The sequence below is a fragment of the Castor canadensis genome, chromosome 10 (genome assembly GCF_047511655.1).
Source record: "Castor canadensis chromosome 10, mCasCan1.hap1v2, whole genome shotgun sequence".
Taxonomy (NCBI): Eukaryota; Metazoa; Chordata; class Mammalia; order Rodentia; family Castoridae; genus Castor; species Castor canadensis.
In genome coordinates, this window is record NC_133395.1 from 146,332,806 (window position 1) to 146,476,984 (window position 144,179).

The 144,179-nt window shown below is 47.8% G+C and overlaps 2 protein-coding genes across 3 annotated transcripts; one reads left to right on the forward strand and one right to left on the reverse strand.

Moving 5' to 3' along the window:
* Positions 1–703: 703 nt before the first annotated feature.
* On the reverse strand, positions 704–56,970 carry LOC109679149 (thioredoxin reductase 3). Of its 2 annotated transcripts, XM_074044565.1 has the most exons (16): positions 56,546–56,970; positions 48,469–48,529; positions 47,383–47,492; positions 45,809–45,910; positions 45,539–45,611; positions 43,878–43,997; positions 38,329–38,471; positions 36,705–36,820; positions 35,741–35,966; positions 34,467–34,559; positions 30,314–30,390; positions 29,610–29,766; positions 27,418–27,525; positions 8,176–8,271; positions 5,526–5,660; positions 705–5,332 (listed from the first exon to the last, which is right to left on the reverse strand). In XM_074044565.1, exons 1-16 carry the CDS (start codon positions 56,702–56,704, stop codon positions 5,270–5,272), a joined length of 1,839 nt encoding a protein of 612 aa, XP_073900666.1. In that variant the 5' UTR covers positions 56,705–56,970; the 3' UTR covers positions 705–5,269. The 2 variants fall into 2 exon arrangements, with proteins under 2 accessions (XP_073900667.1, XP_073900666.1); XM_074044566.1 differs by lacking the exon at positions 27,418–27,525 and having other exon boundaries at positions 704–5,332.
* A 46,025-nt stretch (positions 56,971–102,995) lies between these two features.
* LOC109679610 (protein IWS1 homolog) lies at positions 102,996–117,131 on the forward strand. Its single transcript, XM_020154767.2, has 2 exons — positions 102,996–103,016; positions 116,095–117,131. Exons 1-2 carry the CDS (start codon positions 102,996–102,998, stop codon positions 116,893–116,895), a joined length of 822 nt encoding a protein of 273 aa, XP_020010356.2. The 3' UTR covers positions 116,896–117,131.
* The last annotated feature ends 27,048 nt before the right edge of the window (positions 117,132–144,179 follow it).

Genomic DNA, 144,179 nt, shown 5'->3' on the forward strand with positions numbered 1-144,179 from the left:
TCACAAAAGTTCTATCCTGCAGGTGAAGAGGTGGAAGGTGGAGGACCTGCCATGGATGGGGGAAGGGAGACCAGTCACACTGTCAACAGGCCTGCTTGGCGGGGGATGGTGGTGAGGTGGAACCCCCAGGAGCTCTGGCCACAGGGTAGGGTGATATGTTAGTCGGGTTTTCAGCATTGCAACAAAATACCTGAGGAAAACAACTTAAGGAAGGAAGGATTCATTTTGTCTCACAATATCAAAGGTCTCAGCCCAAGGTCACTTGGCTCCTTTGCTGCTGCGCCTGTGTGTGGTGAGGCAGACCTCATGGCGGAGCATGTGGAGGAACAAAGGTTTTTTTGGCAGTAGGGGATGGAACTTGTAAGGCCAGCGCTCTATCAGTTGAGCCACACCCCAGCTCTTTGTTTTTCAGATAGGGTCTTAAGCTAACTTTGCCTGAGCTGGCCTTGAACTCCTGTCTCCATCTCCCAAGTAGCTGGGATGACAGGTTTGTGCCACCACACCAAGCTGTAGTCTAAAGTATTAAATGGAAAATTACAGAAACAAACAATTCGCGAGTTTTAAATTGTGCACTATGCTGAGTGCTGTGAAGGAACCGACACCACCCTGCTCCTCCCTCCCTCCTGGGACATGAACGTCCCTTTGTCCACGTGTCTACTCTGTAGACACTGCCTTCCTAGGAGTCGTCTCCGTTATCCGATAGGCTAAGTGCTGGGGTCAAGTGACCCTTATTGCCTTCCTGGTCCCACAGTGCAAGCGTAGTGAAGCTGGCGATTCAGGTGCACCACAGAGAAGCTTCCTTTTAGTGAAAAGGTCAAAGCTCTCGACTCACCGCTAAGATGCCCAGTAAGCATGGACCGTCCATCTGTGAAATTGTGACAAAGGGAAAAAGAATTCCTGCTGGTTTTGCTGTTGTGCCTCACGCTGCACAAGTTCCGGTTGCAGCATGGTGAGCTCTTAGGATGGACGAGGCATGGAACCCGTGTTGGGCAAACAGGAAAGACCTTAGCACCAACTGAGTAGGAGCAGAAGGGCAACGCTGCTCCTAGCCCAGCTGTGGTGTCACCAAGCCCTGGGTCTTCATGTCGATGGTCAGACCAGAACTGATGGAGAAGAAATTCTGCATGGCTTTAAAACCCCAGTGTGGTGTCTGATAAATTGAGGTGTGAGCATTTTCATCAGTAGAAGAACTACTAAGTGAAAAAGGGTCTCTTTCCACATGTGCACCATTCAAACTCAGTTTTCACAGCAATTTTAATAAGTAAAAGAGAGCAAACGACATCCCAACAGGGGTAAACCTTCCTAATCTCACTGACATGACTGACTCCTTCCTGTCACTCATGCACATTCTGTCCTGCTGCCTTGAGGCACTGGAAGAAGAGCTCAGGTGTGAAGTCTGGCTCCACACACCATCTGTATTTTGTGCTCTTGAGAGGACTAAACAAAGGTACAAACCAAGAGTAACTCTCACTTACTATAGAAAGTCAATGCTCGTTCCCGTCCACGTACAAGACAAAAGTAATTTGTGTAGTTGGCTATGCATCTATACCTGGTATTCTCACTTCAACTGTAAACTCTGACAGCATGGCTGGCTAGTGTCACCAAGTGTCCCAATCATGGCTGGTAAAGAGGACTTCATAGCACCATGGCATTAGAAAGGCTACCTAACTCGGCCAGTTGGGGGCTAGTTCTGTCAGTGTCAGTGCATGAATTCCCTGGCTCCTACTTAAAGCTGAGAAGCCCTGTGTACGCCACCCTGTCACATCACCACAGGGTTCAGGGTGCTCTCTGAACAGAAGCGATGAAGGCAAGTTAAACAGCGCAGAAGCCCCATAATTAGGCAACCTCCAAGGGAGGGACAACTCAGAAATCCGCGGTCATCAGCATCACACAGAGGAGACACAGCGAGGGAGCACTGGTGTTTTAAGAAGACAATTTGGGCAACAAAGTCACAGCGTGCTGGGTTTACTTACCATATTGGGATGTGCACAGCCCTGACATCACCTAGCAAACAAGTTCAAACCCACCACCTTGCTTCTATACCTAGGGCAGAAAATTTAAATTCCCTGGCTCATTTAGTAGTAGCCTGACAAAAGAGAAACAGAACTGAGCTCTTCATTCCAGTGGCAACAATCTCATATTGCCTGAGCCTGGGGAAATGCAAGGAGGTAAGTGATCTGGTGGCCTGGGGTACGGGTGACCTGGTACCACACACAGAAGCCCACAGCAGGTGGCTCCAGTGAAAGAAATGAAGCCAATCTTGCTGGAAGCTAATGCCACAGTCCCTCCCTAGATGCTGTTTACGCAGAGGAGCATCACATGGGGACCAGAGGGCTGCACCCCAGTGATCTCTAACAGTCTATCCGTGCCAATGAGATACTGACTGATCAGAAGAGTTAGTAAAATCCAATGACTAGTGGGCCAGTTCTGAGACACAGACACTCTAGCATCAGTTCTCTCTCTCTCTCACACACACACACACATACACACACACACACACACAAACACACACACACACACACAAACACAAAATATATTTTTTTTTTTGCAGTACTGGGGCTTGAACCCAGGGCCTTCACCTTGAGCCACTCCACCAGCTCTGTTTTTTTGTGTGAAGGGTTTTTTTTGAGATAGGGTCTTGCAAACTATTTGCCCGGGCTGGCTTTGAACCATCATCTTCCTGATCTCTGCCTCCTGAGTAGCTAGGATTATAGGCGTGAGCCACTGGCACCCAGCCACACACACACATCCTTTGACCTGCTCCTCTATCTGGATTCTTACCTCCCTTGATTCAGTCTTTTCTCGGCCACTTTGCTAGAAACACGGAGACATCTGCACTTCCTGTACACTAGCTGTACACGCATCTTGCCCAACTGGGGCCTGCCATCGAGCCATTGTTAACAAACACTTGGAGTATTGATGAAAATTTGGTTTGAAGTACAACAAAAGGCCCAGAGTCGGCTTTCCATCCCCATGATTAGATACCCACAATAATTAACTTACAAAAATAAAGATTATTTTGGCTCATGGTTTTAGAGGTTCTGGTCCATGACTGGATGGACCCAGTGCTCTGAGGCTCTGGTGGGTATCAGATGGCAATGGCAGCAGCACATGTGGAGCCCATGGCTCACCTCACTGCAGGAAGCAGCAGAGGAAGAGGAAGGGCCTGGGGCTCCACAACCCCTTCAAGGATACACCCCAAATCACCTAATGTTCTCTCACTCAGCCCCACCTCTCAAAGGTTCCACCACCTCCCAATGGTGCCACCCTGGAAACCAAGCCTTTGGAGGACACTTAAGATCCAAACTACAGATGCACCCCCTTTTCTTTTAGATTTTTATTTCAGATTGATTGATGAATCAGCAAATCCATACACTCCTGTAGCTACTGCTGCAAATCCACACATTGAACTTTTCTATTGCTGCAAGATGTCCCCTCTGTCCCTTCCCAAGCACATCCCTGGGCAGTCACTGGTATGCTTTTTGTCACTATATGTTGGTCTTTTCTAGATTTCACACACACACATGAACATACAGTGGTACGTACCTATTTGGCCTGGTGTCATTGTGTGACATAAAGATCTTGACATTTCCCTGTGTTGTTGCATTAGTCAGTGGTTCTGTCGTTCTCACTGCTCAGTACAATTTGGCTGAATGGATACGCTGTACTTTGGTTTATTCAGTCACCTTCTGCCAGACATTTTGGGTTCTTTTCCACTTGGGGCTGTAATGGTAAAGCTGCCTTTCACATCCACGTTAAATGTCTGAGGTATATGCTGAGGATCTGTCTGACTTAATCAAGAACTGCCACAGTGCTCTCAGCTCCTGCCAATAACGCAGGAAACTTCTGTTGCTCTGCATTCTTACTGACTGCATCGTCAGTCTGAATCTCACCACTCTGATGGGCGGTAGTGCTGTCTGTCTTTACTTTGAAGCCCCAGACACCTAACCATGCTAAGATCTTTTTATGCTGCTAATTTGGCCAACTGCACACTTTTATAGGCTAAGTGCAAAGTGTCTGCTCAAATCTCTGACCTTTTTTTCTTGCAGTAGTGGGGTTTGAACTCAGGGCCTCACACTTGTTAGGCAGGTGCTCTACCACTTGAGCCACTCTGCCAGTCTCTTTTCTGTTGCGTATTTTCAAGATAGGGTCTCGCAAACTTTTTGCCCAATCCTAATCTCTGCATCCTGAGTAATATGGATTACAGGTGTAAGCCACTGGTGCCCAGCTCTGACCCATTTTTCACTTGGGCTACCTTCTTTCTGTTGACTTGTAAGAATTCTCAAATACAGCCCTGTGTTTTAAATATCTCAAACAGTTCACCCCATCTGTGTCTTGCAAAATGCTCTCTTTAAAGACACTTTTAAATTCCAATGAAGAACAATTTGTAGTTATTTTCTTTATGAATCAGGATTTTTAGATGCCAAGAAATCTTTGTCTACACCCCAGATGGTAAAGGTTTTCTCCTACATTTCCCTCTAGAAGTCACATAGTTTTAGTTTTACATAATCCATCCGAGGTTAATTTTTGTTTAAGATTTGAGGTAAGGTGGAGATTGTGACAGGACCATTTTCAATAGTTTGAAATTAGATTTCACATAATACAGTACTGAAGCATTTTTAATATTGCCCTTAAGGTAACATGAAAAAGAGGTTTAAGTATTTTTTCTCACGGAGATGTTCCTCCCATCTACAAATACTCGTAAGAGAATGACTGCAAGGGTCTGCCATCAGGAAATGTGTGAAGGTGGAGCCTGACAGGAGGTTAGAAAGGATGGTAAAGTTGCCTAAACCCACAGTGCACGCAGCTTTCTGATGCACCTGGTCCTCTGCAGCCAACTGTGGAGTGCGTCCCCCCAGACACCATGGGCCCAGAGCACTCCAGCCCCACAGGCTGGGAAAACACCTTTTAAAGTTCCACAACTGAAAAATGATGAAACAACACGAGGCAGGAAAACGCCAGTGAGCAAGAAAGTTAACTGAGGTTAACTGTGTCATCCAAAGGTCTCTTGGAGGGAAGTTCGAGTCTGACGTCAAGAGTCAGCCTTGGCTCACCTCTCCACGGGTTGCGAACCACGGCGTCAAGGACGCAGTCTACCTGCTGCTTGCCGTCAGCTGAGGCTACACAGGTGCCTGCTGCTGCTGTCTCCTTGTCCATCTTCTCGTCTCTGGGCTGGGGAGGAAAGCCCTGCACTGGTCCTGGGTGCCAGCAGATGTCTTTCAAAGAATTGAGAATGTAACAAGGAAAACCCACAGCAGCAGGGCTAGCCTCAGCAGCCTTTCTGAGTGATGTCTAGGCCCGATGACTTGGTGATTTCCAAAGTTGTGAATACCTGTTCACAAGGAAGAAGACACAGCAAATATACATTAGACGTTACTGTTGCTTTAAGAGGACACGTTCAGAATGTTACACTTACACTGCTGTTTAAGATAAATAGAACAATAACTAATAAAAAATCTCTGACAATGATTTAAAATAGCTTTGCAACCCACACCAGTGGAAGCCCACTGAAAGCCCTGCTCTACCTCCCCACACGTGGGGTGGATTCCGATGGTGTCACTGAGCAGTTGTTTCGTGAGCCCACATTTCATTGCGGCTGCAAATCCTTGGGTAATTTCACCAGCATTCGGTCCAAGAACATGAAATCCTACCACCCGATCCTGCATGGGAACAAAGCAAAGAGAATCCTTGTCGGTTAACGGTCTGAGCAGGATTCTACTTGCTGCAAGCTCACAGTTAAAACTTCTGGCATCGCCCACAGGAAAGGAACTCTAATGTGGAACTGAGCAGAGAGCATCGCCACTTAAGAGCACACAGCAGGAACTGTTCAACGAGCCAGCAAACGCACATCTAGCGTCAACGTGCACTCGGGTTTGCTGAACGAGCAATGTGCCCGCTGCGTGGAGGAGTTCAGCAGCATAATGCACATTTCTGACTTCTGCTCAGACAATGGTCCACGCCAAACAACAAATCTGAATTCGTCCAGGAGTAAGTTGTATTGGAACGTCAGAGACTGCCAGCCCAGTGAGCGAGGCACCCTGCACCTAACACTCAGCAGAGACCAAGAGGCTGAACAGGGCCACTGCCCAGCGCTGCACGCGGGGAGGTCCGGGTACGGGTGAGGGGCAGACCCACTGCAACGGGAACAGGACTTGCAGTCAGGTTCCAAGTGTGCTAACAGTGAGCCCAAGGCCGTCTGTTGTCGTTTTGATCTTCAACAGTAAAAGTGTACAGAAAGAAGGTGAAGAGAAAGAGGACCAGTCCACATCTTCCCTAAGCAGACGCTGGACAGAGCCACGGGTCAGAGCAGAGAGCCTCAAACATCTGCTGGGGGCACTCAGCGGGGAGCTTCAAGAGCAGGTGCCACTGGGCTGGGGTGAAAAGTGCAGCAGCTGCCAGGGCCCAGCGAAGGGTGCTGAATTGGAATCAGAGGCACTGCATCCTACAGCAAAGCAGAACAGGGTGGGGACAGGCCCAGAGAAAAGCGAGGATGTCTGTGAAACCTCCGCTGATCACTGAAAATGGAGGCAGGTCCCGTGTCAGGGCAACCTCGTTCACGACTTCTTCCAGGTAGCTGGAATAAAATGTTTCTGTTTTATAAGTGTAACGCTGACACTCAAGAAATGGACATCCGGTGTCTCTTTTTCAAAAATGGAGGACAGGAAGGTAAAACAGGTCCTGTCTGGGGGTTGGTACCATCAGAAGGAGGAGGAGGATATAAGGAAAGGGTGTAGGAGGGTGAATATGGTGGAATATGATGTGCTCATGTATGAAAATGGAAAAATCAGACCTGCTGAAACTATTCCAAGAATGGGGAGATAAAGGGATTTAAAGGAGGGGGTCAATTCAGTATGATATATTGTAAATGTCAAAACGTACCCAGGTACAATGGAATTGAGATTAAACAACAAACTAAATAAGAGAAAAGCACATCGGGGCTGGGGATGTGACTCAGAGGTGGACTACTGAGCCCTGGGTTCAATCTCCAGCCACACACACACACACACTCTTGCACACAGAGGAAATAAATGGGTATTAGGATGGAGGATGGGCAGTGGGCAAGGGGACCTGGTGACAGGTGACCCCAGCCCTCTCTCGTCAAGACAGCAGCTGCTCACAACTGCCTGTTTTAACCTATTTTAACCTCCAAAATCTTGCCCCCAGTTAAGAACACAGCCACCACAATGAACACTGGCCCTTGGGAACATGGCTGAGAGCCTGTCCCAGCTTGGCAGTGTGTCAAGGCCACAGTGACCAATCTCCCCAACTCTGCCCCGCAGCAAGTGCAGCTACCGAGCCCGAGCTAATTGGCTGGCGGCAGGGATAGTGTTTTCTGTTATACACAGACACGTGAGAATTAAACAAGACAATGACTTCCTTACTGGGGAGATGTCATGTAAACATCGGTGGTTACTGCTCATATTATCTGTTTATAAATTTTATTTGCCCCGATAGAATATAAACTTTTGTTTATATTCTGTGATGCTGGCCATGGAACCCAGAGCCTAGTGCATGGCAGGTGAGCATCCTACCACTGAGCTGCATCCGCAGCAGATTATAAACTCTTAAGAAGAGAGGAACCAAGTCTTTGCACGGCTTTCTCCACTCGTTTACTCTTTACAAAGCAAGTCGTCCACGAGCTGCTCCCTCCTCAGTAATGGGGTGCAGTGGAGCAGGTGTCTTTAAAGCCTCGCTCCGTCAGCACCGGCTCTTCCCGACTTCTCTCGTGAGCCTCTCCTAAAGTTTCCACACACATTCGGTCTCTTCATAAAACACGTGGACGCACCCCACTCACTGTGCTGCGAGATGACAACACATTCACCTTTGTAGTTCTAAACTACCAACGAACCACTGCGCAACAGGGATGGCTCTGGGAGACACTCCCAGTGACGCATCTAGAGGTACTGGTGAGCCCAAAAGAACCTGCTGCTGTCCACCTCTGCAAACATATTACTGACAACACTGCAGGAGATCCCGTCCTGAAAGCTGCCTTTAAAAGCATCATAAAAATCCACACACGGGAATAAAAGCCACATCCTAAAATGACATCATGTTGGACTGGGGATGTAGATCAGTGGTAGAACACATGCTTCACAAACACGAGGCCCTGAGTTCAACCCGCAGCAGCAATAAATAAGTAGGAATAAAATTACTGCACACAGTCATACTACGTACACTGTCAAATTTGTTACAGATTATTTTTGCGTAGCAAGTATTGTTGTCTCTGCCGGCTACTGTCCACTCAAGAGGCCAGAACAATGTATGGTATACCTAGAAGACAAGAACAGAGAGAAAAAGGCCAAGATTATCGTTAGGAAACCATCCCTCAGGGCTGGAGGCGTGGCCTGAGGTAGAGCATCTGCCTAGCAAGAGTTCAAACCCCAGTATAGCCAAAAAAAAAAAAAAAACCAGAAAAAAGCTTCCTTAACATGCTCTTTAATTTTAAAAAGGCAGCAGTGTCTACAATAGCTTTCAGAAATTTGAAGTTCGATGACCTCAGCTTGATATATTGGATGTGAGCATTGGCACTGAGCTCTAGAAATGTCAGCTGCACAAGTTTGTTGACAGTTTTGCTCAGCTGTCAAAAAAAAATTCTATTAACTAAATCCAGTCTTCAAACGCTTTGAGTACTCCCAATGTAAGGCAACACATCAGGCTCTGTGTGTGCTGGAAAGTAAAGCCTGAGACCCTGACTACAGTCATATTTGCAAAATCTAGGACAAGTTCAAGATCAGAAGAGTTCCAGCCATTCAGAGCCTAAGCACAGTACCTTTGCTGCAGGCAGCAGGGCTCACACTCAGGTTCTCCTGCTCCCCAGCCCTCGTGCCAGAGCCCTGAGTCTACCTCCAAGCCTGCTTAGTCTGGCTCAGTCCTAGGAAGCAAAGCAAGGCACAATGGGCCTGTCCCCGACTTTCCTCTGAGTCTCTCCACACAGGGCAATGAGCTAATGCTTGGTGACTAAAGAAAAATGCATTCAGAGCTACAATCCACTAGGGATGTGTACAAATTTTTTTAATTGCAGCCAGATGCAACCATTGTCAATGTTAGGGAGGCATCCATTGCTTATGTTTATATAGTTAGAGTGAAATTTTTATTAAAAAGGTATGAGGGTATATAGAGTTACTCATAAAATATATTATATATATATATATAATTTATTTTAATGGAAGAGAAAGAAACTCTTCTACTTACATTAATACAAACTTCTTAATCTCTGTTGATATTAAGATAAGAAATGTTTCCCTGAAGCTACACTTGTGAGGTCTGGAGAAGGTGGTGAGAACTGCAGGAAGCTTCTGCATGCTTGTGAAGCTGCGAGCTCCTGCTTTGGCCTGTGCCTCTGTGGAGAGCAGAAGTGGCTCTCAGACTTCCTCCATCTCTTTCCACTCCATTCCTGGGGTTTGGAAAACATGTTTTCTTCCTTCTACTATCGTGAAGACTTTAATCAAAGAGGGCAGGAAGTATGGATCCAACTTTATTCTTGCACTGGAAGCTACCCTCTTATTCCAGCACCTTTTAATGGTCAGTCTGTTGTTCCCCATCGATGGAAGCCAGTACCAGTTTTGCATCTTAATTCTCATGAGCATTTGGATCGGTTTTTGTTTCCAAAAGCCCTTTCTGTCCCTCTATGCTGCAGGGTAAATGTGAGCTTCAGCGGGAGCTGGCCTCCCCATGACTCTTGCTCACATTCTTCCTATTACTGCTTCTACGTTTGAGTTTTGGTCCTTTATCAAATTACACATAATTGCTAGACGTTATTTGCAAAGCTCTGTCGTAAAGGCAGTGATCTCTGCAGCCATCACTTTCACCTCTTCTGCTCAATCATTTTGGTATTTGCCCCAGGTACATTGCTACTGCTGGACTTTCTGTTTAGGGCTGTGCTTCCTGACTTGCCTCCACCGCACACTCAGCCTGCCTGTTCCATACAGTTGCACTGTCAGATAGACAATCACCAAAGTCATAACAGCTATCCACAGACAACTGGAAAGCTGCACCCTCGCTTCATACACACCACACCACACCACGCATAAACTGGCTCTCAGACCTCAATGAAAGAGCCAAAATGATTTTTGAAACTTGGAAGAATGCAGGCATTTGTCTTTGTAACTTCGGATTAAGCAATGGTATCCTAAATGTGACATCAAAGAAAAATTGACAAAATAATAAGCTAGGGAAGGAGATGGATTCAAGATGGAGGTGTGCTGGTAGCTCCAAACTCTGGGGCTCCCACAAACCTGAAGGAACATGGAAACTGAGGGCTTGGAAAGACACATCCCAGGTCCCACAGGCAGTGAGAACAGAACCCTGCCTCAGCCCAAAATGAGTGAAGCAACAGAATATGCAGAGAAACCTTTGCAGGTTTGCACTTCCCCGGCACTAGGGCTGAACACTGGCACCAGAGCTGAGGTGGGAGCTGGGAGAGATGAGACCTTCAGCACAAGGACCACATGGAGAAGGCCGGTGCCCATAGGACAATCTGCTGAAGAAAGCTGTGGGACCAGTGAGCAGAAGTGGAGCCACACAGTACTCTGGGCCGGAATGAAAGACCACTCTGGAGCCAGCAGTGAACTTCCCAGGAGTGTGCAGGACACCTCCTAACACACACACACACACACACACACACACACACACACATACCTTGGAGCCAGAGAAACCCCCCCCACCCCGCTGCAGGCGAGACTGGAGCTCGTGTGACCACCACTGAAAGGCCTGTGATGATCAGGTACCCAACAGGGAAAATCTACTGGGACCCAGTAGTGGCCCACAGAGGTCACAGGGAACAGGGCACGGTATGGTGGCACTACCAACAGGGGAGTTGGACCTCCAACCCTGTCAGAGGTCAAAACCCTGAGCTTGGTGCATAACTACACTCTGTAAGTGCTGTGGACCTTGAGAGACTGGAACATCGCAAATATGAGTAGGGTGAGACAGACAAACTCCAAAGAGTTAGATCTACAAACACCCGTCTCTCTCCAGCACCAGTCACCAACCCAGAGGCAGGTGTCTAATTTAGCCCGCCATCTAGAGGACTAAAAGACTCAGACACACAGGGGTGGGAGGAAGAGCAGCAGCAATAGAAAATCTGCAATTTTTACACAAAATGGTTGCCCACTGCTGCTGAAACTGTGACGCAGGTCTCCAAGTCATTTACTTGCTACAGAAAAAAATCTTCTGTACATTCCAACAGCAGCTTTGCCTTCTTGCTCCTAATTCCCTTTTTTGACCTAGCTGCCTTCCTCCCCTCTCACTGCAGTCATTCACAAGACCCCTGTAAACTACCCTTAAGTTTGCAACCCTACACCATCTCTTCTCCTCCCCTTTCTACCACCCTCCCCAATTTATACTTTCTATCTCTCAACCACCAAAACAACTCCCTAGCTCTCAATTTCCTTTCTCTTTGTCTACCCTCCCACAATCCTCCTTCACTACCAATAATTCCAATAGATAAAGGTATTCCTAGACTTTCTCTTCCTCTTTTTTTCTGTTCTGTGGAGTTTATATTTGTCCATCTGCTCAATTTTCTCCAACATTTCTTCCCTTCTCTCTTATTTTATTGCCTACCTAATCTCCTCTACCTATCCTAGTCTTCCTCTTAATTGATTCCTTATATTAGCTCAGCCACCACTCCCTCCTATTGCATAAACTTACCACCTCATGTTACCCACTAGACCTTTCCCTCTCTCACTCATATCACAACTCTTATAACTTCTAGCCTTCCAGGACCACGAAGATTCATCTTCACTCCAATAAAAAACCAAACACACTGAAACAGTGGGCATAACTGGTCTTCATTAGAGATTACTGTAACTTCAAGACTGCAGTTCAATAACTGTGACAGCTTTAGTAGCTAAAGCTGTGCCCTATGTGGAATGGGGATAGAATTCAACATCTTGAGAATAAGAAGCTGAAGGTATTAATATTGAACCACTACCCCCCCACACACCCATCAAGACAAGAAAACACAGCAGAGCTCAACCACCACCCAGTCCTTTACAATCTTCCATAAAGCCCCAAATAAAGGGGTATAAGGAACTGGAAACTTGAACCAAAAACAACCCCAGATCTGCATAAATCTCAACATAGAAACATGAAGCAACAACTCAACAGCTCTCCTTCAAAAGCCAACTCTATGTTTAAGGACCTAAACAACAGTGAAGAGGAAGAAATATCAAATACCGAATTCCAAAAAAATAATAGTAAGAATGATTATGAGCTTAAAGAAGAGACACACAAGGTACTGTCAGAACTCAAAAAGGACATGAATAAATAACTAAAAGAGTGTGAAGAGAATTCAAACAAACAGATGAATGAAATGAAGAAGACCATGCAGGATATGAAAAAGGAAATCAATAAAGATATAGAAACTCTGTAAAAATACCCAATCTGAAATGAACAGCTCAATATCCTAAATAAAAATCTCAACCAAAAGCTTGGCAAACAGAGTAGAGCAAGGTGAAAATAGAGTATGAGGAACAGAAGACAAACTAGAGGAGTTAGACTAAATAGTCAAAGATCACGAAAAAATGCTAAGAAAATATGAATGGATCATGCAAAAAGTCAGGGACACCATCAAAAGACCAAATCTATGAATTATGGACATGGAAGAAGGAGAAGAGATACAAACTAACAGCATAGATAATTTATTCAGTAGCATAATAGCTGAAAACTTCCCCAACCTTGAGAAAGGCAGGGAGGAAGGCTTATAGAACACCAAACTTTCAGGACCAGAAAAGAAACAACTCCAGACATATCATAACCAAAACACTCCATATACAGAAAAAAGAAAGAATACTGAAAGCTAGAAAAGAGAAAAGACAAGTCACATATTAAGGCAACCTATCAGAATAACAGCAGATTTCTCAACACAAACTCTAAACACAAGAAGGTCATAGAAAGACATACTTCAGGCCCTGAAAGAAAACAACTGTCAACCTAAACTAGTCTATACAACAAATAATCCTTCTTAATTGAAGGAGAAATTAAAACCTTCCACAACAAGCAAGAACTAAAGGAATTCATAACCACCAAACCAGCACTGCAAAAACTACTTAAAGGACTCTTACACACAGAAAAAGAAATTAGAGTCAGACAGGAAGATGCAAGAAAGAATAACCTTTTTGATCAAGCAGACTAGTAAACAAGGATTAGAGGCAAAGTAAACATCAGGGAAGTAAAAATGACTGGAAACATCGCACACCTCTTAATACTAACACTGAATATCAACGGCCTCAAAGCCCCAATCAAAGGCCATAGGATAGCAAATTGGGTTAAAAAAATACCCAATCATATGTTGCTTACAAAGAGACACATCTCACTGAGAAAAAAAAAAAAACCCACTGGCTTAGGGTGGAAAAAGGTTTTCCAAGCAAATGGACCCTATAAACAGGCAGGAGTAGCTATACTAATATCTGACAAAGTAGACTTCCTCAGACTAAAATCAGTCAGAAGCAACAATAAAGGTCACTTCATATTAATTAAAGGAACAGTTCATCAGAAGGAAGTATCAATTTGTGTGTGTGTGTGAGGGGGGCGTTGAACTCAGGACCTACACCTTGAACCACTCCACCAGCCCTTTTTTGTGATGAGTTTTTTTGAGATAGGGTCTCACAAACTATTTGCCCGAGCTGGCTTTGAACTGTGACCCTCCTGATCTTTGCCTCCTGAGTAGCTAGGATTATAGGAGTGAGCCATTGGTACCCCACAAAATATCAATTTTTAACATATATGCACCAAACATAAGGGCACCCAACTATATTTAAAAAAAACACTGTTGTACTAGAAACAGACTCCCCAACACAGTGACAGTGGGAGACCTGAATACCCCGCTGTCACCAATAGATAGGTCATCCAGGAGAAAAATCAAAAAAGAAACTTCAGAACTAATCCACACGTTAGACCAAATGGACACAGTAGACATCTGTAGATCATTTCACTCAAGCACTGTGCAATGCACATTCTTTTCAGCAGCTCATGGAACTTTCTCAAAAATAGATCAGATTTTAGTATACAAAGCAAGTCTCAACAAATTTTAGAAAACTGAAATAAACCCCTGTATCACATCAGATCATGACGGACTAAAACTAGAACTCAAGAACAAAAGAAACTCAGAAAAAATTCAAACACATGGAGACTGAACAATGCACGAAGAAATAGGAGGAGAAATAAAAAAATTCCTAGAATCTAATGGAGATGAAAATACAACCTTCCATAATCTGTGGGATACAGAAAAGGCTATGCTAAGGGGAAAGTTTATAGCTATAAATGCCTACATTAAAAGAACAGAGACTTCTCAAATAAACAACTTAATGATACACCTTAAGCTCCCAGACAAACGAGAACAAACCAAAACCCAAAGCAAGCAGATGGAGAGAAATAATAAAGATCAGGGCTGAGATCAATGAGATCAAGACCAAAAAACAATATATAAAGAATCAATGAAACAAAAAGTTGGTTCTTTGAAAAGATTAACAAGTTTGACAAACCCTTAGCCAATGAGACAAAACAGAGGCGGGAAAGACTCAGATTAATAAAATCAGGGATGAAAAAGGTGACATAACTACATAATAATGAAATCCAGAGAATCATTACAGAGAACTCTGAAAACTTATATTCAAGTAAACTGGAAAATCTAGAAGAAATGGATAAATTTCTAGATGCATATAACCAAAAAAATGGAACCAAGAAGATTTAACCAACTAAATAGACCTATAACAATGAGATTGAAGCATAATTAAGAGCCTCCCTACAAAAAGAGCCCTGGACCTGATGGATTCCTGGCTGAATTCTACCAGACCATTAAAGAAGAACTAACACCAATGCTCCTCAAACTTTTCTAGGAAATAGAAAAGGAAACACTTCCAAACTCATTGTATTCATTCTATGAAGTCATTATTATACTCTTTACAAAACCCAATACAAAAATGCAACAAAAAAGAGAGAATTACAGACCATTACCTTTAAAAATGTAAATTCTCGAGGATTCCAAGATGGTGGCTAGAGGGAGGAAGCAGAAAGCGTGCCTCCTAAAGTGAAATCTTGGAGAGATGCTGCAGACACACCTTGCAGGCAAGGCCACTGCAAAACTTTGACCCCTCCACACCTCCAGCCTGTGCAGAGCATCTCCACTTCACGTTGAACAGAGAAACCAGGAGGGCCCCCGGGCCACCAGACGCCAGCACCCAGATGGCTTGGGAAGACGCAGACAAAGTGAGCTTCACGGTACCGTGGTACTCCCACAGACAAGCCTGGCCCAGATCAGCATACCCCTGGACAGACCGACCCCCACCGGGGAAAAAAGAGAAACTGAGTAATAAGCAATAAGAACAATAAAGACACATTGCAAAGAGGGTGGGACACCCTAAGCTCTGAAGAGGAGGGGAGGGGAATCCCTCACAGAACTGTAAATAAACAAGCTGGTTGGAGAAGGCAGGAGTGGCGGCACACACCAGCAACCAGGAGCGGAAAGCTTGTAAAAGCGGTGGTGGCAGGAAAATTCCACAGGAGAGGGGGAAAGACCCACTTCCCACGTGAACTGTAAATAATCACACAGGCCTGAGAAAGCGGGTGCAGTGTCACCTTTCCCAGTGTGCTTGGAAAGGGGAAAACTTGTAGCAGAGGCTCCTGCACAGGAGAACTCTGAGTAAACAAAGCCTGCGGGGCCAGGTGAGAGCTAAGCTCACCCCCGAGATCTGCATAAATAACGCCTCCAGCAACAGCAGGCTGACAGCAGCAGGCAGGCAAGCCACAGCCACAGATAGCCATTCACAGAACTGTCTCCAGACTCTTTTTTTTCTTTTTCTCCCTACCTTTGATGAGAAAACAAACGAACTACACCTGCAAGCGGAAAAACTTACTGAAACTGTATTGCATTTGAACTTGGGACACTTTGTGGGTTTTTGTGTGTGTATGTGCGGTTTTGTTCTATTTTATGTTTCCCCATTGATGAGACAACTACAGAATAACATCTGAGGCACCATCTCCAGGATTGGAGGCTGAGGGATGAACACCAAAATTATTAAGACTGAAACTTTATTGCATTTGAACTTGGAGGGTTTTTTAAATTATTTATTTATTTATTTTTCTCTCTATATTTTTTTTCTTTCATTTATTTATTTATTTTTTATTTATTATTTTCAATCCTCTCTCTGTTTCTTTAATGCCTTTTCAGCTTACAGTTGATTAGTACACTGTCTCTCCCTGTTTATATCTTTGAAACGTTTTTGTTTGTTTCTTTGTTTTGTTTTTCTCTACTTGTTTATTTGTTTTTCCCTTTTCCTTTAACTTCTTTGCTTTCCATCCCCTCTCACCCTTCCATTCCAAATATCACTAGTGCTATTACTATAAGCCAGAAAATACTTAATTGCACACAGTACAGGACAATAACAAACCCAGGGTAATGATGGCAAGACAGAAAAAACAGGGAAACAAGTTTCCCCAAAGCAAAAAATTAGTACAGGAACCAGAGGGAAATGAAGAAAACAGATACTCAGATCCAGACTCCAATAAAATGAAGATAAACTATGCCAAAGATCCCAATAAAGCCCACAAGAATAATTTATGAGAAGACATACTACAGATACTCAATGAGAATTTTATAGAGCTAATACTGGATATGGTCAACCAAAATGTACAGGAGACACTCAAGAACTTCTAAGACAACAAAAATAGAGAATTTGTAAAAGCAAAAGAAGAAATAAAGGAAACCATAGAAGCACTGCATAAACACCAAAGTGAAGCAGAGACACAATTAATAAAGAGATAAATGAACTCAGGACAAAAACAGACAACATTAAAGAGGAAATGACCCAGGATATGGAAAACCTCAGAAAAAAGAACAAAACAGAATTGCAAAACAAAACAGAAGGCCAATCTAGCAGAATAGAACAAACAGAAGACAGAATCTCAGAACTCAAAGATGAAATGGTAATTAAAGGAAAAAACCGAAGAACTATTAATTAAACAACTCAAGACCTGTGAAAAGAAAATGCGAGAACTCACTGACTCCATCAAAAGACCAAACTTGAGAATCATGGGCATCGAAGAAGAAGAAGAGGTGCAAGAGAAGGGAATGCGTAATATATTCAACAAAGTAATAACAGAAAATTTCCCAAAACTAGAGAAAGATAGTCCCATACAGATGCAAGAGGTCTCCAGGACACCAAACAGACCAGATCAAAATAGAACTACCCCACGACATATCATCATTAAAACAAGAAGTTCAGAAACTAGGGAAAGAATATTGAAGGCAGTAAGAGAGAAAAAACAAATTACATACAAAGGTAAACCCATCAAAATCACAGCAGACTTCTCAACAGAAACATTAAAAGCAAGAAGAGCGTGGAGTGAGACCTTCTGGGCACTGAATGAAAATAACTTCAACCCCAGGATACTCTACCCAGCAAAACTATCATTCAAAATAGATGGAGCAATAAAAGTCTTCCATGATAAGCAGAAACTAAAACAATATGTGACCACAAAGCCACCACTACAAAGGATTCTTCAAGGGATTCTGCACACAGAAAGTGAAACCCAACTTAACCATGAAAAGACAGGCAGCACCAAACCACAGGAAAAGAAAAAGCAAGACAGTAGAGAGTAACCTCAACTTAGGTACACACAACCAAACCTTCAAACAATTAAGACAACTAAATGACAGGAATCACCACATACTATCAGTACTAACGCTTAATGTTAACGGACTTAATTCACCCATCAAAAGGCACCATTTGATGAAATGGACTAAAAAGGAAGATCCAACAATTTGTTGCTTACAGGAGACCCATCTCACCAACAGAAATAAGCATAGGCTTAGGATGAAAGGCTGGAAGAAGACTTACCAAGCCAATGGCCCCCCAAAACAGGCAGGAGTAGCAATACTTATCTCTGACAAAGTAGACTTCAAACCTACATTGATCAAATGAGATAAAGAAGGACATTCCATACTAATAAAAGGGGAAATAGACCAAAAGGAAATAATAATTATCAACCTGTATGCACCCCATGTCAACGCACCCAATTTCATCAAACATACCCTGAAAGACCTTAAAGCACATATTAACGCCAACACACTGGTTGTGGGAAACTTTAACACCCCATTATCATCAATAGATAGGTCATCCAAACAAAAAATCAATAAAGAAATACAAGATCTAAAATATACAATAGATCAAATGGACCTACTTGATGTCTCCAGAACATTTCATCCAACTTCTACACAATATACATTCTTCTAGCAGCCCATGGAACCTTCTCCAAAATAGATCATATCCTAGGGCACAAAGCAAGCCTCAGCAAATATAAGAAAATAGAAATAATACCGTGCATACTATCTGATCACAATGCAGTAAAAGTAGAACTCAACAACAAAAGTAAAGACAAAAAACATGCAAACAGCTGGAAACTAAATAACTCATTACTTAATGAACAATGGGTCATTGATGAAATAAAAGAGGAAATTAAAAAGTTCCTGGAAGTCAATGAAAATGAAAACACAACCTACCGGAACCTATGGGACACAGCAAAGGCAGTCCTGAGGAAAATTTATAGCCATGAGTGCATATATTAAAAAGACTGAAAGATCCCAAATCAATGACCTAATGCTACGTCTCAAACTCCTAGAAAAACAAAAACAAGCAAGTCACAAAACAAATACAAGGAGAGAAATAATAAAAATAAGAGCTGAAATCAATGAAATAGAAACCAAAAAAACCATACAAAGAATTAATGAAACAAAAAGTTGGTTATTTGAAAAAATAAACAAGATCGACAGACCCCTGGCAAACCTGACTAAAATGAGGAGAGGAAAAACCCAAATTAGTAGAACCAGGAATGCAAAAGGGGAGATAAGAACAATCACCGTGGAAGTCCAGGAAATCATCAGAGACTACTTCGAGAACCTATATTCAAATAAATTTGAAAATCTTAAAGAAATGGACAGATTTCTAGATACATATGATCATCCAAAACTGAACCAAGAGGAAATTAATCACCAGAATAGATCTATAACACAAAATGAAACTGAAGCAGCAATCAGGAGTCTCCCCAAAAAGAAAAGTCCAGGACCTGATGGATTCTCTGCTGAATTCTATCAGACCTTTAAAGAAGAACTGATACCAACCCTCCTTAAACTGTTCCACAAAATAGAAAGGGAAGGAAAACTGCCTAACACATTTTATGAAGCGAGTTTTACACTTATCCCAAAACCAGGCAAAGACACCTCCAAAAAGGAGAACTACAGGCTAATCTCCTTAGTGAACATTGATGCAAAAATCCTCAACAAAATAATGGCAAACCGAATTCAGCAACACATCAAAAAGATTATTCACCACGACCAGGTAGGCTTCATGCCAGGGATGCAGGGGTGGTTCAACATACGAAAATCAATAAACGTAATAAACCACATTAACAGAAGCAAAGACAAAAACCACTTGATCATCTCAATAGAAGCAGAAAAAGCCTTTGATAAGATCCAACATCATTTCATGATAAAAGCTCTAAGAAAACTAGGAATAGAAGGAAAGTACCTCAACATTATAAAAGCTATATATGACAAACCTACAGCCAGCATTATACTTAACGGAGAAAAACTGAAACCATTCCCTCTAAAATCAGGAACCAGACAAGGATGCCCACTATCTCCACTCCTATTCAACATAGTACTGGAATTCCTAGCCAGAGCAATTAGGCAAGAAGAAGGAATAAAGGAATACAAATAGGTAAAGAAACTGTCAAAATATCCCTATTTGCAGACGACATGATCCTATACCTTAAAGACCCAAAAAACTCTACTCAGAAGCTCCTAGACACCATCAATAGCTACAGCAAGGTAGCAGGATATAAAACCAACATAGAAAAATCATTAGCATTTCTATACACTAATAATGAACAAACTGAAAAAGAATATATGAAAACAATTCCATTTATAATAGCCTAAAAAAAATCAAATACCTAGGTGTAAACCTAACAAAGGATGTGAAAGACCTCTACAAGGAAAACTATAAACTTCTGAAGAAAGAGACTGAGGAAGACTATAGAAAGTGGAGAGATCTCCCATGCTCATGGATTGGTAGAATCAACATAGTAAAAATGTCGATACTCCCCAAAGTAGTCTACATGTTTAATGCAATTCCCATCAAAATTCCAATGACATTCATTAAACAGATTGAAAAATCTACCGTTAAATTTATATGGAAACACAAGAGGCTACGAATAGCCAAGGCAATACTCAGTCAAAAGAACAATGCTGGAGGTATCACGATACCTGACTTCAAACTATATTACAAAGCAATAACAATAAAAACAGCATGGTACTGACACAAAAACAGACATGAAGACCAGTGGAACAGAATAGAGGACCCAGATATGAAGCCACTCAACTATAACCAACTTGTCTTTGACAAAGGAGCTAAAAATATGCGATGGAGAAAAGACAGCCTCTTCAACAAAAACTGCTGGGAAAACTGGTTAGCAGTCTGCAAAAAACTGAAACTAGATCCATGTATATCACCTTATACCAAGATTAACTCAAAATGGATCAAGGATCTTAATATCAGACCCCAAACTCTTAAGTTGATACAGGAAAGAGTTGGAAATACTCTGGAGTTAGTAGGTATAGGTAAGAACTTTCTCAACGAAACCCCAGCAGCACAGCAACGAAGAGATAGCATAGATAAATGGGACCTCATAAAACTAAAAAGCTTCTGTTCATCAAAAGAAATGGTCTCTAAACTGAAGAGAACACCCACAGAGTGGGAGAAAATATTTGCCAGCTACACATCAGACAAAGGACTGATAACCAGAATATATAGGGAACTCAAAAAACTAAATTCTCCCAAAACTAATGAACCAATAAAGAAATGGGCAAGTGAACTAAACAGAACTTTCTCAAAAGAAGAAATTCAAATGGCCAAAAAACACATGAAAAAATGTTCACCATCTCTAGCAATAAAGGAAATGCAAATTAAAACCACACTAAGATTCCACCTCACCCCTGTTAGAATAGCCATCATTAGCAACACCACCAACAACAGGTGTTGGCGAGGATACAGGGAAAAAGGAACCCTCTTACACTGTTGGTGGGAATGTAAACTAGTACAACCACTCTGGAAAAAAATGTTGAGGCTATTTAAAAAGCTAGACATTGATCTATCATTTGATCCAGCAATACCACTCTTGGGGATATACCCAAAAGACGGTGACACAGGTTACTCCAGAGGCACCTGCACACCCATGTTTATTGCGGCACTATTCGCACAATAGCCAAGTTATGGAAACAGCCAAGATTTCCCACCACTGACGAATGGATTAAGAAAATGTGGTATCTATACACAATGGAATTTTATGCAGCCATGAAGAAGAACGAAATGTTATCATTCGCTGGTAAATGGATGGAATTGGAGAACATCATTCTGAGTGAGGTTAGCCTGGCACAAAAGACCAAAAATCGTATGTTCTCCCTCATATGTGGACATTAGATCAAGGGCAAACACAACAAGGGGATTGGACTTTGAGCACATGATAAAAGCGAGAGCACACAAGGGAGGGGTGAGGATAGGTAAGACACCTAAAAAATTAGCTAGCATTTGTTGCCCTTAACGCAGAGAAACTAAAGCAGATACCTTAAAAGCAACTGAGGCCAATAGGAAAAGGGGAACAGGAACTAGAGAAAAGGTGAGATCAAAAAGAATTAACCTAGAAGGTAACACACATGCACAGGAAATTAATGTGAGTCAACTCCCTGTATAGCTATCCTTACCTCAACTAGCAAAAACCCTTGGTCCTTCCTATTATTGCTTATACTCTCTCTTCAACAAAATTAGAGATAAGGGCAAAATAGTTTCTGCTGGGTATTGAGGGGGTCAGGGGGAGAGGGAGGGGATGGAGTGGGTGGTAAGGGAGTGGGTGGGGGCACGGGGGAGAAATGACCCAAGCATTGTATGCACATATGAATAATAAAAAATAAAAATTAAAAAAAAACGCAAATTCTCGACAAAATACTGTTGAATTGGAACAACAAATCAAAAAGATCATACACCACAAACAAGTCGGTTTCATTCTAGGCACACAAGGATGTTTCGACATACGTAAATCTATAAATATAATATAACATATAAACAGAAGCTAGGGCAAAAACCACATGATTTTCTCAACAGATACAGAAAAAGCCTTTGACAAAATTCAACACCTTTTCATGATAAAAGCTCTGAAGAAACTAGGAGTAGGAGGAATGTTTCTCAACATAATAAAGGGTGTATATGACAAACCGATAGCCAACATCATACTAAATGGAGAACTGAAACCAATCCATTAAAGTCAGGAATCAGACAGGGATGCCCACTTTGCCCACTCATATTCGATACAGTTTTGGAATTCCTAGCCAGAGCAAAAAGACAAGAACAAGAAATAAAAGGGATTCAAATAGGCAAGGAAAAAAAATCAAGCTATCTCTATTTGCATATGACATGATTCTATACATAAAGACCCTAAAAATTCCACCAAAAAAAATTAGAAATCATAAACTCTTTTGGCAAAGTAGCAGGATACAAAATTAATGTACAGAAATCAGTGGCCTTCCTCCATGTCAACAATGAAGAGACTGAGAAAACAATCAGGGAAACAATCCCATATACAACAGCCTCAAAAAAAGTATCTTGTAATAAATTTGATGAAGGTTTGAAACCAAAGAACTTTTCAATGAAAACTGTGAACCACTGAAGAGAGAGACTGAAGAGAATATCAGAAGGTGGAAAGCTCTCCCATGCTTGTGGATCAGTAGAATCTACACTGTGAAAGTGGCCACATTACCAAAGGCAATCTACATGTTTGATGCAGTCCCTACCAAAATCCCAATGATGTTCTTCACAAAGACAGAAAAATAAATCCTAAAATACATATGGAAACACAAACATCTTGAACAGCCAAAGCAATTCTGAGCAAAATGTTCAATGCTGGAGGTATTACAATACCCAACTTCAAACTATACTACAGAGCCATAACAAAAATGGCATGGTATTGGCACAAAACGACATGAACACTCATGGATTAGACTAGAAAATCCAACATAAATCCATGCAGCTGTGGCCAACTGATCTTCGACAAGCAGCCCAAAACACACACGCTGGAGAAAAGACAGCCTCTTCAACAAAGGTTGCTGGGAAAACTGGATATCCACATGAAGAAGACTGCAACTAGATCCTAGTCTCTCACCTTGTACCAATATAAACTCAAAGTGAATCAAAGACTTTAATCTAAGGCCTGAAACTTTGAAACAACTACAGAAGTAGTAGGAAATATATTGGAACACATAAGTGTAGGGAATGACTTCCTAAGAACTCAAAAAGTGCAGCATCTAAGAGAAAGAATGAAGAAATGGGACTGCATCAAACTAAAGAGCTTCTGCACAGCAAAATAAACAGTCACTAGACTCAAGAGACAGCCCACAGATGGGAAAACATCTTTGCCTGCGACTCATCTGATAAGAGACTAATATATAGAATTTGCAGGGAACTCAAAAACTCAACCCCCAAAGAATCAACACCCCAGTGAAAAAAATGGGCACATGAATTAAATAAATAGGGAATTCTCAAAGGAAGAGGTACAAATGACCAATAAATACATGAAGAAGTGTTCAATGTCCCTGGCTACAAAAGAGATGCAAATCAAAACTATACTAAGATTTCATCTCACCCCAGTTAGAATGGCCATAGCAAAAACAAATGCTAGTGAGGATGCAGCAGTACAGGAGCCCTTATACACGGTTGGTGGGAATGCAAATTAGTACAACCACCATGGAAAGAAGTATGGAGATTCCTCAAAAAAGTAATGATAGAACTCTCATATGATCCAGTGATACTGCTCCTGGGCATCTACCCAAAGGAACATAAGACAGGATACTAGAGACACCTGTATACCCCTGCTCATTGCAGCACTATTTACAATTGCCAAGCAGTAGAGCCAGCCCTGAGGCCTTACAATTGGTGAATGGATCAAGAAAATGTGGTGTATATACACAATGGAGCTTTACTCAGTCATAAGGAATAATGACATCATGTGGTTTGAAGGTAAATGGATGCAATTGGAGGACATCATGTTAGGTGAAGTAAGCCAGGCTCAGAAAGACAAAGGCTGCATGTTTTCTCTCATACCTGAAAGACAAATCCAACATATAAACATATACACAAAAACAAACATGATCATATACAAACTCATATGTAGAACATGTGTGTAACAGTGGAAGTACACTATGAAACTCAGGGAAGGAGGGAAAGGAAAAGAGAATGATAGAGCATCAACAATATCATAAAACATAACATTTGTGAGGGTAGAGGACACAAGGATGTGTATTGAAAGCTGCTGAAAAATGGGGGGTAGGAGGTAAAGGGGTAAGGGACAGCAATGATTGAATGAACCAAAGTAAAGTACACTCACAACAAGGATACATTGAGATACCTGTTTGAGCACTGACTTAGATAATAATAAAGACACAACTGTAATACAGGTACAGTGTATGTGGAGCGAGGGTAATTTGTGGGAGGGAGGAGGGTGAACAAAGGATATTAAGGTAAAGTAATATGGTTAATGTAGTTCATATACTTACATGAAATAAAACAAAGAAACCTCTTACAATAGTTTTAAGTGGGGTGGGGAGGGAGTTGAGGGAGAGAGAAGTGATGTGATCTAACCAATGTACAATATAAGCCTATTTGGAATTGTTACAATGAATCCCCTCTGTACAACGAATATATTCTAATAAAAAATTAATGAAAAAAAGAAAGAAGGAAAAAATGATAAATTAAACTTCAAAATCAAAGATTTTTTTACCTAAAAGTACAGCATCAAAAATGTGAAGAGACAGCTCCAACAATGTGGAAAATTTGTAATCATCTTTCTAATGAGGGACTTGTACACAGAATATACACAAGGAACTCTTACAACTTCACCTAGGATGTAGCTCAGTGGTACAGCATGTGATTACCATGCATGAGCCCTGAGTTTGATCCGAGCAACACACGTACTCTCTCTCTCTCTCTTTCTCTCTCTCTCTCTCTCTCATAACTCAATAATAAAAGGCAAAATAGTTTTTAAAAGAACAAAGGATCTAAATAGATATTTATCTGAGGAAGATACAGAAATGGCTAACAACACCTGAAGAAGTGTTCAACATCACTCATTAGTCATTACAGAAATGAAGGTCAAAGTCAGCATGAGAAAACACGAGGATGGTGCATTAGTTTCCTCAAAAATTACTATAAACTTAAGTGTCTTAAAAAAAAAAAGGAAATGCATTTTCTCACAGATCTGGTAGTCAGAAATCTGAACCAAGCCAGCAGGGCTGAAAGCTCAGAGAGAATTCCTCCTTGCCCCTTCCACCTCCTGGTCTCTCCATGAGTTCCCTGGCTTTGGCAGTCACCCAGTAGCCCAGCAATTCTATGCTTAGGTACACACCCAAGAGAAATGATAGCATCACGTCTGCATGAAAACTTACACGTGAACGCTCAGAGTAAAACCAATCCAAATTGTCCAACTTAGCAGTGCATAAATAAGATGTACCATTACTTACAACTAATTACGATTCCACAATAAAAAGAAACTAAATACTGACACCTGCCACAATGTGAATCTTGAAGATGGTGCACTAAGGAAAGAAGCCAGTCCCAAGAGAACAAGCACTGAAAGATTCCATGCGTAAGAAATGTCCACAATAGGTCAGTCTATTCGGCTGGAGCCCAAGAGAGGACAATGAGTGACCTCCAATGGACACAGGGCTTCTTTTCGGGGAGATGGAAAAGTTTGAAAACTGACTGTGGTGATGACTGAACAGGAGAATTACTAACTACCTGTATGGATTTTATGGTATGTAAATTACATCTCAAAAAGCTGTTCCTTTTTAAAGTGAGTTATTCACAACCGAGCCAGATAGTGACTTTGATTACCTGACTTTCATGAACCAATTTTTATTTTCTATTGGATTAAAAAGTACCTTGTTTTGTCACAGACATAATTTGCTAAGTACTAACCCTGAATCAATCCTGTTTTTTAACAACATTAAGTTTTCCAGTTGGTGAACATGAGATGTATTTCTAAGCATTTAAGTCTTCTTTAATTTCTTTGCTCAACCTTTTAAGGTTTTAAGGGTACAAGTTTCCCCTCCGAGGCTAAAGTTAGTACTAAGTACTTTATTCTTTCTGATGCTATTGAAAATCAAATTGTTTGCATAGTTGTTACAAGTGTATAAAAAGACAGTCATTTATGTGTTGACTTGAAATCACGCAACTTGGCTGAATTCACTCACTACTTACCTTTATGGCTCAGGTGTTGAAAACCTGCTGCTAACCAAGAATGCAGTCATGTTTGAATAGGGTCCTTACAAAGGCAAATCCTTCTTGACCCATCATCACACCGAATGGAATGGATTAAGCTCTTCTACTAAAAGGTGGACACTGGCCTGGTGCACCACAGATCAACCCGTGTTGTGGAATTAAGACTAAGAAACAGCCAGTCAGTCAGTTCCTCTGTGACCAGAATGACTGGATACCCGTGAGAGCAGAAGACAGGCCCTGTTTTAGTTGCTGCGTGCATTCCAGGGGCAAAGAGAATGTCCAGAGAAACAGAAACATGAATGTGTGCACCCACAGACAGACACACAAACCTCAAGAGAGAAAAAGGGAAATCTGAGTTGGTCTTCCAGTTCCTAGTTCCTGCCCCTATGTAGGTAACCCTCAGGACCCCCAAAGCCCTTGGAAAAGAGTGGAGTCACTGTAGCTTTTGTGCAACAGCTCTGAGAGAGATTGCAACAGTCCAAGAAGACAGTTGCTGAACTCCCCTGTTCTCTCTCTGCCTGGGACTGGGAAAACCCAGTCCATAGAACATGATGTTCTGCACTTGGGCTCGTAGCCATAGCAACGTGACAGCCAATCTCAGTACAGACGTCAAGGGAAACCTGGGGACTACCACATACTCCTTCCTGCTCGTCTGCACTGTTTAAATACTCTCTCCAGAAAATCAGCTATGCCACTGCTGCCCGGCACAGCCCCCAGTTCATGTCATTATTTGCCGCTCGAGCCCCCCTGGAACCCCCACTGCAGCTGGACTGCAGCGCTTCTACCGAGACTTGGTCACATTCCTACCCCTGAGTTCTCAAACAAGCTTAAACTTTGAGTTTCTTTGTACAAACTTGCTGAAGTACGCCTTTGACACCTGCAACTCAAATGTCCTGACTTACACTTTCTACTTCCTGTCTCCCCTCTTTAACTAGTTTTCCAGAGACACAGAATTTAAATTAATCTCTACTTTTCCAAGAATAAGGACATGAGTCCCCACAGTATAACTGTGTAGCAATGATGAAGTAAAAAGTGATGGCAAATATAAAAGGCTGATTAAGGGGAAGGTCTTAAAGGCAACAGTAAGACATGATCTCACCTCTAGATTCTCTTTTTTATAGACTTCAATAGCTTTCTCCTCAGACAGGCCACAGCAGCCATATTCCAGGGGCGTAAACAGTGTAGTGGGAACATTGATATAGTCACACTGAAAAACAGACAGTTACCTTCTCTTACTGTGTGACACTTGGCTCAGCAAGAGTTTGCATCACAAATATTTAGAAAAGGGAGTACGACTGTCAGATTGAAAGGACCAAAACAGACACACACTTAACAGACGATTGAAGAAGACTGAGCATTACTGCATTTTGTTGAATTTCTCAGATATGGTAATGAATGGTACTTAAGAATAACCTTGCACCAATGACTCATGCCTGTAATCCTAGCTACTCAGGAGGCAGAGATCAGGAGGATCATGGTTCTAAGCCAGCCCAGGCACATAGTTCATAAGACCCTATGTCGATAACAAAAAAATAAAAACCTTCACAATAAAAAGGGCTGGTGGAGTGGCTCAAGGTGTAGGTCCTGAGTTCAAGTGCCAGAACCACCCCCCCACCAAAAAAAAGAATAACCTTGTACTTGAGATATAAGTATGAGTAGTTAGGAGAAAGATGTCATTTTATGTCTGCCAATTCAAAAAGCTCAGCAAAAAAAAAAGAAAGAAAAAGTATATGTTTTATACTTAAGACATATTCAGAAAAAGGAGAGTGAGCAAAAACAATCAGATGTTAGCAACTGGGGACTCTGAGGGAAAGGTATAATATGGGTGATTGCTTGATTTTCCTTCTGTGGTTTGACATCTGTGTAAATGGAAAGGTGGGAGAAATAAGGTCTTCAACAGTTCCTCATGGCCTGCAGAAGGTCTGACCCACTCTTTGTTGTGCCATCAAACACTTCTGAGAACCTAGCACCAAATTAATTTTCCAGCCCCATTCCCTTATCACCAACTGGTCTGCTTACAGATACCATATAAGGATACCTGCAGTGTGGATGATATGGTTCTTTGCATGGCATTCCTGGACCCTATGGCTAATGCCATCTCTAGGCCATAATCTGCTGACACCTGGTGGAGCAGAGCAGCACTTCCAGTGGGACTCCTGTAAGGTGCTCACAGGCCTTATCAGACCATGGCTACAGCCCTGTGTGCCCTTATCTAAGCTGTGTGCTACTAGAGAAATACTTTGTTTATCTGCTGTTGAATTACAACCTACAAAGGCCATGCCAAACCTTTGATCAAAAGATATGAAAGGCAGAAACCACTGACTCACAGCATTGTCCTCCCAGATGGTGAAATTGACATCCCAGGAAGCAAAGCCAGCTGGCCAAGGACACACCAAGCAGGCACTGAAGCCGGGGCTGGATCTGAACATGCCCAGACTCTTTCTCTGTTATACTCAGCTGTCCATCTAGGAAGTCTTCCCCTCCTTTCAGTTAGAATCCAGCCATCCTTTCCCCAGTCCTAAAACAACTGGCTTCCAGCAGCCTTGGCACACAATCTTATTCTCTTATTATTTTCCTCAGTTTGTCTGACTCATGACCTCCACCCACCTGGTGAGCCCTTTGGCTGTACCATAGTAATCTTTTCAATATTGCAGCACAACATCTTGCAGAATGCAAGTTCACATTTATTTAAAACCACTAGTCAATAGTAAGACAGCTGCCAATTAATCTCTGGGAACCCTTTACTTGGAAATCGAGCACACAAGTGTTATTCCTACTGATCTCAAAGTCATAATTTTGATCAAGACATTACCTCAGGCCTGGTGCTGTAGCTCAGTAGAGTAGAGCACTTGCTTAGCATGCATGAGGTGCAAGTACCATACACACATGCACACACGCACACACACACCACACACACATGCACACGCGCACACACATGCACACACCACACGCACGCACACACATGCACACACACGCACATGCACACACACACGCACACACATGCACACGCACACACACGTGCACACACACGCACACATGCACGCACACACATTCACACACCCATGCACACACACGCACGCACACACACACGCACATGCACACACCACACACGCACACACATGCAAACGCACACACCCATACACACACCACACACACACGCACACGCCCATGCACACACGCACATGTACACACCACACACACGCACGCACACGCACGCACACACATGCACACACATACACATGCGCGCACGCACACGCACAAAATGATACATCAACCATAGGAAGAAATTACCTTTTGTGAAGAGGCCCCAAAGAGTCTTCGAGCCAGCAGCTTGCCTGCCTGTATGGCAACTGGAGTGAGCTCTGGTTTGCCTTCCAAAACATCCCCAATGGCATAGACGTAGGGCACGCTGGTCTGTTCCACATCATTCACTGGTATCTTGCCATTTCTGGTAGTGTTTGAGAAGGAAAAATACACTACGATTAACTCTGTATTGCTGACTGACACCACTCCAAAAACTAAATACACAAAGGCTTTCCTCTAACAACACCTCAGGTTATCAATAATTGTTAAGATCACTGGCTCAAATAACCAGGCTTTCCATAGTTCCAAAAGGACACATCTCTCTGGTGAAGCCAGGCCCATCCTTGGATACCTAAGATCACCTCCAGAATCCCACAGTCACTCCTGGACCTTTGGAATTTCCCTCCTTGCCGATCAATGGCATCAAAACTCGCTCTGAATCACAGAGAGAAGGTGAACAGATCTCCACATGCTTCTTAAATTGCTGTTGGATGCATGAGCTCCTGCAGTAAGAGGTGCTGACTCATCCACTGATTAAGAAACTAGTAGTACAGAGCATGCCAGCACTTCTTGCAAGAGAAATTTAGAGTGTTCATGTTTTCTCTTACAATTAAATGAGGAACTCTAAGAGGCAACTTCCGGCAAGACTTGGCTGTGTGCAGCAATGGTGCAGTGATGCCACACATACTCACTTCTCATTGATTCTGACACCAATCTTCTCCAAGCCCATTTTCCTTGTACAGGAGTCACGACCAATGGCTAACAAAACCTATGTTTAGAGAGAGAGAAAAAAAATTCTCAGGAGAGAATGAAGGGGCACTGTTATAGATCTGTCAGACTTTAGAAGGATAATGAAATATTACAACAACCTATGCCAGTAAATATGGCAGCTTAGGTCAAAGACTCCTTCAAAGATACAACTTGCCAACTCTACCCACATGAGTCTACATGAGCCTGTTAGGAGCTGAACTGTGTCCCCTCAAAATCCACATGCTGAAGTGCTAACCCAAAGTATCTCAGACTCTGACAGTATTTCAAGAGGTAATTAAAACAAAATAAGCTCACATAGGCTTGTCCCCTAAAGGGGGGCAGCCTTGTGTTATAGGCTTGGCACACAGCCTGTGGTGTTAGGGAAGGTGGTGGAGCTTTGAGAAGCAGGGCCCATTAGGAGGAAGTAAGGTCACTGAGGGTGTGACCTCAAAGGGACTGTGGGGCTCTGGTCTCCCTTCCTCTTTGTGCTTCCCAGTCCCTGGGAGGTAAGCAGATTCTGCCATGTGCTCCAACCACAATGTGCTGCCCAGCCACAGGTTCAAACGCAATGGGGTCAATTGCCCATGGACTGAAGCCTCCAAAACTGTAAGCCAAAACACACTTTTAAGGTGATTACCTCATATATTCTGCTATACTAATGGAAAGCTGACCATCAAAGCCACAATAAAGTATAAGTGATGTCCTCGTAAGGACAGGACATTAGGATACAGACAACACTCAACAGGGTTGACCAGGTGAGGCCACAGAAGAAAGGTAGACATCTGCAAGCTAAGCAGAGAAGTTTCAGGACAAAGTCAACCTAGTAACTATGTGATCTTGAACTTCCAACCTCCAGAACTGTGAAAAAGAACTTCTGTTGCCTAAGCTAGCCAATCTGTAGTATTTTGCTAAGACAACAAGAAAAAGTACTCCACAGTATTAGTAATCAGGAAGATACAAAACATAGTAAGACACCACTACACATCTTCTAAAATGGCTAAAATGAGAAAGCCAGACAACCCCAAAGGTTGGTGAGAGCCAAACCCTTATGCATGGCTGGTGGAAATATAAAGTAATGCCTTCATTTGGAAATTCACTGTCAGTTTCTCAAAAAGTTAAATGTATGGCTGAGCATGCTGGTACACGTCTATAATCCCAGCTACTTAAGACGTGGAGATTGAGAGGATCATAGCTAAAGGCCAGCCCAGGCAAAAGTTAATGAACCCTTTCTACCTCAACCAACAAGCTGGGCATGAGGTTAACACCTGTAATTCCAGCTACCTGGGAGCCATTCATCGGAAGATCACCATCCAAGGCTGTCCTGACAAAAATGTGAGACTTTATCTGAAAAATAAAAAACCCTGAAGCAAAAAAGGATTGGGGTGGGGGGTGGCTCAAGTGGTAGAGTACCTGCCTAGCAAGCACAAGGCCAAGTTCAAACCCTAGTACCACCAAAAAAAAAAGTTAAATGTACAAACTGTACTATGATCAAGCAATATCACTCCTTGGCATTTACCCAGGAGAAATTGATATATGGCCACAAAAAGCTTAAACAAGAAACCTCCTGGTTTTAACCACAACAGCCCAAACTGAGAAGAAGCTAGGTGTCTATAGACAGTAAAGCACATAAACCAACCACACTGCACACACCCTCCCCATCCATTCCTAGTTAATCATGCATCCTAACAACATCATCCTGAACAAAGAAGCCAGGTACTGAGGCACCCATACTGCAATGGTTCCATCTTGCTACGTGTAGAATAGGCAAACCTAATCTGTGGGGCTAGAGACCCCACAGTGATCGCAGGGGCTGTGGACTGGGAAGCAGCACAAAGAGCTTTCTGGACCCACAGACGTGGTCTGCTGCCTTTAAAGGGGTATGGAGTGCTTGAGTGTGAGGATATGTCAAAATCACTACCTGTTCCTCTGAGATCTGTGTTTCACAGCATCCAAATTACACCTCACTAAAGATAAATAATTCTCAAAGTGAGATGTCATCAGTAACTTTATACTGATACATTTGAAAACTTAGGTGAGATGGACTAAGTCCTGGAAAACATAAAACTACTCAAAAGTAGCTCAAGAAAAAATGGAAGACCTTAAAATCCTTTGATCATTAGAGAAATTGAATCAGTATTCAAATATGTCCTCTGGAAATGTTAGCATTAGATGGTTCCATCGGTGAATTCCACCAAAACATAAAAATCCAGTTCTAATATTACATAAATGTTGCCAGAGAATAAAGAGGAAACACGTCCCCACCTTTTTTCATGACCTCAAATAAGTTTATGCAAGATGTGAAAGGAAAATTACAAGCCACTATGATTCATAAGTATAGATACCAAAGTCCTAAATAACCAAATCTAAATTTCCAAACTGGGTTTTCACCAGGAATACAAAGTCAACTGAACATTAGAAAACCATTCAACACATTGACAAAGTAAAGCAAAAAAAGATCGATGTGCATGAAGCACTATCACAACCGAACATTTGTCCTAATTTAAAATAAACAAAACCCACTTAGCTAACAAACCATAGGAAAAAAATATACCTTAGCTGGAGTATCCACCAGAACCCCACAGAAAATATTACTCCTTAATAACAAAACACTGAAACTTTCCTTTTGGTACTGAGAACCAGGCAGGAATGCCTGCATTTGCCATTTCTTGTTGACATTGTACTGGAAGTCCTATCTAGTGTACTCATGTAAAAAAAAATTACAGTAGAAGAGAGGAAACAAACCTATTATTATTCAGAGATAATATGAATGTATACACAGAAAGTCCAAAATAATCTGAGGATAAATTATTAAATAAGGCTTTCACAAGATTACCAAATATTAAAACAAAATACCAAAACCAGCATTTCTATACACCAGCAGCAGACCCCATGTGCACTCCATACAGACACAGAAGAACCTAGGATAACCTCTGTAAGAAGTGCACCGACCTTGCTGGGAATCACCATCTGATTCCTTGAGGGTTTGCCTTTGTGAGAGCTTGTGCTCCTCTGTGGCTTTCCATACTCTTTCCTTGCTATGCACACTTAATGTTTTCACTGTAACAAGCCGTGCAGAGGTTCTTTTCTGGTCTTGTCTGCTTATTCTCAAAGTCTCTTGTACCTGAATAGCCATCTCCTTCCCAAGATTTGGGGAAATTTCTGCTACTATTTTGTTGAATATATTTTGCATGCCTTTAGTTCACACCTCCAATTCTACACCCATAATTTGTAGGTATTGACTTTTAGTGGTGTCCCAAGACCCCATTTGTTTGGTTCATACATTTTTGTTTCAATTGTCTCATCTACCTTCCCTTCAAGTTCTCATAGTCTATCTTCTACTTCATCCAGTCTATGGAGGAGGCTTTCCACTGAGTATTTTATTTGATTCATTGAAATTTTCAATTTCAAAATTTTAATTTAGCTTTTTTCAGAATCTGTATCTCTCTCATATCTTATGTTATCTTCTTTAGTTCATTTAGCTATTTATTTATTATTCTCTTTGAGTGCATTTAGGTATTTACTCATGTACTCTGATTTTGTTGCTCATTCTTATAATTACTCCTTTGAATTCTTTGTCTGGGATTTCATTCACTTCACTGTTGTTAGTATCCATTATTGTGGAATTGCTGATTTTTGGAGGAGTCATGCTGCCTTGTTTTTTTCCATATTTCTTGTGTTTCTATGTTGGGATTTGCACATCTAGGGCCAAATTGTTGGTTGGTGGCTTTAGTCTCCTATGTACTTTCAGTTGAAGTATACACAATGTGTGTGCAGGATTGGATACTAAACAAGGTGGAGGTGCAGTTTTTCACCACTGGAATGAGGGTGTAGCTCAGCAGACAAACACTCACCCACCATGCTCAAGACACCTGTGCCAATCCCAGCAGTACTCAGAGAGAAGTAAACTAGCTTAATTAATCTCATGGTATTCTTTATGTATCATGGAAAACTCAAATATCAGCAGCCCAACTGTCCTCCACATTTATTGTACTCTTACAAAGAATAAAAATCATTAACCCTAGAATAATTTTTCTTAAGTTTCACCCTTGCCATTTTGTGTGTCTTTCCACTTACTGCTCAAAAAATAGGACTTACTGTGTTATACACTCCTTCAATAGTTTCTGGTCCTTCAGTGGATTTAGCCAATACTTTCAGCTTTCCAGGTGAACCTTTCTCCAACTGTTGGATCTAGTAAGGATAAATAAAATAGTGATTCCATTTGAGGTGACAGAAAACAAATGAATCTGAGTGTATACACGTATGTAAGCATGCTTGTGTGTGGGGGCAGGGTAAATGTGTACTTGAGGTCTTATGACAAGGCAGACATTGAGAGGAGACCTGGCACATGCTATACTTTATAGAGGTAGAAATATGTTGATGGGTTAATTGAGACTTGGGGCAGCACAATATGAGAAATGAAAGGAGGTTTCCAAGGTGCTGGCTTAGTAAATTGTATAGACTGTGCTACCACTTGCTGAGTACTGAGATGGGCAAGAGAGATTAGTAGGTATCTAGGCAGTTTAAATTTTGTCTTGTTAAATTTTAATGCTTATGAGGGACCCAAGTGGTGATATCTATCTTCTAGGCAGTTGTTGTGAACTAGTATGGAGTTCAGGAGTGATTTCTCACCAGAAGCTATAATTCTGACAGACAGCCATCAGCATTCGGATAAGACTTAAAGCTATTGACCTAAAGAAGATCATGCAGGTGACAGGCTCAGTAAAGAGAGGGGAGCAGCACACAAACTAATTGGCACAGTGTCTGTCGGTGGAGTAGGTGTGGACAGAAAGAACCACAAACTGTGGGGCCACAGAAGCTGGAAGAAGAGTACTTCAAACAGAGAAATCTTAATTTCACTGCATGCTGTGAGAGCCCCAGTAAGATGAGGGCAGAAATATGACCACGGGACTTCCTGACAGGTAGTGTCAGAGAAGAGGGAGCGATGGCAGTAGCAGAGCATCTGCTACCAGTGAAAAGGAGGCAAGGAATCAGAAGCAGAGTACATTGAAGGGTTTTTACAGTCAGAACAGCAGAGAGGCCTCGTTTATTTAAAGATGAGATGTACTAGAGAGTAAGAGGAAAGAAGACAAACTGAAGATGGGGTGTCCTTGGAAAGGAGAGAAACTGTGAGAGAAGATGGATGGGGGGGGACTCAGCCTTGAGAAGAGCAAGGACACCTCCTCCAACATCCAGAGGAGGGGACATGTGAAGTTACTTTTGTACATTTGGGAGTGAGTTTATGCTTTTAACACTATTTGAGAGCAGATGAATTTATCTAATGAAATGAAAGCAAGGAGGGGTAAAACTGAGAAGTTAAAGAGAGAGTAAGGAAGAAAATAAAAGGAATTCCAAATGTCAATCAGACTTACCATCACAGGGATAAATTTTCTTAAGAACTTAACACCATGTTGTTCCATGTAGGACCCCACTTTCTCTGCCATTTCTTGATCAAAGCCACGAAGGAGGACTGAACGCACCATGACGGTGACATCTAAGCCAAAGCCAGCGAGGAATCCAGCACACTCCAGCGCGACGTAAGAGGCGCCCACCACTAATGTTTTGCCAGGGCAGTGAGGCAGAGAAAAGAGATCATCGCTGAAAGACAAGATGAAAAGAAGAAAGCCTGGGCAATGCTTGGTGTCTGAATGAAGAACCCTTAAAAGAAACAACCTTTGCAAGTTTGTCCTTGAGTTTACTGTGGGGAGAATGCAGAGAAGGAAGCCTACCTCAGGTTTTTCAGAATCAAATTAGATCACAAGCAAACTATTCAAAACAGAAAATAGAACAAAATGCTATACTGATAAGAAGAAAATCTGCTGTTTGTTTTGGAGGAGTGTGTGTTTGTGGTGTGTGTGTATGTGTGTGTTCACCCAAACAACAGTGCAATGAAAAATGTATTTCTCACCAGGACTCTGCTCAGAAAATCTGCAGACATTATATGGACTTATTCCATATGTTATTTAACCGTCCTGGGGAAATGCTGTCACCCATCAGTTTTAAGAAGAGCCCTGTTCTTCCTGACCATCTGGTTTGTTTTTACCCTTGGACACTAAAGCCTAAAGCTAATGGTATTTACGCCTTTCCTTTGGCCTGTGGCAAGTTTAGAGCAAAATTCCCAGGTAATTTCCAGCAATTACCTAGAAACTGCATTTTTTCAGCAAAAACTTTACCACTGATCTTATTTACCTAATCCTATTTTCTCTTTGTGTCATTACTTTATTTAGTGTCTTGTATCACGCTCACTTCTGTCATCAAACTTCTGTGGAGTAAGTCAGGGAGCAAATAAATATAAACGTGCAATTTTTAAAGTTAAGATGGTCTAGTTACTCTTACCTGGTGACACAGTGTTCTTTATCTCCTGCGATTCCTAAGTAGCGTGGCCTTTCACCTGTTGCTATCACAAATTTTGCAGCAGTGTAGTAATTTTCCTGTCCTTTTTTATTGGTTGCCTTGAAGAAAGCAAAGTAAGCATCATTTATTCAATAAACACTAGAGAATCAGACACCCTGGGCAAAAAGCTCCATCCTTATGGGGCTACTCATTCAAAGGAATAACACATGTGCAAAACACAACAGTGCAATGTGACACACTCCACCACAGAACATAGACGTCTGATAGTGCAATGAGACACACACCACCACAGAACACAGACGTCTTCATAAGACGGTAATCAAGGCACCATCATGGGGGTCAGGCAGCAGGGCAGAAAGCCAGTCAGGGATGCCTTCAAATGGGGATGAGGAAGGTGAGATGATGGAGAGGAGTGGAGCCTGGAAGAGAGCAGCAGGCAGGCCCACGAAGAGCTGGGTTTGGGGAACAGCAAGTGGCCAAAAGCACTGGAGAGCAGGGTCGTTTTGGAGGTGAAATGAACAGACTCTAGGCATCAGGGAAGCCCTCGTGCCATGCTAGAAGTTTAGGCTATGGGGAACCAACAGTGGTTGTTCCCCATACTGCAGAAACACTCAAATACCAACAACAGTAACCAAGTCTGTTGGCAGGATCAGTGGATGGAGGGCAGGCAGCCCAGAGCCAGGGCCTGCCCAGGAGGGTCCTGACAGACAGCAAGGCAGGCTGCGGGTGGAGGGGAAGAGCCTGATCTGAGTTGGCGACTGGGGAGTCACTGATTCCCTACATGAGGCCCCACAGAGGAAAAGCATTTGGCTGGGGAATAACTGGCTTGTTCAACCTTCAGTGCCTGGCAAATTGCAGTTTGAGAAATAAAACTAACTTGCATTTCTGCCTCGTTTCTTGTGAACAATGGAATTCAGACTGACCCAGAAAGATGCAAATGGGCAGTGTTAAATGGACCACCTCACACCTTCTGAGTGAGGTGTCACTGACTACAAAATCATCTAAACCTTCTCAAGATGACCTCAGACTGTGCTCCAAAGCCAAATACGCAGATAAACCAGCTGCTGAGGATAACAGCTGACTGTCTCTTATAACTCCAATGGAACATGCTTGTGTTCATCAAAACGATCCCTACCGTTAGTCTTGTAATGTAAGAACCTTACAAACACATGAAATACACTAATTCTGGGCTGCTTTTGTCAATGCTCTGTGAACAGCATATGCTGGCACTGTAGTGAAGATTTCATTTAAAAAGGATTGCACTGCTAATATTTTTTTAGCCTTTTGAACTTCAAACTGTTTAAACATTTTCTCTTTTAAGATGCCAATGAAATCAAAGGTCTTCAATTTAGTCAGTCGTGTAATCAACAAACAATGGAGGAAGTGCACCTGTATGAGGCCGGTGTGTGCTGTGTGTGTGTCTGTGTGTGTGTGAGTGTGCATGTGTGTGTGAGTATGCGTGTGTGAGTGTGTGTATATATGTGTACGCCTGTGCATGTGCTTGTGTTAGCTACAGTCCTTAACGTACAACACAGATTTTAGCTCAGGGCAAGTTCAAACAGTAGTAAGGAAAGGCAACGAACAAGACAAGACATTCAGACATTACCTTTATTTTATGAGGTTCAACAAATTCTCCATAGGAATTGACGTAAGCCACTCCTTTCTCCCTCAAAGACAACCTATAGCCCCAGTTCAGAGAGCTGATATGGTTCTGGATTGCTTCTGTCATGGCCTCCCAGTTGTGCTTCACTAGAAACAACCAGGGTAAAGGCATAAAGTGAATTTTACTTTTTTTCTTTTTATGAGACAGGTTCTCATTATGTAGCCTAGGCTGGCCTCAAACTCAAGATCCTCATGCCTTGCTCTACTGCATGCTGGGATTGCAGGTGTGTACTACCATGCCTGGTTGGTGCAATTTAATGCAAATTATATATACTCACACATGAGCCATAATACCCATTATTTAACTTAACCCAAGCTTAACTTTGTATGCCTGCTACAGTTTGTACCTCTTGCTATTCCATGATCAAAGCATTTGTAAGGATCAGTTCTGCAGAGATAATGGGGGAGGCCACGGAGGAGAGCATGGTCTTGCATGGCAACCAATGCCCACCACATAAGGAAGAGGACGGCTTCTAGCAGGAGCACCTCCTAGATCCTTCCCGCTCCATGGGGCCTGCTTCACTGGGACGTGGGTGGGAAGGAGGCCTCAAGTTAGCGAGTGTGGGACACTCACCTTGCCAGAGTGGCCTGGTTCCACCACATTTGGTTTGCTGGGTGACTGAAGCCTTCATGACTGTGAATATCTCTTTCTTGCCCCTGCCCCCTTTTTTAAATTTTCTCTGGTGTTGGGGATGGAACCCTGGGCCTCACGCATGCAAGGTAAGCACTCCATCACTGATCTACATGGCACAGAAAAGGTGCTCACGCTCACTGTTGCTAAATGTTCATCTTACAGTATCTACCCATTCCTTCTGACATGGATACGATCAATTGCTGGTGTTCCCCATCCTCCCTGTATGGGATTTATCACAGTGTTCATCTTGTCACTGGCTCTGGATCCTGAGGTCACACCACCTCTAGCATAGCAGCTCCATGTTTGTAAGGCACAGAGGCCAGCAGAGAACTGGCATAAGCAGCAGCAACCTGAGGTGCTGGACACTTGTCCCATCTCCCATTCTCAAGAAGTCCCCCCACCCATACTGTACACAAAGGGAAGAGACCTAGAACGATGTCCAGTGCACAAAGGGGTGTAGCCAGTGTAAACTTTCCTGGCCTCTCCTATGACACCAAGAGACCCCTAGGATTGCACAACCTGGCACAGTCACTTTCACTGCCTCATTCCCTACTCCCCCACCTCACGACGCAGCGTCTCTCCACCATGCCCATGGCACACACAGACCCTAAGCTACCTCTTCCCCAGCCCCAAAAGAGCTTTTCTCCAGCCTTGAAGAACCTGAGGGTTCACCTCACAGGCTCTGTGTACCTTGGTTTCTTGTTCTCATTGTAAGACACTCTCCGCTAGCACTTCCCAAGCACGCTGCACAACTAGCTCTCCTGTGAGAATTGGTGAGGCATGCAGAGGAGTGGGACCCAGAACTCTGGGAAGCTCCCCAGGGACCGAGGTGCCAAGTCCATGGCTCGCATTTGCAGCCTTTGGACCACTGTGGATCTCTCATCCCACAACAGCGTCACACTTTAAACATGATGGGGAAAGTCAGTCTACACCCAGAGGTGGCTTAGCTGTCCGCACACGTTTATTTTCAATATGAAGTCTAGAATGATTACTTAAGCCTCAAAAAGAAAAAGATCTAAGATTATTCCTGGACTTAAATAATATTTACAAGTTAATCTTGAGATAAATAATGTCTTCACAATGTTGAGATGTGACCTCTAAAATCACAGTGTATTACGTGTTTACATTCTTTCCTCATATGTCCTGTGTAGTCCTGGTTAAAGTTACTCAAGGTACTCCCTCACGGAGGTAAGAAATGCCTTGATTATTACACAGTTATAAGTACTCAGCTTCCTGAACTAATTACCTCCAATATTTCTTAATTTAATCTCATATATTCTAGGTTTATTGTACATAATCTTTGTTTGCTTTTGGTGTTTTGAATTCAGGGCCTCACATTTGCTAGACAGACACTCCACCAACTTAAGCCCCTATCTTTTTTTTTGGTTTAGTTATTTTTTGGATAGGGTCTCACTTTTTGCCTGGCTGACAGCAGGCTGAAATTCTCATACCTACACCTCCTACATACATCCTGGGGTGACAGGCATGCACCAACATGCCCACCTTGTTTGCTGAGATGGGGACTCACTAATTTTTCCTCTGAGCTGGCCTCCAGCTGCAATCCTCCCAATCTCTCCTTCCAAGTGACTGGAATTACAAGCATGTGCCACCATGCCCAGCCTTATGATTCTTGTTTAAAACTTCTTTTTATGACTCCTTTCAAACACATGCCCTTTCTGTCCTGGTCATCCTCTATGTGCAATGGCCAGAGGCTCTACAGTGATGTAATGGGCAGCGCTGACTCTGAATTTAACTGAAGACCTCAAGTTCTTCTCCATTAACTATTTGTTCAGCATGCAAGACCAGTTTTGAACATCGCCTGACTCTCCAAATGAGGACTACGGTGTGAACAAACATCTGGGCTGACTTCTCTTTGCAGAACGGACAAGGTTAAGAAAGCCAGAACCTCATGCATTGTAATATATACATGGAAATGTCACAAGGAAATTCCCTGTGTAGCTATCTTAAACAAACAAAAATGTCATTTTTTTTCTTTTGCAAAATTGGAGAACAGGAGGGCAGAACAGGTCCTGTCTGTGGTGTTGGTACCAGTGGGAGTGGGGAGGAGGTGGGGAAAGGGTGTGGGAAGGTGAATATGGTACAAATACTGTGTATACATGTATGTAAATGGAAAAATGATACCTGTTGAAACTGTTCCAGGAATGGGAGTGGGGGATAAATGAGAGTGGTGGAGGGGGTGAATTCAAGTATGATATATTTGATACATTGGAAGAACTTTTGTAAATGCCACAATGTACTCCTACCCTATAAGAAAAAAAAAAATCCAGAATCTCCAGCTGGTATGGACCATGACAGGTTGAATGTCAAGCCACACAGGCTGCCACTGAGGCTTGGGGTTTCCTCCCTTGCTGTAGTTTGATGTTTTTTGTCCCCACAAAAACTCATGACTGCCTTGTGGTGGTACCGGGAAGGGGGACTTGAAGAGGTGGTTATGTCATTAAGAGGGAGTAACGCCTTCTTGGAGTGACTTCTCCATCTCATGGGACTGGATCAGTTACCATAACAGCAGGTTGTTCTAAAGCAAGAGCGCATCTTGTGTGCTGTCTCTTCTGCAGTGCCCACTTGCCCTTGCACCGGGAGCCCCCCACCAGAAGCTGAGCAGATGCTAGTGCTGTGCTCTTGGACTGTCCAGTCTCCAGAACCAACAGATGAAATGAACCTGTTCTTTAGCAACGACCCCGTCTTGGGAGTCTGCTATAGCAACAGGAAATGGAAGGAGAAATGTCAAAAGAAAGATTACGTGCAATACACCTAGAATATATGAGATTAAACTAAGAAATATTAGAATTAATTAGATCAGGGAGTTAAGTACTTGTAAGATAAATGTGTAATATGACATTCCTTACTATCAGCCATAAGACAAAAACATAATCAAAAATTGCAACAAAAATGACAGTTATATTTCTTTTCTCACAGGTAGTGTTACTGAACTCAATTATTTTAAAAAGATTCCTTAAATGCCTGCCGAATGAAAATGTACATATCCAAATCCCACTCCATTTAGCCTTTCTGTGGCATTTGACTCATTAGTTCTCTTGTTGGACTCCCCAAGTCCTAAGTCTTGCCCTGAAAAAATCAAATCCCTCCTGGCTTCTGTGACGTAACTTGTGGCTTTCCTCCTCTTCCTCATGCACTTACCTGGGTCTTAACACATCTAAGCGCTCAGCCTCTGTTTTCTATTCTTATCCTTCTATATACTCTCCTCAGATCCTCAGACTCTAACTACCCCATATGCTGTGACTCTAAATCCCACCCTTGTCCAGCCCTCTCTCAAGTACAAACCTTCCCCACATGGCTGACCACCAGGAAGTTCCAAAGCCACCTTTGGTGGACTTTCCACGCAAGACAAGGGATACAGAGAGAAGGAGGATTCTTCTTTTAACCCCTCCAGTGCTGGAGATAGAACCCAGGGCCTTGGGCACGCTAGGCAAGCGCTCTACCACTGAGCGAGGGCCCCAGCCCCAAGGAGGAGGATTCTGAAGGGGAGAAGACCATCAGGAAGTTACCCTGCAAGGCGGAAAGGGCTGGTTTTATCTGCAAGTAGTTGATGTTAGTTTGACTAGCTGCAAGTGTCCAGCCTGACCTCCACCAGGCCCAGCCACAAACCCAAGCCTGCCTGTGCTGTCTCAGTGAGCTGTGCTGTCCGTTCACGCAGTGCCTCCTCCTGATTCCTTCCTCCCTCTCCTTCTCTACCTTATTGGGATCAGGATGGTCACTGTCACCTGGATCAGCATCACACTCACCCATGACACTCTAGACAGGCCTTACCCAAATGTAGCACACCAAAATTCCGGGGAGACAAGTCACCTGTGACATTTTAGAAACTCCACAAGGTTCTGATACACATCCAAGATGGAGAAACACTCGTAGCTGGTCACCACATCTAATCTCTCCTATACATTTCACTTCCCCAAATTCACCCATGCTCAGCCTGACTTCCCTGTTCTGGCCTGTCATTCCTTGCCACCGCCTTCCCTCCTTCTATGTTCCTCGGGGTCAAGAGGGATCCAGAATCCACCCTGTGGCTTGTGCTCCTCTCCTGCTTGACCTCCTTATGGCTCTGCTACCTCTGGGGTAAAATCTCCCTCCTTAAAATGGCATTTCAGGGCCTTCGTGACAGGCCTCACTCTCTAAATTTATTTCTCCCACACCCCTTACCCATTCTTTTCCCCAGTCACTCCCTGTGCCCCACACACACCGCGTGGTTTTCTCATGTCTGTGTAGTTATGGTCGAGCTGCTCCTGGTCCTAAATGTCCTACTTCTGTGTGGACTTCAAGATGCAGTTCAAGCTGCCATGGTGGCACACACCCATAGTCCCAGCTACTGGGGAGGCTGACTCTCTGCCCCCCACAAGGCGGCATTAAGTACCCCTCAAGTCAACACTCTGTTACTGCATGGCACTGATGGACACCCTGTCTCTCTCCCAACAGAGTTTGTGTGCTCACTCAGCACATCTGCAGCTTCAGAACCAATTAGTGGTTATTGAATGAGTTTGTTTCCCAGCTTTCATTAACCAAAGAGACACACTCTCCAATAAAACAGGAAATATTATCACGATGACAGACAAAGTTCAAACAATAACCCTTGGCACACTATTTTCACACTTGAAAGAAAATCTGAAATCAGCGATCATTATCTCACATTCTGTGAAAGTCTGGAATTCTTACAACTCCTAAGCAGGAGGCCCACGAGAGCAGAGGCACCTTTGCAGCCTCTGGGCCTGGCTGGCTCACGGTGGGCCCCTGACCAATGTCCACCAAATGAACATCAAGCTCAAGTCTCTAGGAACCCATCTTTCTTCTTCCTCCCAGCCTGCACTTCATACACCTTTACGCACCTTGTTGACTGTAGTCCCAGCCAAATTTCCTTGAGTCCTGCAAGGCTTGCCCTAAGAGGGCAGCTTGATGCATCAGTTTCTTAGGAATACAGCCCACATTAACACAGGTTCCACCCAGACCTGAGAAAGAAAGCAACAGTTTGAATGTTTCCTCTGTGTGTGTATGTGTGTGTGCGTGTGTGTTTCCACACATCTGCAAGTGCTAGTATAACATGTGGAAATGACAAACTTGAATGGTGGCCAGGGACGCCCCACCATGAGATGTAAGTGAGACACAAACTCTCTAACATGGAGTCTGCAGAGAAGATCCAACGTGGAGCAAAAGCACGGATGTGCCCGTGAAGTTTTCTGGAGGCAGGTCCAAACCTCTCCCTGCATGTGGGGCAGAAAGGGCTGAGAACTGCATTGGATCCTGAAGTGCACCCCACACCGGGGTCAGAACCTCAGCTTCCAGTCTTTCCCTCTCTGGAACTCTGACTCCTCTGAGCAAGTCAAGCACACAAGTGGCCTGGTGACACTGAATCAGAAAATGAACACACAAATGGTTGGCCCCACCCTTTGAAGCTAGAGTCAGGGATTCCCTCTGGGACTGCAGTCTCTTTGGGTCCTCCAGATAAGCAGGGTGATTTCTGTACAGGAAAGGGAGAATGAGAAGAGAATAAAGAGGGACGGGCAAAGTGGAGGGGATAGCTGTATACACACTCAAGAATATCAGAAGGAAAACCAAGGATTGTTTTTCTCTATGAAATTCTAGGCTAAAGCTTTTTGAATTATCATGAATTTTCAAGACAGATTTTCAAGCTTCCCCCATCAGGGCTGTCAGGAAAGGAAAGTTATTTTTAGGACAGTAGATAGTTACTTCAGGAATTAGTAGGAAGAGCACAGAGAGAAAGCAGTACCCCAAGCTAGTGACAGCAGGGATCACTGGCAGCCCCATGTGAAGGACAACGAGCCTGAGTAAGTGCTGGGACCCAGAGGGAGGCCTCTGACAGCACGTGACCTTCCGCAGGAGGGGACCCAGGAAAAGGGACACTGCTCCTCTCCTCTGTCCTCTCCACTCCCATGACTCCAAACTGGCTGAGAGCCCAGCTGGAAACCACAGGGTGAGTGGGCAACTGGTCAGTCTTCAGGGGCAGAGATGGAAGGGGGTGCATCTGAAGCCTAGACAGAGAAATCCAGCACAAAATCTGTACCTCTGCCTCACTGAGAAGAAAACAGAAACACGGCAAGGTGAGCACTCTGGCCTGCAGCACGGGGCAGTCGCAGAGCTGGGACCTTGCCCTGAGGCCTGAGGCATGACGCCATCCTCTGCTGTGCAGCCACTGCCCTCAGCCATGAAACAGATGCAGAAACTCAGACAGACGTCGATGTGGCCAGGACGCGGTATAAACACTGGGACAACGTGAGCACACGTAGGCAGGAAACTATGACACAAGTGCTGGAACGTGGGTCATGGCATCTTCTTTCTTTTTGCAAGGGTTTCCTTAATTACTTCTATATTATCCCTCCAGTGTCACCACCTGTTAACTATGACCTGAGAGACTCAGGTCTCCTCATCTGAGGAACAGACTGCACAGCCTCTTGATAGTGCAGGGGTTAAATGACATGACATAACAGCAGTGCAGGTAAAGAGCAAAGAACAACAAAGAAAAGCAGCTTACCCCAGGATGAGCCCTGAGGCGATGGGACCACAAAGTCTAGCACCATTACCTTCTTTCCCAAAATGGCAGCTTCCTACAAAAAACAACTACGTATAAAGATCTTGTCATTTTTTCACCCCCGATTTTTCGCTCCTTTAAATGAGGTCTGTTTTTGTGAGACAGCACAGTCTTTCCCTAAATTAAATCAGTTATTATAATAAAAGCTTAGACTGTAACATTAAAATTAGCTTTTTAAAAAGTCAAGTATGAGGTTCATTTCCGTGTGCCTACCTTCGCACAAGAGAGGCCCCCAGAACCACCACCAATGACAATGAGATCGTAATCGTGTGTATCCTCCTGAAGGAGCTTCTGCAACAAACCGTTCTGATGTGCCTTCACCAAGAGGAGAGAGTATCACAGAGTTAAAGTTCTAAAACTGTTTATTTTCACTCAATGTGCAATCACCACGGAGCTCTTTTACTAAAAAATCTGAGAAGCTACTTGATAAACATCTAAATTATCCAAAGAGCATCCAACTCGTCAGAACTTACGTCAAAGTACACCCACTGCCGGCCATTTTGCCCTGGCAACTGATAGCTAGAATGTGTCAAAGGACCTGGAGGGTGTGTCTGTGTCCTTGGTTGGTCCAAATATGACAGTCAAGTGCAGTATCACTTTTGGGGATCCTTGTTCTCCTGTGCTAGTCTTCCTTTTATAAGCAACTCCTATGAATCATTAGTAATTTTTCACAATCTCTCATAAATTGATCTAAATTTTGTAGCTGGGCTGGTGATCTTTCTAAACAGACAAAGGCATTGCTGCTTCTTTCTTCAATAGTGTGACCTTGGCTCTGGGCCATAGTCCCTTGCTCATTCGGCCTCTTGGTGAGCAGAAGTAGTTAGATGAGGTCAGAGGTAATATGTGGCCCTGAAGAACAGGTGCCCAAGATGGCTTTTAGAAGTCCTGCAAGGACTCCACGGCCTCCTTTCTTAGATGCGCCTGGGGAAACCTTTCTCCTACAGGTCTACCTCCCGAGGAAAAGTCTTTCCGTCCTGAGAGAGCTTGGCTACCTCTGTATCTCCAGATCCTGCCCCGCCTCAGTTCCCAGCTCAGGACTATGGGGCCAGTGCTTCAGGAAGTGTTTGGGGGCTGCAGTTACAGCGCCTGCCACCCTGCTCTCGTCTATAGAACATATAGACCAGAGGTTCACATTCAATGCAGGCAATCTGTTTTCCCCAACCAAATTATAAGTCTTAATGAAAATTTCAAGTAAGTAACTAGTCAATCACTGGATGCTAACATTTGCATATTTATAAAGGATAAAATGGAACAGAATTTTAGTAAAAATAAATAATTAGAATTAGAACCTAATTTAACAGACATCAATTTGGGGGAGAGGCTGCTGTGGATCAAATTCAGGGCTTCACACGTGCTAGTTGAGCACCCTACCACAGACCTTTCGGTCTGACGCTACCTGACTGAATGACTCTGAACTAAAAGCCTTCTGCACACACCCCAGTGTCAGCAGCCTTGATGGGATTCTGATTACCCTGGACAAAAGCACCGACGTTTACTGGGGAGCGGCCTCATTTCTCTCCCTGTTAGAAGAGACTCTGTGGCCCACCTGTGGGGTCTAGTAATTGCCCTCAAAAGCTGTCTCCTCCTCAGCCTCTCAAGTTCAGTAGGTAGAAAAGCTCGTTTTCCTTAAAGTCATCAAGATTATCAGAGAGCCACTCTATCTGCCTTTCCACTTTACAACTTCCAGAAGACAAAGAAATCACCTCCTAAAAACCATTTTCTCTCCCTTGACACTTTTGTACACAAAATGTGAACAAGCAGCATTCAAGAATATACACTATGCTTACCTGCAGAGTTCGGTCACATCCACCCACGTGTACTTTATTCACAAAAATATTGGGCACGGTTTTCTGATTAGTGATTTCTGACAGCACTTCTTGAACACTGGCCCCATCATCTAAAAAAATTATACAAAACACTGTAAAGAGCGCCCAAGCTTTGTGACTTGAACTAAATGTTACAATCCTCAAATGCTCATGAGTAGACCCCCACAAGAGGCCAGGGTGCTCTGTAACTTGTGAAATGATGACCAAGATGGTAAATACCCATGCTTTCAGAGGAACCCTTAAAAAATGAAGACCAATCTACAGATTCCTAAGGCCTTCTAAATTAGCCTTTGGGCTATCATTCAATGACTGCAAGAAGGGATAAGAACTCTCCTACAAGAGCCAATGTCAAGACAACGTCTGCTGCAACAATAGCTTAGGAAACACTCACAATTTTCCATTACTACATTTAAAATTTTTATGAGCACAGTCCAAAATTTATCCTCTATCCCTGAAAATAAAACTGGGCTATGACTACTTAAAAGTGCCTTGTGTGGTAGACTTTTAGAGCCATCTCAAAGATTCGAAATTATTTCCTTTCCTGAGGTGACTTGGCTAAAACAAGCCAATGCCATGAAAGGGAGATGAACTGATTTCTGATCACCACCAGGTCCCCGCCCCAGCAAAGGACCCCAGCTATAAGGTGTTCAGTGGGTATCAGAGGCATAGATGACAAGGGTTGAAAAACATAACCCTAAAAACTTAACGTGCTCTCCCTGAGGGAAGGAACACAGTCAGGAAACAGAAGGGCATTCCTTTCATTTATTACAGCTTAATCTACTTTGCTAGAAAGTTGACAGACACATCTGAAACTTCTCAAATAGCACTTTGTAAAACTCCCCCCCACTCTATTCCTTTTAATATGAAAAACATACAAATGTGAAAACCTACACCAAACTGTTATGGAAGGGTTTGTTTCTATATGTTTGAATAAAGAAAAAATGGTTCATCTAACACAGAGACCAGAGTAAATTGAGTTGAACAAGTAAATGGAAAAAAGTCAATCATTTGGTATTTTATAAACAACACTATGTACTGTCTACTTACCAACTTGATCAAGTTCCAAGATTTTATAGTCAACTCCCAAAGAAGAAAAGAGTTCTTTAACCTGTAACAGAAATTTGCCTGAGTTTCACTCTTGTGAAATGTGGCCACAGAGAAGGACACATCCAGAATGAACGCCCTTCAGGAATTTGAGCTCTTTTCAGTCTCTACCTCCTTGTGATTCCCAAGTCTCCTTTCTGGACTCAAGTCAGAAACTTGGTGTCCCAGTGGCATCATGCTCCAAATGCAATGCATCTTCTTCCACACACCACTTCCTGTTCTGCATTTCCCTCATCAGTCATTAACTCATCTGACCTCTCTATCCATCAGATACCTAGGATGGGTCATTCACTGTTCTAAATCTGTGAGATACAATGAACAGGACTCAATCTCTTCCCTCTAGAAGCAGAAATAGACAAGTGTTTGCCAGTTGCTCCTCAACTGTGTGGCATTTTACTTGTCCTTGCCCAAGCTACTTCCCAGTGTTTCCCAGTGCTGCATGGGGGAAAGCAGTGACCTGGGTTCCAGCTTCCTTCCACGAGGTGAAGCAATTAGTGAGAACCAAATTGTACCATTCTAACACTCTAAGAACTAGGAATAAAGGGAAACTACCTCAACAAATTAAATCAATATATGAAAATCCCACAGCTAACATAATACTTGATGGTAAAAGACTAATACTGTTTCCTCTGAGATCAAGAAGGAGACAAGCAAGCCTGCTTTACCACTTCCATTTCAACATAGTACTGGAAGTCCTAGCCAGAGCAATAAGGCAAGAAAAAGGAATAAAATGTATCCAACTTGGAAAGGAAGTAAAGTTATCTCTGTTTATAGACAACATGAACTTATATGTAGAAAACCCTAAGGATTCCACAAACACAAGAATATCAAAACTGGAAGAATAAGCAAATTCAACAACACTGCAGGATATAATACCAACACATGAAAAATTAGTCAATTTTCCATATATTAACAATGAATGATTCAAAAATGAATTAGGAAAAATTTAATTAACAATAAAAATTGTTTAGGAATAAATGTAACCAAGGAAACAAAAGACTTGTACACTAAAAACTGTACAATATTGGCTGAGAAAAATTAAAGGCGATATCAATAATTAGAAAGAAATCTTACATTCATGGATTAAAAGACATTTTATTGTCAATAGTACCCAAAGTAATCTACAGATTCAATTCCATCCCTATCAAAATTCTGATGGTGTTTTTTGCAGAAGTAGAAAAATATTTCTAAAATTCAGATGGACTCTCCGAGGAGCCTTGTATAGCCAAACAACCTTAAAAATCAGAGTTGGAGATACCATGCTTCCTGATTTCAAAACTTAATGCAAAGTTATCATAATCAAAACAGAGTGGTAGTAGTATAAATAAAGACATATAGACCAATGGAAGAAAATGGAAATCTCAGAAACAAAGCATTACATATGTGGTCAAATGATTTTTGACAAGAGTGCCAGTGGCATTCAACAGGGAAAGAATAGTCTTTTCAACAAATGATGCTCGGAAAACTGATTATCCACATGCAAAAAAATGAAAGTGGACCATTCCTGGACACCATAAACAGTCTGATCCACTAACTCAAAGTGGATCAAAGACTAAATGTAAGAACTGAACCTATAAAACTCTTAGAAGAAAACACAGCGCAAAAGTCATGATGTTGTGGGGTACAGGGGAGCCACTCCAGGGGCTCTTGTCTTCACTGGGTTTAGGAATAAGCTCAAGAGACATGGATAGTGCACACACAGGTAGATTACAAAAAGAGAAGGCTGCAGGTAGAGCAGTGCAGCGGAGCCCAGAAACCGGTGGCTCCCTGCTGAGGTGAAGGCTGGGGCTTTTTATGGACACTTTAACTCTGGGTTAGGGTAAGGGTTAGGTGGGTTCTTTCATTGGTTGCACAGGCTCTCTTCCATGAGCTGATCTGTTTGCCCCTTACTGGGGGGAAACAACCTTGAGAGCATTTTGTTTATCAGCCCTGTGGCAGATATATGAGACTATGTATCGCCTCCTCAGGGTACAGGGCTCATAGAGCTCTTCATGGAGGGATGGGCTACTGACTCACTCATCTGTCCCTTAGGTTCCCAGACCCTGATTCATGGACGTAACACCAAAGGCACAAGCAACAAGAAAGTAGACAACATAAGCCTCATAAAAATTTAAAACTTTTGTACATCAAAGGACACTATCAACTATGTGAATAGACAACTCAAAGAATTGAAGAGATTATTTGCAAATCTCATGTCTAAAGGATTACTATCTACATTATATAGAAAAACTACTAAAATTCAGTGATAAAAATTTTAAATCCAATTTAAAAATGGACAAAGTACCTAAATAGACATTTCTTCAAAGAAGATACACAAGTAAGCACATATAAAGATGTTCAACAGCACTAATCTTTGGGGAATGCAAATCAAAACCACAATTAGATACCACTCACATTCATTAAGATAACTACTATTTTTAAAAATCCAGAAAATAAGTGTCGATGAGGATGTGCAGAAACTGGGACCCCTGTGCACTTGTGGTGGGAATGTAAATAGGACAACCACTATGGAAGACAGAGTGACAGTTTCTCAAAGAATTTAAAGTAGAAAAACCTTATGGCCCAGCAATTCCATTTCTAGGTATGCACCTAAAAGAATTCAAAGCAGTGACTCAATAGATATTTGATATTTGTACACTATGCTCACAGTGGCTTCATTCACAATAGCCAAAAGGTAGGAGCCACCCAAGCGTCCACTGGTGCTCAGATAAGCAAAATGTGGTACACACACACACATATGCACTACAACAACCACCACCATCACCATCAGACACCACACACACACCACACCCCCACACCCTCACAACCATTACCATGACCACCAAACACACCCCCCACACCCATCACCATGACCACCAAACACACCCACCCACACCCCCACAACCATCACCATGAATACCAAACACACCCCCACAACCATCACCATGACACCAAACACACCCACCCACACCCCCACAACCATCACCATGACCACCAAACACACCCCCACAACCATCGCCATGACCAACAAACACACCCCACACACACCCCCACAACCTTCACCATGACCACCAAACGCCTCCCCACAGACACCCCCACAACCTTCACCATGACCACCAAATGCCCCCCCACAGACACCCCCACAACCATCACCATGACCACCAAACACACCCCCCATTCCCACAACCATTACCATGACCACCAAACACACCCACCCACACCCCCAACCATCACCATGACCACCAAACACACCCCCCACACCCATCACCATGTCCACCAAACACACCCCCCACACCCCCCACAACCATCACCATGACCACCAAACACACCCCCCACACCCTCACAACCATCACCATGACCACCAAACACATCCCCACAACCATCACCATGACCACCAAACACACCCCCCCCACACACCCTCACAACCATCACCATGACCACCAAACACATCCCCACAACCATCACCATGACCACCAAACACACCCCACACACACCCCCACCATGACCACCAAATGCTCCCCCACAGACACCCCCACAACCATCACCATGACCACCAAACACACCCCCCCACACCCTCACAACCATCACCATGACCACCAAACACACCCCCACAACCATCGCCATGACCAACAAACACACCCCACACACACCCCCACAACCTTCACCATGACCACCAAACGCCTCCCCACAGACACCCCCACAACCATCACCATGACCACCAAACACACCCCCCACCCCCACAACCATTACCATGACCACCAAACACACACCCCACACCCCCCCCACAACCATCACCATGACCACCAAACACACCCCCCCACACACCCTCACAACCATCACCATGACCACCAAACACATCCCCACAACCATCACCATGACCACCAAACGCCCCCCCCACAGCCTCACAACCATCACCATGACCACCAAACACACCCCCACACACACCCTCACAACCATCACCATGACACCAAACATACCCCCCCACCCCCACAACCATTACCATGACCACCAAACACCCCCCTCATACCCCCCAACAACCATTACCACGACTACCAAACACCCCCCCTCACACACACATACACACACACTCACAGACACAAAAGGATTATTATTTATCCTTAAAATGGAAGAAAAAGTTTGACACACAGTCAACATGGATGAACCTTGAAGAGACTAGGCTCAGTGAGGTAAGCCAGGTACAGAAGGCAAATGCTGTATAATTCCCTCTGTGAGGTACCTAGAGAAGTTAATTCACAGAAAGCAGATTGGTGGTTACTAGGTACTAGGAAAGGAGGAAAGGAGGAGTGAAGTGTTTGATGGGTAGAGAATTTCAGTTTGGAAAGACAAAATGTTCTAGAGATGGATGGTGGTAATGGCTGCACAACAATGTGATCAGTGCTTAACATCACTGAACTCCACTTTTAAAAATGGCCAAAATTGTAAATTTTATGTTATGTATTTTACCATGATAATTTTTAAAAGAGCAACTAATGAAAGTATAAAATGTTAATCCATAAATGTAAAAATTCAAGATTGAGGAAATGTGGCTTAAACTTAATGTGGAGAAAGTGTTAAAAATATCAGGGAATCTTTGTTACTATTTAGTTTATGTTATTATCTCATATCTGTCCCTTAACTGTGATTTCCACACAAGTTCAGAGACTTGTACTCTTGGTCTAGTTTCAGCAATGGCCAAATCACATGTCAGGTCCTGCTCACAAGTCTGTGATGACTCTTCTTTGCCATATTATTAAGTCCACGCTTACCCGCAAGCATGTTAAGACCTAATTCACCCCTGAAACCAAACCACTGCAGTTATTCTTCAATGAGTTCTCCAGGTTTCCCTTCACTACCCTATGTTCTGTCAGACTTCTTCCTATATCATCTCCCACCTTTGCTTACACCAATTCCTCAGCTACCTGCTCTTCCCTACCTGCAGACGTCCACTTTACCCATGAGGACCAGCTGACCATCATTTTCTTAGACTTCTCTGATCTTCCACAGAAGCTGCCATCTATCAATCCCCCAGTCCTTGGTTTTCAGACACTCTTCTTTCTGCACATAAGAGTGGGTTGATCCTGTTGATCATAGCTCAAACAGATGGCATTCTTGGGAGGCAAGACCAAGATGAATTCATTTTGATGTCTCCATACCACTCAGCACCCAGTAACTAATTCTTGTTGAGTGACATTAGCAGCCTGGTCAAGGGACAAAGCTCTGATTCTGCAAGGATGTATGTGAAATGTGGCAACCAACTGTGGGTGATACATTTAAAGAGCTCATAAGCAAACTACTGCACAATGAAGTTAGCAAGCTGTCACCTGCAGAGACAGATGTGTATGAACACAGGCTGTTCACAGGCAAGGAAAACACTTGGAAAGTACCAGACGATCTGCCATCCAAGTAGCATCAAGGACCCTCTGTCTGCCTGCTGGAGCAGTGCAAATCCAAGAGTTAGCAAGTGCCTCAGGGAGGCAGATTTTAGTTCACTCTAAAAAATTCCAATGATTAGAGCTGTCTGATTACATAATGGGACTCAAAGTAGTGGCGACATCACAAGAAGTGTTGACACACCCAGGACACAGGCTCCTGTGGCCTATGTTTCTGCACCAGCTGAGACTTTACTAGAATGATCTGAGAGCATTTATTTGTCCAATCACAGTATGTGCCTGCTGCAATGCTAGGCCCCAGTGACACAGCAGAAGATGGACAACATAGCTCTGGTCTCTGGGTGCTTCTACAAACTCTACAAAATACAGACAGAAAAACACCCCAGACACAGATCAACCTATAGGGGAGGACTTGGTTACTGATGAATAAGCATCATACTAACTAACATGGAAAGGACAGGCTCTTCAGGAGAAGAAACTGGCAACTGGTAGTCCTAAGGGAAAACCCAATGGGACCCTCACCCATCGCCAACAACAATTAGGGTACACGAGAGAAGGTGAGTGTGAAAAGCACACTATAAAACTTTCAGGAGTTAAATCAGGAGAATGCCTTCATGGCCACAGAGAATAGAAACAGTCTCCTAAGTAAGACACAAAAAAACCACAAAGCATGAAAGATAAAGAGTGATGGGTTCAACTCATTAAATGTACAAACTTCAGTTGGCTTCAGTTAGGTAAAAGATCCCAGAAAGAGAGGGGGAAAAAAGTCAAATAAACATGTAATATATCTAAAACCAAAGGATTAGTATCCAAAATTTATAAAGAAGAGCTACAAATTAGAGCAACAAAGCAAAAACAATTCCATAGATGAAATCGGGTGCATTCAGGTCGGTATGGTGGTAGACAAAACAATTCAACAGAAAAATAAGCAAAAGACCAGAAACTCACATGACCCTAAATACATGGACTTCAGCAGAAAAATGCAAAATTGACCGAACACTTTATAGCTGCCAGAATGGCAAAAATGAAAGTTATCAAGAGTTACCAAGGCTAGACAGCAAGAGGAATTCTACACACCACCTGGTAGGACAAACCAACATAAATGCATGGAATAGTCAGGCACTGCTCTGTTTATGTGGATGACTTCATGAGTCTCCATGCCCAGCCATTCAGCTTCAAGACATCTACCCTAGAGTAAGTGTCCCTTGGGTACACAGGGAGATGTGTCCAAAGAACAGGCATATAGCCATTTGTTTTTCAGAAGAAAATACTAGAAACAATGAAATGATAGAATGTGGTATGATTCAGTCTAGGGACACTTAATAGCAATGAGACTGAATGAGGCATAGCTACAGGTGCCAACATGCATGAGACTCTAAACCATACCTGTTGTGGAAAGGAGTGTGTGTGTGTGTGTGTGTGTGTATGTGATTCTCTTTGCATAAAGACTCCAAAACAGGCCAAAAGGAACAAAATATTGTGAATGATGTTTATGTATTTCATGAATCTGTAACAAGGAGGATTATGGCCACTGTTAATACTGGAGGGAGGTAGGAGACATCCCAGGCTTCCAAGCTGCTAGCGTCATTTTATTAGTGTCTGAAATGAATACGTGTGAGTACATGTTTTCAGAAATTCTGCATCAAAGCTCCTTATATGTAGGTATGGAAATAATACAATGAAACCCCTTTGTTCAATTGACATATGCTAAGAAAAAAGAAAGTATATATACACAACAAATCCATATATATCTATACAAACTTTTAACGACTTTCAGACAGCCTGTAACTTCATGACTCAACAGCTCATTTTTCTATACATTTTTCTATACATTATCTTCCATGTATCATTACTACCATTTATTTTTCCCCGGGGCGGGGTGGGGGGCGCCAACACGATGAGGCATGGTCTCTCATCCTGTTGGCACCATCATCTTTGGTAGCCTAGGCTGGCCACCAAATCATGATCCAGTGCCTCAGCCTCCCAAGTGCTGGGATTACAGACGTGCAGTACCAGGCTTGGCTGTTTGGTTTTCTTTGATTGTTGAGTTGCTGGAGACGACCCCAGAGCCTTGCACAAGCCAGCAAAGCGTTCTACCACGGAGCTAACACCCCCCACTCACTATCAACTGCCTGATAATGTTAGGTGACATCTAAGTCGGCTATTTTTGAACTCAGAATACACATGGCCATAGAAATGCTGAGAGCCTGCCTAGAGCCCAATGTTACGGAGTGAGGGACAGCTTAAATGGCCAAACCTCGTGTCATCCTCACAGCCTCCCCTCACCTCATCTTACAGGACGCGGAAACCAAGGCCCCGCCTAGTTCCCTACCTGGACGAGAAGGCACCTGAGTTAAGAGGTGGGATTTGAATCACGGCCACTCCTCGCACGTCCCTTTCATCAAGACAAAACTTCGTACAAAGTCTTTTATCCGTCTCGATAACGTTTAACGATCGCACAGCAGGTTAAAAGAGAAGCAGCTGACACTGGCCATGGCCCTGGACCAGGTGGGCGGGGTCCGGGCAGGCCTGGCCGCGCCTTCCCGCGGTGTGGGGCCTGAGGGCGGACCCCGGAGGACCGGGGACAAGGACCGGGGACAAGGACCGGGGACAAGGACCGGGGACAAGGCGTCGGGGCGGCCCCGCCCTACCCGCTCGCTGTGAGGACAGTAGCTCTTGCTGAAGATCATCACTCGGTTGCCCTCGATGAGGCCCTGGAGGCGGCGCCGTGTCTCCTCGCGGGCCTCGGAGGGCTGACGGCTGGTCCCGGGGGACGACAGGCGGGCTCGGCGCCCGGGCGGCGACGCCATGGGCCTTCCGCCGACGTTGCCCTGGCGGCGGTTGGGGCCGACTCCCGCCTTCCCCCTGCCTGGCGACGCGGGCGCCCGCGGCTTCGGCGGCGGCGGAGGGGACGGAGGCTGCGCCAGGACTTCGCTGTCGCTCCCGGCCGGGCCGGGTCGGGTCTGCTTAGGGACCGAGACGCGGGCGGCAGCTATTACAATGCCGAGAACCGTGGTTAAGGGCCCAGAACGCTGCCCACGCCGTCCACACCCCGCACTGGCCACCAGCCCACCTGGCAACCGCCCGCCCAGCCCCCTAGCGCAGTTCCGCCCCCTACGCGACGCCCCACCAAGTCCAACCCCGCCCCCAGCGGCGAGCTGCCCTCTACGCGAAGCCCCGCCCCCACGTGCAGCCCCGCCCCCAGCGGCGGTCGGCCCCCTGCGCGAGGCCCCGCCCCACGTGCAGCCCCGCCCCCAGCGGCGGTCTGCCCTCTACGCGAAGCCACGCCCCCACGTGCAGTCCCGCCCCCAGCGGCGGTCGGCCCCCTGCGCGAGGCACCGCCCCCACGTGCAGCCCCGCCCCCAGCGGTGGTCTGCCCCCTGCGTGAAGCCACGCCCCCTAGCGGCGTCCCGCCCCTAGCGGCGATCTGCCCGCTACGCGAGGCCCCGCCCCCACGTGCAGCCCCGCCCCCAGCGGCGGTCTGCCCCCTACGCGAAGCCACGCCCCCTAGCGGCGTCCCGCCCCTAGCGGCGATCTGCTCGCTACGCGAAGTCCCCTTCCCACCTATTCCCTGCACATCCCACAGCTTCATCCCTTATACCACCTATGCTTGCCCCCCAACCCCACCTGCCATCCTGCTGGCCTCGAGCTGCTGGCCCTGCACAAAGGGCCTGGTATAAAGCTTTGTCCTTTCGCTATCTTGACAGTGTGTGCATCCGTGGACCACCTGGTCTTGGTGTTTCCGCCCAGAAATGGCCTCTGTGCAATACCTTCCACTGCTACTAATCTCCTCCAGCCCCCTCTAGCTGTCTTAACATTGATATAGATTCTCCAGGGAGGACAAATGTGTCAATTTTATTTTGGGAAGTGTGAATAAAACCATCTTTAGGAAATGTTTATTTTTTTAAAGTTTATATCACACAATCTAAGCAAAAATGCTACATCTTCTATCGTAATGCTGTCTTAACGTTTCCAGGTTGCTTCCCCTCGGTTCCCTAATACAGAGCCCAGCACCACCTGTGCCCCAACAAGAGTACTGTGACCATTCCTTGGATGGCAGGCCGTCCAAATGATGCGTGTGAGGACACAGTGAGAAGAACGTGCTCCCCACTGTGGTGACATAACGATCTTGCAACTAGACTCCAGGACTGTGACAAATTTCTATTGTACACAGCCACCTAGTCTATGGTGCTTGGTTATGGCGACAGAACAGACACACATGGCCACTCAGCAAGTATGACTTCTTGTCAGCCACCTTGGTGTAAACTTTCCCTTCTTGAAGACACTTTTGCAGTGTCAAAGCCCCAAGGCGTCATCATTTCACACCTGTCCCAGTTTCTTTGTGACACATCTATGCCAATTATCTCCTGCAATTACTGTCATACTCATCTGCCCCACCCCAGCCCCATGTCACCACTAGAACGAGCTTCGTGAGAAAACGACCTTATCACACATCCACAGCTCCACCTCCAGAATCCAGCACTGTGCTGCCCATAGCAGGAAGCAATACAGAGTTACCCAACGAGGGGAGGGGAGAGGAGAGGAGGGGAGGGGAGGGGAGCAGGGGAGGGGCTGGTACAAGATACATTCTTCAAAGACACAGTCTCCAACCAGGCCCCATTCAGCTATGACCTCAAATCCATCCTGATTCAGTCACCTCTCAATAGCGTCACCAGCTGGGGGATGAAGACTTGAGCACACAAACCTTTCTTGGGGACACTTTATATCCAAACCATAACAGAGATTAGAGACCAGACACTGCTGGGTATGGTGGCTCATGCCTGTAATCTCAGCATCCAGAGGCTGAGGCAGAAGGATTGCAGTTGAAGGCCAGCCTGTGCTACACAGGGAGACACTGTCTGGATAAAACAAAGACACAAAAAGGAGAAAGGGGACAGTCCTCTTTTTCCTTTCCTTTCTTCCTCAATTTCTCCAAATCCCGACTTGTGCTTAGACACACAGGCAGCCATCTTCCTGTGACCTGAATTCACTGGATGTGCTCCCTTCCGCTTCTTGTAGCGTTTCCACCCGGCTTTCCATGGGTCTCAGGAATTTGGCCCCTCCTCTTTTGGTCAGCACCAATTTCTCCCCATTTGTGGATCTTGCAGCATCTCCCAAATGCCCTCAGCTGTGCTTCTCTGCTCAGCTGCTCCGGTGTCCTCTTCCTCTGTTATCATCCGCGCCAGCTCTTCTGCTGTCCATCACTCCCGCTGATGTGCGTGCCTCTGTGCACTGCGTCTCCATTGGCCTCCTGACTCCTCTTCCTGAAGGACTCCAGACACAGAAACAGGGGCTGCCACGCACGTGCTCCTTCCCGAACACCTCCCACAGACCTAGTGTTCAGCAAGTGCCCCTGGAGCACCGGCAAGAAATCAGCTACAAAGCCAGGGCGCGGGCAGGGCCAGCCCCTGAATATCTGGTCTGTGCCCCTCCCCATGATTTGGGGTTTTCTGGATGAGCAAGTTAAAGGAAACGGATTCCAGATCTCACCTAGGGATGAGAGGGGGAGAAAATTAGGGTAGTGACAGGGAGGGGACTCTCTCCCTCTCCTCCCCTGTTCTCTCCTCTTCCTGTTCTCTTCTCTTCCTCTGTCTCCTCCTGGCCACCATGAGGTGAACAGCTTTGCTCCAGCACCTGTTCCCTGCCATGATATTCTCTCTCTCGACATGGGCCCACAACCATGGGACCAAGTGACCATGGGCTGAAGCCTCTGAAGCCATGAGCCAAATTAACCTTTCCTCCTTTGTCACAGTATTTTGTCACAGTGACAAAAGGCTAACACAATCTCTTAATCAGGTTTTACCATAGGACTGTTTTGTTTTCTAATTCAGGATTTTCTGCTTTTACCTTTGCTAGTTCCTTTGTTTCTTGGAACCATTTTGTAACTTTTCCCTATTCCTTAAGTTGTAGTTAATTCATTTATCTTCTGCTTGCTTTTATAAAATAAATATTCATTTTGACAAAAAACTTGGGCTTGGTGGCTCACCCCTATAATCCCAGCTACAAGGGAGGCAGAGATCGGACAGTTCTCAGTTCCAGGCCAGACTGGGCAGAAAAGCATGAGACCCTATTTGAAAAATACCTAAAGCAAAAAGGGCTGGGGACATGGCTCAGGCAGCCCTGCATTCAAACCTCAGGACCACCAAAAAGAAAAAAGAAAGAAAGGAAACAACAAAGAAAAACCCTCATTTTTTCTCCAAAAATTCAAGCAACACACACAAATAGTAAGTACAAAGCAAACTATAAGAGTGATTATCCACCAAATACAATTTTCTGTCACTCCAGCTATTTTTGTGTTCATTTAAACAGAAAGATGCATAGGCATATGGTTTTACAAAATACGGCAAAGCTAATTTTAAAACAGAATGACACTTTGAGGAACAAAGCTAAATTGAAATCGTACAAATTCTTTATTCAGGTTATCCAGACATTTTTCCAGGAAAGGTGTCAGTCCCTCAAAGAGCTCGCTAAAGAAAATGATTGCGCAACGAGGCTGGAGTCACTACATCGTGAGCAAGTTCCAACTTTGAACTGGGTGTTTCTTCTTCCTGGCAAGAAAGGGAAGAAATTGGAGCCCTTCCACGTTTTCCTCCGCCTCCTTCTCATTCACGAATATTATGGATTTCATTGCCGTTTCCCTGGTCAGGCTCTGTGACAGTCGGGGCTGGCTTGGTAACAGCCCCTCACACAACTTTGTCTTACTGACACGGAGACTTGGGGAGGTTTGATGTCAAACACCAATGGCTTTGCCTTCGTGAATTTTAATATTTCAACCACTTCTTCCTTATTTGCTTTGCATTATCCCAACTAATTTTTTTAACAACTGGTGGTGGTCACCAGCCCTGCCTGAGCTTTCACACGCCTGAGGGTGTCTGTTACACACGTAAACAATTTAGCTCGTTCTAAAACATTTGAATCAGACTCCGTTTCCCTCTGCAAGTTGCGGGCGTTCCTCCGATCCCCTGGAGTGAGGTGGGGATGAGCAGAGTCTGAGAGCAAAGTGTCCCCTCTCAGGTCAGGTACTACGCCAGCTGTCGACTGTTACCGAACAAGTCAGCCCAGCACTGTGCAGCTGAGCACAGCACACACGCACTGTCTCTCAGTTTCCTGGGTCAGAAATCTGGAAACAGAAAGCTCCATGGTTCTGGCCCTGAGGCTGTGTGAGGTCACAGTTCAGCTGTTGGACAGGGCTGCAGTCATGGCAGCTCCACTGGGATGGGAGAATCTCCTTCAAGGTCATTCCCACAGCCGTGGACAGAACTCAGTTCACCACATGGGCTGCTCTGTAGGATTCCCGGGTATCCTAGAGCAGGTGTTATGACTTGGAGATGAATTGGCCCCAAAGGCTCCTGTGTTGAATGCTTGGTGCCCAGCTATTGAGAGGTGATTGGATCAGGAGGATGACAGCTCATCAATGCATTAATCCATTGATGAATCCATAGCTGATTGGGCTGTTAGAGGTGGGGCCTGGTGGAGGAAGAAGGTCACTCAGGGCGTGACTTTGAAGGGTGTATCTTGCTCTCCTCTCTCCCTCCCTCTCCCTCTCCTTCCTGGCTACCACGAGGTCAGCACCATGGTCCCCCACCCCCTCCCACCATGATGTGCTGCCTCACGACAGGCCCACATCCATGGGCCAAGCAACGAGGACTAAAACCCTCTGCATCCGTGAGCAAAGTAAACCTTTCCTCATTTATGTCGGTTTCTCTCAGGTGTTGTGTCACAGTGATGAAAAACTGACTAACAAAGAAGGTGACTTTCCGTAGGTGAGAGGAGAGAGAGAGAGAGAGAGGGAGAGAGAGGGGATCCCCATCTGTTTATAACTCACTTCAGAAGTGACATCCCAGCCCATAATCAGAGGGAGAATTAAGCTCCCTTCTTGAACTTAAGTGTGTCAAGACATGGGCTCACCTGCAAGGCTGCCATATACCATAGCCTGCTCTTCTTCATGGCAGACTACAGGACTTTCCGTTTGTACTTGAGATTTGGAGACTTCACCCCACTCTGCCTTGGAGTGGTCCCCTGCTAGACATCCGTCAGTCGTGTGGAGAAGCCGCACAAGGTACAGCAAATGTCCTGAGAGCAAATGTGGAAGAAAGAAGGAAGCTGGGTCTTTGGGAATGTCATTGAGCCTGGACCAGACCTCACCTAGCACTGCCCTGTTGAGGCAGGCTAGAGTTAGGGAAGCTTTGGAACTCCTAGAAAACACATGACTTAACATTATATTTCAGATTGACCGTGCCCTGGCTCAGGGAGGCTCAGACCGCCCTCGCCTGGCCCAGGGGCCACCCGTGCTCCTCCCCACTCATTGATTACTGGATGGGAATCACCTGGTTCTTTCCACCCCGGGGGTTATCACAGGTTTTAAAAGACATGCGCTCCCTGTTTCCAGATTCCACAAGGACCATTTGGGAACATTTGATAACCAAACCATAACACCCTCTTTTTCTTTTCAATACTTACTTGTCTTTCTCTTCCACATGTGTCTCTTAGGACAGGATGTGGTAAATGATCACCTCATATACCTTCAGAACTCTTAAGCAGATACAAGAAACCAGATGACAGAGTCAAGAAGACACCATACAGAAGCACACTGAAGATTGCCTTGCGTTGGCAGGTAGAAGGGCAGCAAGGAAGGGGGGTGAGGGGGTGCTAAGGGTTGTAGGGTTCATTTTTAAGAGTAATGAAGATGTACTAAGATTGGTTCTGGTGCAAAACTCTGTGAATATAGTAAAAGCCATCAAACTGTGCATATTAAATAATGAATTGTACATATGTGAATTATATCTTGAGGCTTTAAAAAAGAAGATATTAAATTAAACAAGCTCAGGATGATATGAAAAAGAAGCAAAACCATAAAAGCTGTCACAAAGGTGAAGTATTGTTGCTGAAATGTACTTACATGTGTATAAAAATATTGTAATATTTGTATATTTATTATTAGGCACATGTGTGATTTATAAGAAAACTTCCCACAGTATGAAACAATAATATAAAAAGGCCGGAAATATAAAAATAAAGATAAGAACTGAGCAAATCAATCCTTGAGGTTGAAATGTCTAAGGGGAGCCCCAGATACAGAGGACGGAGAAGGGACAGAAATTGCAAAATAGTAAGAGAAGACAGTTTGCAGAAATGAAGTGCACAGGTCTTCAGCTTAAGTGGGTCCCCAGGTGCCAGCATAAGGAATAAAAATGACATCAGCACATAATTCTGCACTATCAGGAATAGTGGTGATGTCCCATGAGCTCCCCAAATACATGGGTGAAGGGGTGACACACGCGTCATCAGAAGCCCCTCAGTAACTCTGACTGCTACAGAAACTGGAGCACGGCCTCCAAATTTCTGAGCAACAATAATCTTGAATCTAGATGTCTAGAGCAAGGTGCCATCTAAAGGCAAAATAAAGATAAGTTCAGACACAGGGACTCGAGGTTGACCTCGGGCACATTTCTCAGGAAGTTGTTTGAGGTTTCCCTCCATAGGAATAAGGGGCCACTCCTTGAAGACAGGCTCCAGGAAGAAACATGCGTCCATCAGGGAAGGGGCATGAATGGAATTCCTCGAGGGACAACCAAACAGCAGGAACAGGAAGTGGTTAGTCCACAGAGAAGAGGGAGTGTCCAGGGAAAAATCAGAGGCCATACTGCAGCTTCTGCCTGCTCAGGACAGCAGCCTCTCCTCCTTGTGCAAGTTGGTTCACTAGGCCGAGCCCATCCTCAGCTAATCCCCTGTGACCATAAAGGGTCCTTACTAGCAGGCTGCTTCCCTAACACCCAGTCCCAGAGGACAGGTGGGCCTCGAAATTGCGCACAGAGACACAGATATCCCTTTGGATGACCTTGAACAAGTTCTGGAGCAGAATGAATTTAGCAGGCTTTTGGCTACTGCTGCATAACAAAATGCTCCAACAGGTAGTAGATTCAAGTGACAACCACATAGCTCAGGTCCAAAGGGTGAGGAATATACTCCACGTCATGCTGGGAGATATGGCACAGTCACATTTCGAGGACACGGGCTGCAAAACTGGGGGTACGTTTGCAGTCAGTGTGCCATGGGGAAAGATGAGGATTTTGTTAAGGCAGCAGGAAGACACCCCTCTTTCCACATGAGGTCTCCCTTCCCGTCCTCTGTGACGTGAGCACGAGCAGACCGTGTTCCAGTGCCACTTCCTCATATTCCACACGCAGGGAGCCCTTGGGTGGCCCAGCGAGGCTCCCCTGAGCTAATGGAGCCCCCTGAGTGGACTCAGCTCATCGCTGGAGCAGAGCACCCATGCCGGAGGCAGCACCCTCTCATCTAACCTCCACAGCAGAGGGCTCAGACTGGGGCTCTCAAGGGAAGGGGACCCAGCCCCCCTTCCTTGCTGGAGTTGATCTTTCCAGAAACCAGCCTCAGAGGTTCTGAGGGCAATGGCGGAGCCACTCAGGCAGAAACTGAGCCTCACGGCCAGCTGCTCCCGTCTGCAAATGGAGACCTTAAGTCACCTTGGAACAGATTCGCCTTGTTGTCTGGCCTCTCCTTAAGTTATACAAATGGAAGGCAACTCGGTGCTGTTTTTGAGGAAGGGTGCACATGGACCCTCGCTTGCTTTGGCTTGGAAACGCCTGTCCATCCAAAGGATCCTGACACACTAAGCCAGGAAGGAGGCAGCGGCCAGTTTGCACAGAAGTAAGAGCCTCCTGGGGAGAAGGGGGGTTGAGGACTCTGAGCCCCTCTTTTATGGGACTGAGACTCCCTCATGGGGACGGTGTGGTGCCACCTGAGGTCCCTGGCAGGAAAGAGTGGCCATAGTCTGGGAGGGCCCTTCTCTTGCAGAGACAAGCAGGGTGGTGGCGGAGGGTTGCCCAGGCCATGCCAGCCAGGGTCTTCTGCAGAACGTGGCTTGGGCCGCGCACACAGCAGGGCATTCAAGAGCTGTCATCTCAAGAGCCAGCCGGGGTGTGGCTCGGTGGCAGCGCTTGCTTAGCATGCACAAGGCCCTGGGTTCCATTCCCAGCACCGCAAAATACTCGTTCCCGCCAGGTCGCAAGCCTGAGATGCACAATTTCTGCCAATCTGAGCAAACCACAGGACAGGGCTGGGGGGTGACTTGGCTCAGCTTTCGGTCCTGCTCCCATCCGCGGGTCCCCAGCGCGCAGTTCTCGGCGTGGCCGCTGGGTGGCGCTGGCGCCCTCGGGAAGCGGACACCGCAGAGCGCGCCTTTCAAAGGGCTCCGCGGGGGCTGCGCTGAGCCGCGCACGCGACAGGGCAGTGGCCACGCGCCTCTGGCCAGTGTCAGTCGGCCACCCACAGGGACCGGCACCGGCAGTGCCGGCTAGCTTGCCCAGAGCGGCTCCCACGGGAGCTGTGTGCCTCCTCTCCAGGTCTTGATTTCCTCTTAAAGCGCAATGGGGACGATGACGGGGATTCATCGCAAAGGACAAAACCACGCACTGCGAACTGCAAAGGCTGGAGCAGAAATGCCTGCTGTGGACACAGGGATGAAAAGAAAGAAGCCAGGACGATTCTGCTCGTACCGAGTGTCCCGGGTGCACGGCTGCCCACCACTGCCCCGGGCAGGGAGGCATTTGAGGGTCAGGTGGTGCCAAACAGGCAGTGAGCAGCCTTGGAAGGAGGGAGCCCTAAAAACAGTGTCCAGCACTTCGACCTATAAACCATGGAAACCTGACCGCAGCCGTTCTGATCCTCTGAGCTACTTTGGGTATTCCCATTCTAGAAGGGAAAGCCCAGGCAAGTTTCAACTTGGTGGAGCCCATGTCAGCACGTGGTCCAGAGGAATGCAGAAATGCCAGCGGGGAGACACTGGAGGGAGGAGGGGACATGAGAGCCGGCCGGTGGGGAGCAGGATGTCTGTGCTACACTCAGCTGCCTGGGGTCCTCCTGCTCTTCCTGATAGAAATGGTGAGAAGGTGAGGACCTCTTCCAGCTCCTGCAGTCCCTGTCCTTGAGAGCCCAGGTCTAGGGGCTGCACGGAGACCCAGAGGCTCCCAGCTCCAGGCCTGAGGCTGGGGGCCTTCTGCTCCAGGCTTTGGCCGCAGAGACCATGGCTCTGGCCACTCGGCTTGGGGACTCGCTGCTCTGGATTTAACCAGCAGCCCGGCACTTGGCAGCTCCTGTAATCCTGGGCGTCTGAAAACAGTGAAAGGCAGCAGCAGCACTGTTAAATGTCACAGCTCCTGAGCAGGCTTTGGGTGTTAGGCCTCTCCACAACTACAGCAGCTAGTGTTGTAGCTCTGTAAGAAATATCTTAAAGATATTAGGGTGTCGCTAGAGAGGACACTGCTCAGAAGTCAATAGGCAAGGCAAAATTTACTTCTGCAGATGGGTGCACACCAGGAAGTCCGGGCAGCATACACACCTGGGGGCACGTCTGCAGGGGTTTTATCTGACGCCATGCTGTCCCTCTCCTGCCCCTGGATTGGGCAGGTTTGGGGCTCACAGTCTATGCAATTGGCTAGAAAGGGGCCAGGTTAGGAGGGGGCTTTGGGAACAAAGAAGTTTAAAAGTTCAGGGAAGCAGTAACTGTTTTTGGTTATCAGCTCCAGAACCAGGGCATCTAGCGGAATTCTTGTCCAGGCCCAGCTGAGGATAAAACTCCTTGATCTTAATAGAAACTTTTATCATATTAAGCTGAGTCGATGAAGTGAGCGTATGAGAAGCAAGTTAGTCAGGTGGTTTTTACTGATTAAATTCTTTGACAGAAAAGACCTGACCTAAGCTGATTCTTACAGCCCTCAGGCCTAGGGTGTCTGGGACCCATTATCCTTAAGGCTTGGCGGGTCCCCCGTTTGTCTTCAGCTCTTTACAGCTTTCATTGTCTTCACAACTCTTTAGAGCCTTCCAAGCACTACTGATCCCTGGGTTCCCACTGCTTCCTCTTCAGGTTACCACTCAGCCTGCTCTACTAAGGATAAAAAGTAAAAGTACACTGCGCACAGGAGGACCCTACAGAAGACACCCTCCAGGTTGATGCCAGAAGAACAGACTGCTTATATATCCAGAAAGGGGGGTGGCAAGGGTGTTTGCACCAATCACAGCAGACTTTCATGCAAATAAGGCCTTTGTTTGCACCAATCACAGCAGTCACTCCTGTACAGGAAGGACTGTTTCTGGACCAATCACAGGCCTTCTGCTGGGCCACAGGAGAACAGCGCCCCCTCTGGCCTGGGTGGGAATGGCTGCAGGTCATCCAGACTTCAGGAGGTTTGTGATGGCAAAAACCTGGGCACTAGCTGTTTGAAACACTGTGACAGGGACAGTGTCTTGTGGAGCTGGAGCTGCGCTGTGGTCACAGTGCGGCTTCCTCAAGGCCTCCGTGGAGTGTTCAAAGCAGCGGGGCTGCTATGAGGACAGGATGACCAGCTGCTGGGCTGACAGTCCTCTGCTCAGGGCAGCGGGGCACCAGGGAAGTCTAAAGGTCACCCCGACCCCCCAGCATCTCAGCTTATTTACAGGAAAAATAAACAGGACAGAGGTAAAGTTAGTGACCGGTAAAGGCCTGTCGCTAACATCAACAGTGCTCTAATGGTATTTAACAGTCCCCTGCTCCTAGCCAAATACCCCTGGGGAGAGTGGGTCATTTTATCTCTCACCTGTAGGATGTTGGAGGGGGAACAACGAGGGACCCCTTCCATGGCCCACAGCCAGTGGCTGCGTAGGAATGAAATAAAACAGCAGAAAGGTTGAGCCTGGTGATCTGGGGACACAGGTCACACAATCATCTCTTGCCTCAGCCCCCTCTCCTCTCTCTGCAGCCCTGCCTCTCCCCACAAACCCTGTCCTTTCCACACTCAGGAGCTGCGGAGATGCACAGTGGGTGCAGAGTGTTCAGCGGAAGAGAATGAATGAGATCCACAATGGCTTTGAGGTCACATCCTTTCCACTATGACATATCTAAGTGCAGCCGTCTCATCTCATTGGGACGGCTGTCTCAGGGACAGAGATGGCTGCATACCTGGGGGGGAAGTGGCTCATGGCTCCTTCTCAGAGTCCTCCTCCCTTTTTCTGTTCCCAAGCACTGAACAATGGTCCTATAGCCAGGGCCAGCACACTGGCCACTCAGATTTGGCTCCTTGTCATGCACAGGAAGAGCTTGGTCTCCCTCCATGGCAGAGGTATTGTCTGCTGGCTAACGATGCAGAGAGCAGTAGTTATTGCAGCTAAACTGGAGTTTCTAAAAGTTCCCATATCTGGAGACTGACCAGAAATTGGGAACAATTTGGGAGACCACTGTCGATTTTTGAACTCCTGGTGGCTTTATTTATGTATTTATGTTGCAGCATAATTGTGCTCCTTGTGCTTCAACTGTGATGTATGGAGCAGGTGAGGATTTTCTGAGAGATCTCAGGGCACTCCCCCCTGCCGTTGTCTTTCTTCTTCTTTTAACAGCCACAAGAATTAGGGTCTAAATAAAATCAGCCAACAGGAAAGCATGCATACTGCTGCTTCATGACTCTGACGGATGATTGCAATGGGCAGCAAACCTGTAGAATAGAAAGCCTATAAAACAGGCCTCAAAGCACCTCTCTTTTGTCAAGTTAGCATGAGGGATATCTATAGGCTTGGGGAAAAAACTCAACCAGCTAGGGAGAGTGGGTGAATTTCTTAGATCTGGCAGACAAGATGCTCATAACCCAAGACTGAAATTCTCAGTTGCAAAGATATCAAGCCTGGACTCGAAGGAAGATTTGCAGTTTTCTTCATGTACAAAGTCTGTGGATTTTAGATAATCCTGCACTTACCCAGTCACAGGGAAACACAAGACCCGAGACCTTTTGTGTGAAGAGGAGACAGGTCTCACTATGCAGTCCAGGCTGACCTTGAACCTATGATTCTCCTGCCACAGTCTCTCGAGTGGATTACAGACTTGTACCACCACACCACCCCTGAAGGCCAAAGCTTTTCTTACGAGAGGAAAAAGAACAAGGAAAACTTGGGAGTCCTTCTATGGGATTCTGAGACCCATCCTGCAGGAGTGGGGCTGGGCTGCATGTTTTTGTCCATCCATCAAGAACATCTGGGCAGCCCAACCTCACCGTGGTTTAGCAATGTCAGCCATGGACACCCAGCACCATCCAGAGCCAATCTGGGCACACTCACCACCAGCCTGCCACACTCTCCTGGGTTCTGCTGCTTCTTCACTCTGCCTTGGTTTTCCCTTTTCAGCCAGCCACCCTGCACCTTGGATTGGTGGATTGATCTTATATTCTTGGCCCAAATCTCAGTGCACTCAAGAGCTTTTGGGGTGATCTTACCTTTTCCTCTTCCTTTGCTCTCCACCGGAGAGGATGCCTCAACATCAACCTAGCTTGGATCCCAATCAGCAGCCACCTGTGCCTGAAGGCCCAGGCACACCTGTGAGGAGGGCTCAGTGAGTTACCATCCTGGAACTGGGGGAAGGAGTGCCTAGAATGGGAAGAGGAAGAAGGCTGGAAAGGAGGAGGTGTGTTAGCACTAGAAGGTGACCACCATTTCCCCAGACGAAGCTAAGTGAGCACCTCTGATCTGTCTCCACATTAGCATCAGTGCTGCTACCTGCTCAGATCTGTGTGGAAATCTGTGAGCTGGCTTGAGAATCTGAGTGTGAGTTAACAAGAAAGTCTCTGCACCATGTTCTCTACACAGCAACACGATGAAAGAGTCACCAAAATCAATCAACAACAAAATAGCATCTCTCAGGATCGGATCTAACATGGAAAGTAGAACAGGGATTTTGAACAAGGCTAATCAACGACTTCAGAGAGCTGACCAAGATATTGCCTTCATAAAGAGTAAGAGTACTGAAAACTTGGTTCCTTAATTAGGAAAAAGCTCGACAGGTGGGCTGAAGTGGACTGAGTACAGCTGAAGATCAAACTGGTAATCTGGAGGCGCGTGGTGAGGAATTAGCCCAGAACATAACGTAAACATACAAAGAAATAGAAAGTGGGGCTGTGGCTCAGTGGTGGAGCGCTTGCCCAGCATGTGCGAGGCCCTGGGCTCCATCCTTAGCGTCGGGTGGCACACACCTGTAATTCTAGCACTGGAGGCTGAGGCAGGAGTTAGAGACCAGCCTGGGTAAAAGAGAGACCTCCCACCTCACAAAAAGAGAAAGAAAGAAAAAAAAAGAAGAGTAAAGGAGGAAGGGAGGGAGGGAGAAAGGAAAGGAAAGAAAAGAAGGAAGGAAGGAAAGAAGGGAAGTAGGTAGATATGAAAGTCCCTTAGGATTTAGAAAATAGAGAAATTGCAAACATTAAATTAGGGGTTCTAGAAAGCTAGAATGGACAGAATGAAGAATTATTTTCAAGAAATTATAAAAGCCATTCTCTCCAGCCTGGAGAAATGCACGGATGCTGAGGTCGACAGGTCCTTGAGAGAGATGTGATTGATGATGGAGCAGCAGCTTAAAAGTCTGAGTGACAATCACTTGGAACCTAGAATCATGTACTCAACCCATTCTCAAGCTGTCATTTATTATGAGGCAAAATAAGGACATTTTCAGGCATGAAGGAAGCCAAACATAAGACCCACAGATACTTCCTAAAATAAAGTAGATACTAGAAGTGCACTCAGGCAAGAAGAAAAATGAAGACATGTAAAAGAAGCTGGGTGCAAGAAGCAGTGGTGATCAAATGAAATCTAAGAGTACTCATTACTAAAGTCAGAAGTGTGGCTTAAGTGGTAGAATATCTGCCTAGGAAGCACTGAGTTCAAGACCTAGCACTACAAAAAATAAAGAACTTGACATGACCATATGGGTGCCCACCTGGGAAACTGACAGGTCCACGAATGCTACCTGTGTGTAACCCTCCGGCCCAGCAATTCTGCTCCTGAGTATGGCTCCCAAGGGAAGGCACAGACATCGGTACCCAAAAGAGGAACTAGGGTGTTCACAGCGACAGTATGTACAACGCAGCGACCTGCCATCATCGTGAATGTCCATCCACAGCAGAACAGGTAAGTTGAGACGTGTCACAGCATAGAGCCACACGCAGCCCAGGACAAGCAGGACCGCTGTAGGCCTGAGTGGAGTCGAGCGTCGCCACAGAGTGCCGTGCAGAAGAAGCTGGACACGGCAGTGCCGTGACTTCATTCTTGTGAGGATGAAGCAGGGCATGTGGCACTGGATCAGAATCGTGGTTTGCCTCTGGAAGGGGCCCTGGCCGAAAGGAGACTCAAGGGAGGCCTCTGGAAGAGTGGGACGCTCTGTCTTCAGTGAGGTCGTCTTGATGAGGACTGGACAGTGGGAATTATGTCCTGTCTTTCTCTACGTCATCTTTATGTGGATGTCACCTTGGAAACATTCATCCAGCCAAGTCCTGGAGATCTGGGCGCATGGTGGTGCGTGTGTCAGACTTCACTGAAAACAAAACAAAAAGTCACAGAACAAGCATGCTAGGGAAGCAGTAAATGCGATGGGGGGAGTAAAATGTGAGGGCAACCTGACCACAGCTGATGCCTTAAACACACACTTGTACATCTTTAAAAGTGAAAAAGTTAAAGTAAACTGGGTATTAGAAAAGGTAAGAAGGGAGAGACACAACTCCAGAGCAGAGTAAGGCCGGAGGACGTGCCTTGTGCAGAGTGCTCACCTGGCATGCACTAAGCCCTAGGCTTCAGTCCCAGCACCACAAAAAATAATTTAATTAAAAGCAAAAAATCAGCAGCACAGTAAATAGAAAACAAACTATTGTGAACAGTTCTAACAATGTCAGCCATTGCAATACATATTAATTGGTTGAACTTGTTAAAAAAGAAAAGGACGTTGGTTTGATGAAGTACAATCTCCAGCTCTGTCCTCTTCCTGTGAGACACAGCAAAAGGAAACAATCCAAACAAATAAAATCAAAGGAATGAAAATCCTAACAAAAACTAAGAAAGGCGAAAATATTAGATTCAGATGAGATGTAATTCAAGACCAAAGTGTTTAATAAGAAAAAGACCAGGTGCTGGTGACTCACACCTTATCTACTTGGGATGCTGAGATCAGTAGGATTTTGGTTTGAGGCTAGCCTGGCCAAAATGTTTCTGAGACCCCATCTCAATGAAAAAAAAGGTGAGTGTGGTGGTGCACACCTGTCATCTCAGCTAAGGTGGAAAGTGTCAGATAGGAGGATTGCAGTCCAGGTCACGTGGGCAAAAAAGCAACATCCTATCTCCAAAATAAGCAGAGGAAAAACGAATGGAGGCATGGCTCAAGTGGTAGAGCACCTGCTCAGCAAGTGCAAAGCCCTGAGTTCAAACCCCAGTACCACCAAAAAAAAAAAAAAAAAGTGTAAAGGCAACAATACTTTAGTAACAAATAATCATTTTTTCTTGCACTTAAATAATAACTTCAAAAGACATAGAGAAAAAAACCTGATAGAATTACAAGTAGACAAAACAGATCCTTAAAACCTTAGTACACAAAAGTCTCATGGAAATAATAAAAAGGGGATCTAAAGAAAAAATGAGCTTGATCGGAGTGTACACATCCATACACACACATGTGCACATACACAACACACACACATGTGCATTCACACACAACACACACACATCTACACACACGCATACACGAGCACACACACCCTCTTCTGCACCCTTTTAATTGAGATTACATATTCTTCAACCACAAATGGAATATCCTGAAAAACTGACCACATATCCAGCCATAAAGGGAATATTAATAAATTCCACAGTTATTATTTAGGTCATATTTCCTGATAGAGTGCAGTTAAAGTAGAAGCTAAGAAAGTATTGAAATATCTCGAGTTAAAGGAAAATAAAAACATGTTGTGTACAAACTTCCTGAATGGTTCCGGCAGAACTTGGTCACTAAGTCTGCTTTGTGGCCACTGCGGTGCTCAGTGGAAAAGCAGCTTCGGTGCACCTGTTAGAAAGGAGCGGTGGGGAGTGAATGAGGTCAAGTTTCAACTTATGGATCTGTTAAAGAGCTCACGTCCCAGAAAGTAGAAGACTGAGATTAACACTAGTGCAGGAATTAATGAAGACAAGCTAACTCCCAGAGTAGCTGACATTGAAACTGATGTTTCAAATGACAAAACCTTAATGTCACTAAGAAAGGAAACCAAAAGGAGCACATACGTGTTTTCCAATGTCAGAGCTTCTTTTTGTGCCTCTTCTGTTTTTTGAAAATTGGTGTTTTCCTTTTTGTTGTGCAAAACAATGGGATTCATTGTTTTGTTTTTTAAAAAAATAGGTAATATATGTATGTGCCTGAAACCCCAAAAGCAGAAAAGATACAATGTGAGAAGCAGTGCAGTGGAGGACCTCTCCCTGCAGCATGGCCTCAGACTTATATGACTTTCAGGTGCCTTTTGTTGATTGAGTTAGAGTCTTACTAGCTTTCTGCACAGACTGACCTGGAACCTCAGTCCTCCCAAGAAGCTGGGATTATGGATGTGAGCCACTGCACCTGGACCCATCTTTCTGAAGACTTTTCACACCTCTCCTAAGTGACCACATCTCACAGGCTGGGTCTGATGGGAGCAGACATGATGCAGGACTGGCTAGGATGTGGTTCTGTGGCCTCCGCGTGGTGCTCTGTGCTCCTCTGCTTGCCTTCTTCCTGACCCTCAGTTTCCTCATCGCTGGCCCAGCGTGGCAGGTGAGTGGCTGTCACTTGATATCCCCCCTTTCCTCCTCAGCCACTACACTCTGATGTAGCTCAAGGGTGACATTTCCCAGCCTCCTTTGCAGTCAGGCTGTGACGTCAGCAGCAGTAGGAGACACTTTAACAGATGAAGGATGACAAAAGGAGCTGACTCAGCTGGGATGTGTGCTCTTGTGTCCTCCTGTCTTTCTACTCCCTGCTTCCTGGGACACAGATGTGATGACTGACTCCGGGGCACCTGTGCTGTGGCCTGGTGTCGGTGCAGGTCACCAAGCCTGCCAGCAGGTGGTGACTTGGTGAGCATTGGAGAGCGCAGCCTCGGCCAGCCCCTCCCTGGGGGCGGGGCTAGCTGCAACGTGGGGCTGACCACGCCTCCTGGGCATCCCTGGAGCCCACGCCTATTCATTAGGGCTCGCTGTGCTCATTTCTAAGCAGCCTTTGGGGGTGCTGGGCTCCGTGCCGGGAAGGCCGTGCAATTGATCCCGCAGCTGGGAGCGCCCGCTGCCCACCCGAGCGTGCCCAGTGTTTTATTTCTCATCTTGTTTGCAGAGTGGCTCTGCTGGATGCATCAGCAAATCCAGACGCCATAGCCTGCTGAGAGGCGTGCAGAGCCGGCTCCAGTCAAGACCTCAGCCTCAAACTCGTGGACACCCGGGGACACAGAATCAGTTCCACTTGACCAGAGCCAAATGCAATTCTGGGGAAGACAGTCTGAATCCAGGTGGGAAATGGGGGAGTGACCACCGCCGCCGCAGGAGACACCCTCCCCACCTCACCACGTGGACTCTGCAAACCCAGGAATCAAGACTGCCCAGGGTGACCAGCACCTCACCCAGTCACTAAAGGTGACAGCCCCGGAGGGAGGGCCTCCCGGAAGGTCCCTGATCTCCCCCCCTTGCTCCAGCTTCAAATGCTAGTTTTCATCATATTCTAAACAGGGTGTGCTGTGAGCCGCACAACGTCTACAAAATCAGCCGCCAGAATGTAAATGGCAGGAGGTTACACCCCCCCCCCCACAACTGGGCACCTGCTCTCCCAGTTCTGACAGGTCCTCTCAGCCTCCAAGGTCAATCCCGCAACTCTCACACGGGCACCTTACGTATCCCGGAGTTCTGAGCTGTGGCCTGGGGGTGACATCTTGAAGGCGGCGGCCTGTGCACCTACTCGGGCGTTCTGCAGGTCTTTCCTGGACACTTACTATACACCAGGCTGTTTGGTGACTAAAGAAAACAAACTTCCACCCCATGCTGCCTGCCTGGGGCTCTGAGAAGACTCATCTTCCTCCCAGGGATGGCCCTCCCCAGGCCTAGTCAAGGAGAGAAGAACGAGTGTGGAGTGTGGAGCGGTCCCCCGTGAGCTGGCTGGGATTCTCTTGTGCTGTCTGTGGAGGTCACGAGTAGGGGAGCAGCAATTCCAGTGCTGCTGTCCTGGGCCCTTGCTGAGGCTCCTGGGCTGGGCTGCCAAACCCAGGGCCTCCGGCTCCAAGGCCCGAGAACTAAGATGGGGCTCCAGGCCTTCAAAGCCAGACTTACAGCCCTAGGCACACGGAAGGGAGGCTCCTATAAATAACGCCAGCAGGTGCAGTGCTGCTAGCATTACAGCTCCTGGACAGGCCTTGGGTACTGGGACCCTCAGCTTCTTCAGCAGCTCCTCGGCCATCTGGGATCCTTGGCCAGTAGGGCTTGGCAGCTGCCCAGTAACTTCCAGCAAACTGGATGTCATCTCTGCTCTTCATGGCCTTCTAGCTTCCTTCAGCCTCAGGCCTACTGCTGTCCTTGTTATCTTGCTACCTGTCCTGCACACGATCTCATTGCCACAGCTCAGGCCAGCCTATGAAGGATGAAGATGAAAAGCAGGCAAGACCACTGGAGGGAAGCCTTTAATCCTGCTTATATAGGCAGGAGGGGGGTGTGGCAAAGGTGTTTGCACCAATCAGGGCAAATCTTCATACAAATGAAAGGCTGTGCTTGCACCAATCACAGGCTTTCTACTGGGCCACAGGGAAGTGCTCTTCCTCTGGCCTGGACAAAGATGGCTGGTAGAATTCTTTGAGGCTGGTGATGGTGAAAAGTCCAGAGCAAGCTGTTTGAGACCCTCATGCTGGGACAGTGCCTGCTGTGCTTCAGCAGCAAGTGGCTGGGGTTGCCTTGTATAGATATCTGTGGAGTGTTCCAAGCAGCAGGGTTGACAGTCTTCTGCTCAAGATTGCTGCAAGGCATAAGGGAAGAGCCTGTCAAAAAACTGCAACCCAGGCTACTCGGGGAAGCAGAGACTGAGAGAGTCAAGGTCACAGGCTAGTCCAGGCAAAAAGTTAGAGAGACCCCATCTCAACAAACAAGTCGAGAGTTGGGGTATGACTCAAGTGTAGAGCCCTGCCTAGCAAGCATGAGACCCGGAGTTCAACCTTCCAGCACAAGGAAAATAAACAAAGTCAGGCAATGCTTGTGTCCTCCCAGCTATGGAAGTTCATAGGTAAGTGGGAGGACCGAGATCTGAGGACAGCCCAGGCAAAACTGGACAGACCCTATCAGAAAAATGACTTAAGCAAAAAAGGGCTGGGTGTACGGCTCAAGTGGTGGAGCGTTTGCCTAGCAAATGGAAGGCCCTGAGTTCAAACCCCAGTATGGGCCAAAATAAATAAAAAGACCTGCTCTGGACAGTTTTAATCAGTGGTAGAAAGCATTAAAGGGGTGTTTGTAATGAAGACTCAATAAAAGCTCAAGGGAAACACAGTTCTCTACCAACAGCATTTAACAGCACTTAAGAGTATTAACAATGCTTAACAGAGATTAACTCCTGCCCCAGGGCCCCAGGGAGAGGTGGATCCCTCAGGCCTCGGCCTCAGCCAATGGGAATCCCCAAACTGCTTCCGAAGCTCCTGAGAGCAGGAAGTCTCTTCCTGCCGGTGTACTGGCCCGCTTGTGAGAGCCCTCTGAGGATGTAGTGTCCTGTGCTCAGGGACCGAGCGCTGGGGTCGATTCTCCTGCTCTGAGCTCCTGGATCCATCTGTACCTGGGGCAGGGTTTTTCAGGAAGGAGACCCAGCCAGCTCCCTTTTAGCTCAATCCTGTTGGAGCTGGGTTCTCACCCCTTGTAAGTGGAGGAGCCCAGCCGACGTGAGTCATGGAAGAGCTGGGTAGAGGAAGCAGAGGGAGGCCTGGGGACTGTGGGCATGGGAAGAAGCCCTGCTCTGTCCCACCATGGGGGAGTTGGCAGGGGCCCAGGAGCAACGACTGGTAGATCAGTCTTGATTTAAATGAGACAAGATCTTTCAAATCTTGGCTCAAATAAGGAACCTGACGCTGTCTTAGCATTTACTATTTTTTTTCTTCCTTGCAAATGGCAATGATCCTCTTAAGGTCTGACAGAGATTTCAGAAAATGACAGGTGCCAAATTAAATGTTACTCTCGGGGCAAGTAAGGATCACATGAGATGGGTCCTGCAGCCTTGGAGGGCTGTGGGTCATGCCTTGCAGGAAGAAAAGAATAACACATGCATAAACTCCCGGTCCATCAGAGCCTGCTGCAAGATTTGGGGAGGGTTCCTGCTGTGCAGCTGTAGGGGGCAGAACACTTTTTCTTTCTTATCTTGCTGGGAGTTTTTTCACTGGCAGCAAGAAAGGCTCGGAGTTTTCAAGGCTAAATGCTGAAATTTCTTTATTTGTCATTAAGAGGAGGGAAAAAATACGTTAAAAAGACAACTCAAAAGTTCAACTCTGCAAAGACAAAGGGCTGAACAGTGGTTCTGTCCCTTCCCTCACATTAGCTCGGCTCCTGTGCTTATATGGTAAGGTCTCAGCTCCACAGGCCCGAGCCCAGGAGGGGCTGCACTGGCTCTCCAGCTGATCCCTGCTCAGGTGTGGTTGGATCCAGGTGCTGGGAGGAACTGACCCCTGTGCTCTGCCCCTGTTCCAGCTCTGCTTCATCCTCAGAGAGGCCCTAAGTGGGGAGGAAGGGAGGGGGGACAGGTGCCACTTGCATCCTCAGTGAGTGATCAAGTGCTTCAGAGGTGACAATTGTGGGGAATATGTGAGGGTGCGTGGCCATGAGTGGACACCAGCTGGACCAGGACAGCTTCAATAAAGAGGAGAGAGCCTGAGTTCATGGAGTGGCAGTCAGGCTGGTGCAGGGCGATGTCACCCCTGGTCCTGGTCCTTTTGCATGATGCTCTGCTGTCCTCAGCACCGGCTTCCCTCCTCAGGGGGCCTTTGGGCAACAAGACAGTGACTCCAAGTGTTCTGTCCTGCCTACTGCCCCGATGCTACCAGTTGTCACCCTGTCTGTACAAGGTGCTCTTCCCATGAGCTGCATTTACTGGCCCAAAATGACTGAAATGGTCACCAGTCTGTGGTGGAGGCTAGAGATGTCAGGCCTCCTTTTTGTTGGGTAGCCTGGTTGGGCAATGCTGTCCCCAAAAATCAGTAAGAAAGAAAGGCAGTGGACACCAGGTAGGCAGCTGATTGTCTCTGCTACATGTGCTAAGATACATGAAGAACTGCTTATGGAGCTTGTGGTGGTTCTGTGTTTCCCATAGTCATTTGGGTATTTAAATGGTTATTTTAGGAATGAAAGCATCACAGATGTGGTTGCCCCATGTGGATCTTCCCTTCCTAACTCTCTTTGCTGGCTCCTGGTGGACAACTATGACCCTCTCTCGAGTTGTGTCTCATCCACACAGTGTCCCCATGTGTCCATAACCAGGGTGTGACTTTGTTATGCCTCAGATGAGGTCATACTGGCCATCTTCTTTCACAGCTTACTGTTCCATTCCATTTTGTTTTGGGGACTGATCTGTGTTGATACTTGCAGTGACTGTGGATTACTCTGTTATATAAATAGAGCACCATTTATTTGTCAGTTCTCCTGTCAATTCAAGTTGTTTGCAAACTGTGAGCAACATTGCTCGTTTTTGTGTCTGACTTTCTGGAGAAGTCTCTGGAGTGCTGTCCTGAGGAACAGCATCACAGCAGTCATGGGTGTACACGACGCTGTAAGGGGAGCAAGACAGAAGTGACTCCATTCTGGATGAGGGAGGCACTTTAGAAACAGACCCATAAAGGGGCATGGAAACAATGGGCTTCTCAGAGAAGTAACAAGTCCCTTACCAAAATAACCGAATACAGCTGCACAATGTGAGTGGAGGGTCCCAAGGCCAGGACGAGTTGACTAGACCTTCCTGGAATGTTCTGCTTGTTGAGGAGGGTGGACAGGGACCCAGTTCAGTGAGGAGTTGACTTGGTGCCAACCAATCACAAATATAGTTTCAAGATAGAATAGTTGGCAGAGCACTGTTTCACTCCTAATCTCCAGCTACACCACGGGTTGGCTCTTTTCACTAAGCCTCTCCTGTGCAGGGAGCTTTCCTGTCCTTTCAATAAACTTTGTGCTTACTCTTAATCCTGGTCCAGGATCTTCAATCACAAACTTCACCAGTACCTGAACTCGGAATCAACAATCCAGTATCAACACCACTCCTGTCCTGCCACCAAAGTTTTCTTCCTGGTGGTCTTAGCAGGCCCAGGATCTTGTTTGTGCGTGTGCGTGTGTGGTGCTGGTATTTGAACTCAGGGCCTTGCTCAGTTCAGTTCAGGAATGGAGTAAGTTGTGCTCCATGGAAGAAAGATGCCCAGGCTTGGGGGAGACGTCTGTCTGCTCCCAACAACAGGAAGGGTGGAGCACTGTTGAGCAATTTTAGAGACAAAATGGGGAAGAGAAAGCACACACACGTGTGGTTATGCAAAACCACAGGACAGACCTGCACAGGAGCCTGCAGGAGCCTAACGGCTGCAGGCCCCACAGAAGCCACACGTACACTCACACTCATACTCATATACACTCATGTACACACATGCACACACTACTCACATATACAAACACATCCACACTACATACACATATACACTCGGGTACTCACACACACGCATCCACTTGCATGTCTACTTGCATGTTTAAAAATATCCCTCCCACAACTAAAAAGTGCCCACACTTTGACCTACAAATTCCACTTCTGGGAAGGTGTCTTAGGAGAGAATTTAGGATGCACGCCAAGGCTTAGCTTTAAGAAAGCTGCCGGCAGCACAGCGTGTCACAGCAGAGTCAGCAACAATTTCAACTCCGATGCGAAGTGGGGAGACCCCATCCTCTGCTGAGCACGGTGTCCCACCATTCAGCCCCAGGGAGTGCAGCTCTGTTTACACAGGAAGGTGAGCATCATCTGTTGTTGAGTGAAAAAAGAAAAGCAGCTTGCAAAATAGTCTGAACACCATGAAACCATGTGGGAGAGACAGAAGCCAGAGTCAGTGGTGAAAGAGAAGCTGTAAGCCTCATGCTGGTGGAGCCACGGTTGTCTCTGAGTTGGTGGGATTGTGGCGATCTTTTTATTCCTGTTAGGGAATAACCAAACAACCAAACCTATGCTGGCAAGTTTCAAAACCCGAATTTGAAAAGGGCGATGAATTCCATACCCCTCACCGGTCAGAGATAGGAATGTGTGAAGACTGAGATTCCAAGGTGGTTTGTAAAAGCACATAGTCAGAAACAACCTTAATGTCCAACTAGAGGGGATTAAGAAACCAAGGAACCAAGGCACCGTCTTTCAGTGGAATCACTGCAGCTGTTGCAGGAAGAGCCGCCAAGATGTACAAAGTGGAACAAGACAAACAAGCCCAGCCACGGGAAAGTGTTTACAGTAGGCCATCCTTTGTATAATAACAGCTTTGTGCATGTATAAATGTAAGACAGCTCTGGAAAGACCCACCGGAAACTAACAGCAGTGTTTGTCCTTGGGAAGTGGGGTTGGAGAAAGGGGCTCACTTTAGCTGCAAACGTGTTTATACCTTGCATTGACATTTTTGGGGCATTGTTTGCATGTGTTCCCTTTCAGAAAACCTAACTGAAAAATGAAGAAGAAAGCACAGACCTGCTTGGCTAAGCGCGCAGCAGAGACACGCACACAGGCTGGCAGAATGGCCGCTCCCTTCCAACACGGGGACACACCCCGGTGGGCCAGTGTGACCCTTAATAGGGTGCCTCTTTCTCCTCCATGTCCTGCGGTGGCCAGGCCTCACCTGGGGCTGGAGCATGCAGGGACATGGAGGCATCTGGGAGCTGTGGCCCTTCAGTGCTCTGCCTCTTTAATGCTCTCTGGCTGAAATGCCAATTTTCTGCTAGGCTGGCTGGCCTGCTGCAGATTCAACTCTGTTAACAAACTGCACCCAAAGAGCTGCACAATTAGGCAATCAAACCGTGTGTGATGTTTCCCTGTGAGGCAGAGGGGAGAGGAGAGGGACAAGAAGGCAGGGGGCTGGTGATGATGCTTGGGCTGAGGCTGTCAGGGCAGAGCCCAGGGGAAACATTGGACTTATGACCCTGCAGGGCTGCAGGGCTGGATTGTCCCTCCATGCTGGAGCTTGCAGACTGCATTCACTCGTCTGTTCAGTCATTCATCCGCATTTTTATTGGACACCTATTGTGGGCCAAGCCTGGTTCTGATCACTAGGGTCCAGTGGTATACAGACCAGACAGGGCCCCTGACTTCTGGTTTGATATTTCTGCTGGAGGTCACAGACAACACACCAAGAAGCAAGTAATAGAGGACCTGAGGAGATGGGAAATGGGACAGAGGGGAGCTATGTAACTAGAGTAGGAGGTGCAGGGCTGTCTAAGGAGGTTACTTTCCTGATGAAGTATGATTGGGCATAGTGGTACACACCTATAATCCCAGCTACAAGACAGGCCTAGGTAGGAGGGTTGTGGTCTGAGGTTAGTCCTAGGCAAAAAGTGAGAGATCTTATCAGAAAAATAACTAAAGTAAACAAGGGTAAGAGGACTGGGGCATGGCTCAAGTGGTAGAGCACCTGCCTAGCAAGTGCCAGGCTCTGAGTTCAAATCCCAGTACTGCCAAAAAAAGAAAAGAAGAAGGTGAAGGATGGAAAATGCATGCATAAGAGCTTTCCAGATAGAGAGAAGAGCAGTGCAAAGGCTCTGTGGTATGGCCAGGCATGGCTAATTTGGGTAAGATCAAATAATGATCACAGCAGTCCTATGAAGAGAGACATGTCCATATTGGCTCAGAGAAGGAGGGAACTTGCTTGAGTCACCCAGCACAGGCCATCACAGGAGCCAAGACCGCAGACCCCCAGCCAGTGCCCACCTGGCTATCCTTGGAAGACAGAGCAGATGTGCTCTGAGGACAGCACAGGGCGGGGGAAGCTGGTTCTCCTTGAGTGTGGTGAGGGAGGGCAGGCAGTTGAGGGTTTGGGGCTGCAGCAGTGTCTTCCAGCTGCTGACTATAGGGCCCCTCTGGGATTTGAGGGCGTGCAACTGGGCAGACACTTCACTGTTCTGTGCCTCAGTTTCCTCAGCCAAAAATGGAGATAATAATAGCACTTTTGAAGTGTGTTAAGTGAATCTATGTAAAGTGCTGGGCTCAGTGCCTAGCTCATGGCAAACCCGGTGCCAGGAGCTGTTGTGTTATGGTGACAGCCATGGGCTTCTACCCTCTCCGTTTTCATCTCTTCTTTTGATTTGAAAACCTCGAAAGATGCCCATAGTAGAAAAATAAAATTAAAAAAAAAAATCAGTCACCAAAAGGATCAGCAGTGAAAGGTGATCTCCTTCTCTTCCCCCTCAGGCCTCCTCTACCAGCATTTTGGGGGCAGTGCTGGAAACCCTTCCACGTTCCACGCATAAGGAAATCCGCCTTTCCCACCCAAATTGTAGCCTTCTGTATACCCTGGCATTGACTTCTTTCCTCCCTCATCAGAGCCATATACACTGATTTCAAATTTTCACAATTCTGAATAGGAAATATGTTCTCGCAGAGCTTAAAAACTGCAGGGATACACACTGAGAATTCTCTCCCCTCCCCCTTGTGTCCACCTGGTGCCCCAGAAGGGTGAGCACCTGCCCTGGGCTGTCATGGATCCTGCTAGTGTCTCTTTACACCCCCTCTCAGGCATTACTCCCCACCTGTTCCCGTTCAAAGGCCTTGTATGACACACCTGCACAACCCCCTCCCCCGGCTGCAGTGCTTCCCTAAGGGCGGGTCCTCCCCTCGCACCCGTGTCCACAGCAGACTTTGCCTCCAGCTCCTGCTGTGCTGTTTCTAACATTTCTGCATGAGGAATGGGGACTGTGGGGCCTGGTGTAACCGAGAAAGTGTCCCATTTTGAGGTGCGTCAGGAAGCCACAGGTGCCTGTGGAGCTAGGTCACAGGTCCCCCCCCTCACACCCAGGGTGTCCCCTGTCGTCCCTCAGCAGCCTGGACAGGACTGTTTCTCGTATTGTTACCAACAGAGGACAGGCACCGGCTGGGGTCCTTTGCCATTCTGATAAGTGACAAATGGGAAACAGTGTCATTAAGTTTCCGTTCGCTTGTCCTGGGGGAAGATGGGCGTTTGCCATAAACTTTGGGCCCTTGAGGTCCTTTTCTGTGAACCCTCTGTTTATGTTCTTTTATTGGGTTGTTTTTTGTGCCAACTTACAAATATTTTCCCAGTTTGTCATTTGACTTTTTCTTTTGCTGTAAGTGCATTTTAAGCCCGCAGGGTCGCCCTCTGTACACACTTGTCCCTGCTGTCCCATGTCGCCTGTGTTTCATTCTAGTGCTAAAAGGAAATGCCAAGGCAGATCTAAAGCAAACCTATCTAGAGGCTGCTGGAGAGTTCGGCACCTGCTCTCCCGCCGAGTCCCACCGTGTGAGAGCCGGCGGGGGTGGTGGCCTTCTCTAGAAGCTGGTCCTTGTGCCACAGTCCAGGATGCTGGCCTGGTGCCCATGACCTTGGCCTGTGGCGGTGGGTGGTGGACCCTGGCCAGCTCACAGTTCCCATTCTCGCCCGTGCTGCCTGAGCACTTACTATGCATCAAGCACTCTGCTGAACCTTCCTGGGGAATCCCACCACGACCTCTTGAGTTACCTGTCCCTTTCATGGATGAAGACAGAGCCTCACACAGTGAAGCCACCTGCTCAACGTCACACGCTGGAGGTGTCAGAGGGCGTTTCAATCCCCATGGACAAGCGGCTCTCCTGACCTCCTCCAAAGGGGGCCTCCTCTCTGAGACCATGAGTACATGCCTTGAGAGGTCAAAAAGCACCTCAGTGATCCCGGCAAGGAGCAGATGGGGAAACTGAGGCCTGTTGCCCAAGTGTCTCAGCAAACTGGAGGCAGGGCTGGGGCTCTGAGGCCCAGAGTTCTAGGAAGACTGCGTTTCTTTACAGCCTGTCTCCAGTAGTCCCTGGGAGTCACTGGCTGGGCCTCAGTTTCCCCCTGGGGACGGTCCTGCCGTGGCCACTGGCTATCAGGGCCTCTGAGTTCATTCACATCTTGAAAGTCGGGTCTGGGGGTCTCAGCCCCATTGGCAGGGGGGTGAGACAACTGTGGAATCGAGCAGGGGGCTGTCCAGTCCCCTCAGAGCCCCTCATGTGTGCCCCAGTCAGCTGAGGAAGGAAGGGCCTACAGGCTCCATGGACCCCCCCAGAGGCAGCACAGGAGATGGCCTCGTGTTGAAGGAGCAGGTGAGACACAAACAGGGGACATGGCCAAGTTTGATGCAATTGGACTGGAGGCTGTGGCATAGTGGACTCCACGTGGGGCCAGAGGCCACTGCTACCATACCACAGGCTGGTTACTCGGACCCAAGGAAGGCAGAAAAGGTTTGTGAGAAGCCTCCTTTGTTTAATTAAATGAAGTTTTTGAGACAGGGTCTTACTATGCAGGCTGGTCAAGCCTCCAACTTGAGATCCTCCCACGTGCTGGGATTACAGGCGCGCAACATCACACCAAGCTTAGCCTCCCAATTTTTAAGTGTTGGCAACTGTTCCAAAAATTTCAGTGATGCAGGAAAAACAAAATGTGTGTGAGCTGGAGTGGCCTGTCTCCCTGCCCCAGTCCAGCTCTGGTCCTGGTAAGTGGGTCAGCGACTGGCACTTCTGAACCTCGGTTCCTAGTCCATGAAATGATCCTAACAAGCCCAGCACCAGCACGACTGACCACAAGCTGGGACATGTCCTTCCTGGAGCCTAGGCACAAGATGCCTGGTCTTCCTAGACAGGGACATGGCCCTGCCTGACAGGCACCTGCTGGACACCCCCCCTCCATGCCCACAACTCAGTGCCCTTAGCCAGCCCCAAGTGCTGGTTCTGGGCCTTTGCACTTGCGGTGTCTGACCAGAAGCCCCTCCCCCACGGTGGCATCAGGTCTTAGCTTAAAGTCACCTCCTGGGAGGAGCTCCTCCCCCATGCCGTCCTCTGCTATAGCCAGTGGCCTCATCTGTGCGCGCATGCTCTGTCTTCTTGCTCAGGACAGTGTTCCCCGGCGTCCGTGGGTTCTCCATGGATGGATGGGTCGGGGAATGGATAGGGAGGCTACTCTCCTTCTCCTTCTCCGGGGACCCGATTAGTGGAGAGGTCCTGTGGCCAGCAGGGAAGCAGGCCAGCCCTCTCCGCAAGTACCGCCGTCCACCTGGAAGCTTTGTTTAAAGACGCTGAAACCCGGCTGCTCAGCTGTGCCTCGGAGGAGGTCACAGCCTTCCTGAGGGCTACAGACCTGTCCTGCCCGGTGCCAAAGAGCTCTGCAAAGAGAAATGTGGGTTTAGGACTGGCTGGCCCCGGGGTGGGCCGGCACACACTGGGCCTAGGCCTTCCACGGAGGCCCAGGGAGGGCAAGGGACTTGCCCAGGCTGGGACCAGTGCTGAGAGGACAGCAGGGCAGAATCAGGCTTGGCAGACAGGCACAGGGTGGGGACATAGGTGGGAGGTGCTACAGGGACGCCTGTGGTCTTGAGGGGTGACCTCCTCCCATGCTAGCCTCTTCCTCCTGGGCCCCTCCTAGGCCTCTGGAGTCTCCTGACCACCTTCCACACAGCCGCCAGGGGGTGACATCTTAAACAAAATGCCACCACTAAGATTCTTTGGTGGCTTCCCAGTGGCCCCAGCACTGAAATCCACACCTCAGCCAGGTATTGGGGCCTCTCAGGACCTACAGCCTAGTGGCCCAAGTCCCCTCCTGTCAACTGTGCTCCTGACCTTTGCTGGGGCACCCTTGGTCCCTGCCACATCCTCCTCGTGGTTACGGCTGGGCTCCCAGCCCCTCTTCAGCAACCCCCCCTTCTCCCTCACTGTCCAGGCTGCTCAAGCTGTCCCCAGCTGCCCTGTTCTGCCCTGTCACCTGGGCTGGGTCAGGGCTGTTTCATCTTGGTGTCGTTCCCCAGGAGCCTGCACAGGGCAAGGCAGTGCTTCAGGCTGGAGGATGAGGGACTGAGGGACTGAAAACTCTCCAAGTCCTGGACTTCAGAGCTGCCTGCTCTGCTGAATGGTGGAGGCCGGGTTGATGTATTTGTCACCCCGTGGCTCTCCATCCCAGTTTCACTCTTACACTTAATGTTATGGTGAGCTCCATCATTTCTGTCCCTCTCCCTCTGACCAAACACAAAAGGAAAGAGATGAACTATGGAGGAAGCCTGTGCCATGTGGAACCCTGCTCCCTCTGGTCTCTCTTCTGCTCACACCCATTCTGGTCTGCAAAGGAAACCTACCATCTTCACCTCCCCAGTACACTCCAGAACACACCCTGGCACAAGCCATCAGCCTCCCTCCTATCAATGGCCTCCCTGCTTCTCTCTTCCCCACCCCCAGAAGCCAGAGGGGTCTTGCTCAACCTGAACTCAGATCCTGTCCCGCCCGCTCCAGTCCCTCCTGGACTCCCGGCCTCCTCAGAGGAAACACCCACATCCCAGCAACCAAGGCCTGTAAAGTGACTCTCAAGAGTCCAGGGCCTCTCTGACCTCCTGGCCTGTGGCTCCCAGTGTTCATCACTTCCATTGCTCTCATCTCTCCAGTCCCAGATCTGGCGAAGCAGTCCTGCCACAGGGCCTTGGCACACTGTTCTGCGTGTGTAGACTCTCTTCCTTCTTTCCTACAAGTCTCACGGAGGCCCTCCCTGGCTGATCTCTCTGCTACAGCCCACAGGGCTGACTGCCTCCTGCCTGTGCAGCGATGGAGGCCAAGAGGTAGAAACCACAGCCCAGCTCCTGAGTCTCTTCAGGGTGCATTCAGTAGTCACCAAGCCCGGGGTCTGCTGAGGGAGGCCTCCTGCCTCTGTGTTGGAGAGAGAGGCTCTGCTGGAGCAGGGTCCCATCACAGGCTGCCCTTGATGACAGCAGAGTGCCACAGAGGCCCCTGGGTATAAGAAGTGGGTGGGCCTGTCAACAATATTTGCTTAACAGGCAGTGCTTGCTAAGCCAGACTGCAAACACAGAGCTGCCAGGAGGGTGCCTCCTGCCCTAGAGGACCCTGTCAGTGAGAAGGGACTGAGTACCAGGGTCCTAGCTTGGCTAGGCTGGAGCCTGACCCTCCTAGCTGACCATGTCCCAGCCAGGCCTCCCCTACTCCAGCCTGACTTCTGTTTACCTGGGTCTCTCTGGACTTTCCAGGGCCTCTGCCCTGGCTCTCTGAGGCCTGCAGCCAATGTGGGGCAATCTCCCAAAAGTCCCTGCTTCTGAAGGCCTCAGCTAGGACACCCTGCACTGGACCAGGCTCAGGGCCACTGGCAGTCCTACACTTCTAGGGGTTGGAGGCGGGGTAGCTCTGATGGGAGCTCCCATGGGGCCAGGGCTGGGCGGTGAGAAGCCAGCTCTCTGTCTGTCCATCCTCCTTGTCCATCGGCCTGCCTGGTTGTCCTCAGTCTGTGTGCCTGTCTCTCTGCTTGGGTGTCCCACGTATCAGATCCTACCCTGGACACAGGCTGTCCCATTGGACAATCCTGCAATCCATTCCACAGACATGGCACCTGAGACCCAACACGTCACACGATGCTGGGATCAACTGCTCACCCTTGCACCCCTGCCCAGCAGCTCTGAACAGCTCCTCTCCTCCTGTCCCTCTGCCTCACACTGTTTCTGTCCCCTCCTGCATGGCCTTGGTCCCCCACCTGGAATGCTATTCCCTGTATACCCCCCAGCGGGGTTCCACCTCCTCCACACGTCCCCCCCGGCCTTCCCCAGCCACCCCAGCAGGCCAACGTGCTTCCCCCACTTGGCTCTCCCACCACTCAGCCAGTCTGAAACATACAATTTAGCACTTAATTATACACTCTGCTCACTAATCATTTTGTGCCTTATCTCCCAGGCTCTGTGAGCTCAGCAGGCAGAGCCATGTTCAGGCCCTGGCCCAGCCCCCTCTGCAGACCCTTCCTCCCCAGGCTGGAGCGTCCTGCATCTGCACCTAGGGGGTGTTCACCGACTTTCCTCACGTGCACCCATGTCCACGGGACACACACCAGTTTCCTACCCTCCTGGAGGGCATTGCAGGAGATGGGTTTAACACACAGTCCCACTATGACAAGGACGCCTGAAACTGTGACCAGGACCTCACCACACCTCATCCTCCCCAACCTGCCGTCAAGCCGGTTGTTGGGCCACCAACATGTACCAGGAATAACCTATGCCACCAGCCCCATCCAAGGCCACAGCCACAGCCACCAACGCTCCACCAGGTGGCCTCTTTCCTAAACCCTGTCCACATGTGACAATGTGCCAGTCAGTGCCACCCTTCCAAGGTTGCACAGCTGGGCCTGCTGGCCACCCTGTCTCCTCTACCTTGCCCCTCCTACTTGCCTGGCTGTTCTGACCTCTCTGCCATCCTGGATCACACCATGCTCCCAGCGTGCTTCCCAGGCTGCATGACACCATCCCTCCCTTCTTTCAGGCTGCCCCTAAGAAGCCACACTAGTCGGTTCTCAGAGAAGCTCCATCAGTAGGGTCGTGTGAGTGAGGAGAAAGAGACCAGACACTGATTTTGAGGAGAAGGCTCACAGGGGGCAGGGTGTGGGGGCCTGCAGGGTCACATCTTTGGAGCAGGCAGCAGGCCCGGCGAAGAGCTGGAGTTGTAGTTCAAGTCCAAAGGCTGATGGTGCAGAGTTCCCAGCACCTTCCTTCTGGGAGGTCAGTCTTTGTTCTGTTCCGGCCTTCGACTGGTCAGAGGAGGCCCACCTGTGTGATGGAGGTCTTTGCCATTTCTCAAAGCCTACTGATGTAAATATTAACCTATCTGAAAATGCCTTCATGAACCGTCTACTCTGGCCTTGGACCAAAAACTGAGCAGCAGCTCAGCCTAGCTTCACAGGAAATTCACCACACAGAAGCCGTAATCTGGTAGCGCCTGTGGGGGCTTTGCAGGCACTTTGGGGACAGCTGCAGAGAGCCGCCTCCCCACCCTCCCTGTGGGTGACTGCTAGGGACTTCCTGGTGGGATGGCTCCAAGGGGTGTCCATCTCCAAAGCTCCAGCTGGTGGGCTGAGGCTGCCTTGCACTGTCCCTGCCCAGCCCACCTCCCTCTTTTCCATCTGTGGCATCAGCTCTAGGTCCCCATTAACTCCTGCGCACTCAGCTCTGTCTCTGTCTCCCACCCTCATGCTCAGAGCCTGAGTCCCCCTTGTCTTGCATTTCTGTACCTCATGTCCTTCCACTGGTTTGGTTGTTGTGCAGTTTGGGTTTCCTCCTGCCACGTGGGCAGGGCTGGCTCAGGAGGTCACTGCTGTCGGCAGCACCTCCACCCCCTGCACCTGCTGTGCAAGAGGCAGATTCTGCTGTTACTCTGGGAGGCCTTGGGGAAGCTGGACCCAATACATAGGTTGGGGTCCTGGGCAGGCAGTGCCCCTTGAGTTATCAGGGGAGGGAGTGTAAAGCCAGGACGGGCCCTGCCTCCTGCCAAGGGAGGGGGAGGCTCAGGGAACCAGGGCTGTGCAGAGGAAGGGAGTGTGCATGGCTGGGAGTGGGGTTCAGGCAAGGCTTCCAGGCTGGAAATGCAGGTGGTCTTAGCACCCCATGCCTGAAAGAGGCCCCAAGAGTCAGAGCCTCATGGAGGAGAAGTGGCCTGCTCTGGAGATGTGGCAGGGCAGGGCAGGCCTGGGTTTGAACTCAGGGACCTGCTCATTCCATGTTTACCCTGTTGTGGGGGCAGGGTTTGCATGCCCCTGCCAGGGCTAGGGTCTGGCCTTCAGATTGCTATTGGGAGCAGTGTCCTGTGGAGAAACTGAGGTCAGCACACTGAGTTATGGGCTGGGCCCACACTGTGCAAAGGTGTTGGTCGCAGGGGAGGTGCAGTAGCTTTGTAACCCTGGGAGCAGGAACCCCCTGGTCACCCCAGACACAGGACCAGGAGGATGACAGGGGGCAGATGCATGTCCAAAGGTGGCCACACAGTACCCCCATCCTACAGGCTACTTTATAACGGGCCCTGCCCTGCCTGGGCTGGCCTTGATTTCCTTGTTGTACACAGTGAAGGGCAGAAGACTCACCAGTTGAACACTCCTGAAGGAAGTCCAGACCCTGCAGGGAGGTCACCTGTATCTGCTCCCATCTGCCACCCAGCCTGCTTGGTCCCAGCCCAGTTTCCTGCATGAAGAACCTGCAGGCAAGTCCAGCCTCCAGCAGTGGGAGTCAGCATTGACCTTCATTCTTCTCACCCAGGGCCTCAGACGTGTGGAGCTGAGATAAACCACCCTGCTGTGCTCTGCCTGAATTCCTGACCCTCAGACTCAGAACAGGGGAGATGGTCACTGTTTTATGAGTTCAGAGTGAATTCTTACACAGCTCTCCTCCTGCCCCCCCCCCCCGTGTGCAGGAGACTTCTCCTCAGAGGCCGAAGAAGCAGGGAGCTGGAGGGGCTGGAGCCCCAGGACAGAGGAGGCAGTGACAGAGGAGGCAGTGGGTCCACTTCTGCCCAGTCCAACTGAGGAGAGGGCCTGCAGGACTGGGGGAAAGACTCAGCTCCATCTGGCCGGAGTCCTCACTGGAAGGCAGGTGATATCCCTGAGCAGAGCAAGCCTGAGCCTGAAGCTCTGCTCAGGGCCTCTCCGTCTCACCTCCATCTGGCTCATGGGTTTTCCTCCTCCTCTCCTCCTCTTCCTCCTCCTCGTTCATCACCTGAATGTTCCTGCTGTGCCCCTGCCCACAGATGCCATGGAGACCTCAGAGCTGCACACTGACCCCACTGTACTGTGCCTGTGGCAGGAAGGCAGGGAGGGGCAGGGAGGTAGTGAGTGCTACAGTGAAACAAAGGAAAAGCGGCGTTGGGGAATGGCACCTGGAGACCAGAGGAGGGTCACCTCACAGAGGTTAACACAGCCAATGAAATAACATGTGACCATGTATAGGACAAGCTGTACCTTCCCCCCCATTTCTGTAACCTGCTCTACATGGTGTATAAGGAAAACCCCCTTTGTTCTTGGGGCTCAGCCTTTGGACGTGAGTCCTCCGAGTCACTGCCAGATGGCTTAATAAACTTGCTTCCGTAAAGCTTTGGTGCCCTCTCAGGCTCTGTCTGAGTCCTCCTGCAACAGGCCCACACTGTTCAGAATCCACCACCCAGGCCACCTGAAACCTGTCCTGCCTGGCCTCTTCCCCTCTCCTGACCTCTGCCTTCAGGAGGCTTGAACACCTGCTCAAACTTGATTGACAGCTGAGAGTCCTAGTGGACACCACCCCAAACTGAGCAAGGTCAACATCACAGGAAGCAGTGGCCCCTGATGGTGCAGGGACAAGGCCCTCACCTCTGCGGTCCCTCGAAGCCACAACTCCAGTGTATATGTGACAGCATCGCCAAACTGAAAATGAGGAGCTTCCTGTAAAATAACTGGCCCGTGCTCTTCCAAAGTGTCAAGGTCATAAAAGACAAAGGAAGACTGAAGAACAGATAGGAGACCAAAGAGATGTGATGGACTCACGTCTCATGTACTGTGGGGAAAGGATGCCAGTGGGTAAATAGGACATCTAAACTTTAATGAACTGTGGGCGATAGCTTGGATCTGGAATGTCCCCACATCCCTGTGTGTTAAAGGCTTGGTCGCCAGCATGGCACTGTTGGGAGATGGTGGAGCCTCTAAGAGGCAGTGCCTAGTGGGAGGTCTTCAGGTCATTGTGGATGTGGCCTTGAGGGGAACTGTCTCTTGCTTCCTCTCTCTCACTTCCTAGGGCTCCGCTTGTGGTTTTGCTTTGCCACTGCTTTTGCCACGATGGGCTGTCACAGGCCCAAAGCAATGGGGCCAATGGATAATCAGCTGAAACCGCTGAAACGGAGAAAGTAAACCTTTCCTCTTTTTAACTTGATTTGACTGATCCAAGCGGTCTAGCAACATCCACTGCTTAGCTTGGACAATTTCCCCTGGTTATACCACTAGGGGGAGCTGAAGGAGGGTCTTCAGGAACTATTTTGTAAATAAATCTACAATTGTTAAAAAAAAAACCCAGATACTTAAAAACTTGTTTTTGCCTTTCTCATAGTAACTATAACACATGCTCACTATGGCAATTCAAATCAGCAGACACATATGATGACAGGGAGAGCCCCCCTTCCAGAGAAGCAGGTTCCGTGTGCACCCCTCCGGGGCTTATGCATATATTAACATATATTACTCCTATTATTTTCTTTCTGCCACAAGTAGGATGTAAGGCATAGCCTGTCCTGTCGTGTGTTTTACACTTGTGCTTTCCCTGGGGCGTTTTCAAGTCAGGCAGGAGCTCACCGATGTAAACCACATTTCGAGCAGGCGCCACATAAGTTTGTGATTTTGGGGTCCACGTCTCATCAGTGCTGGTTAAACAGATGCTGCGTTTACCTAGAAATGTGTTCGGTGAGCAGCTCCTTCCAGGAGCCAGAAAGCCAGTGCCACATCTGTACGTCTTAATCTAAGCTCTTGCTTCTGTTATCTTCAATCCACGGATCCTTCTCGGAACGTCTTAAGCCACTTGCTCGTTCTGTTAGGGCTGGTTTAATTAAAACCAGAGACTGTAATCCACAAATCCACTTACCAAGGCCATGTGCCAGGAGAACGAGCCTGGGTGAGTCTGCTCCAACTTGGCCTCTCTGTCTCCTGCACGGGGACCTGGCTAAGGACACAAGGAGGCCCACAGGAGGGTGGCCTATGTCTGATAGCATGTACAGATAAGGCCAACTTTCTTCTCCTTTTGGAGAATCACATATACAAGATAGAAGTTCTAGTATTTTCTTCCCTGGTCCTGTGGTAGGCATAGAAGGTCTGGCATAGTCACCAATGGCTCTGCTTGCATGGCAGGTTGGCGCTCCACCTTGGGGACCCTGGAGGCTCCACCATGCTACCCCATCCTCTGACCAGGCCAATGTGTCCTCCAGACTCTGGGCACTCACCTCCCCCCAGGGAGCCAGGCCTGACTGCTCAGTTGCATCAGGTCCCCATTTGGTCCCAAGGCCCCTACCTTCACTTCAGTCAGAGATGCTCCCCACCTCTACTGAGGTCGCCCCTGCTCAAATATCACCTGCCTGAGATCAGGTCTTTTTGGCATGCCCATCTTCTCAGGAAATGCCCAGGGCTGGACGGGCTGCCCCCACCACCATGTCCCCAAGCACCCAGGTGTAATGGAAGGGGGTGGGGTAGGACCCTGGCTGTCCCCAGCATGGGAGATACAGGATATCCTGGACGCTAGATCAAAGTTGGCCCTGCAGTACTAGGCGACATCAGGGGTTGGGAAGGGTGGGGTGGGCAGCACCATATGGACAGGGCTGGGGTGGCTTTCCTTGGGTGCCCCATTTTCCTGCCCCTGAGGGCCCCTTTTGGCGTCTTGGCCCTGATGGCAGCTGTCTGAGCCCAACAGCGGAGGCTCAGGTGCACCTGCGCCAGTGCTGGTGTGAATCCAGCGCTGTGTCTGCTTGGATGCGTGGGGGTGTGTTTGTGTGCACACATGCAGTTGTTTGGGTGTGCTTTGACGGCCGTGGGTGTTTCTTCAGGGGCCTGTGAGTGAGTGAACGAGCCTGTGGGGCTGTGACTGTCATTATATGAGCCTCTCCCCATGGGGCTGGCAGATCTGTGTCCCCAGGTGTCTGCGGGGCTGTGTGGAGGTGGCCTGTGAGCTCTGTGAGCTCCGTGAAAGCTTGCATATTGAGGGTTTCCCACTCTGGGTCCCAGCCACCCCTGTCCTGTTCCCCACTAGTTGCCCCCCTCTCCCAGTTCCCATCGCCTAGCAACCAAGCACTGGAGTCAGTAGTGGCCTCTGCAGACAAAGAAGGTGTCTCAGAGAGGGAAGAGCTGGGAGGGGGAGGGGAGCACAGACAGATGGGAAGTGGAGGAGGGGAGCATGGATGCTGGGGCAGGGATGGAGGAGATGGGGGAGGGGAGCTTGGGGACACTGAGAGGTGGGGACCTGGGGGAGGGCCCCGTCGGCCTCAGCCTCCTTTCCAGCAGTTCAACCCCCATCCCTGCCTTCCTCCTTATCTTGGCTCCCCAGAACTGGTCAGGGGTGTGACAGGGCCAGAGCCCACAGACACACTTGCTGCTCCCACAGACCCCTCCTGCCAGGCTAGGGGCCTCTGTCGACCTTCCTGGGTTGGAGATGAGGTTAAGACTGGCATGGGTAAGCATCTGACACCATCTGACTCAGCTCAGACTCCCACCCACAGTCCCTGAGCGCATTCAGGGGCTTGCAGGCCTGCTTGGCTGTGGGGGGGGGGGAGGACACACTGCCTCCAAAATGTGACTGTCTTCCCTGGCAGCCAGGCCTGTGGTGCAAGGATGGGACTCCTAGGGTGAGGAGAGGGAACAGCTCCAAGGCCCTCCCTGTGTTCCTAGATGCCCCAGGATACCTGCTCTCTGCTGGGGACCCAGTCTCTTGCCTGATGCAACTCTGCACCACTGGGCTGCCAACCAATGGTCCACATGCATTCTTTCCCAGGGCCTTTGCACAGCAAACCCTTCCTCCAGGCTGCCTGGAGCCAGGGCTTTGGTGAGGCCTGTCCTGGCCAGTATAAGGCAGCTCCTCCTGCCAGCATGCACCTTGCATCTTCCTTGTTTTGCTTGTGCTCTTCCCCTCTCCGGGATGGTCCTATTTACTTATTAACTTGTTTACTCTGTCTTGCCCACCAGAACATAAGCTCCATGGTGTAATTATAGGCAGGTGTTACGGGCAACGCACTGCTCAGAGCCCTGGATGTATTTTAACTCCTTTTACCCTTGTAGCAACCGGATTATGTTTGAGCTTTTAATATCTCCATTCTACACCCAAGGTCGTGGAGGTAGAGACAGTGGCTAGGTATGATGCCCGTGGCTACAGAGGGACAGTGCCTGGGCCTGGCACCTTCAAGGGACTCTGGAGATGTCTTGCCAGTGCTCCTCCGTGCCCACAGCCTTGCTGGGGCGTTTGCCAGGAGGGCTGCATCCAGGCAGGTTGGCCACCCAGGCTCTCCAGCTCCTGCTTCATGGACCCATGCACAAGTTATGGCTTTAGAGATGCGACAGACAGACAGCAGACAGCCTCCTTGTCCTGCTCTCTGAAAACAGTTTGCTTTGGAGGCAGAATTTCCTCATGAATTTAAGCAAAATAATCCCCTAGTCCCTCCTGCTTGCTGGCCAGCTGCAATGCTGCTTTCTGCAATGAGAAAAGCCAGCAAGCCCCACACCCGAGGGGTCACCATCTTGCGGGTGACAGAGTGGGTCATTTGGGGGACTGGTGGCTTTGTCTTTTATGTTAGTGATGTCCATGGTGGGACATGGAGCCAGATTCAAGCAGGTGTTTGTGTCTACTGCTCAGCTGTGGACAGTGGGCCTCTGCCTGATAGTCACAACTACAGCACATGGCAGAGATACAGGCCATCTAAAGTTTGTGATGTCTGAAGTTGCAGTGTTCACGGATATCCTTGGATGTGAACTCTAGTGCACTAAATTAGGATAAAAGTGAATGTTGTCACCCATGTCGTTCTTTTCTCTCCAAGGGAAGGCACTCTGGCTTTCTAAATAAAGCGGGAACCACACGTCTCAGAAGGGAAGCTGGGCCTCGAGTCCACTCTCCTGTCCTCCATCACCAGGGCTGAGGTCTCCCAGTGGTGGGAGTGAGTGCTGGGGCCAGGGGTGGCATGGAGAGAACCCTGTGCTGTGGGTAGCCTGGCACGTTATCAGCACCAGCCACACTCCAGGAAGGAGGTCTCCAAAAGGGAGGGGCCTTTACCTGATCCTTGGGTACTGAACTCCTGATGTCACAAAAAATAATTTTAGGACACATGGGGGTAGAGACCAAGAAAGTTTATTAATGAAGCAAAGATAGAAATGTAGTACCCAGCCCAGACATGGGTGTGGGCACAGCTGGTAACAGCTGCAATTACAGGGTGCTCTAACATCAAGGGTATTTGTGGTGGAAAAGTGGGTTGGGGGTCGTCTTGCATTTGCCTTAAGAGTACTCCCTTTGTTCTGACACCTGGTCTAGTTAGTTGCCTTTGCTGTTACACTGTCTTCTAAGTTGAGCCAAAGATGTCAAGGTTGACCTGCTCATTAAATTTGGGTCACGATGACATAGATGTCCAAAGATCCCTTTAAACAAAGGCTGGGTCCTGCCAAACGCTCCCTTTAGGACAGTTATCCATCTTTGCGGTAAGTACTTTTCTTTGTAGAAACTTTTTGTGCCCAAAGGAGTCATTTTCCCAAGAGTTATTTCTCAGGGTAAGTGTCTTTCTTTAAGATATCCTTGCTCAGTTCAGAGTGCACTAATTATTTTCGGACAAGTGGGGAAGGTCAGGGGAAAAAGCTGCTGTTTTCACTTTCTTCTCTCGTTTTAGTAAATGTTGCCGTTTTTTGAGGGGAGTGTGGGTCTTTAAGCAAAGAAAATAGTGTCTGTGTGCTTTTAGTCAAGCTATCCTTAATACAGCATTCATCTCTGAACTCCTGGTGCTGTTTCCCCTGCCTCCTTTTCCCTGATCTGCCCTGCCTCAGGAAGACTTGCAGGAGACATACGATTTGCTCCAAATCTGTAGGGAAAATGTCTCCACCCTTCTCAGCTCCCACCTGCCTTTGCTTCCAATGGCTGCACCAGCTGCGTCTGCAGAAGGCCCCTCAAGCAGCCTCTGGAGGCCTCTCCCACAGGTGCAGAGAGCCCAGGGCCCAGGTGGCCTTAGCAGATGCAGTGATGAGGAGACGAAGGCTCCGTTTCCTGCCTGTGGTGCTAGAGATGAGATGGAGCCAAGACAATGGGTTCCCAGCAGAAGAAGCAGCAGGGTGTGAAGTAGAGGAGTGGTGAGTAGCTGCTAAGTGGGGCACAAGGAGGGTAGGAACTGGGACCGGATGGGGAGGGATGTCCCTGAGCTCCATCAGAGACCGGAGGGCCAATGGGGCCACTCAATGTTCCACAAAAGAGGAGTGAGGCAAGGGACTTGTGCCTTCTAGGGCTGCCACACTGGTGGTGCATACCAGGATTGTTCAGGCAGGATCCCCCTGAGGAAAATAGTACACATGGTGGGAGAGGGGTTGGGCTTGCAAAGCCAGTGGGAGGGTGAGGGTGACACTGGGACTTCGGGTTTCCTGCTAGCCTTGGAGAAATGGAGTATCACTTCCTCCTCCCAGGCAGGAAATGCTGAAAATTGAAGACACTCAGGGCATGTGTGTGTGTGTGTGTGTGTGTGTGTGTGTGTGTATACATGTGTGTATGATTCCATAAATATTTATGGAATGAGTAAATACATACATGCTTTCGTACACATTTATGTGAAATGTTTTATTCCCCAATTTAAAAGCATTTTACTAGATTGACAAATAATAAATTAAAAAACAGAATCTTCACCATTAACTTCTTTTATAACTTCTAAGTATAAATCTTGGACTCTCCCGGTCATGATCCTTCTGAAGTCGTAAGATGGAGTCAAAGCAAACAGCGTTATTTTGCACTTGGGAGGCAGAGGCAGGAGGATCGAGGGTTTGAGGCTGGTCTGGGCCACATAGGGAGACCCTGTTTCAAAAAGAATAAAGAATATAATTTTGTGTTCTAGCCTTTGTTTTTAAACTTTTCATTTTGTGGCAATTATAGATTGATAGGAATAGATTGATGGGGATTTTCACAGATCATACGAAGAGGTCATCTATGTGACTGTGTCACTTCAGCTCAGCACTGAGAACAGGGACCCTGACAGGGTGCACTGTGTGTGTCTGCTCTGTATTTTCAGTCAACATACAGAACTGTCCCCTGTCTCCTCACAGCCAAGACCCTCGGTGGCCCTTCATCTCCCCTCCTGAACTCCCTTACCCCCCGTAACCATCTCCATCCCCATACTTGGGTCATTTCCAGGATTTTACAAAAATGAAGCCCACAGCATGTAACATCTCTCGATCGGCTTTCCCACAGCACAGAGCCCTGAGATCCACCCCAGGGGGCAGATGTCTGTGGATGTTCCTTTTATCCCTGGAGTGCACGTGCCGTCGTCTGCTTGCATGTTCACCTGTGCTGGGTGTTCTGCCGGTGCCGGTTTGGGAACAATGGTGGGCATGCCTTTGGGTGGGCATATGGCCATACCTCTGGGACAAATGCCCAGAGATTGCTGGTCATATGGCAAATGTGTGTTTAGTTTTACAACAAACCACCAGGCTGTTTCAGAGTAGCCACACCATTTCGCGTTCCCCCCATGGTAGCTGAGAGCTCCTGTGGTGCCACAGTGTCACCAGCATTTGTCACTGTCCTTTTCCTTCTGCTTTCAGCTGGCCTGTATGTTAGTTTGAAGAGAACTAAAGAACCCTCAGGAGCAGGACAGCACTCTTCGGAAGAAGCACGAAGAGGCTGCTGCCCTTCCACTGTCTGTGAACCAGGACACTGAATCTGCCAGAGCCTTGGTGCTGGCCTTGTGGCCTCCACAGCCAACTGTGAGAGGTACATGCTTGTTGTTATGTCCCAGCTGTTGCTATTTCTGTTACAGCACCTAAATAGGCTAAGGCAAATGTATATGGCCTAATACACCAATAGAAAGACAGACACTGGCTAAGTGCTGTCTGTAAGAGAGGTGCTTGTGGGCTGAGGGTGAGGCTCAGAGCTTGCTGGTTCCATCTGCAGCCATACACAGGAGGTAAGGAGGAAGGAAGGAAAGAAGGAAGGAAGGAAGAAGGAAGGAAGAAAAGAAGGAAGGAAGGAAGGAAAGAAAGAAAGAAAGGAGGGAAAAAGAAAAGAAAATGAAAAAGAGGGGTTTGCAATTGAAACTTGGACATTTGGGGAACCACACTGTGAGATTCCACATTCTCTTTAATCTGTGTTGCTGGCCTCCTCAGATGCTGTTCTGGAAGGAAGGTGAGGTTGCAGATGAGGGTGGAGGTCTGAGTTTCTCACCGAGCTTCTGGGAACACCTGGAGGAAGAGGGGTTTCTTATCACTGCAAGGCAGGGTAGGAATTAGTGCACACTGGCTGCACCATTGGGAGGGGCAGGCACATCTCATTACTGCCCTTTGTGGCCTCCACTGGCATTGCAGAGTTGGGGGGCCTTGTGCAGATGGGCCTTGGCTGTGTTGAGAGTGGGGTGGGGTGGAAAGGTCACTTGTCCCTGTGTCATGGACAGTGCAGCCCGGTTATTATCTAAAGTCCTCTGGGACACCCCTTTCCTAGTCTTTGGCTAGAGGGAGCTTGCTTTGCTTGGGAACTTTTCTCTTACCCGGTTGATGGGCCTAGGTTGGCAGTTTCTCAGGCACCCAGGTCCAGGACATACGAGACAACAGAACCTGCAGAACTCACCACCATGCTGTTCCCCGGGCCCTGAACTCCACAGTGCATCTGCCTTCCTTCTCCATCTTTCAGTCTTGCTGTGTTTGTTTTCCACAAATGCCCAGCACTTCAGCAGTGTTCTTCCTGCTGTCTCCTCCCTTGGAGGACAGGCCAGTGTCCAGGCCAGAGACGGTCCTTGGACCCAACCATGCTGCCTCCCACCCTTGCCACCTCCTCGGGCTGTCCTCCCAAACCTCTGACCTGTTTCTCCCTCTGCTCCATCCCAACTCCCACCTCACCATGCTCATTCTGCTTTGCACAGGGCTGTCTCCCCGCCCCCCTCCACACCTTGCCAGTGCCTGGCACATAGGTGTCAACAAACACAAGTGAGGCCGTAGAATGAATGAGCAGGGAAGATAAAGACACCGCAATCTGAGGCCTGCAAAAGACACCTGGAGCAGGGGTCTTTGAGGAGTGGCGATTTCTATCTTTCAGCAGCCCCAAAGAGGAAGAGCTGTGTTGACCTCAGATTCTCCAACCTTACACACAGAAACCAGCCACCTTGTATCTCCCAGGAAATGTTCTGGGGACTTTTTTGGAAAGTGTGTGATGTGGGGTGAGCTGTCCTGGTCATTTCTCCCAAGGCCTGTCTCCTTGTCCTGAGACACGTCTCTTTCCCGTGTCTTCACATCGTCTTCCCCATGTGTGTCTGTGCCCCAATCTCCCCTTCTTGTCAGGACACCAGTCAGTGGCCAGAGTCACACTAACACCTCATTTTAACTTAATTACTGCCTTAAGGTTTGCCTCCAAATACAGTCCTATTCTGAAACACTGTGTGTGTCGGGGGGAACATTTCAGCATCTGAATTTTTGGGGACACCATTCATCCACAAACCGTGGGGGACAAATTGTAAGAGGCAAGGTGTCAGACACATACAGTTTATTTGTTCGGTTGTTTTTCAGGCACATTACAAGATGAAAACATGCTTCCCTGGTCTACGATTTAAACGGTTAGTTTACTAAGTTAGTCCTTTAAAACACTCCACACAAGTAATGCCCACAACTGCGCCAAAATAGCAAGATAATTCCCGTATTAGTCACAAAAATGTTCATTTGGCGGCTCACGGATTGTCTGTGGGACATAAGTTTGAGTTCTGCACAGAACAGCTCTGTCATTTAACCTTATCCGGCATCTCCATATTTAGAGCTGAGGTGCCCCAAGCTCCTTGGCACATGTGGTAGTGGAAGCTCCTGTCCCTCCTGCAGCCCACAGTCTCGCCAGGGCCCAGCCAGCAAGAGCCTCCGCGGAGTGGGCGGGAAGCCAGACCCGCTTGGGTAGCATTGCCATGGCAACCTGTCCCCGCTGCTCTTCGCAGAGACCTGGGCATCTGTGGCCATGGCGACTGGTCCGCCACTGGCGCATCTGCATAGCAACCAGAGAGGGAGCCTAGCAGCTGGGCCCCCTTCAGGAAGGCAGGTACTCAGAGCTTTATAAATCGTTAAGGGGAAGATGCTCCCTCCGTGGGAAAACGGACAAAGGACCAGGACAAAAGGCTTGAAGCCACAAGTGACTAATAAATCCAGGACGAGTGCACACCATTGCCAGAGACCATAGAAATGCAAATGCAAACAACAATAAGACACTTAAAAACAACAACTGTGCAACTGGCAAGAGATGAGGAAAAGGAAAGACAGAGTCCCCACATTGGGGGTCCGCAGGGAACCAGGCGGCTGGCACACCCTGCGGGCCTGAGTGCACGTTTGTAGAACACTTCTGGGAGGTCCATTTGCCAATATGAATCAAAAAGCCTTTAAAATGTACCTACCTTTTGAACCAAAAATTCCTGCTCTAGTCATTTATTCTAAGGTAATAATTAAGTGAGTAAAGAGTTAGCACAAGAGTGTTCCCTGAGGGGAAGTTATAATAGCAAAAAGTTAGAGAGAGAGAGAGCGGTGGGGGGGATTGGGAGAGAGAAAGAAGGAGACAGAGAAAGGGAGAGAGAGAGGAAGAGAGAAAGAGAAAGGGAGAGAGAGAGAGAGAGAGAGAGAGAGGAGTTGATGAAATCTGAAGTCATTTGTTTTGCATTCATACAAGAGAATGCTATGCAACCAGTAAGAGCTATTGTAAAATGCTGTTTAACAGCATAGAACGATGCTTATAGTAATGTAAGCGGAATAAGGCAGATATGAACAGATGGGTAGCATGGTGGTGTAGACGGGAAAGGGCTGCCCAGGACCCTGCTCCCATGTCTCCAGTCCCCAGCCTTCCCTCCACCCATCGGGACAAAGGCAAGGCTCAGGAGAGCACCATACACGGTTCTTGGAGGGAGCTTCCAGAGGTTTCTGTGCACAAGAGAGCATATCTGAGTTGCAGCACAGTGAAGGAGGTCCTGAGCACTGGAACCCAGGAGGGATCCTGATGTGTCCCCTACTGTGTGAGTGGGGACAGCCTGTCCTGAAAAGCTCATGGTCAGACTGAGGGAAAAGTCACTGTACACTAGCTACCCCATCCCAGGCCACCTGTGATGGTCCAGGTAGGTGAAGGGACAAGCCATGAAGGCTCTAAAACATTTTTTTAAAGCCATAGGGCATTTGAAAAAAATTGTAAAACGTTTAAATCGTAGCCAGATACACATGTTAAAAGCTTCCATTGTAGCCATTTTTAAGTGTCCGGTCTGTGTCATTTAGCACAGTCACTTTGTTGTGCGACCATCACACCATCTATCTCCAGGGCTCTGAAACTCTTTCCCCATTAAGCACCAACTTCCAGCGCCTCACCCCCCTCACCCCCCCCCCGCCCCGTTCTACTTCTTGCCTCTCTGAACTGACTGCTCTAGCGGCCTCACATGAGTGGAAATCACACTGTCCTTACAGCTCATCCATGCAGCCTGTGCCAGTATTTCCCTCTCTTTAAGGCTAAACCATACTCACTGTGTGGACAGACCATGTTTTGCTGATCTGGTCACACAGTGATGGGGCCTTGGGCTGCTTCTACCTTTTTGGCTCTTGGTTGGTGCTGTGGACACGGGTGTGCAGACGCCTCTTCGATCCCCAGTGCTGAGCTTGTTTGATGAAGAAACATCCGTGGAGAGAAGTTGGCAAGGCTCGCGAAGGGGAGCCTGGTTATCTGCAGCTGGAAGGCCCGGCATCGTGAAGCTCAGTGGTAGACACCCCAGGATATCCACGAAAAGGAAGCCGTGTGACCCAGAGGATGAGGACAGCTGAGACTCACGGGAGCTCCGGAAAATTGGGGAGGCCAGGGAGGGGTTTTGTGTGTCCTATCTCCCCACTAATATCCCAGTACATTCATGGATCACAGCCATTGTAACTTCCACAGTTGTCAGAAAAGTGAAACCTATGCAAAGCCACGTGGGAACCACGAGGGCGCGACCTCCTAGAGCATCCTTATCTAGTATGACGGAACTGCAGTCGAAGATGAGCTCTGGTGGTGAGGCACCAAGTTCAAAATCTGCATTTGGCTGCTCAGCACTGATGTTTTGTGGTGAATGATGTTCACCTGCTGCTTTCCCGTCTTCTGCGACATCTCTTGTGGCTCGCTTATTGTAACCCCGCTGCACACGCCTGGTGCCCACCTATTTTGCTTCCAGTGCGCCATTTTTTACATACTACTTATTTCATGACAGCTCAACACTCAGAGCCAAGGTCATGCCCAGGACCTACTGTACATCTCTCCATGGTCGCCTGTGCCTGCTGACAGTGCAGACACCTGTGGTTCTGCACTGGGCTGTCTCACCTGGCACCTGTCCTGCTGGCATATTGGAAGTACATTATCTGTCTGTCTGAGATTGCTGCTAGAGCTCAGTCCATTGTTTTGCAAACCCAAACTGCATACAGAAATGGGAATGCTTTTCTTTTTGTTTTTTGGTTTTTAAGACAGAGTCTCACTGTGTAGCCCAGAGTGGGTTTAAACTCACCATCCTCCTGCCTTACCTCCCGAGGGATGGGATAACATGTGTGCACCGTCACAGCTCAGCTGATAGTGCACTTGCTGCTTCACCAAAGGGATTTTGGATGGGGGACGATGAACATGTTCAAGTACACAGTAAGCATGGATGGAATTAAATCTCTTCCTATCATTACTAAAAAATACAATAGGAAAAGGGATTTTGGGCTCCCGATTAAGGCCCTTGGTTGTCACTGAGACACGCATACCTGGTGACCCTTTCTGGCCCCAGTAGCCTCAGGCTCTTCTTTGCTTCTGCTCAAGTTTGATGCTCCTCACCTACCTTTTGGGTTCCAGCTTGAGTTCTAGCTAGCACGAATCAGGGTCAGGTTTGTTTTCCTTGCTTTGCTGAGAGATTTTAGCAAGAAGGGGAGAACTCTGGCTTAATGAGGCTGCTTTCAGAAGTTGTTAGTATTTTTGAAACTTGGTGACAATTTGCTTACTCTTAATGTCACCCAATCCACATATCTTATTTGATACAGGTGATATGACAAATTCATACCTCGTACTGTAGAAAACGTTGATTTAAAAACTCTAGGTGCTCATGGAGGTGAAGGGAATGGTAGTGTTCAATCTTACAAGACAGTGTGGTTTCATTGCTGCGTTGCGTGTTGCTGTTTTTCTTCTAGCAAGCTGGATTCTTGGTTGGAAAGTTCAGGAGTCACCTTCAGCAGCTTTACTCAGAAACAGAGATGGTGCAAAGGAGGTTGGGACCATCAGAGAAGTACAGACGTATCTCAGGATCAGTTTTAGGGCTAAGTCTCCAGTCATCTCTCCCAAGATCCTGCTGGCCCCGGATCTGCCACGGCCTGAGTCACCTGGCCCCTCTGGTTCCAGGCGAAGGCTGCAAGCGAGATCCAGGGGTTCTCAGCTGCTTCCAAAGTAGCGGGTGGGCTCTGCCTCCAGCCAAGTTCATAAGACAGCAACTTGTTATCTCTTATAAGAGGGTGACTCATTTGCTAAGCAGCAAAACAAAGATGAACAGACAAACCAGCTCCTTCACTACCGTACCCTCCAATTGCCACATCAGCTGCGCTTGTTACGTTTTATTTTTATTTTTTGGTGGTACTGGGGTTTGAGCTCAAGGTCTCATGTTTGCTAGGTAGGCGCTCTACCCCTTAGTCACACTCCCAGCCCCTTTTTTGCTGTAGTTATTTTTCAGGTAGAGTCTTGCATTTTTTGCTTGGGGCCAGCCTCATACCGTGATCCTCCCAATCTCTACCTCCTAAGTAGCTGGGATTAAAAGTGTGAGCCACCATGCTAGGTCTCACAATTCTCTTATTATTGAACACATTCACCCTTTAAAAAGATCTCCCAATGTTTCAAAAGATCCAAGTCCACATCCCAGGGCAGCCTCTCAGGGAGGTGCCCTTCGTTCTCTGGTGAAATTTCTTCCGGCACAGAAGAAAGGCTCAGATGCCGCCTATCCAAAAAGAACAGTGGAGTTGTAAAACCAGGTCTGAAAGCCAACTACACACCAGGCCATGATTGGATCTCTATGTCCTCCCATTCTTTTCTTTTAGCAAGTTGTCTTTAAAGGGATTTTAGTAAAATGTGAACAGATTGGCAAACGAATGTGGTGCTCACTAGCCGAGACGATTTTAATCCACGCGGTACTTCATTTTACATCTGATCAAACTAGCCCCTGTGACGTTGCTAGAAGAATTGTTTTGTTCCATGGAAACCATCCCTTGATTTTCCTCAGTAGTTCTTAGTGCTGTAAGAATAGCACAGAGCAGCTGGTGTTGAGAAAGAGGGGCCATGTGTGTGACCTGCTGGAGAGCGACACTACAGCCATGTTGAGCTGCCCAGGGGAGATGGCTTCCTGTGGTTGAGCCTCCTAAAAATTTGCTCTAAGTCATGAATCCTCCAGGAGCTCTCTCCTCCAGTGCTGGTCTCTGGAATCTGGAGGTCAGTTAGGTCAAGTTTTAACGTTCGGCCACCCTTTGGTCCAGTTGTATACATTGGCTCTCTGAGCGGTTGGCTTAGTTTTGGGCTGTTGGCACCTGTGGGTGAGTGACCATAGATCCTGCTGGTTACATGGATGCTGCTGATGTCCAACCACCTGCCCTCTTCTCTGTCCTCCAGGCCCTAGGTTTGGTTTGTCCCCTGCCTGTGCCTGTGTTTTGTCCTCAGGGAGGACAAGGACAGCACTGCTCCTGATAGTCGTTTTCTGGCCAGCTTTGATAGACTGTCTTAAGTGCATCACTGAGGTCCTCCTGCTGCCCTGGCTGGGCTGGTGGCCTGCTCTTTTATATAATCTAACATGTCCGTAGCATTGTAAGTGCAGTATGCTGAAATTCTAGTGGTGAGCCATGGGTCAGAATGGAACCAAGGTCACCTTGACAGCAAGAGGAGGATCCTGAGGGACCTCTGAGCTGATCTGGGGAAGTTGCTAATGGCCCCCAACGCAGTGGGCTCTCCTGACACGATGGGCTGTCTTACTTGTGCTTCCTCCTATCCCTCTGGGAGCAGCCAGGTGAGTTTCTTCTCATGGACCTGGTATTGTGCTCAGGTGACAGCAATAATGGCAATCACTGGATGATGAGCAATGCTGCTTCTGAGTCTGTCCCGGAGGAAAGGGGACGGTCCCATGCAGCCCATACTCCATCCATGCCTGGTGTCTCATGGTGGCCCGCAGCCAGATGGGGACAAGGATGACACGTGTATTTGGGATACTTCTCTTTGTTTGGCAGGTTAGTTTTCAATTAGATTTTTAAAATAAAATAAAAATTAGGATATAATGAAAAACCCAAGCTGTATAGGATGATTCCGCTTTCACTGTTTAAAAGGATAGGAATGCATGGAAAAAAATGGTGACAAAATGGGTGCCAGATGCCACTCCTGGGTGGATAGAGTTGATCTTATTTTCTTCATTTTGTTTTTCTCTGCTTTCTAAATGCTCTGCAGTGAACATGTGTCACTTTGGGAATAAGAAGCAGACAATAAAAGTCATTGAAAATGTGTCAGTATCTGAAAACATGGACCTATATGACCTGTAAGTCCAGGGAGAATTTATCTACCTCATGAAAGAGTTTTAGGTTTTAGGGGTTCACAGTTTCGTGAATAAATCAGGCCCTGGAGAAACACAGGCAGGGTCGATTAGTGCATGACCTCACTCTGGGGTTTCTGTATGTGCAGGCTCCCCAGCGCATTTGAGATGAAATCAGTTTGCAAACCTGCAGTCTGCACCTTCTCCCTGCTTACGTCCAACCCAGATGTGGGGAGATGCTCCTTGCAGTTCCTGCTCCTCTGCAGACTCCAACACCCTTTGCCAAGGGGAGCACAAACCACCTGCTGTCCAGCACTTCCTTGTCTGTGCAAAACTTTTAGAAAGCAGCAGCTGTTGCCAGAGGCTAGGTGTGCGGTCAGGAGTCTACATGGTCATGAACACAGTGGGCTGTGTCAGTCAGCATTGCGATGCTGTGACAGCAGAGTGGAGACAATCAACTGAAAAAGGCAAAAGGTTTATTTTGGCTCACAGCTTCAGAGGTTCCAGTCCATGGTCACAGGGCCCCATTGTGTTAGGGCCTGTGGGAAGGTGGCACATCATGGCAGGAACACATGGCAGAGGAAGTTGATCATCTAATGACAGCTGGGAAGCAAAGAAGGAGAGGAAGGTCCAGGGTCCCAATATCCCCTTCAAAGGCATGACCCCAACCCCAATGACATAATACCCCTCACTGGATCCTGCTTCTTAAAGGTTCCACCACTGCCCAATAGCACCACAAGCTGGCAGCCAAGCCTACAGCTCATGGCCTTCGGGGGTAATTATCCAACAACAGCAGAGGCCAGTGACACGGGCGGTTGTGACAGTGTTTTCATGTGAATTGTGAACACGGAGGAAACTGTAGCTTACAGCAAAATGCAGCTCAGTGGGTCACCACAAGGCAGGTAGCCATGAAACTACCCACTGCCCCCTCCTGTCCTTCCAGTCATCCCCTCCTCTCTCCCTGCAGACCATCCCTACCCTGGCCTGTGTTGTGGTGGTCACCTCCTTTTTGCTGGCTTGTCACTGTGCTGACTGTGTGTCTCTAAAACATGGCGGTCTAGTTCTATGACCGAGTAGCTTGTCTCCTGTCACCTGGCATCTTTCGTGGGCAGCATTTCCCTGTGGGACTCCTCTGGGCTGCGTGATAATTCATGAGATGACTACACCACAACCCGTATTTTTCTTTCTCTGTTGATTGACATGTGGCTTATTTCTGGTTCAGGGCCATTATTTATTTTTATTTTAAAAAAATTCTGTTGGCGGCACTGGGGTTTGAATGCAAGGCCATGTACTTTCTAGGCAGGTGCTCTACCACTTCAGCCACTCGCCCAGCACTTTTTTTGCTTTTTAGTTATTTTTCAGGTAAGGTCTTCAGTTTGTGCCTGTGACCAGCCTCTGATTGTCATCTCCTATCTGTGGCTTTCCACATGGCTGGGGCTACAGATGCACACTGTCACACACCTGGCTTACTGATTGAGATGGGGGTCTTGCTAACTTTTTGCCTGGGCTGGCCTCAAACCTCAGTCCTCCCAATCTTCACCACCTGAGCAGCTGAGATTGCAGACATGAGCCATTGTGCCCGGCTGTCAGGGCTATCATAAATGGTGGCTATAAACATTTTGCGCCTGTCTTGGACAAAATGTACACGGCTGCTATGAACCCTGTCATCCACATTTTTATTGGGAACATATCTTGGAATGGAATTGTGTGTATCTTACCTTTAGTAGATAATGAAACTCTGATTTCCAGAACAATCATGCCTATTTAGACTTTTTTTTTTTTTTTTGACGGCACTGGGGTCTGAACTCAGGACCTCATGCTTGCTGGGTAAGTGTTCTACCACTTGAGCCACTCCTCCGGCCCTCAATTTAGACATCAATGAGCTATATATGAGAACTCCTGTCCCACCACACCAGCACGGTCCTTCCTCTGTCTGGAGGCTTTCTCTTCCATATAAAAATTTGAACCATTGTATTAATTTCCACAGAAATCTCACTGCAATTTTAATTAGGATTACATAGAAACAATATATTAATTAGATTTTACGTCTTTAAAATATTGAGTCTTAGTTTATGCATATAAGTGTATATACATGTGTGCCTGTATATCTTCATTTCCTTAGGTTTTAAAAGTTTTATCCTAGCTATTTGATATTTATTAAGCAACTACAAGTAGAATTTCTTCAAGTTTTTTTACTTCCTATCTGTTCCTGATACGAAGAAATTCAATTGACTCTTGTATGTTGGCCTGGAATTAATTTTAGTAATGTATCTTGTAATTCCTTTGAGTTCAATGTGTATATGATCACATAATTAGAACTAATTCCAGTTTTAATAGCTTTCCATCCCTTGTGTCTTCTAGTTCTTTTTCTGACAGAATTTCTGGTAAAAGCCAAACAGAAATGGTGACTTGAGCATCCTTGGCCAATTGTGAGCCTGCGTCCTTCTTCTTCCTTCCATTCCTTCTCTCCCAAGATTTAAAAAGATCATGAATGAATGGGAATCTTGACAAAAATGTTCATCTTTTGAGCTGACTTTATTCCTTCTCTACTTTAAGGTGGTTTCTAGATGCTGACCCAATCATAAAGATAGGGATAGATCTGGCTTGGTGTGGTTGAATGAGAGTTATTTGGATTCAATTTATTGGGCTCAATTGGCTAATATTAGATTCAGGATTTTTCCATTTTTTCCTTGAGTGATATTTCCTTTCTCATTAGGACTTTATTAGATTTTGGTAGCAAGTATTTTCTGGCTTCATAAAGCAATTTGTGGAGCATAGCTTCGTTTCTCTTCTGCAGGTTCAGATCTCCAGTATAATTTGCTGGTGAAGCCATCTGAATCTAGAATTTCCTTTGTGAAAAGATTTTTAATTATGTTTTTAGTTTCTGTAACAGGTTCTTTAATAGTTAGAAAGCCCTTAGTGTTTTATATTTCTTCTTCTGTCAGATATGATGGTGTATTTTCATAATTTTTTATTTCATAGTAATTTTCAGATATCTAGGCATAAAATTGCTTCATCATATCCCATCTTTTTGTCTTCACTTCCTTGCTCTTTTTTCGGGGTCTGATCTCTGAGCCCTGCGTCCAGACCTTAGTGCTTTAGCTTATTTTAGATAGGGTTTGTGTTTTTGCCCAAGCCAGCCTTGGACAGTCATCTTCCTACTTCTGCCTCTCGAGCACCTGGGACTACAGGTGTGAACCACTATGTCAGATCCTTCTCTTCTTTATTCTCCACATTGGGTTATTTGTGCCTTTTCTCTTTTTACTTTTCAAGCTTGTCAAGGGTTATAAAATAACTTTTGGTTTTATTAATCATTGCTATTGTTTGCTTGTTTGCCTTGTTATATTCTGTTCTTGATTATTTTCTTTCTTCTATTTTCTTGCTTCATAGTGAATTTTGAAATGAAGTTTTAATCTTGGGATGGAGGAATGGCTTAAGTGGTAAAATGCCTGCCTTGCAAGCATAAAGGCCTGAGTTCAAATCCCAGTATTGCTGAAGGAGGAGGAGGAGGAGGAAGAGGAGGAAAGTAGGTGGTTTGAGTTTTCCTACCTTGTTCTATTAAGTGCCACTTTGGTCCTCTGAGTCTCCTGTATTTCCGTATAACTTTTAGAATCAGGTTGTCAATGCCTATTAGAAAGTTAGCTGGCCTGGCATGGTGGTTCAGACTGTAATCCCAGCTACACAGGAGGCAGAGATCAGAAAGATCACCAGGCCAGCTGAGGGGACAAAGTTGTTGGAATCCATCTCGATCAATAAGCCAGGTGTTGTGGTGCACACCTGTGATCCAAGGTAAGCCACAGGTAGGAGGACTGTGGGCTGAGGCTGGCCCAAGGCATAAACTCAAGACCCTATCTGAAAAAAAACTAAAGTGAAAAGGGCTGGGGCATGGCTCGCATGGTAGAGCTCCAACCCACCATGCTGTCCATCACTTTAGGGCGTGTTGCTGCTGTCCTGACAAAGGTTTCTCTTCCAATCCCTGCACAGGGGTGTTTCCCCATTTATTTACATCTGGTATATTTTATTTAAACAATATTTCAGTTTCCAAAGTACAATTTTTGCCCTTCTTTTGTTAAATGTATTTCTTATAATTTCCTTCTTTTTGGTGCTGCTGTGAACAGTTGTTCTCTTAACTGCATTTTTGGGCTGTTCATTGCAAGTGTCTGAAGGCAGAGCATTTTTTCATTGCTCTCACAGCTCTGGTAGAGCAGGCCAGGCCACCTGTGCTGCACCTGTGGACAGTCTTACTTGTTCCTGTCCAATCTGCCTGATTACTCCGGCTGGGGTCTTCCTGTTTGGACAGAGTGAGGAGAGCAGACCTCTCATCTTTGTTCCTGATCTTGTGGGGAGCATCTAGTTGTCCTCCAATGAGCCTGAGTTCAGGTCGTTCAGCTACAGTTCTGATGGGTGATATACGTGATTTTCAGATGTTGACCCAACCCTGTGTTCCTGGGCAAATCTTACTTGGTCAGGTGCATAGCTGATTCTGTGTGTGGTTGGCTCTGGTTTGCTATTGTCTTGGAGAGGACGTTTGCATCATGTTCTTGCCTTTTCCTTTGCTGTCCTCAGCTGAGTAGGGTAGCGGGGCGGCACTGGCCCTGTGCAGTCAGCTGGGAACCACTCTCTGCGCCTCCATCATGTAGAAAAGTTGGTAAAGAACTAGCACCAAACTTTTTTTCAGTGTTTGGTAGAATTCAGTGGTGAAGCTTTTCTTTGTATTTTTTTGATTAATTATTCAATCTTTTTTACTCATTATATTGATTCAAATTGTTTGTTTCTTCCTGAGTCAGCTCTGGTAGCCTGCATTCCTTTAGACAAAATGTCCATTTCTTCTCCTTTATCTAGTTTTTGTGGTATACAATTGTCTATTTAGGGCAAGGCATGGTGGCTCATGTTTGTAATTCCAGCTATGCAGGATGCATAGGTAGGAGGATCACAGTCTGAGACTAGCCAAAGCAAAAACATGAGACTCTGTCTGAAAAATATCTAAAGCAAAAATGGGCTGGGGGCGCAGGTAGTAGAGAGCCTGCCTCTCAAGTGCAAGGCCCTGAGTTCAAACTCTAGTACCTCCAGAAAAATAAATAAAACCAATTGTGTAATTATTCTTTTATGATCTTTACTTCTGTAAGGGTGGTAGGAGGGTGCCTTCCTTTCTTTCTGATTCTAGTAATTTGAGTTTTCTGTTTTCTTCTTGACCAATTTAGCTAAAATTTTCTCAATTTTGTTGGTCTTTTTAGAGAAGTAGCTTTTGGTTTCACTGACTTTCTCCATGGTTTTTGTATTCTTTATTTCATCAGTTTCTGAGTGACCCTGTTCCTGCTGGGGATTTTACTCTTTGTTTTCTCCTTTTTCCAGTGCTGGAAGGTGGAAGGAAATTTGACACTTTCCTCCTTCTCATGTAGGCGTTGCAGCTATAAATCTCCCTGTAGGTACTGCTTTTGCTGCATCCTATAGGTTCTGGTGTGGTGTATCTTCCTTTTGATTCATGGGAAAGTGTTTTCTGATTTCCCTTTTGGTGTCTTACTGTGAGGTCCCAGCCACTGACAGTTGATGACATTTTGTTTCTGTCCCTCCAGCTTCTGTTCCTTCCTTCGGAGCTGACCCCAGTCTTTCTCCCCTACAGTTTGGGGACCCCAAAAGCAAGACATCTGATGATGACCATCTTAAGACAAGGGACCAAAATTACCATCTACGCAACAGAGAGCCCTTTCTGGTATTGACAAAGCCCTGTGGGTCCAGGGCTCTGACCAGGAAAACTTCAAGCCTTCCTGCCCTTCTCTGTCCTCTGTAGCACTGACTGACATGAGCACTTTGAAGACAGATTGTATCTCCTTTGACCTCTGTCCTTCCCGGTGTGGCCACGCTGTTAATAAGGCTCCTTTCCTGCCTTCACGCTGCTGTCTCTTTAAATTGGCTTTTGGGGATGTATGGTCAAGGGTGTCCATTGGGACTCCCTGGAGCCACAGTCTCTGCCCTGACTCCTCTGCCTGGTCTTTCTATCCATCATTAAAAGTGGGGTGTTACTGAAGTGGAGCCATCTCTCCATTTCTGTCAACTTCACTGCAGTATTTTGGTGCTCTGCCATACGTTTGCTGCGTATATGATTATAACACGTCTTCCCGATTGACCCTTGCATCATCGCGAAACGTCCCGGTTTCTAGCGACATTTTTCTTGTTTGTTTTAAAATCTGTGATGGTTGACCATGATTGGCTTGAGAAACGCCTCGATGCTGAGTGAGGCACTGCTCTGGGTGTGTCTGTGGGGACATTGCCAGAGATGATTAGAACATGAGGGCTCTGACCTAATCACTGGTTTGATCTGTTGATGGAATCAAAATTTGAGTAGACTGCTGGGAGGAGGTGGAATGCTGAAAAGTGGGGCCTGATTGGAGGAAGTGGGTTCCTTGGGGTGGGTCTTGCCCTGGCCCCTTCCTGTTACTGCTGTTCTCTACTTCCTGTCCACCATAGGGGAATACCTCCTCCTCCTGATGTTCTGCCTCACCACACCCAGAATCAATGGAGCCATGGACTGTGGACTTAACTCTTTGAAATCATGAGCAAAAATAAATCCTTCCTCCCCTAGGGCCTTTGTGTCAGGAGTTTTGTCATAGCGATGCAAAGGCTGACCAACACAATGTCCATTTTGTCTGACATGAGTACAACCATGCCAGTTTTACTGTGGTTGCTGATTGCATGATAGTTCTTGTTCCGCACTTTTACTTCTAATTTATACGTAACTTTGAATCTGATCTGTCCTCTGTACACAGCACACGTATGTGTTTGTGAGCGTATATGTGTGTGTGTATATGTATGTATATATACACATGTGTATGTGTGTACATATTCATGTTTTTAAAGTACAGCCCCACATCTCTGCCTTTTGATTGGCTTGTTTAATCCACTCACAGTAATGTTATTATTGATATAATGGATTTTGTCACTTTGATTTTTATATGACTTCAGACTTTGTGTCTTCTTCCCCCTTTCTTCTTCTTCTGCATTAAGTGAATATTTTCTAATTAGCTTTTAAAGTTCTTAATTTCTTCCACTTTAGTTTTGAGGGTTTTGTAAATGGTGTTCTTGGATTTGCCATACATATCTTACCTTATTAGAATCAGTTTCAGGTTTATACTAGCTTAATCATATTGATTTATAGGAGCATGACACCTCTGTAGCTCTATTCCCTTTACACGTTTCTTAGGATATTGTTGTTATATAAATCACATGTATTAACATCACAAAACCAACAAAAATTGTTCTTTAGTCTTATATGAAGAAGACTCACAGGCTGGTGGAGTGGCTAAAGTGGTAGAGCACCTGCCTAGCAAATGAGAGGCCCTGAGTTCAAATCCCAGTATCACCAAACAAACAAAAAAAGACTTTCAACCTACTGACATCTTTTATGCTATTACTGACAGATATATTACACAGATTACATTTCTCTGTCACATTAATTATGATACAAAGAAAAATGCATTTATTCTGACTTTTGTAATTAATACTTTTAATTTACTTGCTTTCAGCTTAGAGAACTCCCTTTAGTATTTTTTGGAAGGTGGTTCTGCTAGTATTTCAGCTTCATTATAAAAGACAGTTTTGCTGGATATACAATTCTTGTGAAGTAGTTTTTCTTTTTATTTCTTCGGCTATGTCATTCCACTGTGCTCCTACTAGCATTGCTCCTGCTGGGAAGTCAGCTGTTAACCTGATTGAGTTGCTCTGCACTGTTTCCTCTTGCTGATTTTAGGGTTTTCTCCTTGTTGGACTTCCAGCAGTTTTGCTATGATGTATCTGTGGATCTCTCTGCATTAATCTTCTTCATCATTTTTTGGGCTACCTGGATATTCAGGTTACTGCTTTAGAGTGGCATGGGGAAGTTTTCTGCCATTATGTCTTTAAATACGTGTTTCTCTCCTTTCTCCTCCCCCTGCACTTCTGGAACTCCCATATGTTTATGTCTTGAGGCTCTGTTCATTTTCCTTCACTCTCTTTTTCTGTTCTTTGGTTTTCATAATCTCAGTTGACCTATTTTCCAAGTTGCTGATTTTTCTTTCTGCTGGTTTCAATCTACAGTTGAGTTCCTCTCAGGAGTTTTAAATTTTAGCTACTGTACCCTTCTTTACTTTCTTGTTTTTTAAAAAAATGTTTGGTGGGACTGGGGTTTGAACTCAGGACTTCATGCTTGCAAAGCACAGGTGCTATACCACTTGAGCCTCACCTCCAGTCCATTTTTCTCTGGTTGTTTTGGAGACTGGGTCTCACAAACTATTTATCCCAGCTGGCCTTGAACCAAAATCCTTCTGATGTCAGCTTCCCAAGTAGCTAGGATTACAGGCATGAGTCACCAGAGCCTGGCTCTCCTTACCAAGTTTTCATGAACATTTCTAAAGGTTTTGTTATTGTTACTTTTAAAAAGTAAATATGTCATAACAACATCTATTTATTTATTCACTCACTCATTCATTTATTTTATGGTACTGGGGATTGAACCCCGGGCCTTGCACTAGCTCGGCAAGTACTCTACCATGGGAGCCAGGCCTCCAACAACTTAGTCACTTTGTTGGCCCTTCACAGCTATTCAGTCACTGTGATCAGGCTGGACAGACCTGCTTCTTACTGATTTTCATGAAGTAATTCAAAGCCTCTGAAAACCCAGCTTTGCAAAGATAATGACACCATCAAAAGGAACATAGCTACTGAATGTGGAAACCACGGACCTCTTCAAGCTGATGGCTTGTGCTGTGTCCAACAGAGGTCACTGCAAATCCTTCCAAGCTATAAACCATCCTGCTGCACTCACTGCCGTGTCCTGCAGCACTGTGGTCCGAGAAAGGTGGGTCCACACTTGTTCAGCCTGGTGTGTGTGCCTTAGCTCTCAAATATCTACATAAGTCTTGTGTTTCAAATCTGCTGTCTTAATCAGATAATTTTCAGTTTCCTGCCCAAGGCCTCAGTGTCACTCTCAAATGTACGAGCATAGCACTTTCAAGTCTGCGAGTGGTCCCTCCTTGTCTCTGCACCCACAGGTCTGTTTCTGTTCTCAGTTGTTTCTGCTGCCTTTGTCCTGCCTGTCTCCCGTGTGCCTGGTTAGGAATGTGATGAGGGAGGTGACGGCATGCCTGGTCTACATTTGGAAAACTATGAAGAGTAATTTCAGACCTCAGATGGCATTGTCTTCCTCTAAAGAAGACCTGCTCTGGTTTTTCTTTCTTTCTTTCTTTTTTCTTTTTTTGTAATACTGGTGAACTCAGGGTCTTTTGCTTGCTAGGCAGGTACTCTCTACCACTTGAGCCACAGCCCTAGCCCTTTTTGTGTTAGTTCTTTTTCACATAGGGTCTCATGTTTTTGTCCACGTGACCCAGATGGTGGTCTTCCTGTTTACATTTCCCATATAGCTGGGGTGACGGTGTACCCCACCATGTCCAACTATTGGCTAAGATGCGGTCTCAAGAACATTTTTGTTCAGGCTGACCTTGAACCATGATCCTCCAGATCTCTGCTTCCCATGTAGCTGGAATTACAAGAATGACTCACCACACCTGGTCCGCCCTGGCTTCTGGCAGGTGCTTGGTACTAGCATCATCCTCACTGTCAGATGATGTTTCTGAGCTGTGCTTTGGTCTCCATGAATGCTGTCTAGTTGCTGCTCACCTCTGTTGTGAGGGTGCTTTGATCAGAACCCCAGCTGTGCTTGGGGACAGGTGTTCAGTCTTTGTGGACCTTGGGTCCTGTGAAGTTGTCAGAAGTTCTCAGCACCATTCTTTCAGCCACTTCTGATGGACCTACAAATGCTGCTAGGGAAAGCAGGCCAGGAGTATCTGTTCTCTTTTTCTCCTTTCTCTGTGTCCCAGCCAGGCGATTCTCTATCTTGTTAGCTCTCTTTTGCCTTTAAGAATATTCAGACAAAAACCTTGTTGCTCAGTTTATCCTGAGCAGAAGAGCCAGGTTGATTTTGTCCAGCACCACCGGAAGCGCAAGCATGGGGCAATGTCTTTCCAACCTGCAGAGATGCTTGTGTTCTAGGGTGGGAGATGGAGTAAATGGACAGCCCTTCTGTTTAGGGTGTTCATTACCGTGGGGAGTAATAATGCCTTTTGTTCAGAAAGGGGCAGTTCTGGTTGTTCTTAATGGGGTGATGTTGAGATAAAGGCCCATAGGAAGGAGGAGGTAAAGTTCTTTTGATAGCAGGATAAGAAGATTTCTGTTGTGAGTGCCATGATTGTCAAGATGAATGAAGCTGCTGAGGAAGACAGACAGCTGAATAATCAGAAAAAGCCAGCACTGAAGAAATTAACCTTATTGCCTACTGTGGTTATGCACCTTAAGAAGCAGGACCTTAAAGAAACATTTATTGACAGTGGTGTGATGTCTGCCATCAAAGAATGGCTCTCACCTCTTCCAGATAGGAGTTTGCCAGCACTAAAGATTCGGGAGGAGCTGCTGAAGATTCTGCAAGAGCTACCTAGTGTGAGCCAGGAGACCCTGAAACATAGTGGGATTGGACGAGCAGTGATGTATCTCTATAAACACCCCAAGGAATCAAGGTCCAACAAGGATATGGCAGGGAAATTAATCAATGAGTGGTCTCGGCCTATATTTGGTCTTACCTCAAACTACAAAGGAATGACAAGAGAAGAAAGAGAGCAGAGAGATCTAGAACAAATGCCTCAAAGACGAAGAATGAGCAGCACTGGTGGTCAGACACCGAGAAGAGACCTGGAGAAGGTGTTGACAGGAGAGGAAAAGGCTCTTAGACCTGGAGATCCTGGATTCTGTGCCCGTGCAAGGGTCCCAATGCCATCAAACAAAGACTATGTTGTCAGGCCCAAGTGGAATGTGGAAATGGAGTCATCCAGGTTTCAGGCATCCTCCAAGAAAGGTATCAGTCGACTGGATAAACAGATGAGAAAATTCACAGATATCAGGAAAAAAAGCAGATCTGCACATGCAGTGAAAATCAGCATCGAGGGCAATAAAATGCCATTGTGACCTTGCCTGGAATATGTCCCCATGTCTGCTCTAAAAAATGCACAATGGACTCTTTGGAGAAAGAAGATAATTTTAAATTTTTTTTATTGTGTCTGTAAAGTTTGGCTTGTATCAAACCAACATTGTCATAGGACTCATTTCTCTCAGTTGTATTTAAAACTGTTGTGTGCTTTGTACAGAAGAATACTAGTCACACTTCTATAAACTACACAATAAAATTTCTTTCTGGTTTAAAAAAAAAAAAAAAAAGAAGATTTCTGTTGTTGTCACTACACCTCAGCAGTGTGAGAGACTGAATGGAGGCCCAACAGAAAAGGAGGAGGGAGAGAGTTCTCCCTTAGTGCCAGGAAAGGATAAAGATGAGGAACAGGTAGCAAGAGCTACTTGTGGGTGATAACAGCCACTTCTTGGTAGGGACACTGAAGAATCACATCTGTTAGGTGGCTTCCTGTTGTCTGTGAAATTATTTTTGCCACCCTCCCAAGTTTCTAGTGAAATCTGTTTCACCCAGTACCCTTGTGTGTGAGTCAGCTTTCTGCTGCTGTGACAAATAACTGAGGAAGTCAACTTAAAAGGAGGGAAACTTAATTTTGGCTCACAGTTTCAGAGGTTTTGGTGCATGGTCACGTGGCCCCATTGCTTTGTCTCTGTTCTGAGGTAGAGCACTGTAGCAAGAGAGCATGGTGGGGCAAAGCTGCTCACCTTGCTCCCAGCAGGCAAGAAACAGAGAGAGAAAGAGAAGAGAGAGAGCCCTTCAAGGGCACACCCCTGATGACCTCACTTCTTCCCACTAGGCCATCCCTCCTAAAGGTTCCATGACTTCCCAACAGCATCATCAGCTGGGGACCAAGACTTCCACACGTGCCCTTTGGGATACTTACTATCTAGAATACAACAGCTCATTTTAGTGGTGTCTTTGGGGATAAAGACGGGTTCTCTCATGGGGTGGGAAGATACAAGGCTTGCATAGAGGCATTTGGTCAGATGTGAGGGAGAAGAAGTTAGTAGAGGCCATCAGGAGAATGTCAACACTTTCCTTGTGGTCCCTAAGGACTTGAGGATCTACTGTCCTTCCCAGTCACATAAGTTTGAAACAATCCTGAGGCCATGGCCCGGTCCAGACATTCTGATTAGCTGGTTTGAGCATAGACCCAGCCCTAGGTTTTCCAAAGGTCCTTGGGGTTCTAACATGCAGGGGGTTAGAGACACTGCCCTGCAGTGCCCCTCTCCCATTAGTGATGCAAGTGCTGTCCTCTCTCAGCCTCCCTGGAGTACCTGAGGCTCACGAGGAGCCCCTTGTGAGATGCGACCAAACACCCAGTAACTCAGACACCATCTTATGGAAGCCAGTGACTGGTTAAGGGGGATATGAGGTAGAGACCAAGCCACAAGTGAGACCTCTCTGTCCTTTCTGTTAATAGGTCTGTGTGAAGCCTGTGTTTTCACAAGATGACCTCAAAAGTAAGCCTTCCTTTGTGCCCTCTGTGACTCCAATGCTCCTCCATTGAGAAGGGGCTTAGGTCCCCTCCCCTTGGATCGGAGTGTATCTGTGTCTTTTCAACTGTCTCTGGCAAAAGTGAGGTGCTGTGGGTTTGGGGCTTGGGTCATGGGCAACCAGAAAGCTGCTGCTCATGTGGGGGAGCCTTGTGCTGGGGCCCTGGGCTGCCATGGAAAAATCTGATCTCCTTGAGGTTGGCCAGGCTGGACAGAGCTACCTGTGGGTGGTAAGGGCCATTTCTCGGTAAGGACACTGGAGCATCACATTCATTGAAGTGGCTTCCTGTCCTCTGTGAAATCACCTTTTTGACCCTGACCAGGTGGTCTGGGCAGCAGCCCAGGTGAGCCCCCAGAACCTGGCCTATACACCTACAGGGAAATGCCCTCAATGCAGAGATGTGCTCTTCCTGTTTTACTGCTTCCAGGTGGCCAGGCTGCAGCAGTCATGGCTGGCACTTGCACCAGGAATTGGAAGCCACATGGAAAGAGCAGAGCGTCAAGGAAAAGGATCCTGGTCCCGGGACCATCTAGCTAGGAGAGGATTCAATTTTGTTCATTTAAGCCATTGTGATTTGGGGTGTCTGTTGATCTGCAATCTAACTCCAACAGTTCAAGCTCCATTGTGTTTGCTTGTCTTTGAACACTCGTTTCAGTGTCTTTATACAAGTATTGTCAGGGACCATCAGAAATAACTGGATGGTTACCCCAGCTGCAGTGTGAAAAATCCCAGGAAAGGACTCTCATTAGTCCATTGTGGACCAGGGTTCCACCCCTGAGTCAATTAGCTGTGACCAGAGAGGTAAGCCAAGAAGCACCGATGGAGACCTTGGGTCCATCCAGGTGGGCCTGGTCTGAGAGTGTGTGCTAGTTCCCCCTTGCCCCAAGGGATATGCTAAGTCATGGGCTTTGCTCAGAGGGGCTACACAAAGTCTGTACACCTAAGCCCCAGGCTTTTCCACTGCTGGAAGCTCCCATGGGGGCAGAATGGAGCACCGGACCACACGGATTCTGGATGGACTCCCAGTTTCCCCATATCCTGCTGGGTACATGGAGCAAGTCATTCCACCTATCATCACCTCCATTCCCCATCTGTGGAGAGGGGACCAGACAGCACCACAGCCATGCTGCCTGGCTTGTAGAAGCTGTTTAATGAACCGTACTCCTCCTCCCGTTTCACCAGTAAGGGCGGAGTGTGTGTGTCGGGCGAGGCCACCTGGGCCTCTGTGCTTGGAGTCCTCCCACTCCAGAGTCTGGGCTCCCAGCCCCTTCAACTCCTTCCCTGTGCAGGGATCCATCTGTCCAGCTCTGTCTTCATGTTCCCCAGGCCTCTCCAGCACAAATCTCAACTCTGCTTGGAGTCATTGGTGGGCTTTATTTTTGCTTTGATTTTTTTTTTGTACATGAGTATTTTTTTATTGTGGTAACATACAGTAAGCCTACCTTATTCATAGATTTAGTAAGTGTGATTTAAATCAAGCTCAGTCAACAAAAACAATGAAGTTTTTTAAAAAATCAGAAAAAATTTCAAAAACAAAAATTTTGAATTCCTGTGTGTTCTTTACATAGCTCAGTGCCTCCCAAGTTACGCTCAGTCGTGTTTAGCTTGTGTTATTGGCTGGGTGTTTCTCTGCCCTTGATTTTGGGAAAATCTGCCTCCACAAAGCAAAATAGTGCCCAAAAAGCAAGGTAAGGGTTAAGGGAGTCCTCCCAAGCCAAAAGGGCACGTGATGCAGTGAAAATATGAAATCTGTCCTTAGAGGAAGCTGGGTGGCCTCCTTGGAGCCATAGATGGGGGGGTACCAAAGGCCTGCTGTGTGTCTCTGCAGGGCATGTCCCCCCTCCCCACCATGACCACTTCCCCAACCAGGCCCCACCTGCACAGTTCCACCTTCCCCAGTACTATATTTAAATTTGAATCCATCAATGGATTAATCTGGAATTATAGACATATGACCCCTGGCGTGTTTGTTGAGGTTGCTAACATTTACCGGGGGTGGTTGCAAACAGCAATTGTTCCAATCTTCCCCCTTCTGAGTAGCAGGTGTAAGCTACTGTGCCTGACAGCTCCTTCCTTCCTTCCTCAGGCTGAATCGTGTCTATTGTATGGATAGACTTTTGTTTATCCTTTCCCCTGTGGACAGACATCAGTCACTTCAGTGCTCCTCGCCGAATAGTCCAGGGGAGCACTGGGGAGGGAGGGCAGCCCTCTGCACCAGGAGCTTCAAGCTGGACTGTTGGTTGGGAGTCAGACTGGGGCAGGGTGAGGTGGGGCCCAGATAAGGAATCAGGGTGGAGTCATGGGTGTGCTGAGAGCTTCAGAGCTTCAGGCAATGAGCAATACAGGGTCAGTGATGAGGACCAGCATCCCTCCACATGGCAGGTGATTCAGGGCCTGCCCTTGAAAGGATGTGCCCTTTGTCCCAGCAGATCCCCATAGCAGAAACCAGTAAAGCCAGTACAGGATGCCCCGTGCAGGATAAGATAAACAGGATGGGGGCAGGTGGAATGTGAGGAATGTGAGGAATGTGAGCAGATTGCGAAAGACGACTAGAAGTACATGCAAGATGTGCCCTGCCTGCTTGCTAAATGTAACCGTGTGCGCGAATACTGACCCTTGAATCTATAGGCTAAGAAGTAATGTACTCTTAAATGGATAGGCTGGAAATGTATGTGGTGTTACAAACTCATTGGCTATGTACTGCACGGGCTTCTGCTGTAACGGCCGGTAGGGGCCTATATAAGATCTTCCCTAAAGAGGCTCGGGGTCTTGTCTGCCCAATCGGACCTGTGTGTCTGTGTGGGAGCTTGACCCTGGCTTGCCAGCTCAATAAACTCTGCTTTGTTGATTGCATTCACGTGTGACTCTCTGTATCTCAGAGGAATAGGATTCTCGGACCCTAACATTTGGAGGTCCCACCAAGATACCCTTTTTCGAGAAGGCAGACCGTCCACCAGAAAGCAGAGGTGATTCCAAGTCCTAGGCATTGGGAGAGTCTGAGATTCTCATTTGGAGGGAACTAATTGGTAGATGATTGTTCCCGTTTGGGCCGCGGTGGGGATTTGGCCAATCCCCGGGGAGAATCATTCTGGGAATCTCGTTAAGGGGACCACAAGGTCCTGCTGGGAGAGGCTTTCCTCTCATTTGGGCTCGAGCATTTCAGGAATCCTGGCACCAGGTGAAGAACTAATTGAAATAGTTGACCGACCACCTGTCAAGTGGACGCCTTTCAGCCTGATATCCAAATTGGACGGTGAGGAGGTTGAATGGGGTGCGCACCAGCGTGACAGAAGGACCAGTCCAAGCGAGTGGTGGAGAGTGTTCTGTGTGTGTGGAGTTATTGTTGCTTTCACCCTTTTTGTTCTATCTCTCCTGGCGGTTGCTTCTCATCCCACAATGGGACAGGGACAAGCAACCCCAAAGTCTTTGATTCTCTCTCACTTTACAGAAGTCAAAAAAAGGGCATTAAATGTGGGTCTGGTCATTAAGAAAGGTAAGTTTGACACCCTTTGTTCTGCAGAATGGCCCACCTTCGGAGTCGGATGGCCCATTCAAGGTTCCCTCTCCCTAGACCTGATCACTAAGGTCAAGGCTGTCATTTTCCAACCAGGCAATCAAGGCTACCCAGATCAGGTCCCCTACATTTTGGTTTGGGAAGATTTAGCGGGGAACCCCCCCGCTTGGTTAACAGCTTTTCTGACTCACCCCTCCAGTTCGGCTCCCGGGGCTAAAACCCCAGTCACGCCTGCCTTGGTCATAAAAGAGGAAGAGAAACCTCCCCTTCCCTCCCTGACCAGTCCTCAAAATAGGACACCCTCTTTACCACCCCCGGTCTTACCGGAGAGTTCCCCCCTTTACCCATCCCTCGCGGGGGTAGAGGAAGATCGGCCGCCCCCATACGTGACTCCCCCTGGTCAGGCCAGTGCTCCGGAGGAGGAAATTTCCTCATCCTCCTCAACAGGACCGACGGCCGGAGGAGGAATGGGTCGAAGACTCCGCCCCCAAGGGGTTCGGGAAAGGGAGGGAGAAGATGGGCCCTCCTCATCAACACATGGGGAGGAAACTGTCCCCACATTTCCAGTCCGGACGGTAGGCCAAGGAGGACCGGGAGGGGGGCAACAGTTTCAGTACTGGCCCTTCTCCTCCAGTGATCTATATAACTGGAGGACGCAGAACCCACCCTTTTCAGAAGACCCTAAGTGTCTCATAGATCTCCTGGAGTCCGTCATGCATACACACCGCCCCACTTGGGACGACTGTCACCAGCTGCTCAATACTCTTTTTACGACGGAGGAGCGGGAGCGCATCCTCCACAAAGCTAGAAAGAACGTCTTGGGGAACAACGGGAGACCCACAACCCTCCAACCGGCCATAGACGAGGCCTTCCCCCTACGCCACCCTGATTGGGATTTTGGGACCGCAGAAGGTAGGGAGCACCTCCGAATCTACCGCCAGACTCATATGGCAGGTCTCTGAGCAGCCGCTAGGAGGCCCACCAACTTTGCAAAGGTAAAGGCAGTTGTCCAAGGGGAAAATGAAAGCCCGGCCGGTTTCTTAGAGCGCCTCTATGAGGCATACCGTCAGTACACCCCTATTGACCCCGAGGCGGAGATCCACTGGTCTGCTCTGGTATTCTCATTCATTAATCAGGCAGCTCCAGACATTAGGAGAAAACTCAATAAACAGGAAAACTTAGGGGAGATAACCATTAGGGAAATGTTACAGATAGCGGAGAAGGTCTTTACCACAAGGGAAACTCCAGAAGAAAGGGAGGAAAGGTGGAGAAAGGAAGACAGGGAGGCCCAGGAGAAATTGAGAAAGGAGGACAGGGAGTTCCAGGCTAAGGAGAACCGAAAGCAACAAAGAGAAATGGCCCGTATTTTCCTAGCGGGTGTCCAGGACCAACCCAGGGAAGGGGGCCACGCCAGGACCCTGGATAAGGAACACTGTTTTTACTGTAAGGAGACTGGGCATTGGAAGAGAGAGTACCCTAAGTTAAAGGGAAGAAGAGGGTTTGGCAGGAGACTGGGAGGTAACAGGGAAAGGGAACGAGCAGTGGAGCAGGCCAGAGTACTTCTAGCCGGAGAAGAGGACTGAGGGAGATGGGGCTCGGACCCCCTCCCTGAGTCTTGGGTAACTGTATGTGTGGAGGGGAAGCCGATGGGGTTCATGGTGGATACCGGTGCCCAGTATTCGGTCTTAAACAAGGCATGTGGACCTTTGAACGAGGAACGAACAAGTGTCATTCAGGGGGCCACGGGTACCCAGTTATGCTCATGGACTACCAAAAGAAAGGTAGACTTAGGAAAACACCAGGTCACACACTCCTTCCTGGTCGTCCCTGAGAGCCCCGCTCCCTTGCCCGGACAAGACCTGCTCACCAAAGTAGGGGCCCGTATCTGTTTTGAACCAGATGAAATAATTGTGACTGATCAGGAGGGGAGCCCAATACACGTCTTGTCCCTATCATTGGCTGACGAATATCGACTGTTTGAGAGCTGACAGGAGCCAGGAGGGGACATAGCCCAATGGCTAAAAAGGTTTCCCATGGCCTGGGCAGAGACTGCGGGAATTGGCCTCACCAAACACCTCCCTCCCGTAGTTATACAATTGAAGGCTTCCGCTCTTCCCATTTGGGTAAAACAGTATCCTATGCCCAAAGAGGCTCGAAGAGGCATAGCCCCTCATATCCGCAGGCTAATAAAGGAAGGAGTACTGCAGCCTTGTTGGTCCACCTGGAATACTCCTCTGCTCCCCGTCCAAAAGCCGGGAAGTGGGGACTATAGGCCTGTGCAAGACCTGCGAAAGGTAAATGAGCGGGCGGAGGACATTCATCCCACTGTACCGAATCCCTATACCTTGCTCAGTCACCTACCACCCTCACAAGTATGGTATACAACCCTTGATTTGAAAGATGCCTTCTTCAGCATTCCATTGTCAGAAATCAGCCAGCCACTATTTGCATTCGAATGGCAAGAGGATGGGGGCTGGACCAGACAGCTCACTTGGACCAGACTGCCACAAGGATTTAAAAATTCTCCCACCCTGTTTAATGAGGCCCTGAGCCAGGACCTGGAGCCCTTTCGCTGGAGTCACCTGTGAGTCACTCTACTACAGTACGTTGATGACTTACTGTTAGCGGCAGAAACCCGAGAGGAGTGCAGCGAGGCTACTGAACACCTGCTAACGGAGTTAGGTGAGCTGGGATATCGGGCGAGTGCCAAGAAGACCCACATCTGTGAAAGGTCAGTGACATATCTGGGTTATCGGATCGCAGATGGGGCAAGATGGCTGACTGATGCCATGAAACAGACTATTTTAACTATTCCACCCCCCACATCCACTAGGGGAGTGAGAGAGTTCCTGGGCTCCGCAGGGTTCTGTAGACTCTGGATTCCGGGATTTGTGGAGATAGCCAGACCCCTATATGAGGCCACCAAAGAGGCTCCGGATTGGAGGTGGGGAGAGGAACAACAGCAGGCCTTTGACCAGCTAAAGGCCGCCCTTCTCCAGGCCCCTGCCTTGACCCTACCAGACCCCACAAAATCGTTCACTCTGTTTGTGGATGAAAAAAAGGGGGTAGCCAAAGGAGTCCTGGCCCAACAGTTAGGTCCCTGGAAGAGACCCGTGGCATATCTTTCCAAGAAATTAGATGCAGTAGCATCAGGATGGCCCCCCTGCCTCCGCATCATAGCGGCCGTTGCCATGTTAGTGAGAGAAGCAGACAAATTAACCTTTGGACAGGCTCTCCGGGTCACGGCCCCTCACCCGGTGGAGGGAGTCCTTAAACAACCCCCTGGGAAATGGATGACGAATGCCAGGCTCACCCACTACCAGGGGCTCCTGCTGGATTCCCCTCGGATCACCTTCGCAGATCCCATAACTCTGAACCCTGCCACCCTGTTGCCCAACCCGGAACTACAGACACCTGTCCATGACTGCAAGGAGTTCCTCTCCGAAGTTACCCAGGTACGGGTTGACCTAAAAGACACCCCACTGTCCGGCTGTAAATTAAACTGGTACACTGATGGAAGCAGTTTTGTCCAAAATGGAGTCCGAAGGGCAGGGGCAGCAGTGGTCGACCAAGAAGGAAACACAGTATGGAGCAGCGCCCTCCCACCCGGAACCTCAGCCCAAAAGGCAGAATTAATTGCCTTGGCCAAGGCCCTGGAAAGGGCAGAAGGAAAACGAGTCAATATCTACACCGGTAGCCGCTATGCTTTCGGTACCATCCACGTCCACGGAGCCATCTATCGCGAAAGGGGATTTCGCACAGCAGAAGGGAAAGGCTTAAAAAAACCTGGCCGAAGTCCAGCGTCTGTTAATAGCAGTGGAAAAACCGAAGGCAGTGGCAGTGATGTATGTCCCAGGCCATCAGTCTGCCAAGACTCCGGAAGCTGTCGGTAACAACAGGGTGGATCAAGAAGCTAGGAAGTCCCTCTGTGGTCGCGGCTATAGATGTGCCTGTCCCCGAGCTCCCTTCGCTACCTCCCCGACCAGAGTACTCCTCGGAGGATTTCACTTGGATGAGAGCCCACTCCCTCACTAGAGAAAGGGAGGATGAATGGAGAAGCGACTTGGAAGGCAAGCTAATCCTGCCCGAGAAACTCAGCCGATTCCTGTTAGCTAACTTACATAAGTCCACCCACTTGGGGTGGAGAAAGTTGCTAGACTTGCTGACATCTGCACAACTCCGATTTCCAAACCAGACCGCGGCCGTCTGTCAAATTGTGGATGATTGTGCTAGCTGTACAGCTATGAAACCAGGACGAAGGGAGGGGCACCACACAGGTATTCGGGAACAGGGGAGGGCTCCGGGAAGAAGCTGGGAAATGGATTTTACCGAAGTAAAACCAGGGAAGTTTGGGTACAAATATTTGCTAGTGTTCATAGATACCTTTTCAGGCTGGGTGGAGGTATTTCCTACAAAGAGGGAGACAAGTCAGGTAGTGGCAAAAGCCTTACTAGAGGAAATCATACCCAGGTACGGGGTGCCTGAGGCAATTGGGTCAGATAACGGTCTGGCTTTCGTTAGTAAAGTCCTGCAGGGACTAGCCCAGGCTATGGGGGCCAATTGGAAACTACATTGTGAATATAACCCCCAGAGCTCAGGGCAAGTAGAAAGGATGAATAGGACACTAAAGGAGACTTTAGCCAAATTGGCCCTGGAGACTGGCAGTGATTGGGTGACACTCCTTCCCATGGCCATCTTCCGAGTCCGGAACTCCCCTTATGTCCATGGGCTAACCCCCTTTGAGATCCTGTATGGGGCTCCACCCCCCATCATTCAAAGGACCTTAAGCCCGGGACTAGGTGATCTGGCCCCAAATTACCTGACTATGCTACAGGCTCTAGCTAAGGTGCAACAACAAATATGGCCCTTAATTCAAGCGTACCATACTACTGAGAGGGTCCCGACTCCGGAACATGGCATAGTCCCGGGTGACATGGTATGGGTTAAAAGTCATCAGTCCAAAACCCTAGAGCCTAGATGGAAAGGACCTTATGTTGTACTGCTTACTACCCCCACCGCCCTCAAGGTCGATGGAATTGCACCATGGGTACACCACTCCCATGTGAGACGGGCACGTCCTCAGGAGGAGCAGGGAAATTGGACCGCACAACAGCACCCCACAAATCCACTCAAGCCCCAGCTGATACGAGATGCTCCGGAAAATGAAAACACCCCAGATGCTCCGCAGCCCTCCTAGAATGGGATCATCACCTGGGTCCACTACACCCACATCAGACCGGCGGACCCAGTAGCTATGAAGGAAGACTTCCTGCCAACAAGAAGGGTGTCCCACCACAAGGACAATTCCTTCAAACTCAAACTTCAGCAAACTGGACCTCGGTAACCTTATTCCTGTTTCTAACCCTGTCCACCACTTGCTTGGGGCATACAAATCCACATCAACCTTTTAACCTGACCTGGATGATTGTAGATGTATCCACAGGAGACATTCTTAACCAGACCTCCAAGGTGACCCCTCCCAGCACCTGGTTCCCAGAATTATACTTTGACTTAAGGGCCTTATTCACTGGCAGGGGACAATGGGATTCCAACCACAGAAAAAAATGTGGAGGAATCGCAGACTATTATTGTAAGTCATGGAGTTGTGAGAGCTCAGGGGACATATGGTGGTCACCCCCCAAACAGGGGGACCTTATTCAGTTAAGTAGAGTCTCTCAATCTGGTATTACATACCACCAACCTAGATCTATAAATAAGGGATGCCCAACTCCCCCCAATTGTAATCCCATTATGATAAATTTCACTGATTTAGGAAAAAAGGCGACAAATTGGGAATTGGGTAAATCCTGGGGAGTCAGACTCTACAAAACAAATCATCCAGGAGCCCTTTTTACCTTGCAGCGTGTGTGACAACCAGTCTCTACTCTAACAATAGGACCTAATCTTGTGTTAAGGCCTAATCCTGTGTTAAAGCCAGAGTTGTCTGAGGCAAAATTGGTTCCATGCACAACTCCCCGGATGCCCCAGAACACCACTCCCAATGACTCTCAGAGTCCCAAAGTGACACCCCCACAACCCACAACCACTGTTCCCTTCACTGTACCACCTAGCCCCCTGGAGACCTTGCTGTTTGCTACATTTGAGACCTTGAATAGGACAGCCCCTAATCTAACTGAGGCTTGCTGGCTTTGCTACAGCCCTTTGCCCCCTTTCTACGAGGCTATTGGAATCAATTCCTCTTTTGTAGTCAACACCACCACTCCAACGGGTTGGGAGGCCCGACCCACTGGCCTGACCATGGCTCAGGTCAGTGGCCAAGGGACTTGTGTAGGGCAGGTCCCAAAAGGAAATAAAAAATTGTGCGCTACTATAATTGAGCACCCAAACTGGAATGCCTCCCATTGGATAACCCCGGCTGGAGGCACCTGGTGGGCATGCTCGCTGAACAGGCTGACCCCCCACTTGGCTGGATCAGTCTTTAATGCCTCCCAGGAATTCTGCCTGATGGTGATAGTGGTGCCTAGAATCCTCTACCATCCAGCTAAAGAATGATGGTATTCTTATTCATCCAGTAAAGAATGAATATCCCATTCTTTACTGGTCCGACCGCCCCCGGGCAAAAAGGGAGCCCATTACCACCCTAACCATCGCTACCCTATTTGGAATAGGCCTGGCAGGGGCGGGTACTGGCATAGCCTCTCTGGCCATTCAGCACTCCGGCCTCACCTCCCTCAGGGCGGCCATCGATGAGGACCTAGACCGTATTGAAAAATCCATTAGCCACCTTAAAAAATCCCTAACTTCCCTATCCGAGGTAGTCCTCCAGAACCGGAGGGGACTGGACCTACTGTTCCTTAAGAATGGTGGCCTCTGTGCGGCTCTAGGGGAGGAATGTTGCTTTTATGCCGACCACACCAGGGTTGTTCGCGACTCTATGTCCAAACTTCGGGAAGGCCTAGAGCAACGAAAAAGGGAAAGAGAGGCCAGGGAAGGCTGGTTCGAATCTTGGTTCAACCAGTCCCCTTGGTTAGCTACCCTCCTGTCTGCACTAGCAGGGCCGATAGTAATCCTCCTGTTACTGGTCACCATAGGACCTTGTATTCTAAACCGACTTGTGACTTTCATCAAAAACCGAATTAACACTGTCCAACTTCTGGTCCTCCGCCAACAATATCAGGCTCTTCATCCCCTTGAGAATGATTCCTCAATATAGCCCAAAGAAAAGGGGGGAATGAAAGGATGTGCCCTTTGTCCCAGCAGATCCCCATAGCAAAAACCAGTAAAGCCAGCACAGGATGCCCCGGGCAGGATAAGATAAACAGGATGGGGGCAGGTGGAATGTGAGGAATGTGAGGAATGTGAGCAGATTGCGAAAGATGAAGTACATGCAAGATGTGCCCTGCCTGCTTGCTAAATGTAACCGCGTGCGCGAATGCTGACCCTTGAATCTATAGGCTAAGAAGTAATGTACTCTTAAATGGATAGGCTGGAAATGTATGTGGTGTTACAAACTCATTGGCTATGTACTGCACGGGCTTCTGCTGTAACGGCCGGTAGGGGCCTATATAAGATCTTCCCTAAAGAGGCTCGGGGTCTTGTCTGCCCAATCGGACCTGTGTGTCTGTGTGGGAGCTTGACCCTGGCTTGCCAGCTCAATAAACTCTGCTTTGTTGATTGCATTCACGTGTGACTCTCTGTCTCTCAGAGGAATAGGATTCTCGGACCCTAACACCCTGACCTGCCAGGTCCCTGGAGCAGGCCACTTCTCCTCCATGAGGCTCTGACTCTTGGGGCCTCTTGCAGGCATGGGGTGCTAAGACCACCTGCATTTCCAGCCTGGAAGCCTTGCCTGACACCCCACCCCCAGCGTTGCACATTCCCTTCCTCTCTGAGCCTCTCTGACCCTTAGCAGGAGGCAGGGGGCTGTCCTGCAGGCTGGGCCTGCCCTGGCTTTACAGCCGCTCCCCCAATGCCTGCCAAGGACCCGACCTATAGCTGGGGTCCTGCCTCAGTGACTTTCCTAAGGGTCCAGCTTCCCCAAGGCCTCCCAGAGTAACAGCAGAATCTGCCTCTTGCACAGCAGGTGCAGGGGGTGGAGGTGCTGCCGACAGCAGTGACCTCCTGAGCCAGCCCTGCCCACGTGGCAGGAGGAAACCCAAACTGCACAACAACCAAACCAGTGGAAGGACATGAGGTACAGAAATGCAAGACAAGGGGGACTCAGGCTCTGAGCATGAGGGTGGGAGACAGAGACAGAGCTGAGTGCGCAGGAGTTAATGGGGACCTAGAGCTGATGCCACAGATGGAAAAGAGGGAGGTGGGCTGGGCAGGGACAGTGCAAGGCAGCCTCAGCCCGCCAGCTGGAGCTTTGGAGACGGACACCCCTTGGAGCCATCCCACCAGGAAGTCCCTAGCAGTCACCCACAGGGAGGGTGGGGAGGCGGCTCTCTGTAGCTGTCCCCAAAGTGCCTGCAAAGCCCCCACAGGCGCTACCAGATTACGGCTTCTGTGTGGTGAATTTCCTGTGAAGCTAGGCTGAGCTGCTGCTCAGTTTTTGGTCCAAGGCCAGAGTAGACGGTTCATGAAGGCATTTTCAGATAGGTTAATATTTACATCAGTAGGCTTTGAGAAATGGCAAAGACCTCCATCACACAGGTGGGCCTCCTCTGACCAGTCGAAGGACGGAACAGAACAAAGACTGACCTCCCAGAAGGAAGGTGCTGGGAACTCTGCACCATCAGCCTTTGGACTTGAACTACAACTCCAGCTCTTCGCCGGGCCTGCGCCCCGCACTCTGTGTGACCTGGAGCCCCTCCTGAGGCCCACGTGTGAGCAGGTGCCAATCAGCCTGCAGAGAGCCAGCGTGGTCACGATCCACATGGACAGCTGCACACCACAGGCAATTGCAAGCCTTAGTTTCCCCGTCTGCAAATTGGGGGTACAAATAGTTTCTTCTCTGCCTTCTTTCCTCAGTTCTGGAGGCTGGAAGTCTGAGATGAGGGTGCCAGCCAGGCAGGATCTGGAGGGATGGGACACACTTCTGGCTTCTTGCCAGGAATAATATACACTGGCCCCTGTGGTGTGCCAGAGCCCAAGACCTTGCCATTCTGGATGTCACCTTCAGGTTCTTGCCTGTGCCTTTCTCCAATGTGTCACCTACTCAGACCTGAGCTGTTCCTCCGAGGTCTCTATCTCTTTCCCTCCTCCACTCTGCCACCCCTGACCCAGGGACAAATTGAGCTGCGTCTCAGGCACCAACTCCACAATAGGAAGAGTTTCTGGCTCTGTGCTGAGGAGTTCCGGGCTGACCTGGCTCACGAGAAATGGCGTCCCATTGATGGTGGTATCTTCATGGGCTCAGGGGGTGTTCTTCCTCACCCTGCAGGGCCCTGCAGGTCGAGCCCTTCGGCCTCAGACCCCTGCGCTTCTCCCTCCACTGCCCTTGTTCCAGGAGCTACCACCTGGTGAGAGGAAGACTCAGGAAAGCCAGTGGGGGACCTTGGTCAGGGCCATTTTTCTTCTTGCCTCAGTTTCTTCTCCAGGGATGGTGTTCTGATGCTTCAGGAAGGTGGGTGCTGGGTATGGGGGCAGCATTCACCCCAATGCAGCAGCCTGGTGGGAGGCAGCTGGAGGAGGTGGTCTGGGCAGAGGTGGACAGGCGGCCAGACTGCAGGCCAGGGGGGTGGATACAGGAAGCAGTCCCTCATCGCGTCAGGATGCAGCGTGAGGCTGTCGCTCTTCCTCCATCCCCAGTGGACATAGAGCATCCCCAACACGCTCTGTGTAGTTTGGAAGCCCTGTTGCCTTGGAGACCACTCATGGGCTTCCTGAGGCGCGAATGGAGGCAATGGCTGCAGAACTGCAGGGGGACAGAGCAGCATGTCTGCTGTCCACAGGCACACACCCTCTGCCCTCTGCTGCATCACAGGGAGACTCAGGCCCAGCAGTGGTGACTGGCTCCAGGCAAGGACGTAATCTTTCAGGAGAGCACCAGACTCTGGGCTGGTCCTTCACAGGCCATGTAGCACCTCAGGTGAACAGTGGGAACTCGCAGGCCAGTGGGGTGCTGCTGTGATATCACCCCAGGGTCCTTGGCTGCTATGGCCTCTCTTGGGCTTCAGGAATCTCAAATGCCACCTCTCAGGGATGATCACACTCGGTGTCTCTGAGTGGGCACATGCACTAGCTCCAAAGCAATCATTTGAGATGGGGACCCTCACCACCCCCTTTTTTGTGCTGTGTTTGAACTTCGGGCCTTGCTCTTGCTGGCAGGTACTCTGCCATTTAAGCCACTCTCCAGCCCTATGACCCCCGCTTTTTAGGCGAGGAAACCGAGGCACCTCGAGGGTAAGAATCTCGCCCAACACACACAGTCAGTGATCATGAACCTAGCAGGACATTCTCCAGTTGCCTCTCCGGGTCCACCTCGTGCCCTTCTTTGACCTTGGACTCCAGGGATCACATCCTCAGCCTTGTTGGGGTTGGATGTGGTCAAGAGGAGGCAGTGGCAGAGCTGGGGCTGGGAAAGGGGGCTTCCCAAGGAAGTGGAGGCAGGGGAAGTGAGGTCACAGATTTGCTTGTGTTGTAAGGGGTGCATCATCTCTCTTCTCCAAAATCGTCCTCTTTCTTGCTCCACTCTGTGTGTGCCTGTGACTGTACCTGTGCATGTGTGTGTGTGGCCATACATGTGGCCACGTGTTCATGTGGTTGTATGTGTCGATGTGTACATACGTGCATGTGGCCATATTGATACAGGACCCAAAGCCTCCACCCAACCTTGCCTGTTAGCCAGAGGGAGGGTCAGCGGTCTCATTCTTTGTCTCACAGAGCCAAACTTCACAGACAAGAAAGAATGAAAAACAGAAGGGAAGCTCCCATAGGAAGACAGGGGTCCCAACTGGGTTGATGATGACTTCCTGTGGAAGGAGGTGGTGCCCAACTGAGTATGTTAATCGGGCATTGGGAATGCATGCTTCTTATTGGTCACGTACATTGGAGTCATGGACTGCCAGTGAGATTAGGACTGGGCTGGGCCTTCCTGGCAGGGGACAGGGTCCTGAGTCAGAGGATAGTCCTCAAACAGTCCATCCTCCCGTTCCCCTTCCTGCCTTGTTTTCTCTTCCTGCTGGGTCAGCTATGGGCTAAGGTTAGGGTTGTTTCCTCTCTGGTCAACAGCGTGTGGTTCTGAGTCAGTCTTTTACTCTGTTGACGCAAAGCTTTTTTGTTTTTGAGGGGTCCCCTTTCCCTTCCTGCCTAAAGTTAATACTACCACCCGCACTCAATGTGTGTGGGGTTGCACGTGGGTATGTGTGCGGGTGGCCATGTGTGTGCATGCGTGTGGTGTACATGTGTGGCCATCTCTGTGTGGCTGCAGGTGTGTGTTCATACGTGTGCATGTGGCCGTGTGTGTGCACACGCACGTGTAAGTGTGGAGACCACATTGCTCAAGCACAGTGAACCCCACGATTTTGCAGAGACCCTGAGAAGGAAAGAGAAGGACACTGAGGAGCACTAGGAACTGAACCTGGAGCTGCCCGGTGTCCCCTCCCTCATGGGAAAGGCTCTGAGGTGACAGTGACTTTGAAGAAACCCACATTCGGAGAGAGCTAAGCGCTAGAGTCCTGGAGCCAGCTAAGTCTGACCTGTATCTGCAGTTTCCAGCCTTTTCTTTTCTTTCTCGGCACTGGGTTTTAAACTCAGGGCCTTGTGCTTGCTAGTCAGGAGCTCGACCACCTGAGCCACTCCCAGGCCTAAACGTAAGTGACCATGTATTAATTTCTTTTGCACTGCTGGGATGGAACCCAGAGCCTCGCACATGCTGGGCAAGTGCAGACCGAGTTCAGACTGAAGCACGGACAGCCCAGAAGTTCCTGGTGGATGGTGCTAGTCACCAACGTCCCCGTTGCAGCCCCTGCCATTGCCATGGGTCACCTAGCTGTGCCTGGGGACTCTGGTCTCTGGCCTGACTCCCAGCCCTTCCATCTGCCCACTGTGCCAGGACCCAGGGCCCCTCTTCCTCCACCCTGATGGAGGCTGCTGAGATGCCCACCATCACGACTTGGCTACTCTGGGAACCTGATCCATTGTTCATGTTGACGGCCACCAGTAGCCTTTCATGTTTCCTGGGTCCCTTGCAGGTAATGTGGCCGGTGGCCCACTGCTGGCCAATGACAGGAAAAGGCACATCTCCTAGGGGCACTGGAAAAGCCACACAGGGGAAAACATTTGGTCCCTACCCCTCCCCACTCCGTGCTGGAGACAGAAGCCAGGAACTAACACCTGCAGAGCCAGCACAGTGACACTGAGCTGTGCCCCAGACCCTCCTGTTTTTGAGCTTGGTGCAAATGGACATAGAATACCTGCAGCCACAGTGACCAGCAGGCAGCAAGTGCCAGTGAAGTCACCATGCTGTGTGGCCAAGTGCAGGGTGTAGGGGCTGACACTGCTGGGCCAAGGAAAGTAGCCAATGAATTTCCAGGTGGCTGGATAGAACTCAGTCACACAAGTCACCCTAACACCAAGGGAGCTGGGAGCCAACGTCCCCTCAGCCTGGGAATAGGGCCAGCAGGGAGCTCGGAGACGACTCACTCACCAAGTGATACTCTGGGGAGAGTCCTGGGGAACTCGGTGAGCCCTGGTGCCTTGTTTCCAAGTGTCCAGAGGTCCAAGCCTTGTTCAGAACATTGTTGGTGCTTGGCCATATCAGGCATAACCCAGCCAGAGGACAATCCTGGCCTGGCCTCCCTTCCTGCTGGGCCTCCTGCCACCACCATCTCCCCACCAGGTGTTTCTCAGGCTGTATTCACTCTGCACTCATTCCAGGGACCTGTTGGAGCAGGCTGAGTGCAGTATCCAAATCTGACCTTCCGCCAGCTGTGTGGCATCACACCTTGAGGCCTTGGTGCCTCAGTTTCCTCATCTGTGGAGGGCACTAATACTCTCTCACAGAGCTGCTGGGAACTTAGTGCTCAGAAAGTCTTGAGAATGACAAGCAGAGCAGTGCTAGGTGAGTCTTCTGGATCCACATCCAGAAGAGCAAGTCAGGATATCTATGAAACAGATGTCGGGATTCACCTCTCCCTGGGACACCGGGACAGAAGTCAGACCTGTTAGAGCTCTGTTAAATATTGTTAAAGCACTAGCACTGCTACTGATATGCCTTTGGTGTAAGCCTCCTTTTGAAAGGGTGTTGTAAAACACCCTTAACTCCCTAAATAACAGCTGCTAGACCCTTTTCTAGCAGTCCAGCTTCATTGGGCAAAGGACTGCCAGCCAGGGAGCAGGACAGCTCTCATGCCCACCCAAAGCAGGACTCCAGCTCCAGAAGGCACTGCCCCAGCCAGCAGCTTGTACAGGACTTCTGCCCAACAGAAGACCTGTGATTGGTGCAAACTCAATCCTCCATTTGCATAACGGACTGTACAATGATTGGTGCAAACGTGAGGAGACTGTCATGATTAGTGCAGATACCCTGTTCCCTCCCCTTTCTGCCTATATAAGTGGGTTGCTTTAACTCACTTTGCAAGCAGTTGGGCCATACTTTATTTCTGCACTAATGGTATAACATTAGATCCCAATAAGGACTTGCTCCATAGTGGTCTTCCCATCTTTGCTGAGGTGATAACATGAAGAGAAGGTGCACTGATGGCAAAGAGAAAGCTGCCCTAGCTTCAGGGCAACAGCAAGGCTGGCAAGCTGAGTGGCTTGGGAAAAACTGACAGGAGAGGCTGGGGTGCAGCAGTGGATGACAGCAGAGGGGAGATCCCTCCTGCTTCAGAGCTGGAACGCCTAGGGCCAAGAGCCCTGTGCTACTGCCCTGACTGTCAACAGGCCGAGTGCTGACTGCTGCTCACTGGGCACTGAGCTGGTTTGGAACCTGTGGCACTCTTTGCCTTTTCCAGCTTTGGTAGGGATGCTCAGAGCTCAGGGCTCTCACCTCCTCACCAGCCTCCACCTCCTTGCTTTTCTGCCCCCATGTGGGGCCAGGTGTGGCTTGTGATAGTTGCTCCACACACAAACTCACAGAACCTTGTCATCTGTGCTCTTGCAGAACCAAACCTTCCCTGGTGGCCAAGTCCTCCAGAGAAGTCTTCTAGGTGTCCCCAAGTAGAGAGAACAGGTCAGGTAGGGCGGTGAGGCACAGGGTGCTGTCTCTAAATGCCACCTCCTGGACTTTCCTTCCTCATGGCAGGCAGTCTCTTCATTCCTTGGCCCCTCTCTGCTTACTTAGAAACCCCTACTATGTGCCAGGCATTTTTCAAGGCATTGGGAGCTCAGCAGCAAACAGGATAAACACCAATCTCAGACCTACCAGGCGAGGCAGACATGAAATAAATAATGTGTACGTGAGAAGGTGACAACAGCTGAGCAGAGAAATGACTCAAGGATGGGGGAAGCGGAGTGGGAAGTAAGGTGCTCAGGGAAGTCCTCACAGGAGGGGCTGGAGGGAGTGACATGGTGACTCAGAGAAGGTGCTCCAGGCAAGCGGAATAGCAAGTACAAAGGCCTTGGGGCACAGAGGAACAGTGAGCAGAGGCAGAGAGAGGGTGGCAGAAGGTGGAGAGGGGCCTGAGAGGTCACAGGGTGGGCAGATGGGGCAGCAGGGCGTGTGCTCTGAGCTTGCTGAATGAGGATGTGGAAAGGCAGGATGGGGTGCTGGGGTTAGCAGTGGGCACAGCCCACAACTGCACCTGTGTCCATAGAGGTGACTTTCCAGGGGGAAGAGAGGAAAATCCGAGAAAATGACACAGCACGGAAGAAGGCATGCTGGGGGACGAAGCTGGGAGTGAGAGTGGGAGTATTGGTGGCAAGGGGCTGTGATGAAATCGTGGAGGTGGTGGCAGGGAAGGTGACAACAGAGGGGTCACCTGAACAAGGTTCCAGAGCCCAAGGATCACATCACTGTTGCCTCGGGCCTGAGGGCTCCCCACGGGACGCTTTGCAGGACAGAGGTGCTGGACGGGGACATGCCGTTCTTGCTTGTCTTTCACGTCATTACCAACAGAACAGGGACTTCTTGACAAATTGGGTGCAGAAGTCCTTGAAAATTAACAAACTTTCCAGCTACATTTCGTACTCATTTTTGTTAGATTGCCCCAGTCATGTCTCAGTCAGCCATCATCACAACAGTGCTTTCAACAAACCTCCGCAAACTGCAGCCTGCTGGACTATGATGCACAGGCGTTTGGGACCAAGGTCAGTGCTGGGTCGCAGTGACGCTCGGCTCCTGGTCGCACGGGCTGTCTTTCAGGACACTCGTTCTTCCGAGGCAGGCAAAGCCAGACATGCAGGTCCAAGGCTGTGCTCACAACTTTGACCAAGAGGTGGGTGGCACGGCTGTTGGAAGGCGTCTGACGTGACTCTTCCACTACTGACAGAAGGCTCAGGGAGCTTTCAGAAGTCACCTTGATTGCTGGTGGCCAGGGGAACTGGAGCTAGGCCACTAAAGCAGGTGTCCACACTGGTGAGACCCAGAGATGACGAGCAAGGAGTTCACGTAAAACACCCTATGGATATGAGTGGCTGTTGCGTTCCAAAGACTGATGTTTATTTCTGTGTGTGTGTGCATGTGTGTGTGCATGTGTGTGTGCATCTTGGCTGGGGCCTGTCCACTCTCACTGGGCCTCCCGCTGCATTTGCAGTGCTGTTAGTCCCGCTGTGCTTTCCACGCAACTGGTCTAGGTTGCACCTTGGCATTGGAAGTTCTAGGACCCCACGGGACTCCCTGTACCACAACAGTGAGCTCAGGGTCTTCTGGGTGTCCTGTCCCAGGAACTGCAAAGAGTTCAACACACCTGTTATGTTCAGAGTGAGCACAGGTAAGGAGTCTCAGAGAGACGAGGATTGCACCAGTAGGATGGGAGGCCTGGGGTCAGTGGCTATGGGCCCGTTTCCAACAGCCATGCAGGAGCCGTGGTCTACAGCTCATTCCTCACTGGGAGCCCCAGGGGAGTTGTGGACTCATGGGGAGCAGTGCTATCACCTCGTCTTACAGATGGACAAGGCCAAAGGAAGTCAGATGGTCACCCGGGCTCCCCAACAAAGACTATGCAGCTAGGAGTTGGACCAAGTTATATGACACCAGGGATGGCATGGCCGGCCGCATTGGCTGCAGTGTCCTTTCCATCAGAAGCCATATTGATGGACCCGGAATGTTTCAGGATCTGCCCAAAATGTGAGGCTATTTGTCATCCATATTGGTCACCATTTCACTGGACAGCAGAATTTCCCTCCACACCCACCTTTTGGTGTTAGAAGAAAGGGCTGGTCTCACTGTGAATAGGGCCCTCCTTTCAGGCATTTTTCTTTCTTTTTTGTGGCCCTGGGGTTTGCACTCAATGCCTCCTGCTTTCCTGGCAGGTGCTTTACCATCTGAGTCCCACCCGCAGCCCTTTTGCTTTAGTTATTTTTCAAACAGGGACTCCCATCTATGCCCAGGTCAGCCTGGACCTCGATTCTATTCATGCTTTTCTCAAAACTGGGATGACAGGCACACAACCACGCCCAGCTTTTTTTACTGGTTGAGATGGGATCTTGAGAACTTTTTGCCTGGGGCTGGCTTCAAACTGTGACCCTCCCCATCTCCACCTCCTAAGTAGCTGGGATTACAGGTATGAGCCCCTGCACCTGGCCTCCCTTCCGGCTTTCTGAATTGGATGCAAATCCCCAGGAGAGTCCCGGCCTTGTCTGGCAGATTGCTGAGGTAGAGTCAGGCCTGGACCCTGGTGGTGCGGTGGGGAGGAGAGGTAGCACTGATGTCTTGTTCTAGCTTGAGCTGTCTGGGCAGACCTGGCTCCTACGTTTCCAGGAGCTGGTCCGAGGGTGGACTGCTGTGGTGCAGGGTGTGGTTGTCCTCTGGGCTGCATCTGCATCATCCAGAGATCAGCTGGTGAGCAAAGGATGCACAATCCCTAGAGAGGCCCAGCCCTGCAGCATCCTCAGTCAGTCTCCTAGGGGCGTCTTCAAGGTGCCCAGGGGAGGAGGGTCACGACCCTGCACACGGAGCTGGGTCCCGACTGCCCGCAGCCCAGCACTGTGCAGCAAATGAGCTGTCCGGCTCTAAGCAGCTGCTGGTGACAGCAGCAGTGTTACAGCTCCTGGATGGGCCTCAGGCATCGGTCCCTTGGCCTTTGATGGTGGCTGTGTCCAGCTCTCAGGCATGGGTGTCGCAGCCCGGGCAGCTCAGTGAGCTCGTCCAGCAACCTTGCCTCAGTTTCTCTTTGGCTTTTCACAGGCATCTCCCCTTCTTCAGTCTCAGTGCTGACACTTTCTAGCACATTCACTCACTCTCGTTCTTCTCTCCTTCTGCCCGCTGTGGCTGCTCTCAGGAAATCTTCAGCCACAGGTCTAAGAGAGCTAGGGAGCAGCACAGAGAGAGGTCTCAGGTGCTAGAAAAGTGAGCTTATATAGGGAGATAAGGAGGCGTGGTGAGGGCGTTTGCACCAATCACAGCAGACCTTCATGCAAATAAGGCCTTTGTTTGCACCAATCACAGCAGTCGCTCCTGTACAGGAAGGACTGTTTCTGGACCAATCACAGGCCTTCTGCTGGGCCACAGAAGAACAGCGCCCCCTCTGGCCTGGGTGGGAATGGCTGCAGGTCATCCAGACTTCAGGAGGTTTGCGATGGCAAAAACCTGGGCACTAGCTGTTTGAAACACTGTGACAGGGACAGTGTCTTCTGGAGCTGGAGCTGTGCTGTGGTCACAGTGCGGCTTCCTCAAGGCCTCCGTGGAGTGTTCAAAGCAGCGGGGCTGCTATGAGGACAGGATGACCAGCTGCTGGGCTGACAGTCCTCTGCTCCAGGTACAAGGCTGGGCCTGTCACATGACCACCCTGACGGTTGTCATCGTTCACAGAAAGCACTCGGTGTTTACAATGAGGTCTTAATGAACACAGCTCAACACAGGACTCACCAGTCCAGTCGCGTCTAACAGCATTAAAAGCATGTTTTTTTTTCTTTTTTCTTCTTGGTGACACTGGCATTGTCACCAAGTGATATAGGGCTTCAGGTGCTATTCCCTGGAGTCATGCTCCCAACCCTTTTTCTTTTTTTAAATTATTTTTCAAATAGTGTCTCAAGTTTTGGCAGGGACTGGTCTCAAACCAAAATCCTCCTGAGTAGTTGGGATTACAAGTGCAAGCCACTGCAGGTGGCTTCAATTTTTCGTATAAGAAGCATTTAAAGCAGAGAAAAATGGGAAGATTAATTGAAAGAAAATAATAACTCATGCCTGGATTCAAGAATAGTTCAATTTTTTTGCTGGGCATGGTGGTATACACATTTAATCCCAAGCACTCAGGAAACTGAGACAGGAGGCTACAGAGCAAGACCTTGTCTAAAACAAAAAAAAGCAAGCAGAGCAGCAGCAGCAAAAAAGGAACAGTGTATTTTTATTTATTTATATATTATTATTAATTTTATTTTGCTGCTGGTGCTTCTTGCTTCTTCCTCATTTTATCATTTTATCTTTGCTGTATTCTGAAAGAAACCAGTATCTTGACAGGATATCCCAAATCCTGTCGTATGTCTCTTTGAGATGCATATTTTGATTCCTGGAGACCTTCACGGGTTCACAGATGCCCTGGCCTGTACATTGCTGTGTGTGGCCCTGTGTGTGGGATGCTCTGTCTGGATCGCAGGGCGAGGCTCAAGTGTACAGAGCTTGCCTAGCGAGCGCAAGGCCCTGAGTTCAAACCCTGCACTGCCAAAAAAAAATAGAAAAAGTTTTCATTTGTGGAACAAAGTCAGTCTGTGTGACATGCATGGAGAGACACCCACGTCCCCTTCTCCAGCCCAAGGTGAGCGCCAGGTGGGCTGGGGCGCCACACTTCTTGGTTTCTGCATGCTGGGTAGGAGTCTGTAGTGCCCAGTCCTCTGTGGGGAGCTGCTCAAGGCTGAGCAGATGCTAAGGAAGGACACCCACGTGAGTGGACAGGCCAAGAGATCCACGCTGCTTTATTTGATTTTCCCTACACGGTTTAAACCAGGTCTCCTCTCCATCCCTCGATGGCTGTAAGGGCCATTGCCTCTGACTCCCACATACAATGCACTTGGTTAAATAAAATGTCAATCTAAGGTTGTCAATCTGTGACTAAAATACCAGGTAAGTGCCTTTTAAAGTAGAGTGTCTGCCTGGTTCCTGGCACCGCCCTTGTAGTGCTAGCGGTTGTGAACTCAATCAATACTCAAGAGATGACCAGAGAAATGGCGGAACTTGTTTTGTGAGGAGACTGTGCTGCAGGGCGAGGCTGAGCTGAGCCAGGGCTCTGGGTGGCCAGGGTACCAGGCTCAGCAGAGGGGGTTCTTGGTGAGACCCCTCTCGTTTGATCCTCAGAGACCTCACAGGACCCTGGCTGCCACCATGGAACCTGAGGTTTGTCAATGTTAAACTCTCAGGGATCTAAGTGGGTGTGTTGAACCCTCTGCCTCCGTGCCCAGAGATGAAGAAGACGTGGAGGGTCGTGGTGCAGGACTAGGGAGTGAGCAGGGTGAGCACACCGCACCGTGTGGCTGCACCCGGACCCCCGGTGCCACTTGGCTTCTCCAAAAGTCACCCTGCCGAATGGGCTCTGGAGGTCACTGGGGCCGAACCATGGCATGGGGCCGACCTTAGGAAGAGGGTCGCCGGCGCTCCACATCCAGAGAGCGGGGTGAAGAACTTTGTCTCCCCCAAACAGATGTCCCCAGAGATGTCAGCTGGGCACGGACCCGTCCTCTCTCCACCACTCTGCTTGCTCTTTTTCTAATGACCGATCTACCTTCAAAACCTTAAAAAGCATCAGATGTGGAGTGGAGCGCCTCCCATTCGCAGTTTTTCAATTAGGTTTACAGCATTTTTCTATTTTGTTGGTTTCTTGTCAAAGAACCTGATCTGGCATTTATTTATTATTTTCATGACTTTCAAGTTCTCTAATTTATTTATTTGCTTTTATCTCTGTGCTCCCCTCTCTCCTTTTTTCCCTTGGGTTTGTTCCTTTCTTCACCATCTGAGGTTGACAGTGTCATCTGTCCTCTCTGGGAGCAGGAGTGGGCTTCACGACAAAAGCATTTAAAGTCGGGCGCCTGGGGCTGGCAGCGGGGACTGTCCCCAGCATTTGATAGGTGGGGCTTTGTTTCCACCGCTGTCTCTGCGGTCTGTTACTGAGCCTTTGATTTCCAACTTGACCTCTATGTTATTTAGGAGGGTTGTTTTAAACCTCCGACTTCCTATTTTTAGACAGTACTTACTCCCAGCTTTCTTATATTGTGGTCAGGACTGTGGTCTTAAAGATCTGTTCAAATGGGGTTTTTTTGACATTTTCACTGCAACTGACCACGCGATTGGTTCTCAAAGACGTTTCCTGGCCGCTCACACAATGGCGTCTTCTCTTTGCTGGGTACAACGACAGACACTTATGTGGTACTTCTGTCTGCTCACTGTTAGAGTGAATGTTCACTGCACTTATTTTTATGACTATTTCACAAATGAAATCAGTGAATTAAAATGCCCTACCATAACCAAATGTGTCTCCTTTTATTCTTGACATTAAAAACTTGGGGTGGGGTTCAGTCCTGGGGTTCACAGGATGGGCGGGCGCTCTAGGTTGCTAGGCAGGTGCTCTACAAAGCCCCCCAATCCTTCTGTGCTTTGGCTCGTTTCACATAGGTTCTTGGGGTTTTGCTCAGGGCTGGCCTCAGACCTCAATCTTGCTATCTTCCACCTCCTGCTTAGCTGGGTCCACATGCACTCACCTTATTAATAGAGGTGGGGTCTCCATAAATTTTTGCCTGGACTGGCCTTGAACCATGATCCTCCTGATCTGTCTCCTGTGCAGCTGGGGTTATAGGTATGAAGCCACCATGCCTGGCTAGGAAAAATGTGTTTTGTTGCTGTGTGGTTGATATGACAGCATGAGGAAAGGGAACCTTGTGATTTTTGGTTTTTTTTCCTTGAGACAGGGTTTCTATATAGCTCAGGTTGAACCTTGCCTCAAACAGGGCAAAGAGAGCTGGGATTGCAGGCATGCACCACTACACCTGACTCATCAATGGAGCCTTTCTGAGCTGATCTGAGGGCCTGGACTTGAACTGGCTGCTGGGCTCAGACTGGGCCCCTCCAGGTGCTGTGCGTGGAGTTTCTCTCTGCCCCTGCGTTCTGGTGTGGACTGGAATGGCGCTCATCGCCTGGGATGTGGGGGGCAGTCAGCAGTGCCCACCAGAAGTGAACCCAGGTATCATCACCACCTGTGGATGCTGTGATAGGATGAGTCACGGAGCCACGTTCAATATGGTGGCTTCAGTATGACTGTTGCCACCCCTGCTTTCTCCTGCTCAAGTTTAAATCACACATGGGCACACAATGGAGGTTGTAGCCCTCCCACCTCTTCCCTACTCCATGGTCCCCTTCTTACCGTCAGCCTGCTCCTCTCAGGACGAGGAGCCTTTGTGAGCAAAGAAGTTTCCACAGGGCCTCCCTTGGGGCTCAGGGCTCCCCGGCACACCCTGCTCTGCCCCACAGTGGTCACCAGGCCCCTTTGATCCTCTCTGTAGTTTGAGGTGTCTCCTCTTGCCAGTCCCCCCAGGCCTTGTCCCCATTAAAGTGCTCATGTTGCTCTAGACTCTGATCTGGGCTGAGATCCAAGGGCCATGGTACGCCTGCCTCGATCCCAGACCCAGTGAGCGTCCTGCTCACCTGCCTGTCACCTTCCTCCCTCCTTCCCAGCCCTTCCCTGGTTCCCTTCCTCCTCCCTCCCTCCCTCTCTCCCTCTTCCCTTCCTCACTTGCTTGTCTCCCTCCCTGTGTGAGTCAGACTGTTTGCTCCTGTGACAAATCCCTGAGAAAAGCAACTTAAGGGTGGAAGGGTTTATTTTGGCTCATGATTTCAGAAGCTTTTATGCCTGTGGCCAGGCAGAGACTTGGCAGAAGGGCAGTGCTGCTAACCCACGGCAGAAAGCAGAGACGGGAGGGGCCAGAGCCAAGATGCCCTTCAGAGGCTCCCGTGACTCACTGTCCACCCACCCCCAGCTCCTAATGGTGCCGTTGTACTATGAGTCCCTCGAGGGATTATGCCATCCATGAGGCCACAGCCCATTGTCCTGTCACCTGTCAGTGTGGCCCTCAACACAGGAGCCTTTTGGGGCACTTCATATCCAGCCCGCTGCCCGACTCCCACCCTCCTTCTCTCCCTCTTTCCTTCTTTCCTTTCTTTCATGAGGACCTGTTGTGTCCCCTGTGTGGTGTCGGGGGCCACTGGGCATGGTGATAAAGAATGAGTGACGGTCCCTGTGCACCTCATGCACAGCAGGATGGCTTGGGGGGATGCCAGCCACACTG

What these genes read in the sequence shown, in the direction of transcription:
- LOC109679149 (XM_074044565.1), bottom strand. Translation starts at nt 56,704, where the DNA reads ATGGCGTCGCCGCCCGGGCGCCGAGCCCGCCTGTCGTCCCCCGGGACC. An exon ending in TCTGTAACAAATTTGACAGT is followed by an intron (nt 5,661 to 8,175) that starts GTACGTAGTATG and finishes GTTCCCATGCAG; the next exon opens with GATCGGGTGGTAGGATTTCA. An exon ending in TCCACCCCACGTGTGGGGAG is followed by an intron (nt 5,333 to 5,525) that starts GTAGAGCAGGGC and finishes CCTTGTGAACAG; the next exon opens with GTATTCACAACTTTGGAAAT.
- LOC109679610 (XM_020154767.2), top strand. Translation starts at nt 102,996, where the DNA reads ATGAACATGTTCAAGTACACA. An exon ending in TGAACATGTTCAAGTACACA is followed by an intron (nt 103,017 to 116,094) that starts GTAAGCATGGAT and finishes TTTTGATAGCAG; the next exon opens with GATAAGAAGATTTCTGTTGT.